Raw genomic sequence first — 144,179 nt, forward strand, 5'->3', positions numbered from 1 at the left:
AATAATTAAACGTTTCTCGGGCACATGTTTTTCAAACGTGACGAGGGCGGTTGGACCTTGTTTTTTAATTTTTGATAGAAAAAAAGGTGACGAGAGAGGGAAACGTTTTTATTTTTTCTCTCTCAGAAATACCGCTTGGAAAGTTTAGCACATGTTAATGAGTTGTAGATTCAGTACAACTCGTTCTTACAGACACTGATTCTTATAGTGGACAAATGTATGAACGGGACGAGGCAAAGTCAAACTTATTATTTTTAAAATGACAATAAAAATTGTTACGCTCACAAATAATATTTCACTCTTTTATATAGCCTTAAAGCATCAACATGTCTGGTTCAGTGCATAACTAATGCCCAAGCTGATACCAATGGATCAGTCCAGAGGAATCAATTAGACAAACGGTTATGTTTATTCAGTATATTTATTACAAGTTCAGCAGAGATATAAGAAGAAAGTAAGTAATAAATAGTAAATAATAAATATGGTACTATGTTCATCATGACCATTCGTGACATATTAAGCACAGCGTTTCCACAGAATTTACAAACAAAATATTTGTATCTCTAGCATGTACTACTTATGGCCGTTATCATTGTAACTGATCGTGTACATTCTTGACACTTTCAGCACTGGATGTATATGTAAGTCTGATACAGGAGTTGACCCCTTCATCTTGTGAGGAGATTTTCAAAGGTAAACATATCATGGATTTGAATGAATATTGGTGGTAATGTCTGCTTACGGTTTGGTGAAAGTGCATTAAAGTACAAGTATAAACAGTAGCACTTTCAAAATTTAATAGTGAGTACTGTTAAGGTGGAGGCATGTTCTCCTTTCCAACTGAGAAATGTATTCGTGTAATATGCGTCTCTCTCTCTCTCTCTCTCTCTCTCTCTCTCCCTCTCTCTCTCTCTCTCTCTGCCTGATTACATTGTGGAGATCAGTTCCGTAGCCCCTACTATTGGACAATATGACGGAATATCTTGATTGGGAATAATATATAACTGATAATTTATTTAAAAAGACATTCGAGAACCAAAAATATAATATTGCAATAATAGAATACGAGACAGGGCCCAGTTCAATGTAGCGCTTGTCCTCCGACGGCACAAGGGCTTGTAACCGGTGTACAAGCGATCTACCAATCACAGCGCGTCTTGCAAAGCGGGGAAGGAAATTATCCAGTCGTGTATATTGTACCACAATATACACGACGTCGTGTATATAGACGATTCGATTTTGTTCGTGGTCTTACCGGATTTTGCGTGTTCAAGAACTGTGTTTTCAAAAGAGGTATTCTATATTTTGGTTGTATTGATGACTTTATTTGAATGTAATAAATATGTGTCAGGTTGTCGAAGCAATTTCCAACTCCTTTGGCTCAGTGTCAATTCAAAACCCCCAAATCGTAAAGGAAAATATACGTATTTGATTCGCCAGTGTTCGACTAACATCAAACATTGAAGTGAAAATCCATGCTGCAAGCGTGTTCGGTTTTCAACGTATTATCAAATGTAGGTAGTCGACAGGTTCTACGAGTTCCGAAAAGGACGCACCGAAGTTGCATACCGGAGTTTCAGGCACGTAACATTTACCTCTGCACGAAAGTGCTACATCTTTGAAAGCTAGTTAATGGGTCCACTTAATGTAGCTGACATTTTATGCAGCATTTCTGTAGAAGGAAAAGTGACAAATGTTTTTTCGTCTTACTGAGCACACAGAATTTGCATGCCATACATCAGTAGAATAAGTAGAATAACCACAGATACATTCTTGATAGTCAGACCTGCACATAATGCACTCCTTAACCCAACACTATTATTCTGTTCTGTTTCTGAGATGCAGATATTGTTTCATCTGTATTGTAACATTTTTTTGCAAAGAATTTCCTGCTTGAAATTATGCCTTGTTCAGGGCAGCCTTCTCCTACATAAAGGAAACTAATAACCAATGCAGGATTAATGCTGACTTTTGCCTTCAATTTTCTTCTGCTGTCATGTTTTGCGTTGAAATGTACATAAGTCTTGTTTTGTTGCAACGGTTGTTTTTGTGAATAATAACAAGTTATGTAATGAAAAGATGATGTATCAACAGTGTAAGTGCTGTAATTTCTTACACAACCTCATGTTTCCTATCTGTATGCAGAAATTATTTCTCATCATACACTGACTTCATTCCTAGATTCCTACTTTGTATGTTGACACTCTCAATGGTTTACCATTTCATACATGATGGAGAAGAACATACAATTCACACATAAAATAAGCATCTAAATTGCTATCACACTGACCAGAATTACTCACTGATGTCACATGTTTTGTTTCAGAGATGTCTCTATCAAGAAGAGAGTATGATGATCTGAAGTCTGTCTTGGATAAGACCGTGCACAAGTTCCTGGGTTTCAGTGAACCAACTTTGGTGTCTGCTGCCTTGGATTGCATCGACCGAGGCTATGACAGGAAGAAAACTGTAGGTGAGTGAACATCAGGCATTGATCTTCACAGCATGTTGTCTTTATTCCACCTGGTTTCAATATCAACCTTCACTAACCCATGCTTGTAAGACAGTCCCTCCTGGATTCTGCAGCAAACTTTGAAGAATTCAGCGGCAAACTTAAGCAAATTCTGCACCCAGTTTTTTAATAATCTGTGGTTAAAACATTAAGGCAAAACAACAAAAACATTATACAGACCTTCATAGTTTAATTCGCAAACACAGATATAAAGTTAAGTCGACAGTACACATCACATCTTGAGTAAGTTTGATGGCAAAGCACCCACACCTTTTTCTTTGTTTGAGAATTTGCAGTGTTCCCGGAAGCATTCTAATTTATCTGTCTCTTGGACCAGAAGCAATGAAATATACCAGTCCCTCCTAAAGTTTTGTCGGTCCCATAACTATCACAAAGAATAAAAACATATTCATTTGTATCTACCTTTTCTATTCCTCTGTGATCGTTAGAATACACAGGCTACTCTGATCTAAAAATAGTATAGTGGGAAACCCAGTTTCGTTTTTACAACAAACAAGGTCAGTTGAATAATACTTTATTTTAAAACTCTGATGCATTTTATTCAAAGAAGATTTGGGATGGATATTTAATGTAAGCTCTTAGATTGAAACTGTCGATCCTTGGACTGTCAGATATTGTATTTACCAGTCCTTATCAAATGTTTCCGGTCATATACCGGAATTTACTGGTTAATGGGAACACTGATTTGTAACTTTGATGTAGACAAACAACTTCCGTCTTCATGCAAATAACAATTTTATATTTAAACTAAATCTGAAATAATTTTTCAATTTTCATAGTGATTGATTTTGTTTGCAGTGTCATATTGATATAATATTATTTGAAAGATGCCTAAAACTTGCTTTATAAATAAAGTATCTTTAATGATGATTATTTTGAAAATTTTGTCACAGTAAATATGTCAGTTCGTTTTATGTGTAACCACTCCTACTTTTGACATTAACTCTACTTTTCATTTCGGCTGTCATTCAGTTTTCACTCAATTTATAAATAAGGAAATTCCACAGCAGAAAAGTGGCAATTTTTTCTGCAATTTTTTCTGCATCTGCGGATTCCAGGAGGGACTGGTAAGAGGTGAGGCTCGTGAAGCACAGGGCCTCATTTCATTGTGAGGATTAAGGGGTTTTTTTTTGATGATATCAAAATTTTGAGATGACCCCTGACTTGAAAGGCTTCACAGTACTATATATCTAGACAAGGCCAGACACTTCAGTGTACCCCACCCATCTGCTTTGCCGATTGCTATGCTACCATCATATGCAATCGATTAAAACTTCATCTAAACAAAATCGTGGGTGATTCGCCTATCGATCAACGCCCATGACACCTACCAGTTCTTTATTGTTATTTCTGCAAGTTTATTGAAACCCGATGTTGACTCTCAACTAAACGATCTTGACGTAAATGGAAGACAATAGCAAGCATTGACCAATATGAGGGCTTGCTTTGATCACACCCCCTTTTATGCCGACTAATCATTCTTGCATAACCCATGCTTGTATGAGATGAGACCCATGAAGCTCAGGCCCTCGTGTCATTGTGAAAAAAAATATTAAAATTTTGAGATGACCCAACAACATGAAATGCTTCACAGTATAATACATCCAGACAGGCCGGACACTTAGGTGTACCCCACTCACCTGCTTTGCTGATCCAGTCGACTTGTAGAGATAACAAGAGATGCATCCAGGGTGTAGTGTAGACTTATGGGAAGAACGTAAACCCAGGAGATATCGAGGAGGCTGATTACTCATAATCACAGTGGTCTTGTGGCAAATTTAGAAAAGTTTAAAACACTGCCTTCTGCTTACATGTCATGTCTAATTTTACATGTAAAGCATGCTAGTTGCTTGCCTTACTGATGACAAATGTCAAGATGATGACAACTGATGATGATGATGATGATGATGATGATGATGATGATGATGATGATGATCACCACCATCATCATCATCATCATCATCATCATCATCATCATCATCAGTATGGCATGCATCAGCATCATGTGATCATTGTCATCAGGCTGAAATAGACAAATGCTGAAGAAAAGTTACTGACAATATTTAGTTTTTTGTTGTTGTTGATACATGCAGTACATTTTGTTTCCAGACAAGCTGACAGCCATGCTGGACACAGGTCAAGCCAGCAAGTTTGTGGACAAAGTGTTCAGTGTATGGGAGGAGTACAGGTCCAGCAACAAACATGGGCGCACCAAGAAGAGAAAGGTCAGGATGGGAAGCTAACATTGTCCAACTCTCTCTGAACCATCAGTTAGAATGTTATCAGTGATCAGGTTATGAATTGTCCTTGATAACCTATTTAACAAAAACCCAAAATACATCAATTGCAAATTTTATAAATGACATATTTGAGACATTGAATTTTTCCCTATTTTGTTACCACATTTCATTGCACATGGTCTTGTGAAGAGAACCAGGGACCTGATTCATAAAGCATCCTTAACATCAAAACTGGTTGTAACTCTGTGGTTTTTTATAGGCTTAAGAAAGCTATAAAATGTCTGTGGATTGGTAAGCGGATATGGCAAAATAATCTGTATTTAATTTCCACATTACATGACTGTTTGGTGTTCTCTGCTGTATACAGAGATACCAACCTCAACAGTTTTATCGTAGCCACTACACATTTTAGCCTCAAGCTACGCCAGTATGATTATACTAGAAATTTTACAAAATTTTGTGTCAATTCCGATGTACAGGCAAAACTTATGTATTCAGTAATTAAATTCAGTTTTTACTTATACCTTCCGTTCATCAAATTTAATGACATGTTTGAAATAGAATCACTGCAAGTAACAAACATAATTTTAGCAAAATTGCCTATCACTTATTTCAGTACCTTTGTCATTTGACTCACTTGTTCTGTATCAGTGGGAAATGACCAATGTAACCATGTGACCATTCCTTCCATTTGATTATACGGAACCGGTATGTGAAATGAAGTTAAAGATTCACTCTTTATTACTGTCATATTAGCTTATTTAGTTGACTACAAATTTTATGATCTAAGTACTAATTTTGATCCTTGAAACTACAATTTGCAACACTTTGGGTTGGTATCTCTTCATTTAGTCTTTACTACCAAGTCAAGGATGAACACTGATCAAGGTGATGATGTTTCTGTCTTGAAGATTGGAGATGTGTTACTTGAGATCAAAAGATAGTATGTGAGCTGTCTTATTAGCTAGGGTTGTACTACTAAGCCAGGGTTGAGTTTCACTAAGCACTATGCCAGTCGTTACTGCAGTACTTCATCATATACTTGTCTCCGTTTTAACTCCAGTACTTCATCATATACTTGTCTCCGTTTTGACTCCAGTACTTCATCATATACTTGTCTCCGTTTTAACTCCAGTACTTCATCATATACTTGTCTCCGTTTTAACTCCAGTACTTCATCATATACTTGTCTCAGTTTTAACTCCAGTACTTCATCATATACTTGTCTCCGTTTTAACTCCAGTACTTCATCATATACTTGTCTCCGTTTTGACTCCAGTACTTCATCATATACTTGTCTCCGTTTTAACTCCAGTACTTCATCATATACTTGTCTCAGTTTTAACTCCAGTACTTCATCATATACTTGTCTCCGTTTTAACTCCAGTACTTCATCATATACTTGTCTCCGTTTTAACTCCAGTACTTCATCATATACTTGTCTCAGTTTTAACTCCAGTACTTCATCATATACTTGTCTCAGTTTTGACTCCAGTACTTCATCATATACTTGTCTCCGTTTTGACTCCAGTACTTCATCATATACTTGTCTCCGTTTTAACTCCAGTACTTCATCATATACTTGTCTCCGTTTTAACTCCAGTACTTCATCATATACTTGTCTCAGTTTTAACTCCAGTACTTCATCATATACTTGTCTCAGTTTTAACTCCAGTACTTCATCATATACTTGTCTCCGTTTTGACTCCAGTACTTCATCATATACTTGTCTCCGTTTTAACTCCAGTACTTCATCATATACTTGTCTCAGTTTTAACTCCAGTACTTCATCATATACTTGTCTCCGTTTTAACTCCAGTACTTCATCATATACTTGTCTCAGTTTTAACTCCAGTACTTCATCATATACTTGTCTCAGTTTTAACTCCAGTACTTCATCATATACTTGTCTCCGTTTTGACTCCAGTACTTCATCATATACTTGTCTCCGTTTTAACTCCAGTACTTCATCATATACTTGTCTCAGTTTTAACTCCAGTACTTCATCATATACTTGTCTCAGTTTTGACTCCAGTACTTCATCATATACTTGTCTCCGTTTTAACTCCAGTACTTCATCATATACTTGTCTCAGTTTTAACTCTAGTACTTCATCATATACTTGTCTCAGTTTTGACTCCAGTACTTCATCATATACTTGTCTCAGTTTGGACTCCAGTACTTCATCATATACTTGTCTCCGTTTTGACTCCAGTACTTCATCATATACTTGTCTCCGTTTTAACTCCAGTACTTCATCATATACTTGTCTCCGTTTTGACTCCAGTACTTCATCATATACTTGTCTCCGTTTTAACTCCAGTACTTCATCATATACTTGTCTCCGTTTTGACTCCAGTACTTCATCATATACTTGTCTCCGTTTTGACTCCAGTACTTCATCATATACTTGTCTCCGTTTTAACTCCAGTACTTCATCATATACTAGTCTCAGTTTTAACTCCAGTACTTCATCATATACTTGTCTCAGTTTGGACTCCAGTACTTCATCGTATACCTGTGACAGTCGTAACTCCAGTACTTCATCATATACTTGTCTCCGTTTTGACTCCAGTACTTCATCATATACTTGTCTCCGTTTTAACTCCAGTACTTCATCATATACTAGTCTCAGTTTTAACTCCAGTACTTCATCATATACTTGTCTCAGTTTGGACTCCAGTACTTCATCGTATACCTGTGACAGTCGTAACTCCTGTAGTTCATCATATACTTGTCTCAGTTTTAACTCCAGTACTTCATCATATACTAGTCTCAGTTTTAACTCCAGTACTTCATCATATACTTGTCTCCGTTTTGACTCCAGTACTTCATCATATACTTGTCTCCGTTTTGACTCCAGTACTTCATCATATACTAGTCTCAGTTTTAACTCCAGTACTTCATCATATACTTGTCTCAGTTTTAACTCCAGTACTTCATCATATACTTGTCTCAGTTTTAACTCCAGTACTTCATCATATACTTGTCTCAGTTTTAACTCCAGTACTTCATCATATACTTGTCTCAGTTTTAACTCCAGTACTTCATCATATACTTGTCTCAGTTTTAACTCCAGTACTTCATCATATACTTGTCTCAGTTTTGACTCCAGCACTTCATCATATACTTGTCTCAGTTTTAACTCCAGTACTTCATCATATACTTGTCTCAGTTTTAACTCCAGTACTTCGTCATATACTTGTCTCCGTTTTGACTCCAGTACTTCGTCATATACTTGTCTCCGTTTTGACTCCAGTACTTCATCATATACTTGTCTCAGTTTTAACTCTAGTACTTCATCATATACTTGTCTCAATTTTGACTCCAGCACTTCATCATATACTTGTCTCAGTTTTGACTCCAGCACTTCATCATATACTTGTCTCAGTTTTAACTCCAGTACTTCATCATATACTTGTCTCAGTTTTAACTCTAGCACTTCATCATATACTTGTCTCAGTTTTGACTCCAGCACTTCATCATATACTTGTCTCAGTTTTAACTCCAGTACTTCATCATATACTTGTCTCAGTTTTAACTCTAGAACTTCATCATATACTTGTCTCAGTTTTGACTCCAGCACTTCATCATATACTTGTCTCAGTTTGGACTCTAGTACTTCATCATATACTTGTCTCAGTTTTAACTCTAGTACTTCATCATATACTTGTCTCCGTTTTGACTCCAGTACTTCATCATATACTTGTCTCAGTTTTAACTCCAGTACTTCATCATATACTTGTCTCAGTTTTGACTCCAGCACTTCATCATATACTTGTCTCAGTTTGGACTCTAGTACTTCATCATATACTTGTCTCAGTTTTAACTCCAGTACTTCATCATATACTTGTCTCAGTTTTAACTCCAGTACTTCATCATATACTTGTCTCCGTTTTGACTCCAATACTTCATCATATACTTGTCTCAGTTTTCACTCCAGTACTTCATCATATACTTGTCTCCGTTTTAACTCCAGTACTTCATCATATACTAGTCTCAGTTTTAACTCCAGTACTTCATCATATACTTGTCTCCGTTTTAACTCCAGTACTTCATCATATACTTGTCTCCGTTTTAACTCCAGTACTTCATCATATACTTGTCTCAGTTTTAACTCTAGTACTTCATCATATACTTGTCTCAGTTTTAACTCTAGTACTTCATCATATACTTGTCTCAGTTTTAACTCTAGTACTTCATCATATACTTGTCTCAGTTTTAACTCCAGTACTTCATCATATACTTGTCTCCGTTTTAACTCTAGTACTTCATCATATACTTGTCTCAGTTTTAACTCTAGTACTTCATCATATACTTGTCTCAGTTTTAACTCTAGTACTTCATCATATACTTGTCTCAGTTTTAACTCCAGTACTTCATCATATACTTGTCTCAGTTTTAACTCTAGTACTTCATCATATACTTGTCTCAGTTTTAACTCTAGTACTTCATCATATACTTGTCTCAGTTTTAACTCCAGTACTTCATCATATACTTGTCTCCGTTTTAACTCCAGTACTTCATCATATACTTGTCTCAGTTTTAACTCCAGTACTTCATCATATACTTGTCTCCGTTTTAACTCTAGTACTTCATCATATACTTGTCTCAGTTTGGACTCCAGTACTTCATCGTATACCTGTGACAGTCGTAACTCCAGTACTTCATCATATACTTGTCTCAGTTTTAACTCCAGTACTTCATCATATACTTGTCTCCGTTTTAACTCCAGTACTTCATCATATACTTGTCTCCGTTTTAACTCTAGTACTTCATCATATACTTGTCTCAGTTTGGACTCCAGTACTTCATCGTATACCTGTGACAGTCGTAACTCCTGTAGTTCATCATATACTTGTGACAGTCGTACATCCGTTACTGCGGCGCATACTTGTGACAGTCTTACATCTGTTACTGCGGCGCATACTTGTGATAGTCATACATCCGTTACTGCAGCGCATACTTGTGACAGTTGTACATCCGTTACTGCAGCGCATACTTGTGACAGTCGTACATCCGTTACTGCGACGCATACTTGTGACAGTCGTACATCCGTTACTGCGGCGTATACTTGTGACAGTCATACATCTGTTACTACAGCATATGATGGTTGATGATGGGGAGCATACCCAACATCCCTTACCTGTTGCTGTGTTTACAAAGTATCAGCAATTAAGATAACTTTGCTTGACACTGTTAACAGTAGTGTAAAAGCGAACCATGGCTTTGCCTTAAGTAGTGTTGTGTATGTACAAGCCATATTAGATAGTGATGAAAGCACTATCTCAAGCACTGATCTTATATGTTGCCATGGTTACAGGATGATGAGAAGGAGGAGGGTACAGAGCGAGTGAAGAAGAGACGGTTCGCTGACGACACAGCAAGTGTGATTCCTGGCCCTGGCCAGCCAAGTCCTGGTCAGCTGACAGCTGATAAAGTGGGTACATGCATGCATGTATAGGTGTCTGACATCATGATTACACAGGTGTCTGACATGCATATGTAGGTGTCTGGTGACAAGCACAGGCAGGTCTGTGGCATCATGTATACCTAAGTGTCTGGTGACGAACTCAGACAGGTGTCTAGCATCATGTAGATGTCTGGAATCACATACAGACAATGGTGTGAATTCATGCCTTGCATAGACAGGTGTCTGAAATCATGTATACACATGTATCTGGTGTCATGCATACACAGGTGTCTGGCGGATGCATACATACACAGGTATCTAGCATCAAGTATAGGTGTCTGATATCTGTAAAGTGATACAGTAACAAACATGACAAGTTCATGACATCAACATCTGATGTAAAATTTTGACTACATCTGCAGAAGCACCACTATCACCGCTACCATCTTCATGATGATTCTTTTATTAATTGACTTGTGAAGATCCGGGGTAGAATAGGTCTTCAGCAACCCATGCTTGCTCTAAAAGGCGACTAGTCTTATCATAAGAGGAGACTAACAGTGGTCAGGCTTGCTGACTTGGTTAGCACATGTCATCAGTTCCAACTTGTGCGGATTGATGCTCATGCAGTTGATCACTGGATTTTCTGGTCCAGACTTGATTATTTACAGACTGTAGCCATATAGCAGGAATATTGCTGAGTGTGGTTTTAAACTAAACTCACTCACTCACTTGTATGCACCATGATGGAGACTAATAGCTAAATTCCACCCACTGAGATACTATTGCAACATGTCTTCTGGAAGCTTACCTAAAAAGCTGATGCTATCACACATGCAGAATACAGATTTCTCATACTGTTGTAAACAGATCAAAGACATGATGATGAATGCCCAGAAGATGATTCAAGAGAGAAAGGCACAGATCCAGGCAACAATGCCCCAAGCCAACCCTGCTCTGGTAAGTGTTTTGTTCTGTGGAAGGGTACTTGCCCCCTTCCTGTTTTGGTAGGTGTTCTGTTGAAGGCCACATGACTCCAGCCAACCCTGCTCTGGTAAGTGTTCCATTAATTAAGGCCAGACGCCACCTTCCAACTCAGCTCTGGTAAGTGTTCTGTCGAAGACCATGAGCCTGACTTGTTTTCAGAAATTCAGCTCAAGTAAATATTCTGTTAAAAAGGCCTTCGTGTTGATCATGAATGATGTTGCATAAACCATAGTGTCCAAATAAGGGAAGTGATAAACACTGATAGGAATCATAGCACACGAGATAAGTATGCTAGTTCAACTAATGTCATTATGAGATGAATGTAGTGAACGAACTGTTCATGGGGACGCGCTAAAGTGCCATGCTAGTAATGCAGCAAGGTTGAGGTGTAGGGATCAAGCCCACCTGTGACCAGGTGAAAAAACCTTGGAGTCAACTTTATGTGCAGACTCTTTCCGTGTTGCCACAACCCCTAGTGTGCAGTACACAACCCTGTGCACTTAAAAGAACCCACGAATCTGTTGGTATATGACCAGATGGTGGCCACATGAATACATGCATACACCTAGTTGCAGGTACAGCAACGTGCAGTAAACTTGGCCAAAGTACTGTGACTATGTGTCCCTGTCCACCCAGCTGTGAATTGGGTACCTCGCTAGGATGAGAGAGTCACAATAAACTTGGTGCACCTAGTGGCAGCAAGAATTGTATACACCCCAGTGAGTTGAGATTGATAATATGATGTGATGCTGAGACGGACATCCAATGAGCGAGGGAAACAAATACCAGCACCTTGTGCAAGCAATAGTTGTATGGATATGTGCGCTATATAAATATCCAGTAACAATACCTGTTCATCTCTCTGTAGGGTACAGCTGGTCTCATGAATGATGCCATGGACAAGGCGAGGCGGGCTGCGGAACTACAAGCACAGATACAAGCTCGACTCACAGGCCTCAGTCAGACCGTCCCCGGCCTGTGAGTACCACTGTATAGTTAGGAGCTCACTGTTTACTCAACTGTAAATGACTCATAGATTCAGACCAGACTTACTGTTCTGTCAGTAGGATAGTAGCCCTTGTGTGAAGATAGAAGCTGTGTTAGAAAGTGTCTGTCCCTATCTGTGCATATTTGACTCACAGATTTAGACTTGACTCCCCAGCCTAAATCTGGCCTGTGAGCAGCACTACACATATTGACAACTTGAAACAAGGTGCTTTTTTTATCCCTGCCTTTCTCTTGGCAGCAAAGAAATACAGAGAAACCTGCCAACACTGACACCTGTTTAATATGGCACACTGTCAAAACTGGCATGAAATTTTGTTGCTGCCATCGTATGATGTTATGATTGTTAAGATATTTTCTATTCCCGCACCTGTCTCTTTCATATTCCAGCATCACTTTTCTGTCCCAACAAGCAATTTTAACTGTAATTAACACTGTCTGAACCATCATGGGTATGAGGAGTCCAGTCAAAGACACATAATCCAATGACCTATTTATCCTCCTGGCATACTAGAGAATCAGGAAGTAGTGATTGTGTGGTGAAGCAAAGGCTTCAAAGCCAGTATGCGTATGACCAGTCCAGTCTAGGTCCCTTACAGTATGTTTGGCTCAAAAGCGGAACGATGAATTGCAGTGTCTCTGGAAAACTAATAAGCATAACATACTCATTGAAACGCTGATCATAATCAAAACATCATACCAACTCTCTGAGGTTTTTGCAGAATATTTGTCCCACTAATCAAAAAAGTTGCTTAACTAGCTATCATTAAAATATTGACACTGTTCACTGTGTATTACGAGGGAGGAGCGCAGAGAAAGGCACAGCCAGGTGTTCGAGAACCATGTGCACAAGTGCAGAGAAAGTTATTTAGTCATTACCCTGTGTTGTACTGTCTCCATGCTTTCTCACACACCTGGCTGTTCCTTTCTCTGCACTTCTCCCTCGTAACAAATAGTGAACTGTGTCAATATTTTAATGATTGTTTGTTAAACAACTTTTTATTTTAAGGAAAAATATTCTGCAAAAACCTCACAGAGTTGGTATGATGTTCTGATTATGATCAGCGTTTCATTGAGTATGTTACGTTTATTAGTTTTTGAGCTAGACTGCAATTCATCGGTCTGCTTTTGAGCCAACAGACTATAATCCAATATAATAGTACAGGGTTATTCATTATAAACACTGGGGATTACAGTAATTGTTTTCAAGTGAATGACCTCGGACTTGAGAAGACCAGTGAGAGGCATCAAGCCAAAATGTCAGACTTTTTTTGCCAAATTTTTTATTCTTGTTTGTGCGTCAACATTGTGTTAATTTGTTGCCCAGTTACAAAAGATCAAAGGCATGTGAGATTTCAATAGATTGGCAAGTGGAAATGGCAGTCATGTTGGAAAATGATCGTCACTGTCTAATCTGGCACCCTGTCTATGCCAACTTTTTATTTTGGTCCAGTTTCGTGGTGTGCCAGTTTAGACAGGTTTCACTCTGTAGCAAAGAGGCTGGGTGTGAGTCTGTCTCTGTTGGGCAGAATGGTGTGTCTGCTATGTTCTTAACGGAAATCAAGCAGCAGTTTGTTGTCCATGTTTCAAAACTGAATCCTGACATGTTATGGAAATTTGTGAGTAACTGTGTTGAATTAGAGTGATTTTCTTTCTTTTTCAGTAAACAGATTGCGCTCACAGGGTAAGCAGAAGGAATGATTTCATTTTAATGGTATCCCGTAAAATTGACTGTTTGTCCAAGAAAATGAATGCCGTTATGGAAAGTTATGACTTTGTTAGTCGAAGATCACATATTCTAGCCTTCCTTATGGGAAGTGTTGTTTTTATTTTTTGACAGTTATTTCATAGAATCATTTGAAATGTCACCAGCTTCTCCACAGCCATCTTTGATTTTCTTAGAAGACTAGGGGAGGTAATTCCATCAGTCTGTGTATTGAGGACCATTGACAAAACTTTTAGTTATGGTGAAACTAATTGTGTTAACAAAGAATGCATGTCATAAATGTTTTTTGTTTCGTGTTTTAAGTCAATACATTTCTGGTTATTGCGAAAAGCAGAATAAAAGATACTAGGTCACTTTAAATTGATATTCATAAAAAAGCAAGGAATTTAATGAAAGCATGGAGTGTATGTTACATGACTTGTTTAATGATTTGTTTTATGAAATATGGGTGATAGTACATGAAATAAACGCAACATACATTGTAACCACTCATTTTGTCAAAGAATTGGTGTCCAGTTGATATTATAATTTTCAATTATGTTTTTTGTGCAAACAGTATGAAGTGAGAAGTCATAGAATATTTTGATGATATGCCCCCAATGCTTGTTAAGGATAAGTAATTGTGACTGATGGTGATCTGTTGGCAGCCCCACCCCCCTGATCCTGAATGAGGAGGGACAGACAATTGATGCTAAGACGGGTATGGCAGTCCAACTGCAGCTGCACACACCCACTCTCAAGGTGAGTCACATCAGTCAAACGTGTCCCTGGGTGTCTATTGTAACATACTATTGTGATAGCAATAGTCTATTGCAACATACGATTGTCATTGCATATTCTATTGCAACCAATTATTTCTGTGCTGTTGCAACTGTGTTTTTTCCTCCTTGTAATGTCTCATTTGAAATCATTTCCCTAATGAATGTTTTAGTTATCATGAAATAAAAAAGATAGTTTCAGTCTCTTTAATAAAAAAGCCCAAGAGAAATGAAATCCATTTTAAAATTGTTAAAGAGGTAACGAGACGGATAAATCAAAGTGAACAAATCTGTTACGTCCTGTATTTTTGGCTGTGACTTGATCAAAGGAAGTTAATCACTAACCAGTGTTCGGGGTTGGATTTGTACAAGTGTGTGCAGAAATAAACTCATAAATATGTGTTCCAAATCTCTTGCACATGAAATGTCTGTTACAGTCCTGAGTCATTTCAAAATTTATTCTTTATTTTTATATGTTGCTGTTATAATGAATGTTTTAAATTTTTAAGTAGATCAGAGTCTATGCATGCAAAACACAATGTAGATTATTGTTTGTGTTGTTTGCATGAAACATGCAGGTTTCTGTGTTAATGCAAACACTGTCGACACATTGATAGTTTTTCGTTTCTACCATCATTTAATTGCTATCAGAGATTCAACAGTTGCAGTCAATTGATAGTTCGATTCATTGTTACAATCCCATATGTCCTTCCTCATGGTGACTCCCAGTAAGATAGAAGCTCACATGTGGTCTCACCCCAGGCATGTGCAGTGTTCATTCTAAACTGTGCCCTTGCGCATTTACCGACTAATATTTAACATCGATCAGAGTACAGGTACAAGTCAGCGCATCCATGAATGTGTATCTGAAATGTGTCACAAGTTTGTTTTTGCTTGGCAACACATGCAAAATTCAAGTACGTCTTTGAAAAACAAAAATACATCGATACTTGCCGAAATGAGTTTTGTGTACTCTGAACTCAGCTCATGACTTTCAACCTGTATTTGAAATGATAGGGCAAATTGGCGTAATAAGAATGTCCAAGGTGCCAATAGTGTACCAATAGGTTTAAATGTGAAAGTTTCAACCTTTTGTTTCCATGAGGTACACATTGGCTGTGAAATACCAATATCATTCCAAATGTTATACATTTTTTTAGAAAAAGCAATGAACACGTGTTTGCTTTTTCTACAAATGTTGTTCCATCTTTGTCAGTGGCTACCATTCAGTGAGTAGCGAATCATAAGTGGCATGACAGTTACATACGTCATGGTCAAGCAGTGATTGCGGTAGGTTTTGTATGAGTGCGTGCAGAAATAAAATTATGAATATGCAGTCCGAATCTTCTGAGTGTGAAATTTTCAGCACATTCCTGAATCATGTTAAAATTAATCGTTTGTCTATATGTTGCAGTTTTAAGGTACTTTTTAAGATTATGTAGATCAAAACATGGACGCAAAATATTGTTCGTGTGGTTTTATTATTTTTTTGGCATGAAAGACACATGTTCTGCGTTAATGCGAACACAGTCAAGACATCAAACTTTTGATGTTTTAAAGTGTGCATAGGTAAAAAGCAGTGAATTTGTCCTTTGAAGGACATGTTGATTGAAAATCTCTGAGGTGCTCTGCCATGTTATGCCCCCTAGGTATGCCTCACGTGTTTATTTGTGGTGATTCCACCACAGCCCACCCCACTCTCTCTGCTCCCTAACCCCTTTCCAGCCCACCCACTCAACACTCACAAATACACAGTGCACTCTGTCAAATTCTGACCAGCATACCCGTGAAGGTCCCGGAGTAGAATAGGCCTTGAGCAACCCATGCTTGCCATAAAAGGCAACTGTGCTTGCCATAAGAGGCGACTAACAGGATCGGGTGGTCAGGCTTGCTGACTTGGTTGACACATGTCATTGGTTCCCAATTATGCAGATCGATGCTCATGTTGTTAATCACTGGATTGTCTGGTCCAGACTCGATTATTTATAGACCGCCGCCATATAGCTGGAATATTGCTGAGTGCGGCACAAAACTAAACTCACTCACTCACTCACTCTGACCAGCAATCCGAGGAAGACAGAGTCAGAGTTGGACAGAGTGCACTATATTGAACAGCAAAGGAAAACTTTTAAAAACATTATACCTCAAAAGTAGGCGTTCATGTTTATGTAATGTTCATGGCGAAAAAACAGGTGTATGTTTCTTTTGGTGTTCAGTATATTTGCAGTAATGCTGAGTGTGTGTTAATAAACAGCCAATTAAGTAACCAGCCAACCCTCTACACTCATACGCCCAGCTTACAATTGTTAAGTTAACAGTGTTGACAGTTAGTTGTGCATCGTGGCAACAGTTATGTAGATGCGTCTCCTTACAGGCCAATATCCGAGCCAAGCGGCGAGAACAGTTCAAAGGTTTGATAGACAAACCGCCAGAGGAGATCAGTGACAGCAAGTTCTTCGACCCCAGAGTTGGGTGAGTCACATGAATTATCTCCCTCTCTACTGCATCGTTCAAGCATATGACACTTTTATTAACATTCGAGTTGCTACCGGTATGTAGTTTCCAAATCTACCCTAAATGACTTGCATCTTTAGCAGCTTAACTGAACAGTTGTCTGTCTTTTGCTGCAGTTAATAGAGTTACATCCCTTCTCTATTTCTCGGACCCTCTCTGTCTCCCTCTGTGTCTCTCCGTCTCTCTCTGCTTCTCTATTTCTCTTTCTCTTGCCTCTCTCCCTGCCTATCTCATTGTCTTTCTGTCGCTCTCTGTCTCGCACTGTTTTTCTCTCCCTCTCTTTTTCTGTATCTTTCTCTATCACTTTGTCTCACTCTGTCCTTTCTGTCACTGTGTGTTTCTTTCTTTCTTTCTTTCTTTCTTTCTTTCTTTCGGAACAATGTTTCAGAGGATCATACAAAACACCTACCCACCCACTCGCTCACTCATTTACATGCTATGAGGATGTTGCAAGAGCATAGTGGTTAATCCGTTTGCTCTTCACGATGATGACCTGTGTTCAAATTCCCACATGCATACAATGTGTGGTGCCCATTTCTGGTGTTCCCTGTTGTGGTATTGCATGAGTATTACCAAAAGTAGCAGAAAACTAAACTACCTCACTCTATTCTACAGTGGCAAAGGGGCAACTAGACAGAAGAGATCCTTCAAGTTCCATGACAAGGGGAAGTTCGAGTCGCTGGCACAGAGACTCAGAACCAAGGCAAGTGGGTTTTCATGATTTGTGGTTCGTCAAAGAGTTTCACGTTTTAACATCCAGATCTTTGCTCCACAGGAGATAACGTTTGTGTGAGATCATATAATATCTCTTAAGAGATATCATATTGAGAGTAGATATTGAACAATGCCCCAATGATGCTATGACATCACCCATCGGTTCCCAATTGCGCAGATCGATGCTCATGTTGTTGATCACTGGATTGTCTGGTCCAGACTCGATTATTTACAGACGGCCACCATATAGCTGTAATATTGCTTAGTGCGGCGTAAAACTAAACTCACTCACTCACGCTATGACATCACCAACTTGATTACATCACAATGCTATGACATTGCTGCACTGCAATTTTAGTCGTAGTAAAGTGTTGAGAGATGTAAATTTTTTCATTGAAACATTGAAAAATGATTTTTGATGATGAGATGAATCTCAGCCTCATGTCTACTGATATGAATATTATCAACACTCATTGATAAATGTAAAAATATCCTTGTCAAGTCTCGGATATTTGTAACTTGATCAACTTGTGTTGATCTAATTGATTATCAGTAGACACTTGGGTGAGATTCTCTATCACTAATTAAAACAGCTGTACAGATTGCGTGGATAATCAGCTTCTTCAGTTTCAGTGACATGTCGAAAAAAAAAACCATTTGAAATTTGTACTAGTGGTTACCCTGAGATGTAATGAATTCTAATGCAGGTGCTTATTGACCAGTGGCAGTTGATAGTTTCTGTTCTTGACATGTATCTAGGGTTAAATCCTAGTTACAAACTGGTCTAGAATAAAGCTTTAAGAAGGCCATGTTTGTCTTGTTAGGCTGGAAATAGTTTCCAGTAGTCCTGAGGGTCCAGATTTTCGAAACTATCTTACCGCTAAGATAGTCGCAAGTGCCATACATTAACATTAACTTATGACTATCTTAGCGCTAAGAGAACTTTGAAAATCTAGACCCTGGGCTAGTCTTTGCAAAACTAATTTGTAGTAGTTTTGAATATTCAGGCTTTCTAGCTTGGACCATTTGTGTAGATTGGTGCTCCTGATGTTGATCACTGGATTTACCTCAACTTGATTACTTACAGACTTCCCTTACATGGCTGGAATATTGCTGTATAGGTCGTTAAACAACGTGGTTAAAGGCTACTGTGTTAAGTGTTTGTTGGTCACACCAAACAAAAACCTGAGTTAATTCCCCACATGGATACAGTGTGTCAAGCCCATTTCTGGTGTCCCATGCCAAGACATTGCTGGATTATAGCTAAAAACAACATAAAATTAAACTTGCTCACTAGAAGGCTATTATTCTCATTGTCGTGTGCGAGTGAACTGGGAAATATCAGTTTTCAGTGTAGAGGATTTGTTGAAGCCATGGTCCACTCCATACCTGCCTCACAGATTTGACTTCCATGTACAACTTCAAGTCAAGAAGAGGAGCACTTTTGTATGGATGAAATATTTCTCTAATTGCAGTGGATGCGAAGTTTTGGTGAAGATCCTAGCAATATTGTCAAGCAAATGATAACTGTGTTACAATCTACACAGAAATGTCGCATCTGCTGCAGTTAAAGAAGTCTATCCATAATAAAATGCTCCTCTTCTTCATACCAGCTTCTTAATGCCATTTAAAGAGACAAGTCCTTTATCTAATGATGTCTTCCTCAGGCTCAACTAGATAGACTACAGAATGAAATTGCCTCAGCAGCTAAGAAGACCGGTATCGCCTCTGCAGCCAAGCTGGCAACAATAGTGCCCAAGAAAGAGATTGTGAGTATATTGTAGGACTGCACAGTTTTACTGGTAACTATTATAACGCGATATGCTTTTCAAACGGGATGTGTCGCAGTATTTTTTCTGAGAACTGGTATGTTGTGTAAAGAACATAGATGAAGTTTTTTATATTCTGTTTATGATTTAATTTAAATCTGCACATTCTGCAAGTCACAACAAATGTTTTCATTTGTTATTCAATGACAAAACATAATTCCCAAAATATTTCATTATGTATTGCAATACAGGTATCACAGTATTTTGCAATGCAATTTATTTGACACACTTGATATATATATTTCTTTGAAGTGTGGTTCAATTTTGTGTGTTGTGTGTTTCAGAAAGAGGGAGATACCCCGGACATAGAATGGTGGGACTACTTTATCACCATGAAGGAAACGTAAGTATGGGTATCGTAAGTACACTCCTCTATGGGTATTGTGCATACACTTCTCAGTGGGTGTCGTAAGTACCTTTCACTGTGGGTATAGTAAATACACTTCTCTGTGGGTAGTGGAAGTACTCTCCTCTGTGGGTGTCGTAAGTACCTTTCACTGTGGGTATAGTAAGTACACTTCTCTGTGGGTATCGGAAGTACTCTCCTCTGTGGGTGTCGTAAGTACCTTTCACTGTGGGTATAGTAAGTACACTTCTCTGTGGGTATCGGAAGTACTCTCCTCTGTGGGTGTCGTAAGTACCTTTCACTGTGGGTATAGTAAGTACACTTCTCTGTGGGTAGTGGAAGTACTCTCCTCTGTGGGTGTCGTAAGTACCTTTCACTGTGGGTATAGTAAGTACACTTCTCTGTGGGTAGTGGAAGTACTCTCCTCTGTGGGTGTCGTAAGTACCTTTCACTGTGGGTATAGTAAGTACACTTCTCTGTGGGTAGTGGAAGTACTCTCCTCTGTGGGTGTCGTAAGTACCTTTCACTGTGGGTATAGTAAGTACACTTCTCTGTGGGTAGTGGAAGTACTCTCCTCTGTGGGTGTCGTAAGTACCTTTCACTGTGGGTATAGTAAGTACACTTCTCTGTGGGTAGTGGAAGTACTCTCCTCTGTGGGTGTCGTAAGTACCTTTCACTGTGGGTATAGTAAGTACACTTCTCTGTGGGTATCGGAAGTACTCTCCTCTGTGGGTGTCGTAAGTACCTTTCACTGTGGGTATAGTAAGTACACTTCTCTGTGGGTAGTGGAAGTACTCTCCTCTGTGGGTGTCGTAAGTACCTTTCACTGTGGGTATAGTAAGTACACTTCTCTGTGGGTAGTGGAAGTACTCTCCTCTGTGGGTGTCGTAAGTACCTTTCACTGTGAGTATAGTAAGTACACTTCTCTGTGGGTATCGGAAGTACTCTCCTCTGTGGGTGTCGTAAGTACCTTTCACTGTGGGTATCAGAAGTACTTCCACCTTGGCTGAGCGGGTTAGGCGGCTGGCTTTGTGTGTTGGTGATTAGATGCCTGACTCTGAGGGTGCGGGTTCGAATCCCGGACGGGACTCGACCAAAAAAGTACTAGAATTTGTACTTTACTAAGAAAGTGAAATCCCAAATATGACATATGTTGCATTTGACCACTTTCTAAATGGCATTGTGTAATCATTGTAAGTACAGTTCTCTGTGGGGATTGTAAGTACACGCTAAACAGGTCGGTTCAAACTTTGTAATAATCATGTTTCCAAAGAGTATCTAACATAAATCCTGCTTCCAGTATAGTAACTAGTGTCTCAATTCTCCTTGGTGGAGCTCTTTCGTACTCCTTGAGATCAGTTTATACCGGGATGTGTCCTCTTGTATTCTTTAAAGTTCCAGATTCTAACAAAGTGAGACAAACTGAAGTTACATCCCTTCATTGCACAAGGATCTTACTATTATTTGATCGTATGATCATTGATCTGTTTTTCCACACATGAAATAGAGAAACTTGGTAATGAAAGTACAGAAATGCAGTGTGCAGAGTAATGTCCCTTTGTAGTATCATTCACATTCTGGAATGATTGTGTTGTCAGATATGAGGAGGTGCCACATGAGAACTCATCCAGACGGGACATGTTACAGGGTATCACAACACTGGTTGAACATCCTGCTCAACTCAGGCCACCAGGTGAGTTACCTCCCTTGCAGAACAAGGATCATTAGGGAATGTAACCAGTGTGTGCAGGGAAAGGTGCCTTTGTTACAGGTGTTTTACAGAAATGTTATTCAGTTTGTAAATGTCTTAGTCCCAGTCCTCGTGCGAGTAAAGGAGTTTCCCATCTGTAGATAGTAGAGGTGGAGTGAATGAATGAAAAGTTGGTTAATCCTTTCAACATCACAGGGCGAATAATAGGCCACAGCGTTATGAGTCCCTAAACGCCAGAGGCCGATTGATTGGCAAGGCATTAATAGTCACTTCGATGTGAGATATAATTTTAGGAACCTTTCCTGAGTAGCGATTCATATTATAAATGTCTCACTTTTCACAATGTCTCAAAACACTTATTACATTTCAGTTGATCATGTATTATTGGCAGAAATGAATTTTAACTCCTTTGTGTTTGACTTCCTGTGTTGACTTCCTGTGTGTCTGTTGACACTGCTGTTGCAGCTGGGGTGGTGGGGTAGCCTAGTGGTTAAAGCGTTCGCTCATCACGCCAAAGACCTGGGTTCGATTCCCCACATAGGTACAATGTGTGAGGCACATTTTCTGGTGATATCGCTGGAATATTGCTAAAAGCGGCGTAAAACCAAACTCACTCACTCACTCACTCACTCACTCACTCACTCACTCACTCACTCACTCACTCACTCATTGCTGTTGCAGCTGAGCCCACGAAGGAGATCAGCATCCCCGTGTACCTGACGAAGAAGGAGAGGAAGAAGTTGAGGAGGCAGAACAGGCAGGAGGCTGAGAAGGAGCTTCAGGAGAAGATCCGTCTCGGGCTACAGCCGCCGCCGGAACCGAAAGGTGATTGTCAATATTCCTTAAGAATATGCTGGCTGGCATCATGATATCATCGTGTGGTTTGACTTTCATGTCACTTGTCAGTTATAACTTCATGATGTTTTTGTCACTTAGAATTGTGCTCGGTGCAAGACATGACCAGAGATGCCAATCTCTACAATTTATCGTAGTCGCTACGAATTTCAACTTCAAACTACGCCAATATGATTCCACTAGAAATTCTACAGATTTTGAATAAAATGCATTAAAATTCGGAAAAATGGACAAAAACATATATTTTCAAAGATGAAATACATTTTCAGACTTCACGTACCTTCCTTTCATCAAGTTTAATGACATATTTGAACTGGAATGATTGCAAATAACAAACAGAATTTTAGTGAAGCTGATTTGAATACCTTTGTGATTTGACACATTCAGTTCTGGTGGAAATAATTTAACCACGTGAGCATAGTATCATTCATTGTTTCTCAGAATCCATCATGATTTGGTTTATTTAGCTGACTACTAATTTTATGGTCAAACTACTAATTTTGAAAGTTGACACTACTATTTGCAACACTTTGGGGTTGGCATCTCTGCATGACTGTCTGTCACACATGTATAGATATATTTGCCTTTCCCCAACCCCTCTCAGTCCATCACACACTATCACCCCCCCACCCACCACCACCCACACCCCACACCCCACAATCCATCCCTAGTACATCCCACCCAACACCCTCCTACCCTACCCACCAGAATGCCTCACCCTACCCACCCCCACTACACACCACCACCACCACCCACCCCCACTACACACTTCACCCAGTACACCCGAACCAAGTTCCAAGTGCACCCCGCCAATTATTGAGATCTGAAGTATATTCTTATAAATTTTGAAAGGGAGTGTGTTTTTTTCATGTATATTTAACATGGTGTAGTTGTGATTACACTTTCTCAGTAAAGTACAGATTCTAGTATGCATTTCTAGATTCTCAACATTAACTAATTGTACTCCCAGATATAACAAGTTCTACATTTGACCACTTCCTAAAAGGCATTGTGTATTCAGTTTCATATAGACGTTCATTGTTCATAACACAGTCTGTTTTCTAGTATTGAGGACATTTCAAGGATGCCATGGTATGTTACCATGTGAAAGTGGATGAAGACAGTTGTGATTTGTCCTGTTTCAGTGAGGATGGCCAACCTGATGCGAGTGCTGGGTACGGAGGCTGTCCAGGATCCCACCAAGATAGAGGCGCATGTCAGGGCACAGATGGCCAAAAGGCAGAAGTACGTCAACTCAGGTCAAGGCAGGGCTCAATTTAAAAGATGTTAACCTACATGCAGGTGCTACCTAAGACAAAACCTTGTTGCATCAGCCAAATTCCATTTGCACTACTTACGTTTTAATATGTAATGACAGAAATATGCTGTTAAATTATTCAAAGTTTAGAAGAAAAATTAGCTTACTTAATTATGCTTAAAATGTCAGATTTGTTGTTGATTTAGTAATAAAAAATTGACTCTAACCAGGCGTAAATTAGACAAACAACGAGTTCACACTTTGTAATATTGGGTTGCACCAGTGCAAGTTACAAAACACGAAACTGAGCCCTGTCAAGGTCCACAGCCAAACCAGGCTTTAGGAATCAAACCCCTTTCAAGTGGCTTTTTATGTATTTGGTTCTGGGCAGCTAATTGTTGTGCAGAGTTACCACCCTTAAGTGTACCAGAAACTAATGATAGTTAAATCTCAAAGTTTTTCGCTTAATCTTGTTGCATTTATTCTAAGATTACCCTGCATTGTTGTATAACTGATGAGTATTATCTGCACAGTCTGAAGTCAGTCAATGGAATGGTGATTATATTAAAAATGAAAAGATGAGTGTCTGCACAATGATTTGATGGAGTAAGTGTTCGAAGAGACAATAGTTTTTTTAAATCCAGGTCTGTCTGTACTTGCAGACTTGCTTTCTTTTTGTGTTTGATTAGACTTGTAGCATTAGACAAGAGGCCTCGAAATCTGAGCTAATTGCGTCAGTTTTCCTGGATAATAATAAAACTGAAAGAACAGTCCCTGGACTAGCATTATTAAGCCTGAATTTCTGAATCTGACTGACTCTAATTTCAATAGTGTTTTACTTAAAGGAAACTGTTCAGTGTCAAGATTTCAGTGTTCGCCTGGTGTGTGTTTCAGAGCCCATGAAGAGGCAAATGCAGCTCGGAAGTTGACGACGGAACAGAGACGGGAAAAGAAAATCAAGAAAATCAAAGAAGACACAAGCCTGGGTGTGAATGTTGCTGTGTATAGGTCAGTATGGAGTTATTATAATTTGTTCACTGGTCCCTTGAGGCCATGGGCTCATGTACCCTCAAGGTTTGTGGGCTCGGGGAACATAAACAAACCTCAAGGGTACATGAGCCCATGGCCCAGAGGGACCAGTGAACAACGTATTTATCTTACCGAACACCTGAATTTTAATTTTAACTGTTTGAAGCACTCCTGATGAATGCGAGGCAAATCGCCATTTTGCAGATGACACAAGGTAAACAGATTTAGAGTTATCTCCCTTCCATCGATTTTCATTTGCAAAACATAGGTAATTTCCATGCTTCATGCATGATTCAGTGTTATTAGAGACAAAGAAGTACTAACATAAAGCACCAGAAGAGTACGGAATTCCCAGCGGTGTATATTGAAAATGATACATCGCCTGTAAACGGGGTACATTGAAAATAATAGAATAGCGCTCAGCCAAACAGAAAGCGACATTCATGTGTCAGGTAAGATAATAATCAATAATCAATTGTAATCATAAATGGGGTGCTAGTGATCCAGCAAGCACAACGTGCTGTTATTAAACCTATACTACATGTGACTGGGTGTAAGAACTTTGGAGTCAACTTTGTGTGCAGACTGTTTCTTCTGTTGTCACAATTCTTAATGGACAGTACACAGCCCTCTCCACTTGAAGCAGTCTAAGTAAACGTAATCTCAGTGTATTTCATTTCACTCCACCACTGAGTCTAACAAAACCTGGTAGAAGGTCGCGTCAGGTAATCTTTAAGCAACCAATGACAGTCCAATCAAATGCGAGGCGGTTAAATAGATGTAACCAATCAAACAACAGCTACTATTTAGGCATCAGAGGGTCTTTCAAAATATTCAGGTCACTGACACAGGTCTCTCCACAAACACAAATCAGCATATAACACAGTTATTTGACCTGCAGTATATACGCTTTGGGGTTTCTGTTGGCATGGTTACCATTAGCTAATATTTCCGCAAGATAGCATCCTTGAATATTGTCAAAAACACTATTTTCAGCGACTGTTTACTCAACGTTGTCATGGCTGTACGTATGCCATGTGCATCACCCGAAAGCGATTGTACGCTGAATAGCATTCAGAATCGTTCGGGTACGGACCTTTTCGAGATAAAAAATTCAAAAGGGATGTGCGAATGTGCACTTTCGCGGTTTGGTAAGCTGTGTTCTGATTGGTCAATCTCAAAGGTTACCTGACGCGACCTCCCATAAGGTTTTGTTAGACTCAGTGGTGGAGTGTAACGAAAAGTACTGAGGATGAGTTTACGTAGACTGCACTTGAATGAACCCACAAATCTGTTGGTAAATGACCAAATAGTGGCCACATAAATACGTGCCAACACCTTGCTATTCATACAGAAATATGCAGTAAAATTGGACCAAGCACTGTGACTATGTGTCCCAGTCCACCCATCTGTGAATGGGTACCAGTGTCACGCACACACATCCAACTAGGGCTCTCTGCAGCCACCAGAGAGTTTTGTGTCCAACCTCAACAATAATTTTCTCCCAATTTTTGTGCAATAACACTATCTTTGAAGTCAAAGGTAAAAAATCCCTGAAGAAGTTGCGGACATTTTTTTATGTACAAAATTCTGACAAGAGGACCTCAAATATGGCCATTAGGAATCATTCATCATTTCAACTCATGAAGACCCAAGTTTGAATTACTTGAATTTGAGGCAAGAAATGTGATTTGGTGGTCAGGCTGACAAATGTTATGTTATCCCATACATTACATACATTGATACTTATTCTAACGATCACTGGATTGTCTGGTCCAGACTGGATCATATTCAGACTGTTCCATATGGCAGAAATATTGCTAAATGCAGTGCTCAATTACAACACGACCAACCAACCTACCAGCCAACCATTCAATGACCAGCATCTCATGGTGCTGTAACTTCACCTGTTAAAAGTTTTGACTTCAAATTTCTTTTCTTGTTCCAGAGTTCGCGATCTTAACAACCCTGCTCGGAAGTTCAAAATCGAAGCTAATGCCAATCAGTTGTTTATGACAGGTTTTGTCGTGATGTATAAAGACTGCAATGTGATAGTGGTGGAGGGAGGTAAGTTGTCAGGACCATCTTTCCTTGCATCTTGCTTATGTGTCCTATTTTTAGAGGTGTGAAAATTAGACGATGCACATTGATGCATCGACCGATTGGCCGCCTATGCAGTGAATTGATACAAAGTTTTACATTGTTGTACATCTTGATAAGATACTTCAAGAGGGCCATGATACATCAGTGTTTAACTTTGAATATTGCAGAATCGTAATGTCTGTCAAGTAAGAAAAATACTTTTGTTGGATACCCCTTGATAATTAACAGTTTTATCAGAAATTCTCGGGTCAAGAGACCTATGAAGGGCCAGGGTAGAATAGGCCTTCAGCAACCCATGCTTGCCATAAAAGGTGACTATGCTTGTTGTAAGAGGCGACTAATGGGATTGGGTAGTCAGACTCGCTGACCTGGTTGACACGTCATCGGTTCCCAATTGCGCAGATTGATGTTCATGTTGTTGATCACTGGATTGTCTGGTCCAGACTCGATTATTTACAGATTGCCACCATACAGCTGGAATATTGCTGCATGCAGCGTAAAGCTAAACTCACCCACTCACTCACTCACTCGTGACAAGAACTGTGTAAAATAGTGCTTGCATGCTATTAAAAGTCACAGTTTGTGTATAAACTTGCTTATCTCATTTACATTAACATTGAAATATGCTGGCGGAAATTGATGAAAAAAACTTTAAGATGGTTTTGTTTTGATCTGAAGGAGTTTATAGTTAGTGTTAGATTTAAAGATAGCATTTCGCCACCCTTATTTCAGGATTTCTGTCATATCACAACTTCAGTGCACAATACTTTGGCAATAAATTGTCGCCACTAATGTTTTGATATTGTGATGTGTTGTATCGCAGGTTGTATGCCAGTACCAGCACTAATACTCACTGTGTTTAGAGATCACAGTGCCTTCTTCATCTAACGCATACTATGTGTGACATAAGAAAACATGTTTTTCATATATTTGGGTGCAGTTCAATCCAGGATGGGCCTTCTTGTGAAAAAGTTCACTTGTGACGGCAAACACTTGGGTTTTGATTCTCCATGTCAGCAAAATTTGTGAAGCCTTGATTTTGCTGGATCATTTCAAACAGCAGTGTAAAACTAAACACACCGATTAGAACCTAGACTGACTGATAGCGAAGAGACTAAGTCCATCACCTAACCCACTCACCCTTGCCAAAACTCTGGTTAATGTGTGTGCATCTTGCTGAGAAAACATCTTGCTGAGAACCCGGGTTTGATTCCCTACATGAGCTCAATGTGTGAAGTTCATTTCTGATGTTCCCAGCTGTGATATTGTTGGGTTATTGCTAGAAGTGATATGAAACCTTTCTCACTCATTCTCTCATGTTATCAGCCACTAGTGTATGGTTACAGTAACACATATTCATTGGTTTGTTTAGGCCCAAAGCAGCAGCGAAAGTTCCGACGGTTGATGATGCAGAGGATCAAGTGGGCTGAGGACACCAAGAAGAAGAAGGATGACGGTTGGTGCATCTCATATCTCCTCCCACTGAATCTGCTTCTCTGTTGCCCTCCCTCTCCCCTCTCTTCCACCCTGTCTGTATCCCTTCCTCCTCTCTGTCTCTCTCTCCCTGCCTCCCTGTCTGTCTGTCTGCCTCCCCCTCTCTCTCTCCCTGTCTCTCTGCTTCCCTGTCTGTCTCCATCCCCCTCTCTCTCCCTGTCTCTCTCCTTCACTCTCTCTCTTTTGCTTCCACTGCCTTTCTCACCTCTCTCGCATTTACCCTCTATCCCTCTCTCCTCTCCCTGTCCCGTTCACTTGGACTCAGTTCCTCTCCCTCTTTCTCTCAATCTCTCACCATTGTTTTGCTTTGCTATGTACATTACTTCACCATTTGTAAAACTGAGCCCTTAGGGCACGACATATAATGTCCCCAAAGTAGAACTTGTTTTTCTTATCTCATCTTTGGCTATTGACTCTATGTCAAACTGAGTTTCAGCTGTTGTTTCTTACAAAGGGTCATTGTTCACTGAATGTTCCACATTTTCCACAGTCACAGGGGGAAACAGATTCATTTTGTATCAAAGTTATTAGGCTATGATTACATTTTCTGTTTTACATGTGTGAAGTCCTAGAAACTCACTAGCCATATAGCCGCTGTGAAGGTCCGGGGATAGAATAGGCCTTCAGCAACCCATGCTTGCCATAAAAGGCAACTCTGCTTGTCGAAAAAGGTGACTAACGGGAGCAGGTGGTCAGGCTCGCTGACTTGGTTGACACATGTCATTTGTTCTCAATTATGCAGATTGATGTTCATGCTGTTGATTATTTACAGACCTCTGCCATATGGCTGGAATATTGCTGAGAGTGGCGTAAAACTAAACTCACTCACTCACTCACTCACTCTAAGACAAGATGACTCATGTGCAGTAACACACTCTTCTTCTTCAGATGACAGTGACTCAGAGGAAGAGGAGGAGAAGTACAACAAGTGTGTGTTGGTGTGGGAGGTACGTATAGTGGAAATAGGGATGGGTCGGGGGGGTTCACTTGGGGAGGAGGGTCATACCACAAACCTGGGCTGGATTTCCCTTATGGGTAGTGTGTGTGAAGCCCATTTCAGGTGTCCCTTGCTGTGATATTGTTTGAATATTGGGTACATTCTTTCCTGTGGTACTCAGCATCTAGATCATCACTGGAGGTACACAAAGTAGTGGGTCACAGGTTTGGTGTTCGGTAGGGAATAGTTTTCACGGGACAACAATCTTCCTTTTTTTCTGTTTCTTTCATGAGGTTTCTCGATTCCAGACCATCACTGTAGGAGGTGTGTGTGTGCATGTGTGCGTGCGTGCGTGCATGCGTGAGTGAATGAATGTGCATATGCATGTGTGTGTGCAGGTAGTAGCAGCTTCCTCGTTTGTGTCAACAGTTATGTGAAATGATTGTTTCCTTCACTGTTCATGTTGCTGTTTCAGGGTATGACAAAAGCAAGGGCCTTCTCAGAAATGAAGTTCAAGTTGTGTCCAACAGAATCTTTTGCTCGCGAACAGTTCAGGAAGTGTGGTGTAGAACATTACTGGGACCTTGCCTTCAGTGGTGCTGTGTTAGAGACTGCGGGAGAGGAGTTATGATGACGTGTGGACTACCCAAGTCTGTGGTGCTGTGTTAGAGACTGCGGGAGAGGAGTTATGATGACGTGTGGACTACCCAAGTCTGTGGTGCGTGCTGAGTAATGGGATAGGAAGTTTAGACAATAAAGAGGCACATGGTTACAGCTTTAAATGGGAAGTACCGAGACGAGAAGATGGTGATGCTGGATGAACAGAGGAAGAACTGGAGGAAGGTCAGGGGAAGAATATGGACTCTGAAGTCGCTTCTAATATCTAGAATATACAAAGGCATGATAGTGCTGATGACATGTTGAAAAATGACAGCGAGAAGGAATATCAAAACTGACAGGATTAACACCCATCTGGAAACATTCAAACCTATATTTATAGCAACTGTTCATTGGGGCTGTAGGTTAGCCATGCTCTTAAAACTTCGCTCGTGTTGCTGAAGACCTGGGGCCTGTTTCACAAAGCTCTTCTAAGCCTAAGATCTCGTAACTTTTCTTGTAGCATCAGTAGCTCCTATGTTATTGTATGCTACGAGAAAAGTTACAAGATCTTAGGTGTACAAGAGCTTTGGTAAACAGGGCTTTGGGTTTGATTTCCCTCATATGTGCAACCCATTTCCAGTGACCCCTCATGTGATGTTTCTGGAATATTGCTAAAAGTGGCTTAAAACCATGCGCAGCCACTCTGTTTTGTAGGTAGGGTTATAGGGACCTGGTATTGTTTGAAAATGAATGATCCGTTTCTGAGACGGCTTGGTTGAAATCTGTCCTCAGATTTACAGATAATCTGAAAAATCTGTCGTAGGTGCAAAGTATTTGGCCACTTAGCTTGTCTTGCAGAGGTCACTGAAAAAAAACACTTCAAATACCAGACTCCCAGGACATACAGGTGTCAGGGGCAGTTGGTAGCCTAGTAGTTAAAGTGTTAACATCATGCTGAAGATGTCATGTTAGATTTTCCACATACGAACAGTGTGTGAAGCCCATTTCTGGTGTCCTCCACCGTGATATTGCTGGAATGTTGCTAGGAGTGGTTTAAAACACAACCCACTCACTCATATGGTCAGCCCCTAGTGGTTAAATGCCTGTTAATGCTGATTTAATCTCATTCCAGGATTAGGGGTGGTAGGGTAGCGTAGTGGTTAAGGCATTCGCTCATTGCACTGAAGACCTGGGTTCGATTACCCACATGGGTACAATGTGTATAGTCTCGTGTCCCCTGCTTGGATATTGCTGGAATATTGCTGGAATATTGCTGAAAGTCTAGGAGGCTGGTGGTTTGATATGGTAAGACAAGCATACTTTTCCTATATATAATACTTGTCTCACCTTTGAGTGAGTTCACTAATCTTGTGTAGTATCTATGAAAGTAACTGTCACCTTAAATAAAACGTGTTGGCTGTGCAGGGTTACCTCCCATAGTTACACCAGGATTAAATACTCTTTATGATACTAGATTTACCACATCCATGCTTTTGGCATATGCCAAAGAAGCCAACAGTAACACCTGGGTCACAGTCCACAAAATGGTCGTAGAGTTAGATGATCGTAACTCCCATACTTTGACATAGCCTTAAAACAATCATCGGGCAATGCTTGCTCTGTGGAACATGGCTTAAGCACCCTATCCACAAAGCGTTTGTAGCACTACACCATTTATAAGCCAGTACAAGAGTATAGAGTTATGATGATGTGTAACACTACAAATGCGTAGTGGATAAAGATCCTGTATCCTTTCAAGAATGATCTGCAGATTCGATTTAAAGATTGCTGTATGGTTGAGTGTAAATAATGGAATAAATGTTTTTTTCTAAGTTTAGTTGTGTTGTTATGATTTCATTTGTGTAGTAGACTTTGTAGAGATTGGCTCTGCTGTGTGAATATTCTAGCAAGGCAGATTGTCGGGTCTGACAAGATCGTGATAGGACGTCACAGATTGTGGACATGTGTGAATATTGTGTCAAGGTGGATTGTCTGGTCAGGAGAGTATTGACAAGATCATGCTCGGACGTCACAGATTGTGGACCTGTGAATATTGATTCAATCCCCCAAGATTGCCTCTTTCGTCCATGGCAATTTTTGGAAAATCCGCCGATTTAAATGCAAATCAGTCGATCCTGGACCCTGTTGGTGGTCCCCAGATGATTTTCAGCTGAAATCACCTTCACCTGTTGCCATCCCTGTTTTTGATAGGACATTCTCACAAAGAGCAGGAAGTATGATTCCTTCCGCCAACTCTTTTGGTAAATGCCTTAATTTGGTTAAGACGTGTAATTTTTCATGCATATCAGCAGTTTGAGTGAGTGAGTTTAGGTTTACGCGGCATTCAGCAATATTCCAGCTATATGACCGCGGTCTGTAAATAATCGAGTCTGGACCAGACAATCCAGTGATCAACAGCCCGAGCATCGATCTGCTCAATTGGGAAACGACGACGTGTCAACCAAGTCAGCGAGCCTGACCACCTGATCCCGTTAGTCGCCTCTTTCGACAAGCATAGTCGCCTTTTATGCCAAGCATGGTTTGCTGATGGCCTGTTCTACCCCGGAACCTGTCTTCCACGAGTTATGTGTCTGGTACAACGTAATGAAAACGAGTGGCCGTATATCTTCATGAAAAGGCTACATCGTTAGTCTGCTGAATAAAGCCATTCAGTATGTCATTCAGTTATAACTTACATGGCGAGTACCCTAGTTGGCGTATGCAAGCAGCCCATACGCATAACTGATCAATGACTAGTTGCGTATTACGCAATGTCATATTTAGGTCAGTTATTATTATCCAGTCAGAACTGGTTTGAAGCAGCGTTGGATCACGAGATCTGACGTGTGTCTTTTATTACACACAGTGGCCTTTCCAAACAAACAATTATAGGTAGAGAAATGCTCGTGTCGCCTGAAACAAGTGAATATGTAAAGGACCGACATTGATTATGTCACAGATGAATGTACAGGGGCACAACATCTCTGTTGGAGGACAACAGGTGATACACCAAGTCGGGGGTAAGATCAGTCATACTCATAGTTTGAGGGAGACACAACTCCTCCCACAAGTTCAAGTAGCCCGTCGGTGACATATATATACATATATCCCCCTTGAATAGGATTGGGATAAGTCTATAAAAAGACAAGTGCCTTATTATTATTTGCACACCGATCATACTTACCTCATATTTTGTTTCATTTCACCAAACTCAAACATTCCGCTTACACTAATGTCATATTTAATAATAACATTTACCAACATCATCTACTAACGTCTACGAATACACCGCTCAATTCGTCTACGAATTCACCGGATATCCACGTTTACGAACCAGTCTGGTCTACGAATTCACTGGAAGTCCACCAGTGCCCTGTTTTACAGAGCCACCATCAGTGTTGGGTATATGCCAGACCACAATGGTAGTCGCGTGATGGCCTTGTAGAAAGGGACCCAGAGTTCACTTGAACACCCGCAGGCAGAGATGTCGGTGAAATCTGGATCTGTTCAGTAGTTAGTACGTTTTCAGGGGTGACGTCGGCATAGCAGGTAACATAATGACCGATGCTGCAGCTAAAGCAGCTCTTGACAAGCCGTTATTTCCACTGCTGATCCGTACTATCAAATATTATACTCGGGACCGAATGCCAAAGAAGTGGGGCACCCAGGTCGAAAGAAATAAACTTCATGAACTGAAGCCAACAACTGGTTATATCTACTTGGGTTGTCAGTCAAGACGTGATGAGGAAGTTTTACTCTGATGTCGTATTGGCAACAGCTGGTTTACTCATGACCATCCTCGATATATCCAGGGTATACGTTAAGTCTCCACTATATCATGGACGCATCTACGGGTCGGCACGATGATTTTGCTGCGTCCCTTTTCTGTGAACTATTAAGGGAAACCGACCTATATCATAGGGAGTGAGAGTTTAGTTTTACGCCGTACGGGATTGTCTGATCCAGGCTCGATTATTTATAGACCGCTGCCATATAGCTGGAATATTGCCGAGTGCGGCATAAAACTAAACTCACTCTCTAAAATGTTCTGTTTGTAATTAATATTGTAATAAATAAATACGCAATTTACAACTCATTTACATGCTTGTATGTGCTGACTTGGCCTCGTTGTTGAACTAATGCTAACGTAGCAGCAAGTAGTGCAACGTTCACTGTCTTAATAACACTTTCAGGAGTGCAACATTCAATGGCTTAGTTACGCTTTCAGAAGTGCAACATTCACTCTCTTAACGCTTTCAGGAGTGCAACATTCAATGGCTTACTAATGTTTTCAGGAGTTGCATTAATGTCCTTAATATACTTGCATTTATGTACAACACCTGTGTCACCATTGCGTTTCATCAAGCTCTGTACTCGTTTAATGGGCCGGTGACCCATTACTGGAATAAGACAGGATGGTTATTTAGTTCATTCTGAATAACGGCCCGTTTTGGGGACCTTTCCATGATGACTGTCCCACTGCCCTCGTCCCCAAACAACGATTTAAACGCTTTTGTTACTGATAGTAAAACTGGACAAAAATATAAAATTTGACTGTATCTGTCTCTTTTAACTGTTCGGAACCATGCATTTAAGCTTTTTCCAATTTACTTACTCACTGAGAACATTTTGCTAAAGTCTATGTTTGTGTTCCAGCAGTGCCAGAGAAGGGAGCTGATGAGGAGAAGGAGGGCAACGTTTGTGTTGGTGGTATCCAGGTCATCAATAAATATGCTTCACCTACTAATGGTAAGAATGAATGTGTCAGTGTGGTGTTACACAGTGTTTTTCAGTATTTCAGCAATATCACGATGGGGAATCCAGAAATGGGTTTTACACATTATACCCTACAACTGTTGCACATAAGGGTTTTGGTTCTCAACTTTGACCATGCAGTGTCATAGTGCAAAGCAGAAAAAAAAATATCCTTATGTTATCCTTGAGAATCCAGATAACGTTCACACCAGATGAAATGAAACCACATGAACTTGATTACAGGTCTGTGTCACCAAAACTCCTGTGCTAGAGAGTGAGTGCTAGTGAGTGAGTGAGGCAGTGTGGTTTTACGCTCCTTTCGGAAATATATGTCCCAGGAGATACCGGGAATGGACTTCACACAATGTAACAATGTACTTCTGGACAATCGAACCTGGATCTGCGCAGTGGTGACCTACTAAACTACCTCACTGCCCCCAACCCCCCTGCAAACATAGACTGCTTGATTTTCGGAACACTTCTATGTTTAAGGTTATTTATACTATACCTTCGTGAGGGATACCAAAACATTTTTTCGATGACAAATACATACACATTCTCCTGTTCTAGCCTTGGGTCTATCAATATCAAGGCCTACTAAATTCTGTATGACATGCAGAGGACTTTTTGTTTCAAAATTGTACTGTTGTATTGTATTGTTGATTACTCCATCGTCATATTTTACCCCACTTCGTGTTATTGTAGATGCGGATAGTGAAGTTAAGAGGCACAGTCAACACAAAGTTTGGACTACAGCATGCACTGTGGTGAAGGGGCATGTCGTCAAACACCCTGTTACCACCATCATAGGCAGTCCCGGTGAAGGAAAGACTACAACGGGTTATTTGGTGATGAACGACTTCTTGAAAAGACGATGGCGCACATTTGCCCCCAAAACACCACAGAAATACTTTTCTCAATCGATGGTTGAACGGACAATCGTTTTGTTGAATGATATTTTCGGGACATTTGAATATGATGAAAATAATTTGAAATGCTGGCTTCCTGTATTTGATGACATAAGATCTCATAGTCTTAAAAGCTTTGACCGAAAAGAACCGGAAACTGATGTGAAGTACATCATTATAAGCAGAGACTATATTTGGAGAGAAGCAGAGCGCAAATTAGGAAAATTCATCAACAATATCTTTAAGAAGGACAATATCATGGATATCAGTACATCTGCTGAAGCTAAACTAAACCTTGAAGATAAGCTGCAAATCATCAATGTCATGATGACTGAACATGGCAGAGAACTTTCCCAAGATGTCATTGAAAGAATAATCACGGAACCCACACCACACGGGTTTCCACACTGTGCTGAGCTGATGTTTACCTTGCAAGACACACGAGAGGATCCAGAGACGTTTTTTAGAGAACCACTTGTCTTCTTGAAGGAGACAATCAAACTGTTGTGTGAGGATGTGGTAAAACGTCACCTTTTCTGTTTGCTGCTTAAACACGGTGGGGACATGCCACTTTACAAAACCACAGAACAACTACAAGATGCTGGAAAGGATTTGATCCCTGATCACGTCATTGATACCTTTGGTGTTCATACCTTCCAGAAGACATGTGATGTGTTAAAGGGACCATACCTTCAAATAGAGGAAGACAGGGTCAAGTTTTCCCACCCATCTGTGCTCCAGAGTGTAGCAGTGAATCTCGGATGTGACTTCCCTGAGTTGTTAATTAAACATTGCCATCTGAGCGTGTTAAAGGACATTCTGCGTCACGGTTTTGAACCTAGCGAGCGCCATGTCCAGGTCACATATAGCATCATCTCAATCGTGGTTGATAGATTTGCTAAGGAGCTTTGTAATGGAAACATGATACATGTTCTTTCACATGTCCTGCTGCAGTGGAAAGAGTTTGTTGTGAAATTGCTAAGTCATTCTGATATTCCAAAGGATTTGCCAGAGCAGCTTCATGACGTCACTGGCCAGTCCTGCTTGTATCTAGCATCAAGCAACAAGAAAAACGTGTTTTTAGAAGAGCTTTTGAGAAAGTTCCCAATGACTAAACTGAACTTGGTAAATGCTTTGTTTGGTTGCTGTGAGTTTGGCAACAGTCGTGGAGCCAGTTATATTATTTCATCAATCCAAAACAATTTCAATTTGGACAAAATGAGAAATAAAGATGGCGAAACATTTCTTTTAGCTGCTGCCAGGAATGGATACACCGACGTATGCAGGGTTGTCCTTTCTTGTCAAAATATTGACATTGCAAACAAACAAGGAGACACTGCTCTGCATTTAGCAGCGGAGCAAGGCAGTTCTGATCTCATAAATCTGTTGTTAACACAAGTTAAAGATGTGGATCAGAGGAATCATAAGATGGAAACAGCACTACACAAAGCATTACTTGGTGGACATCTTGACGCATCAAAGAAGCTTCTAGAAAGTGGAGCTGATTTTATCAAGGCAGAGTCAATGGGTTTGACGGCCCTTCACTGTGCCTGTTCCACAGGTTTAACAGAGATTGTTAAAATTCTGATGGAGAAAGGTTGCGACATCCATGCACTAAACAAACGTGGCAGTCATGCAATCATTAAAGCTGCTGAAAGTGGACATACGGAAATAGTAGAATTGTTACACAATGCAGGATGTAGTGTGCACAGATCTAACAAGAAAGGTGTTACTTGCCTACACGTGGCTGGTCAGAATGGTCATATAGATGCTGTCAAATTTCTCCTGAGATTAGGCTGTGATGTAGATGCTAGAACCGAGATTGGATATACGCCTCTTATGCTAACAGCTTCAAGAAACCATGTAGAAGTGCTGAAGACCTTAGTGGAAAATGGAGCCAATATAAATGCTGTGGACAGTTTAGGATGTAATTCACTTCTGCTGGCTATTGCTGCCATTTCTTCAGATGCCTCCCTGTTTCTACTTGAGAGGGGTGCAGATATACATCACAAGGCTTTACTGTCGTTTCCAAAGCTTTTAAAAAGTCTTCACTCGCAACTTTTGGAAGGATGGTTAAGAAATATGATATTATGTATCCTTCCAATTAGCAAAGTGATGGAAAGGTTTCTTCCACAAACTACTGTGTCACCTCTGATACTCTCTGTGATTACAGGTCAGAAGGACGTTATGGTAAATATTCTAGAACAAGGAGAGGAACTAAACGGAAATCTTCTACACTATTGTTGTGAATATGTGGACATAGACACCTTGAATGAACTGGTAGAGGCCGTGGGAAAATATCTACCATCCGTTTCCTTTGCGTTTCAGAAGTCCGTTATCGCCCGTTTGAAACACGTGTGTGTAACCGATATTGCTCAAGAACTAGTTCAAAGAGGAGTCGATGTCAATGCATTTGATAGCAATGGTTTTGCTCCACTGCACCTTGCAGCTGCATATGGCCTCACTGGTGTTTTGAAAGTATTGCTAGACTGTAACAATTGTTTGATCAATTCAAGATCTTGCAAGGATCAGTCAACTCCTTTACATGTAGCTGTGGGAAACAATCAGACGGATGCAGTAAAGCTGCTCCTGACGCAACATTGTGAGGTCGACAGCAAGGATATTTCAGGTCGAAGTCCAGTACATTTAGCTTGTGCGACGGGGAGCCTCATTGTTCTGCAGGACCTTCTGGCACATGGAGCTGATGCAAATATTCAGGATGAGAACGGCAACACACCCTTACACTATGCCGCCTGGGAAAATAATCTCGCCAGTGTAGTCTGTCTAATGTATGCTGGAAATATCTTGGACATGCAAAATAGGTATTCCTTCAGAGCAGTCGACTATGCATATGTTTGCGGTAACACAGACACAGGAAAGGTACTCGAACAAAGTTCCCCTCCACTGAGCCTTGGGAGATGGTTGAAACTTCAAATACTGAAAGTTGTGTTTGCAAATGCAGTTGTGCATTACATAATGAACAATCCCCTGAAAACATTGTGTTTCATAGTAAGTGTGTTAGGCTGTACTCATGTTTTTACATGCATGCTTAGTCATCAGTAACCAAGATGTCACAGACAGATTTTTAGGAAGCAGCTTGGGTTTCTGTCAGTGTTGTAAACGGGAATCATGGCAACCTACCTTTGTGGCCTGGGTAGGTCATCTTCAAAGTCTCTGTCTGGTGGCTGCTGCAAATATCTTGTACAATAGGCCTCCAGAGCATGAATACATGACACGTTTTATGGATAACGACTTCTTCTTATTCTTTTCACGACGTTTCAGAGCCAATTCTTGCCCCTTCATCAGGTGAATGATAAGTCAGTACAAAGAATAGTCAATCGTTCAGCTGGTGTCAACATGGCCGCAAGGAAACGTTTTTACCACAACATCTCGATTCAATGTGTATTGTTTTCTTTTGATTTGGCTAGATGCATGCACTATCGCGTCTTGTAAGGTTGAATTGAAACTTAGTCGGGACTGACTTCCCTCGACATGATGTGATAACTAATAATGCATGTAGGTGTACAATATAATGATATAATATATAATATAATATAAGATATAATATAATATATGATATAATTACGAGTATTAAGAGCGGGTTTGGGGTGTGTTGGTGGACAAAAAACACCATAGTAGAACCCAATTGGATAGGATTAAAGAACAAAGATAACAAGGTAATATAATATATAACCGACAACTGAATTGAAGCTTCTTCTTTTTTCAGTGGTTGGTGTTGGTGTTGGTGTTGGTGTTGGTGTTTAGAATCTTGATTTGTCACCAGGAAATAATGTGGTCGGGATTTTTATGAGTTGTTCCTAAAAGGCAGATTCCGTGTAATATTTTTCTACAGAGGTCGTCTCTTCTTTAATTGTGTCTGGCGCAGTTGATTTTGTCTCGTAGACATATCCACTAAGGTTTAGGATTGACTAAGAGGGACCTTTCCCTTTAAAGTGAGCAGTCTGCTGATCTGGTGGCATATGGGACCTAGGAATGGGATACTGACCAGGGTAGGTGATGAGGTTGGTTTGTATCACTTTCAAACCACTACATGGACTAACACATGGATACCTCTCTAGTTGTCATGCCAAAAGTTCGACTGTCATCCTATGGGATAAGATCATTCCAACACGCAGGAGCCAGTCACAGGAACAATCTGCTCACTGACATCAAGAATGCAAAATCTTTGAACTCATTGAAATCTTCTCTAAAACCCCACTTTTTTCGTCTTATTTATTATTAGGTATTTTTTCTTCAGTTATCTCTCATTGTCTTTAGTATATAGAAAATCTCACCCAAGTGTCTACTGATATCAATTATATCAAAACAAGTTGATAAAGTTACAGATATCCGAGACTTGCAAGTATATGACCATTCATAGCAAAGTTTTATTATAATGGGACTGAATATCAATGCAACTGCCAGGTTATTACAGGACGGAACTTTAAACCATGGGAATCTATTGAAAATACTCTACATTGCAGTGATACCGAATTTCAAGGAGCTTAATTCTTGTGCTCTAACACGCGTGACGGCCAAGGTAACCCATTATACTTGATAAAATGCATTAGTATGCCGTATTTAGTGTTTATACTTATATATTGTGCACTTTCTGTGCATAAATATGTATATCATAATCACTGTATTAAATCAAATTCTCCAAATTGTTTTAGTAAAATACGGGCTATACATCAACAACAACTCAAGGTAGATCACCATACTAGGATCATGGTCAACCTTCAGGTGCTAGTAATATTCAATCCGTCATTTTACTGTCCTAATTTGAAATCCATGTTTAAATATAGATGCAAGGTAGGTATTCATTATAAATGTATATATAGTTTAATATGGCTGAAATACCACGTTGTGATCATGAACTTTAACTCACATACTTGGATGACCATCACTATTACCAGCAGTGTGCAAAAATAGTTTCTACATTTTGCTAGCCATTCAGGCTAGCTATGTTGGAAAGTTGCTAACCTACAATATAATTCAGTAGTCTGACATTTAAATGCAGACATGGTTTCATCATTAAGCGGCTAATGTGATGAACATTTGTATTTGACCATGATTTAAAAGTGTACTAACATTCGGTGAGAATGATATATTAACACAATGCCCCTATGAAATTTTACTAGCTAGTTGGGCCAGCGACTGTGGATATTTACTGGCCCGACTGGATTTTTACTAGTCACGGGCTAGTGGGCTAGTGGTTATATCACAAACTGGTTACCAGTAACTGTTGTGAGCCAAATACGTTAATCCTTTCAAAGATCACCCCAGCCGGGGGTTATGGTTTCTTATTTATGCACCAGTGAAGGTCCAGGGTAAAAGAGGCCTTCAGTGGTCAGGCTCGCTCATTTGGTTGACACATGTCATCAATTACCAGTTGTGCAGATCGATGCTCATGTTGTTGATCACTGGACTATCTGATCCAGACTCGATTCTATACAGACCGCTGCCATATAGCTGGAATACTGCTGAACTAGTAGTATAAACCAGTATAGTAGAGGAGATGTCTATATAAGCCATGAAATAAAAAAGTATCCTTCCCTCACTCATATTAATTTATAAAACACGACTACTTTTCATCTCCCCTGTAAAAAAGTACCCAACAGTCTTACTAGTGAGAGGAAGACTGTTGTGGTATGGGACCAGTTTATATAAGACAGGACATAAATTTGTAATCATGTCAATTTAAAACATTGACTTTAGCGAAACAGCTTAACGTGTATCTTCTACTATGTCATAATAAAGATTTGTTGGGCTTTGTTGTATCCCTTGTTTTATGTATTTTTCTCGTCCTCGCTGACAGCAGAACTTTTTTAATGAAACTTTGATCGAATCTATTCTTTCATTTTGTTGTATTTTCTAGTTCACCTAGGATCATTTTTTCTCGTCCTCGCTGATCGCAGAACTTTTTTAAATGAAACTTTGATCGAATCTCTTCTTTCATTTTGTTGTGTTTTCTAGTTCACTTCTGATATCTTATTATCATTGAGTGCGCTGGAAATATGATCTTCTATCGTGTTTAACTTTGCTTCAGCAAGAATTCTAACTTCATCGTGTTTCTTTGCTTTACGATTCAATTTGTGGGATATAAATTTAAACACCGACCCAGCAATTCTTGTAACTATAGCTGCTAATTCAAGATCTAACACCACAGGTGCGGCTACGATTGTTGTCAACAACCCAACTCCTACTGTTCCTAATCCCATGCTAGTTGTCATTAGGGTGGTATCGGCACCATCTTGTTCTAGCTGACGTTTTATTTCACATATCTGTTTAAGTCCAAACCACTCTACACCCCCTTTATATTTTCTCCTTCATCTTTGGCTGGATACGGCCCCATTCTGTGTGTCTATAATATATTTTATATGTTATTTTTTAATTATCTGTCATTTAATTTTTCATTGATATATTTAAGGCTTATGAGGTTTAGATTATCGTACAGGTAAATGGGTGACACATTAATAGCTGTGTTTATATCTACAATACGAACCCATCGGGGCTTATTAATGGTTTATAGCCTGGCCCTATTATGATTCGACAACGTTTATTCGCGTGTCTTTTAAACCAAATTATTCTAAGGCCATCAAAAAGAATTCTTGACGCGGAAATCTCAGCGAGATATACGTCTATAATTAATGTGGTCTGTGATTTCATACCATAATTTGAATCTGAAGAAACATGACTAAACATAACATATTGCCAGTGTGACCTGGCATTCGTAATACTTGTATAGTATTATCTTTTAAGGATCCCGTTCTTAGTAATTTTGGAAGCGAAATCATTTTGATTAAAAAAGATGTAAGGGTTGGTTAGTGTTATTTTCATTAACCATTAAGCTCTTTAAAATCTGCAAGTGGCATTCGTTCGTATATAGATACGTTGTCTTTAGGGTATAGGAGGTAAATTGAATCGCTTTGTGTCCCCTAGATCACCGAGTGGTACCTTGGAGTGATGACTTACCATTGTTTATATAATTGTTAGAATATAGTTTCCCAATGTTTTTCTGATAATTTCTCAGGCGTGAACTTCCATTCCATACAATTTATGGTCTCGGATAGAAAAGTCTTGGTTAAAGATATAGTGCCTTCCACGATAATGGAGACACCTTGCAGACTGGTGTGTGAATCACCATTAGATAGTACGGTTTGCTTTGATCAACGTTCGTTCTGTCAAAGTGTTCTAAATGTCCCACTGAACGATGGGTATATTCTCCATTCGTCCGCGTCATGGAGAACTATCGTGTGTTGCTGAGAGATAATGATGTATCTAGGTTAAAGTACTACCAGATCCACCGACGACGGGAACGTCAACGCGTCTGGAAATGCTGTTTGCAAGCTTAAAAGCATAGCATTACATTTTACCATCTATTACCGAGTGAGTGAGTGAGTTAATATTTAACGTCACATCGGCAGTATCCTGAGTCATCAAATCCCCTAGTATCACCTAGGTCTGATAATCCTACATTAATTCATCTTTTTATTCGCATTCCTGGTCCATGATTACTAGCCGTTATTGTATATGTAGTGTTATGCTTAGGTATCCTATATTTACAGCATTGTTTCTTGTATCTAAAACGGATATCTTTATAGTATTACTTTTTTATTTAAAATTGATATTTTTAATTCAGAAATATTACCATTTATCATTTTTTTTTGCTGTCGCGATTAAAATGACTCAGTGCGTCCGTCATTGTATTTTTCTGTTTTAACCGTGACTGCAATCAACAACGTGGAAGGACGTTCACCTTGTACATTATCTGTTAAGCCAAGCTGATCGAGATGCACGCATAACTCGCTGTACGGAACTAGCTCTGTAATTTCGTACCAGTCACGGTAATATTACAGTTTATCTCCTGTGATGGCAGCCCTGGCATCGACTGAGTCTCAGTGTGTTTACGCTGTGGTTAATCATCACCACTGTCCCGTATGAGTCATTTATTTTATGTTCAGCCCCAAAGGGTTTGAAAATTTCGTTGTTGAGAGAACACACGCTGTAGTATCCACCCGTGTACATCCTTATCATCACACCTTATCCTAATCCAGTCATGTGAATGTCATCACTATTGGCTTCCCTCCTTAATCCCTAATCATGTACATCGTCCTTAAACCCCTATCTGTGCTTTGTAATCATAATCTTACCATTGGCTTCCATCATTGTTATCATAACTGTCGGCTTCCTATCAGTGCTTGTTTATACAGGCTTCCAGCTTTTGTTAACTCATTCCACTTGTTACTCTGTTATAGTTTACCTGTACATATAAATATAGTTCTGTACCCCATTCTCAATCACCTGATGAAGGAGTAAGCATTAACTCCGAAACGTGTTCTCATAATAAAGAAGTTGATATCCATTAAATCTTCATTCTTACTCATTTCGATCTTTAATTAACTTAAATCGACCTTTTTGGCAACAGTGCACAATTCTCAGCCGCAAAAGAAATTTAAACCAATCAGAGCGGCGCGTCTCCGCGACGTAATTGTAGGTATAGAAATGAAGCTCTGTACAGTATTCATCTACATTTCAGGGGTTAAACTATTTCGTTTACAGGTTTGTACAAACCTGAAATCGCGTAAGCCGTTGTGTAAAATGAAAGCTATATGTTCTCACAATACCATCATTTAGTTTTGTCTCCTGCTTTTCGAGGTACAACCCTTGTTTTCATAGACGATTCTGTCAAAATCACTTGGTGTTGCTAGGTTGGTGTTGCTAGGTTGGTGTTGCCAGGTTGGTGTTGCTAGGTTGGTACGTTATTTGTCATCATTCACTTGATCCTCAGTTAATGAATTTGTAACAGTTATAATTAGTGGTAACGCCACTTAGATTACACGACAAAGGTCCCCATTTGGCATTTCTTGTCTCTGAATCGATCAAAGGATTAACAGATAACACGCTGGTTGATTAATTAGTTTTATGCGGATTTAAATAGGGGAATTGTCGAAAGGGAGTGTTTATGTATGTATATTTACTAATCTATACTGAATACACTCTGTCGTGTCTATGTCTATGTAAAAACAACGCCCTTCTTTCAAAGGATTAACCACCAATACATTGATTGATTGGCTAACTAAATAGCCTTGTTAAAAGAATGACGCACATTATGCAATTAGTTGCCAGGTGTGCTATTTTGGGTGACCAATGAAACTATACAGCAATGTGAAAAACCTGAAACGATACATCACGTTTTCATATATAAGACTGTTAAAATACACATCACTTGGGAAATCTGCAGATGAATTATATATCACTTGTTTTTTGTGGATATTGATGGATACATTCCTCGAACAAGGTAATAGCCTGACATTGCTCTTATAACTTTAATTTTAATATTTGCATTTTTGTTTTTATCAAGTTTTCGTAGCTTTCAACAGAATCATTGTTTTCTTCGTGAAGTGTTATGATGCAGACGACATACACTATGGCGTGCATGCGAATTACGATTCATATTACGCAAACTATAAAATGTCTGCATATTACATTCCTGTTATACATTCCCACCATGTCAAAACATTCACTTGAGAACAGTCTCGTTTCCTGTTTACTTGGTTCCGCCCTATTGCACAACTTAATGCGATAACCAGTCCAGAATTTTTAAACTATGTCAGTTAATTGGATGCATAAATATTAATCAGTATGATTTGATAAGTCTATGCACTTGAATATTGCAACACTAAGCTCCTTCTAATCCTAGCAAACACGTCGTACGGCGTGCTCTGTCGTAAAGCGAGCTCTGACAAATGGAAACCTAGAAATCGGGGAAATCTCAAAACGAGGCCCTGTCGCTAGAAACGTTGGGCGGTCTCTGACGGAACTGATACTGCATCAAACTCGTAGTGCGTCACAGGACTACGGTGAATAAGCACAAAAATACATAACAGGTTTAACTAGTGAGCCAGATGCATTGTGACTCATTTTACTACCACATCATACAGGGGCAGTCTGCGATTCCATAGTTAAGATATGCTGCCTGAACTTCGACATAAAGTATAGAAAGACGGTGTTGTTAACGTTTATAATTACCATTCATTTATAAATATTACTTTCTTATGAAACAAGGAATTGAAATTCAGTTTAACTAGAATTGTTTGAAGTGTCGATTTACACTTTCACACAAGAAAATTCGGATCGGCTGAAAAGTAGGTCAGTGTCTGAATAGGTTAATGAGACTTATGTTTTGGTATGCCGACCACACTTAGGTTATGTTACAGGTTGTGTCATGCTAACCCCTTTTGGTAATGATTCAAATACATATTTAACTACTAGCAGAAAAGTAGTTTTGATTTTCTAACTTGATGAAACAACCCATAGTCTCATTAATTCAAATGGATTTGACTTCACGATTTTCAAAAATGGCGGCGCCCTGTCTTAGAAATGCTATTTAAGTTGTTTTCACCGACTTACAAAAGCAAAATTACTTTTCACTGGTAGTAAAACATGTATTTTATTGATGGACAATAGGATTTTACATGACATTGCTTATAACATAACAATTTCACTCTTGGAGGTGGTCAAAATAAGGGGTCAATATAATATTACTTACTATATTATTGTCACTTCGACCACAACCTCGTTTTCGAGGAAGAAAGCGTTATATTCATGCAAACTCCTTTTGGTCAGCAATGTGTAGTAAGCAGTCGTGCTTTTATAAACTCGATGAAACTTGAACACCATTTTCTATCCCGGAAGGGTGGTAGGGGGCGAACCATCCGATTTAGTATATACCACAGGCTTCCACAACGCTCGCTTCGCAAACACTGACAACCAATTTAAGCACAAACTATGGGATCCGGTGGAAATCTGTGCATAGTGACACCATCACCCGACCCCAAGGAGCTACTGACGGCAACACAACAATTCGGCATGTCTTTGGTGACATCGAGAGATCAGCAAAATGACGAATTTCCTATACAACTAACTGAAAATCATTCCATCTATGACGTCACAGTAGGGCTCTGGCGACAGGGTTACGTAACCCAGTCTGCGGTTTCGTTTGCGGGTGAGAGAGAAGCTGACGACTTCTTAGCAACGTCTGAGTGCTTGATATTAATTAACCACAAGTGTTTTAAAAAATGGTGTTCCGTTTATGACTAGGCAGAAGTCTTTCATATGCAGTGGTAAAAAGAGTACCAAAACACTGAGTTTAGTTGTTCTTTAAAAGATTTGAGGGAGCAGACGCGATGGGTCGCATTGTTTCAATGCAAGGACAGGGATTTGTTCGAGGAGTGTTTGAGAGAGAACGATGTGATGAGTAAACCAGAACGGGAACGGGTGAAGAAACAGCTCGCTGAAACTAAACATGCCAAGCTTGTGTTGAAAACCGGCCAGCCAGTGGATTACCAAGTAATAGTTTCGTAAATTTTAGTAACGTTTTAGTAACGTTTTAGTAATTTTTAGTAGAAATGTCGGTTTTTGCAGTTCTAGTCGTGTGTAACCTAACCCTTATCTCTCTGTATTTCGTGTGGATTGGATAATATTTTTTAAAAAAACAAACAAACAAACAAACTAGATTACTATATGATAAAGTGGAATGTGATGAATTACTAGAACAGATTTTAGTTTCAGATGCACAAAAGGACAACAGGCAGCGAGACAGACTGGTAACACTAGTCGTGGGTGGTGAGGCAAAACAATATTTAGGATATCACATCACTGCTGACAAAATTCAGAAAACGCCAGATAAGGAATTAAATAAATTATACGCTAGGTGTGAGGCACAACTCGGGGCTGAGATGATAAAAGTTACAGGCTCTACAATTACCCAGATTAACATCGGTATAGCGTCGTATGTTATACCAATCCCACCTGAACCTCGACTCTATTTGTGGGAGGACTTAGAGAAGGACCCGTTTATCGATAATGCCTTGAGCTATATCAGTTGTGCTTTATATCACAAATACGGTATTTATCTAGCCCCGATTACGGAAAAGCATTGTAAATCTGATAAAAAAAACCCATAATAATATTATTATTCAAGATGGATGCTGCCCAGGAAGAGATAACCAGGATTCCAGAGGAGGAAATATCCACCCGGAGCCAGCGATGCTTGTCACCAAGAAGAACAACCAAAACAGAGTTGATGCTGGTAGAAAAAAAACGCCTTAACCAGGCACCATAAAAATAATTACACATTGTGGGTGACCATGCTGTTGTTTCATTATTTGTCTTATTTAAACCAAAACAATCCCAACCACAGCCATCACCAACACCCCCAGAGAAGATCGACCTTCATATTATGTTATAATTAAAATCATATTTCCATCAATATATATTATGTCTGAGGGAAAAACATTCGTTAATAATGCATAACACGCCTTCGTGGTTTCCGGATTAGCATTAAGATACACTCGGTTGACTAAAATGATTAAAACAACCGACTATAAAACTCGACTTCGACCTGCAGGATATTGCCATGCCTACTACGCACATTGGTATGGCGATGGCCACCAAGGACGTTCTGGTAAAGCAAGGTATTATACCTGAAAATATTTCATCAATAGATTTTATCAATAATCTACTCCAAGGCGAAAATCATTCTGTTGGAACTTTCAAGGACGTCGATGAAGCTTTGAAAGAATACTACATGTTAACAGGTGAAAAACTAGAACCATTAGGAAATGCACCAACGATTTCTCAGTATTACACTGTTTCAGAGGGTCAGAAAGATCGTGAGTTGGACTCCGTTGCTCTGGGTTTAGCAGCGGCAGTTTTAATTATTAAACAATTAGGCTAAATACACAAATTATTATATCAAAAAATGAGATCAGCACAGTATATTTGTAAACGGGTTCTTATGGGAAAACTGTTTTGTGGTAGAAAAGGCAATATTGAGGTTTATTGTTGCTTTCACCGTAAAGGTCATACTAAATATATCTGTCATTACCGATTATGTACAACCGGATAAATTACGATTTAAACTTATTCATGTGAAGAAAAATGACTACGTTTGCGAAGTTAAACATTTGTTGAAAATAATATATATATTTTTTTACCCCTGTGCGTGATCCGTTTTTCAAGAAGTATAGGTTAAGTTCCCCGTCTTTGTTACCCACTCGATCGCTTTCATACACCATATAGGATATTTAGCACGTTTACGTGTGTCTCTCTCGTATTCACCCGGTTGATATAAATATCTGGAATTGTTTTTTTCTTTTTTTATGACGGGATGCCTCTGATACAACGAATTTCATACGGATTGCTTCGACTGGTCTCTTAAAGGTCACATGCAACCAAAAAATCAAACATAATTAAAACACATTTATCACTTATTCATGACATATAATATACATTGCTGCTTTTAAAAAAACAAATAAACAAAATTATAAGAGTACAACCTCGATTCAAAAGTGCAATATTTTGTACTTGGGCTTACTTCCCCCGAAACGAAGCCCTCGGGAGACCGAACCCAGTCATAGCACCTGGATGTGCACTTAGGAGATAAACATCATGTGTTGGCCAATTTCCGGGTGTTACTGAGTATTTGAAGCACGGGAATGCATTTGGAACCGACGGCGTCAGTTATTCTGGTGTGAATAAACCAGACACTCAGCTTTCTCTGTGACAGAGACTGCTTACCACAATCAACAAGTTTTTTTATACGTAACGAGTAGATCATTTACTTGTTTGTGTACACAACCAAGATTAGACTACTGCTCACGACCTCAGACGCTGGGCATGCATACTGTTTCAAGCTCCGCGAACCTATTCACTGCTCATGCGTTATGGACGCAGCGCAGCACAGCTATTGAAACCAGTTTTCCCCCAGCGCTGGGGCGAATTTAGTGAAACGTTTGAACTCCGATTTCGCGGGCTTTTTTTTCATCGCTTTTTTTCAACTTTATGGGTTGAATTAGCATTTTCTATGATTTGTTTCGGTAAGTGCATACCGAAAGGTGCCAGAATCTGCAAAGTTGTGTTTTACGTTGCATGTGACCTTTAAGTAGTCTTCTTGTTACGTGATTCATAAAATCAACCATCCGTGGAAGTGGAACTACACATTCAGTGTTTCTGTTATTAGGATCCGCTAAGTCACGTGAATATTGGTGTGAATATCGGCTATGGAGCGATTAAATCTCTCGACTATGGCTTGACTTCATGTTCTCGGGCAGTGGCACGCCTTATCTTGGTACTGTGTTTTGCTAGCAGTTGAATTCCCTGAATAGGTCGACTCGCAGCTCCGAGGGCCACGTCAACGGGCTGCTTTTGTATGTACGTTCGATTCCGGGGGCTACTTGAATCGCATCCTCCGCGGTCAAGGGTTCGGCTACGTCTACATCTGTCAGGGCATACTTATAGGTTTTGCCTCTGTCCCTGTCGTGTGGAAAAAACAAGAGGTCAGCCTGGGGAACTTGATTAGGTGTATGTATACCGAACTTCCTCCTGGGTATATATTTTGGTGCCGGTAAGTATATTTGCCATATAGCTTATTTTTGTAACCAGGCTTGGGATTTTTTTTAGCTAATTTTTAATAGCGTCTACCCCTTTCCTTTCCCTTTTGGAGATGCTCGATATATTTTAATATACGTTAATCTGAAATGGTCAACTTAGTTCCCCCCCGACATGGAAACCATTTCCCTTTTGACTGTTTCAGTCACTGTTTTAGAGTTTACAGCCATGTGTTTCATGTACGTTTAGAGTCTAAAGTTGTGTGTTATGTTTACCATTGGAATCTACTATCATGTGTTTCATTTACTCTACGAGTCTACTGTTTCCTTCGCCATTAGACTCCGGTGTTCAACTATACTACCCATCAAAAGTTTAGGCTCACTAGTGTAAATGTGGCCGCATATTTCAGTCAACTGTGCTAAACTAGATTTTCCATACTCTTTAAAGGTACTGTTTACACATGAACTGATGTATAACAAAACAAATTCTTAACGTTGACAAGATTATTGTCATGCTTTCATCAAATGATTAAACTCGGTGAAAAATGGCTAATTCTTATCAAAGCTTTACACCCAAAAGCAGCAGTTCACATGCACAATATTTGTACATGCTTTTCAGCAATTTGATGAATCATCCTCGTGCAGTTAATCTGCATAAGGTTTGCAGTTTTTTCCCCCAAGATGGTGGAGAAATTCATCTTCGGTATAACCATGTATACATGTATACATGTATACATGTATAACACATAGTAGGTGCTTTAAGTGAGTCAAGACTTTTGATGGATAGTATGCTTGTTGCATATTACTTTCAAATTTTCATTTGCGCGCAGTTGCATTTTTCTATTATGCACATGATATTTCAGAGATCGTTGCGCATTAGTCATAATCTTATTGCGTATTGCTTTACGCCGCACTCAACCATTTTCTGATATGATTAACTGAATATTACAACCATTTTCTACTGGAGTCAAGTCAGCTTGTAAACGATTACGAAAACACAAACCGCAACGAGCCATATATCTAGCCTCATATGAAGATAAGAAAAACTTTCGGAGGACATGTCATAACGCGAATTTCATATCAGAAACTGTTCCCCCTCCTCTCTGTGTGTGTGCGTACGTGAGTGCGTGTGTGTATACCCATAACTGCAAATAGATCAAGGTCCACGTCACGCAAACATGTATGTCCTACGTAGTCTACTTCCTACTTCCTAGGAGATACTACGTCCTGCGTAGGAGATACCAAGTCCTACGTGAGTCCCGAGTGAGTAGGAGATACTAAGTCCTAGTATTAATTTAACGTAGGAGATACTACGTCCTACGTAGGTCCTACGTAGGAGATAGTAAGTCTGCTTACGTCTTACGTAGGAGATAGTAAGTTCTACGTAGGAGATAGTAAGTTCTACGTAGGAGATAGTAAGTCTACTTACGTCCTACTCAGGACTTATTATCTCCCCTTCGTATGACAGTTGCGCAGCTGTGCATTGTCAGTTCGTATCCCGTCAGTAAAAACAGTGGGTGTACGGGACCAGCCTATATAAGGCATGAAATAAAATTATATTCCATGTTTACTTATTAAATCACGAAGAATGATGAATTTATCAGTAAATATGGAACTTTTATCTTTTCAATTAGTATACTACGGAAGCGTATTAGGGCCACGGTGGAACCTTTTTGTGTGTCATTGTCTCCTACGTAGTGTTTGGTACCTCCTACGCAGGACTTACTATCTCCTACCAACCAACCAACCAAACCAAACCAAGCAATATTGTCGCGGAATACCATCACGTCTACCAAAATTCTTATAAATAGGCAATTCACCAAATCTTAATAAAGTAGTACAACGTCTTGCCTCTTTAGATTTTATGTAAGGCAGATAATTTCCTAAATAGAACTACGTTTTAATTCTTGAATACAAATACAAAGTAGAATACTCGTTGATTTCTGATATCATTAACTATATATTATAACTTTTTATCCTAAGTTCAAAATTATGCATCTGTAAAACCAACACCTTGATTGTCCCAAACGAAACCAAATCCAGAGGTAAGTAAACTATTTCTAACATGGTACACCCACGTTTTACGTCCAACATTGCCTAAGTTATACAACATAATGTAACACTGTTCTCTGACATTTCAAGCAACTCAAGCCTATATTTAATAACTCTCAAAAGAGAATCACCATAAATATGATGTCTACCACATTCTGATAAAGCAGCAACATTAGTGCTCTTGTAACTTAATCATAAAACAAATTTGCAAAACTAGATATGAAATTGCTTCAATTACAAACCACTTTTGGTAACCCCATATCTCGGACGCATACAAACGTATTGGCTTAATCTGTACATTAAAAAGAACTACAGGGGAAGTGTTCGGAAGTTTACGAGCTATAATTTTTACAGAAGATAGAGCATTTGAAGCTTTATTAACAAGAGTCTGAACAGATTTTGACAATTTACTGGAAAATTACAGTCCCAAATCATTTTAAGTTGATATCTTCAGGCTTTGGTCAAGAAATAGCCAAAATTCATTTTTTCTGAGTTTGTCACCATTTCGAAAGACTATAATTTCAGTTTTATCAAAATTGACAGTTAAACCCCATTTAAAACAGACACTTTCTAAGACACTTATCTTCCTTTGCAGACCAATAATACTATTGGAAAACAGACACAGATCATCAGCATATAACTACAGAAATAATTCTAAAAGCTCTGTAGATATGAAAATACCCCTGTCATTTAATTCTTCCATTTCACCATGAAGCTGATTTACATAAAGAGAGAAAAGAAGCGGACTTAAGATACACCCCTGCCTTACCCCGCTAAAAGAAAATATGCTGGATAGCTTAATACATGCATCAGTTTTGGAATACATATCCCTGATAATCCTGAACAAATCCTTAGAATTTGTCTGCAGTAATCCATGCTTGCCGTGAAAGGCAACTAACGGGATCGGATGGCCAGGCTCGTTGACTGGGTTGATACGTGCCGCCATATTGCAGTTGCGTCGATCGATGTTCATGCTGTTGTTCACTGTAATGTCTGAACCAGACTAGATTATTAACAGGCCGTCGCCTTACAGAATATTTCAGAGTGTGGTTTTAAACAACTCATAAAACAAATAATCACATCGGCTATTTCAGTGGATGCCTTTACTGATAAAAAACGATATTGTTACAGAGTAAGAAAATTAAATATGTTTGTACAATTTTATGCCTTTTATATCGTGTCAGAGAAAACATCGATAATTTCATTTATTGTATATCAAATGTTACGCATAAAATTCAATATTACATGGATATCTGGCAACACACCGCAGATAAGCTCCTTTCAATAAACATTAATTATATAGTATTACTCCTCTCTGTCCAAGCAATTACCATTGTGGAGCGGCCAAGCAACATAGCCTCCGGCCATCACTTCCTTGTCAGTATCCCGTTGTCTTCCGGCTAAGTTTGTGAACAGTGCTCACTTCATTGTTTGTGGGTTTATTGCTTTGTCAGTCTCTGACGTTCCACACGCCTGCGGAGTAAATATGACATACTACTGTATTTTTTCATTTTGTTGTGACCATAGAGTCATTGTGAGACTTTGCCGCGGGTCTTGGAAATCAAAATCTTATGTAAGAAGCCTCGTTGCGGACTTTTCCTGTGCTTTCAACACAATCAGGTCATATTAGATGATATGAAAATTAATCATGGACGTAAATAGTAACGTCATTAATTGGGTAGAAGCCATCTTAATTAACCGACCGCAACGTGTTTGGGTCCATTCAACGCTTTCACACGTTAACTTTGTGTGAACCGGTGGTCCTCAAGGCTGTGTCCTGTCCCCTGCCCTCTTCATACTTTGATTATGTGATAATTCATCATTATATTCTGATTAGCTTGACATTATGTGTATATGTTTTGAATTATTTGTTGTTATATGCTTTGTATTGACTCTTTGAATGCAGGTGATCAAAACAAGATGGTGGCTACAAGCCGCAACAGCAAACTGCTCTGACACAATTTTACTGTCACTCTGACACTATTTTACTGTCACTCTGACACGATTTTACTGTCACTCTGACACTATTTTACTGTTACTGCGTTCTAAATGGATGAACGATGTCTTCATGACCAAATCAACCCGGTATGTAAGCCATTATATTTCAACAACTAAATGCTAAACCTGTTCCACAAAAAAAAAAAAAGCTAAACGGAACAAAAAGTTCTCTTCAGCTGAATCTGACACAGCGAGAGACGACACAAGCACCACATGATTGATACTGGAGACTGAGTGAGTGTGTGATTTTGGTTTTACGCCGCACTCAGCAATATTCATGCTATGTGGCGGCGGTCTGTAAGTTTTCCAGGCTGGACCATACAATCCAGTGATCAACAGCATGAGCATCGATCTGCGCAATTGGGAAACGATGACATGTTTCAACCAAGTCAGCAATCCTAACCACCCGATCCCGTTCGTCCCTGTTTTTGTACTGCACTCAGCAACATTCCTGCTAAGTGGCGGCGGTCTGTAAAATAATTTCAAAGAAAGGAGAGCACACTCTGTAAATATTTTAGGTTGACTTCCTTAATAATACACGGGTTACCTCCCCTCCAATCCACTACATATGTTTGTTGTTCTGTAATGGAACCTCGACAAGACAGGCTACTGATGGACGTCATGTGCCTCGTTCTATATTGAGTGAGTGAGTGAGTGAGTTTAGTTTTACGCCGCACTCAGCAATATTCCAGCTATATGGTGGTTGTCTGCAAATAATCGAGTCTGGACCAGACAATCCAGTGATCAACAACATGAGCATCGATCTGCGCAATGGGGAACCGATGACGTGTGTCAACCAAGTCAGCGAGCCTGACCACCCGATCCCATTAGTCGCCTCTAACGACAAAGATAGTCTCCTTTTCTGGCAAGCATGGGTTGCTGAAGGTCTGTTCTGCCTCGGGTCTGGATACTGGAGATTTGATAAGACATTCTCTAGATATTGTCTATAAACCACAAGCAAATACCCCGATACAACTTATACCACCCCGCGACTAACAATTACCAACACGCTCTCCAAAGTCAAGCCCCTGCCCCGACACCCAGTATGGTGGCCATGTTGTCAAACCTGGAACATCGTGATGCGAAGGTCTCTTTCTTGCTGGACACCATATAGACGAATTTCGACTGGACTTAATTGAAATGAACACTGAACTTAAGCCCACCCGATGAGGGATCAACAAATGACATAATTAGGAAAATAATTTTGGAGTCAGACTGTAAGCATCTTGATTGATTAACATTTAGTATGTAATCGTCGTTTAGGTCTGGCAAATATCATACCGTTGGTAAGCCAACCTGTAAAGATATGTGGTTGATTATAATATGCGTACTACCTGTGTTTATAATATTTTACAGATATTGAGATCGTAGATTAATCACCCCTATTTTCTGACGTGCATTGCCCTTTAAAGCTCTCTTTCAAGGCCACAATTCCCCACCCATGCAAATACAAAGGATAATCCAGACAGATTTGATTCCATTTGAAAGTAGAAGACCGAAAAGTTATTACAGGTGATCAACAGCGTGACTCGTGATATCTGGAATGTGGTAACTGACACCACCTGTACAACATTTAAAGAAAAGAAATGTATAAAATCAGATGTCATTCATTCAAGAAATACGGATAAAAATATGGTCAAGAATGCCGGAGCAGTGTAAAATTATCCCAAAATGCTAAATATAAAGTTAAAAAGTCAAATTCGGCCATTGATAGAGCACAATTCCGATTAAAGTAAAAAAAAACTACAAGAATGTTTAAACAAACACAGATGAAACTATCAGCATCACATTAATTGTCTATTTCGGATAATATTGGAAAGATGTTCTACAAAGCGCAGTATCAACAATTAGAAACGGTAAGCTTATCCCAACCACAAGTATCTTTGGAAGCGGCCCCGCGAAACTTCCGAAACTTCACTTTTCCCCTGGGACTGACACTATAAATATTTTAGATACATACGATTACATTAGAATTAAATTCCACGGGAATGGGCGATTTGTCCAAGCTATTAAAATACTTACGGAAAGTGCCCCCAAAGCACTGTATTGCCCCATAAGGAAATCAAGGAATTTTAACTTACCTTTATTTTGCCTTTTCGATGAATTGGATGTTATTGTTGTTCCAAATATGTGCTATGGCTTAGAGGTATCGGGACACGAGAACTTAGAAATATTAGAATGAATTCACTTAAAAATTCTGCAATTAGCCTCCGGTTTGAGAAATAGCACTCCAAATCATATGCTTTAAGATGAATTTGGAAGGGAACCTTTGAGTATCAGAATCTACAAGCGATTTATTTCACATTGACATAACTTATCCTCTGAGAACACACACTGGAAACCATCCCACATTATATATAACTGTATTGACCCCATCTTTGACAACACAAAAAAATTCCATGGTTATGTTTAGTGAAACATGTCCTTGATAACTGCAGTCTATCCCAACGTGTTTCTAAATCCGTCTGTAAGCTCGACGCTCTGGCTAGTCTCTATGGTCGAAAGCACCTAAAGAACGTAGTTTATCCAAAGTTAGAAGTCTGATGTGAATTCAAGCTCAAAGGGTTTTTTAAAATAAACATTTAAAACCCCAACCAACCTTAGAAAGTTATCTTATCCCTCTCAAAATATACACTACCCAGTTTTTAAGTTTAGAACATCTGAACATAAATTACCAGTTGAGACTGGCCGATGGTTTGGGATGTCGTACCAGGAAGGCTAAAATTTATTTTCCAGATGTCCTTGATGGCTAAAATGTGTAGTTCGGGTTTCCCAGGAGAGCTAATTAGGGAAGAACCGCCAAAGCTAAAGATAAGGTGACGGGAAGCATAAACCATGTCTGGAGTAGAAACAATTCTTTTCAAAATATAGTTATAGTCTTCGCTTCTTTTGAACTTATACTTCAACTTCTTTATTCGCATGAATCACGATCGGTGGTACAAGAGCAAAAAATATACAATATTAACAAAAATACATAAATATAAACAAGCGCCATAAAGATGAGTTATTAACGTAAATGGTGATAAACATTTGCTAAGCTTAAAATTGACAGACATTACATTGTTAAGTGTTCATAGATTGGCGCAATTGTAATATTTGAAGGGGATGAATGATTTTCTCTTTGAATTAAGTCATATAAGTTTAGACAGATAATTGAATTCCTCACCAACAAAACAGAAATGGAGAGGGATTTATATATGTTTAAGATAAACCGATTCTGTCAAATAATTGTTTTATGTAGTGCAATCAAGGGTATGCCGTAGGATGTTGTTCATAGTCATGACTAATATATTGACATAAAACATGAGATAGTTTACTAATAGTCTCAGTAGATGCGAATGTATGCCAAAAGGAAACATGTTGACATGGATTCTTATATTTAACAGTGTTCTATAAAATTCGTCTAACACCATAAAGATTGGGGTGGATTTCTGAGACCACTACAAGATCAAGTTGGCACTGTGTCTGAACTTCTCAAAATGTTTTAAACTCGAAGAGAAACTGACAGAAATGTGAATTACTATAGATAACGACCAATTACTGTCGAATTCAATAAAATGTAGAATGAAGAAAAGAGGTGAAAATATATCAAAAACTTTATTTATATTGATATATGAGCCAGAATTAAAGCGTGTCCACGTTAATCCTGTTTTCTTTGTCAGAGCCTCCGAGTGAGGCGGGCCGCGTTCATTCAGCCATAACGTTGTATTGGAAGCACCGCGAAGACAACGCTCTTTGAACCGAGAAGCTTCATGATGTTAGTCTTCCCGGCCACGAACCTGTTGGGTATCCCACGTGAAGACCGACAGTGTCTACATTGTGCAGTTGGAGACGAATTTCACTACTTGTTCAGATGTGAAGCTTTTCTCCAACTGCGACGTCAGTCTCTGAACATTTAATACCAATAATTCCTTGATTTTGTCCATCTTTAGGAAGCCATTGTCCACTGCCAGCATAAGTGACCTTAACGACCTTTCTAAATTATTGAATCCTATATTTAATACATTTTAACATGAAATATTGTTGTTATCTTATATCTAGCTCTCGTGTAAGCTGCTGTCTTGTAAATTATGTAATTGTATGTATGTCTATCCCATGTCCCCCGTTGGCGGTTTCTAGAGAACAAAGTTTATCTTATCATCTTATCTTGCTCCAACAGATTTGACTGCATGTTCCTTGCACATGCGGCGAGTCATCCCCTCAGTTTCACACTTGAATTGCAGAGTTGTTGGTCATATTGTGTTACTGTCCAGGTTAGTCCTTGTATTCTGTTTTTCATGTATTTTGTATTACTCGACTTGCATTTTATGTATGAAAAGTTACCAAATTGATGTTGGACTTTGATCATTATAAACCTGTTTATGTAACGCGCAGATTTGATACAGTGCTCTTTCGATATTGCAATATAAATCTGATTTGAAACATTAGACTTTTTCTTGATAATGTAACTTTTATGATATTTTGGTTGTTCTGTTCTGTTATTACACTGTTGTCATTGCTAAAATATGTGCTTGATTGTCAATATACACTGACCTTATTAATAATCAATAGGTTATTAATATCGTCAGTCTATATTGATAATCACTAGATATTAGATATTCACTAGATCACAAGATATTTTTTCCATTATGTTTTTACATGTGGTCAAAGAGTGAAAGTGTATTGGTGTTTTACATTGCCAAAATGACCAAAGAGACAGCAATGACTTTTAAAAGAGATATCACACGTACGCATACGCACACGCACACACACCATGCACACGCCACACAAAAGACACATATGCAACACAACACAAACATGCAACACAACACATACAAAAACACAAACACATAAAACAAACACAACACACGCATACACACACGCTCACGCACGCGAGCACGTACACAAACACACACATACACACACACACACACACACACACACACACACACACACACACACACACAGAGCAAATTCCCTGGATCTCCAAATCCAAGTGGTGGTGGTGCAACATTCAAACATTTCATGTATTTTATGTAACGAGTAGATTGTTTACTTGTTTTTGTACACAACCAAGATGAGACAACTCCTGCATATGACGTTATACTCCGGGCATCCCGCTTCACGCTGAGCGAATCCATTCACCACGCCATGTGCGCAGCGCAGTAGAGCTGTTCAAACCACTCTTCACCCTAACTGAAATTAGTGAATATTTTGAACTCGGATTTCTCGGGGTTTTGTCGACGCATTATTTTTCAACTGCATAACTTGAATTTGCATTTCCGATAATTTGTGTCTGTAAGTCCATACCGAAAGGTACCAGAATCTGCAAAGTTCGTTTTTTTTGTTTTTTGTTTTGTTTTTTTGCACGTAAGCGTAAAACACATCTACGGGTGAAGAGCTTGTTAGCGTTATCCAGGTATGTTATCCTCAAATGCCCCGTGAACAGGTTGCAATGCATACAGTTTCTAATCGCATGCCATGTGATTATATATTGTTAAAACTCGACTCATCGATCGACGCAGTTTGGATTCGCAGATATGTGTCAGCCTGACCCTTTACTCATCTTTCACTGGAAGCGTTGGCTAATAAAGATCAATTCTACACAATGGCATTGTTCACACAGTACATATACAGCATGTGAACCCTATTTCAACCCGCGTCTTCGACATATGTTAATATAAAACAGCTGTTGATGTTATTAACAATATACAAATCAATGAATTTACAGGAAGGTTAAAGCAAGGCACTCTCTCCTTGATTGGTTGACGTGCATGAAATGATACTATTTGGTCTGTTTTTGATAATTCTTGCAGTGATGATGTGAGATTCAGTCGGACTACACGTGTCATTTTAACACCTGACCAAAGCCCCTGGATAATAGTGAGGATACGTGTTATCAACACTTCACTAAAGCTGCTAGATAACACCAGGTAAGCGTCGTGTATAAGGAGTTGACTTACTAATATTAAAGTTTTTACATGATATTACTATACATTGACATAATATTGTATTAGATGAGTCAGAATGTTTCGTGCGATAAACACATCAGTCATCATAATAAGAAAAGACAGCATTTGTATGATAGGTTTTAAGTTACATTAGGAAATAAAACGTAGCAACTTTACTAATATTTGTTCATATTTGTTAACACAAAGAAGTTATTACCTACTAAAACTTTTAAGAATCAAACCGTTTTGATGCAGTGATGAACTGAGTGTGGATGTAGAGTGTCCATATCTGTTTGATATGAAACTGAATTATTGCCATTCGCGCAGTATGAAATCTTTCTTATAGAAATATGTTTCATATTGTATACTGTTATGTTTAAGACACGTGAAGAAATAATTGAAAGCATCCTCGGAAACATGTGAGCAGGAGCAAGAAGCATCATCAGAAATGAAACGTTTATATTTGTCACTGTTTAAGTCACTGCATTCCAGCCTAAGGCGACTGTGTATTATTTGACAGAATCGACTGCCATAGTCTGCGCGGGATGTGATTTGATTCTTAAACTGTCCAACAGAAGAATCACTAGTCGCATTTGTAGGTAGATTATTCCACAATCTGATTGTATCGGGTTGAAACGAATTGGCGTAATTTGTAAATCTGCATCTGATAGTTTGGAAAATTTCGTTATTTCTAAGATTATAATTATTATGGTCAGATGCATTCCCTGGAATAAGATAACAAAGATAATCAGGAACCATGTGGCTTACCATTTTATAACACAATGTTTATTTGCATCTTTCTCTCCTTTTCGCTAAGGAGGTCTGACTTGTCTCATTGTACAACTTATCATGGCTCGTGCCTCAGACGGCGCCGTCATTTGTGCAGTTGTCCCAGAGATGACAACAATAATCAAATAATGGTTGAATAAAGGATTCGTACATTGCTTCCTATGTTTTGCGTGATAGCCTATATTTAAAACTACGAAAACAATTAATCATGGGCCTCATTTTACTGATCATTTCATTGATGAGGCAATGCCAAAGTAAGTTATCCTGAAAGGTAATACCTAAGTGTTTGTGAGTCTGAATTTCTTTTATGACCGTACCAGTCATGGTGAGGGGAGCGTTATGAAACGTTATTGAGATTCTGGCATTCATGATTATTTTGCAGCATTGGAATGATTGAAGATGATTCTATTCTCTGAGCGTAGTGAATCGTTTCACTATTACTTGCCTCATGGTGAATCGTTTCACTATTACTTGCCTCATGATGAATCGTTTCACTATTACTTGCCTCATGATGAATCGTTTCACCATTACTTGCCTCATGGTGAATCGTTTCACCATTACTTGCCTCATGATGAATCGTTTCACCATTACTTGCCTCATGGTGAATCGTTTCACCATTACTTGCCTCATGGTGAATCGTTTCACCGTTACTTGCCTCATGGTGAATCGTTTCACCGTTACTTGCCTCATGGTGAATCGTTTCACCATTACTTGCCTCATTATGAATCGTTTCACCATTACTCATCGCATGATAAATCGTGTCACCATTACTTGCCTCATGGTGAATCGTTTCACCATTACATACCTCATGATGAATCGTTTCACTATTACTTATCGCGTGGTGAATCGTTTCATGATTATGTGTCTCATGATGGATTAATTTTCGATTACTTCTGTCATGATCAATTATTTCATGATTTTGTGTTTCATGTTGAATCAACCAGAATTCTTTAACATGCTCACGTTCTAAATAAACACGGGATAAGCTTTCCCTGTGAGTGTTACCGAAAAATGAAGTTCCCCAGTTCATGTATTTCATGTGCCATTGTTTCCTTCGTGGTGTAGAGTATGTGATTGTAAATTGGAATTCTTATAGTTTTACATCCTCTGTGCAAGTCTAATAATGAGGGAATATATCTTTCCAGGGTGGAAATACCACACGAAATTTCTCAATCCAATTGTCACACACAGCACGGGCAGTTTTGTTTATCTTAAATTACACGTAAAGAAATGCCCTAAAAGGATTTGTCTTGTAAGCTCACAAATCCGCAGCGCTATTTACTGTCCTTGGATGTTTGGTCACCTGTTGAGTTTAGTGCATAAAGGCAACTCTGAAATTTCTCATCAAGTAAACTTCCGTCATTCGGGATTGGGAAGATTATTAATTTAGGTTGTACAAGCTGTTCACTGTCAGCTGAGACCTAATATACCACTCACATAAATAGGGGATGTTCCATTGTGCGAGCAGGACACTAGCATATTCCAATGATAATGAGAAAAAGTGATATAGATCCATACAAACGAAACATTTTCAAAAGATTGTCACATTTTCCCTTCAACATTTTCCCTTCATCATCCTATTCCTCCTAAGCGTCATCATTTGCACTTCATAAATTTTGTAAATGAAATATTCCCTACTTTTTAAAAATTACATATAGCACTGCTAAAGGCGTGGCATTCTGAGCGTGACATGAAGCACCTGTACTGTTCCTGGCTGTTATGTGTCATGCCAGTCTCGAGGGCAGGCGGTCGAGTAATGTTCAAGGAGATGTGGAGGAAGGTGGAATCAATTGGCACATTTCCCCTAATGGCTCTTCGTCATCTTTTTCCTCCTTGTCATCATCATTTGAATTTTATCGGTCTTGTAAATCCAATATCCCTCGTTATTAAGTAATAGTGTGTTAGTTGATGTCACCTTGAACCTGAGACAAAGCTCCGAGTTTGTTTTTCCAACATTGGTACTGTATTCTCATCTCCTGAGATACAATAACGCTGACTGGATGCTGAAAGGGGAATGAAACAAATAAGACATTTATGTTGCATCTGGACATTGTATGCTTAAGTACTGACGTTAGGAGATAAACCAAGCGTGTTTGAAAATCAGAGACATGCTGTACTAAGTAATGGCGACTAAATTTCAATTGGAACCAATCAATCCGAATCCAGTATTTGGTTGAGTCATGGTAGAATTACAGTTTGACGATAAGACTACGTAAACCCATATTAGCTGTCGTTGGCTCACTGGTCTATGTTTTGTGGACGTTATACAACGATTATGTGCCTCATATATATACACTGTATATATGTCCTGTTCACCTGTTAGCCAGCATCCACCTGACGAAGGGCCAAGGAATAGTTCAGAAACGTTGTGTAAACAATAACGAAGAAGTTGACATCCATATCGCTTTGTCTTATATGATGGTGAATAGTTTCATGATTATGTGTCACACAGTGAATAGTTTCATGATTATGTGTCACACAGTGAATAGTTTCATGATTATGCACTCGTGCTGAATTGTTTCATGACCATGTGTCACGTGATGAATCGGGTCATGATTATAAACGATTGAGTTCTGGTTTTATACATAATAAACAGATGCCTATGTTGTCTATGAACATTGTATGCTTAATCGCTACCCTTGTTTATCAACAGACTGACGATGCAAATCCTCAAACCCGTGACGATACTAACTGTCATTGGCTCATTGGTCTATGTTTTACTGACTGTATACACCGGTGATTATTTCTACGACCGAAATGTCATTATGCCATGCCCAAGCGTTCTAAGCGCACAACGTTATGGAATTTGGAAAACACGACCTTTGACAAAAGATGAGGATGATGAAATCGAAACATTTCTACGTGAATCGCTCTTTACTGGAAACTCGTTTCCACTTTATGAAGGCACGAAAAAAACTTGTGGAAATATATCGTACTTTAATGAAACAGCACGAAATCGACCAGGGCATTGGCATCGTGTGCTGTGCAATCCAAGGGGAGATAACCCCTGTTGCTATAACAACCAGTGTGTGAAGAAGCCAGTTGGACAATGTGTGTGTTCCGAATGTTATGACCTTCGGACAGAAGTTCATGCTGAGTATTCCAAGTGGATCCCTAATGATGAGAGGTAAATAAATATAAAATAGACAGGTCTTCTCTTTAACTCATGTCATTATTGGGACGGGATAGACTGAAGCGGCAATAATGTGACTAGATCCTGAAAAAAATCATTAAATGATAAAGGAGCTGTTATGTATTTCATGTTTCGTAACTGGACCCCTTATAGTTAAAAATATATATTGCCACAGCTGGGATAACACTCCCTCAGTCAAGTACAGACTCTTGCACATTTTGCGTTGAGTAACAACACTTACTCTAAGGCACTAAGTCAGCATCACAAAAAGTAACCGATTTAACCCACTCAGCCACCGCATTGTCCACAAAATGGATATCTGTCAATCGGTAATCTAGTAGACAGTGAACCCATCTGGTTGTGTAAATAGTTAGATTTCCACGACAGAAGCTGTGAACGCACAGATCCTCTTTATAAACCGGAGAATGTTCAAAATGCTCCTTTGGGGGTCACACTTCCTCAGTGAGGAAGCGAGTTCAGTACTTTTGGGGGCGAGTTTCAAGTTGGGGAAGCACCAGCTTCAAAGTGATTCATAAATTTAGAAAAGTATTCATTAGTAGAATTAATACCAAAGGAATTAGACTTTGCGGTGGTCTAGAAAAATAGAGTTTGGTCCAGTTAATCCTGTGGTCAGAAGCATGAGCATCGACCATCGAGTCTTATTCAAGGTGTAAAATATATCGTCCCATTATCTACCCGGTTACTGCCGTCCTTGAGCCCTCATATCTCAAGGTGTTTTAAGCATTGTGAATTCCTCCTTTATTTTGTTTAGATGTCAGCTTGAAAACTTCACATCACAGACAGCTTGTGAACTCTTAAAGGGAGGGACCTACCACTTCTACGGGGACTCTCTGGTCAGGATGATGTTTCTGGCATTTATTATCATACTCAAGGGAGACAATCAATATGGTGGACTTCGCCCGGACACCCCCAAAGGTACGAGTGAGTGAGGATGGATGGATGGATGTGTGTGTGTGCTCATGTATGCATGCGTGCGTGCGTACGTACGTGTGTACATTTGTATGTATGAACAATAATTGTTTCTGAATGCATGTACAGTGTGCCCTGAGTATGGTTTATGAAGAGAGTGAGTTAGTGCTTTTTTATGGAGTGAGGGAGGGAGGGAGGGAAAGTGGATGGACAGATGTGTACGTGTGGTGTACATGCATGCATGCGTGCGTGCGTGCCTCGCGTAGCCTGGCATACCTGAACAAACATTGTTTCTGAACGTGTGTCCTGTATGCCTAGAGTTTGGTTTTATGGAGTGAGTTAATTTTTTATGGAGTGAGTGAGGACGGATATATGTATGGATGTGTGTGTGTATATATACTAGTATGTGTGTGTATGCGTGTGTGTGCATGTGAGTGTGTGTGTGCATGTGACTGTGTGAGTGTGTGTGTGTGTGTGTGTGTGTGTGTGTGTGTGTGTGTGTGTGTGTGTGTGTGTGTGTGTGTGTGTGTGTGTGTGTGTGTGCATGATTGTATGCATACGTGTGTTCGCTTGTATGTATGAACAATCATTGTTTCTGAATGTATGCGTGCTTGGAAGGGTGGAAAATTCACTGTTTTGTGCCGCGTTATTTTCTTCTTCAGAGGAAGCGGAAAAGTGTTCAGGCATGTACGTCTTTCCAATAAAAAACTGCAGACAGTACCTTGACTACAGCCCGACTCTATGTAATGGAACGGTGCAGGCGGTGTTTAAGATGTACACTCAGGGAGGAGCGGCACCAAGGATGGTCAAGGACGTCACAGAGATCCTGGACAAACCTCGATCTATGATTCTGTACGGCTGTGGCATGTGGTCAATGTTTAACCGAAAAGACGTTGAGAGATATGCTCTTTCTGTCATCCACACTGTCCAAAACAGCACTGACCGACAATGGCCAAAGTTAGTGTGGTCAGGTATTCACCGATACGGTCTTTGGCGACGTCATCATGTCAAAACAGTAGACTATGAACACGCAGAATCCTTCAACAGACATATGGAGTCCGTCGTAGGGAAATACAATGTGCCAATGCTTGATACCTTCAACATGACTCGCGGGGTGCGGAGCGTGGACGCAATTCATTACGGCCCTGGGGTGAACTTCTTGAAAGCTCAAATCTACTTGAATCATATCAAAGAGCTGCAAGCTAAAGGCAAGTGGGAGTAACACTTTGAGAATACCATAAATGGTATGTCCTACGTCTAGGAGTCACGTGACTATTTGAAGTAGATGAGTAGATGACGTTGAGGCACTACCTGTCATCTTGCACATCCGATTTGCTTTGGTTCCTGGGGGAAAATATACAATGTATATTGACGGACACCAATGTGACTATGGTAAATTTTGGCCATTCAGTTTGACAGAAGGAGTTATGGGGAATTGCATACCTGATATTTAAAGGTGTTTCCAAGACGGACATCCAGGCAAGGTGTTTCAACATTCACAAACTTCTTAACGTCTCTGCATTCCATAAATTGTGTATCAAATATATGATATCAAAACCATTGTTTCAAGAAAGACAGGAAAAAGATTAATATACGTTGCCCATTGGAAACATAAATGCCAACTCGTATACCAGGATTTATCGAAAGTTGATGGGCCAAGTTACCATCACGTGACCTGACGTCAGACGCGGTGAGCTGAGTTTCAGACGGTCATTGTTTCTGTATCGTGCTGTCTAGATCGCTAGGACAATGCAAGACAATGATAGCGATGAAGACATTGATTGCCATACCAGATCATTTAAAATAATGCTATATGTCGTCACAATAAACACCGTGCGCCTAGCGGCAGCAAGAGCTGTATACTCACCAAGGAGTTGAGATTGATAGTATGACGTGACGTTGAGACGGACATCCATTGAATGAGGGAAACAAATCCAAGGGCCTTAAGCAAGCAAAGCGCTATAAAAATGCAATGCAATGCAATGCAATGCAATGCAGTATAGTACAGTACAGTACAGTACAGTACAGTACAAACCTTTGCGTCCCATGTGCAATAATAGCTATATAGCGACAGGATTAAGTATGGACGTAGAAATATTTCAAGTACAGAGTCGGAATGGGTTTCTATAAATGTATATTTGTTCACCATATTAATATTTACAAACAGAAAAAGTCCTTCCCCCCAAAACAAATTACTCAGTTACAGGCATGGGGTAATTGTAATTTGTAATTAAACTGAATGTGATGAATCAAAACATTTATGTAGGTGCGCCTAGTGGGAGCAAGAGTTGTATAACCCCAGGGAGTAGAGAGTGAAATACGATGTGCTGTTGAGATTGACATCCAGTGATCGAGGGAAAAATACCCGCGCCGTGAGCATGCACTAGTGCGTGGATATGTGCGCTATATAAATATCCTATCTATCTATCTATCTATCTATCTATCTATCTATCTATCTATCTATCTATCTAATTTGTAACTGAATGTTCAAAATGTAACTGTAATTTGATTAATTAATATATCAATGTAGCTGAATGTTCTTATGACTTCATGATGAGTTACATCAAATTTCGTCTCACTCTTTTCGCTTGGTGGCCATCACACAACGCATGCAGAAAAGAAAAAGAAAGTTGTTTTTTTTATTACATTCTTTATGTCAGTATATACGTTAGAAGCTGTTTTGAAAAAAGATTTGTATGTCTAATCCTTTAAAGTTTAGAACAAGACAGTATTTTCACAGCATTTTGTACACACAGGCATCAGCACTGTCTGTAGATAAAGGAAATGTGTTATTTAGAGGGAACCAGTCGTGCATGACTGAATGTTGGTTCTTATTAGAAGAAATAGGCGAATTAAGTGTATTATTGTTAAGCTCGTATCAAAATGGCCTCTTTGTTTATTTCTGATAGGATATGATATTCAACATCTTACTGAACTGTAGTGCTATTTTATAATCATGAAATGTTGTAAGCCTTAACTCTAAATTGGTAAATCCGTTAGTATGTTGACGTGGATTATGTCAGATAGAGAGTCCGACAGATCTCATAGACTTCCGACAGATCTCATAGACTTCCGACAGATCTTATAGACTTCCGACAGATCTCATAGACTTCCGACTAATGATAATGAACGGAATGAAACCTTTTAAGTTTATGTATTAAACAATCCTAATTTTGCCTTTCACTTTTTGAAGACAACGATATTAATTGTCTTTATTAACCACTGTTTACCAACATCTACATCTTGTTAATTAGACCCGTGAATGTCCTGGGGTAGAATAGGCCTTCAACAACCCATGCTTGCCATAAGAGGCGAATGTGCTTGTCATAAGAGGAGACTAATGGTTTCGGGTGGTTAGGCTCGCTGACTTGGTTGACGCAGATCGATGCTCATGTTGTTGGTCACTGGATTGTCTGGTCCAAACTCGATTATTTACAGTCCGCCGCCATATAGCTGGAATATTGCTGAGTGAGGCGTAAAACTAAACTCACACACTCACGCACTCTTGTTGATTAAAGAAATACAGAAACATATCTGTTTGATTTTGTTGTGTTTTAAAGTAATTTGTACTCTAATCACATTGCTAATGTAAGTGCAACTTAATTAATTACATTTCATCTTAAGGTGTGATGATAATTGTAATTGAGGAAAATGAAAGTAATTGTAATTTAATTTATTACATTTCAACGTAATTGAAGTATGTCTGCTCCGTTACAATTTAGGATACAGATCAATTTCTGTCAAGTTGTTTACAGTCTGTAACTTGCAGCGGTATTTGTGCAACAGCTGGTATTGATAACAGCTTTACCACACAACATTGCAAATTCCTTCCTCCATTTATGATTTGTGGGTACATAAGTGTCAATATATTAAAACTTCCCATTTTTTTAACTGTTACAGTTTAAAAAAATGACCCTCAGAACCAGCAAGTCCATTTTGTATTGGGCAGAAAGAAAAAAAAGAAGGGTACAAAGATTCGCAATAGAGGTTTACATGTACAATGCAACTGAGTCAGATCTGAAGTAATGGGTTACAAATATAATCAACTCCCCAAGTCTTGGTTTGAGAGTGAGAAACAGTTATACTGAATGCAACACTGCGAACGGCCAGGCAGCGGTTATGCAGGTCAAGCGTTAACGGAGAGGCAGTTTCATGTACTCTAGTTATCCGCTTGTGTGTCCATGTCGTCAACATGACAGCCAACCTTTATATACAAAGTCACTGATTCCTGAACATTTGAACACAATACGACAATCGCCATTAACTTAGAACCTAGTCTTCCGGAAGTACGCACAACTAATCAAAACATATACTCAAAGGGAGGTAACTCTAAAGATACGAAATGCGACCCATAATAACAATCACTCAAAACTCTACATATTGTGACCCAGTAGTAATCATCACTCAATGAATAATACAGTTTACAGAAAAAACACTCTCGTAAGAATGTGCTTTAAAGTTATGGTTGTATTTGTCTCCAATCACTAGGTTCAATACAAGGAACAAAGATATTGGAAGTCCGAATGGTCCGTTCCTTAGTATGGTGATGTATTGCTCATGAAATTGTACAGCTACATGCTAGTTTTCTAATCTAATTATTTCTCTGCCATTCAGTTTTTTACAGTTTAATAGCTGAAATATTGCTTTTGTGAATATTCAGTTTCCATCAATGTTACACTGTTTTCAGCAATTATTGTTGATACAGATAAGTTTTCAATATTTAGACATTTCCATGTATAGGTATTGTCTAGATCACACAACGTGCTCTTCTTTCTTGCTCTACTTTTTTACTTGTGATTCCACACAGCTTTGTATTAACTTTAAGTGGAGAGAGTCTAATGTTACGCCGCTTTCAGCAAAGGTGCAGCAACATCACGAAAGTAAAACCTAGGCCAGCGTTACAGAGCTGTCAGCGGAAATGTCCACACGTTTCGTGGATGTGACATTTTGTGTACTTTCTACGTGAGTTATTTTCCAATCAGTGCAACAAGTTAGTGCAGCTGAGATGACTTTCTGTTAATGGTAGTAGGAGACTAACGGGATTGGGTGATGAGACTCGATGACTTGGTTGACACATGCCTTTCTATCCTAGTTAAGTAGATTGATGTTCTTGCCGTTGATCACTGGGTTGGGTATTGCTGAGTGAGGCGTTAGACAACCAGCCAACCATTTCTCCGTGACCCACACTAATCGAAAGCAACATTCAACAAACTGGACAAGGGTAAAAGCGTGGTTGTACAACAAGATGTGAGGACCGGAATGTAAATTGCTAGCTTGGGCAAAAATACATTTGCATACATTTATAAAGAACAGACTGAAGTACAAAATCGACATTGATTTTGGGTTTTATGCTTATGTGTTGTTAAACATGGATTTGATAACCGAATCAAAATACGTCTGCTCTTTCGACTCCTTCCCTAATAGATACACTACTGTCTGAAAGTATACAACGCGTCCCGTGTGAAACAAAACTTTCGTTCGTGTACTGTGGGTGCAACATGGGATCAAGTTTCAGCTGAAGTTGATAAAAAACATGCTTAAAATTGGGAAACTTCCCTGTGTGGCACTTGTCTCTGACACGTCACTGTCACGCCTGTCCCATTTGTTTGATATGCCGACAGATAATCACGTAAGGGGGATTACCGTCTTGTTTTTGATGTCCCGACTACAGCCTGTATAGGAAAGTCGAATACTGGACAAGGAGAGTAATATAAACTTTTATCATTTTACTGCACTAAGTAACAATGCTGCATAACTTGATATTTTGACATTCCTTACAATATATATATACAAAACTTTCTAAATTAACATTATTTTACAAAATGGTAAACAATATGGTTCCTGACTTTCTTTGTGCTCTTGCTCCAGGGAATGTTTCTGATAACAGTACCTACAATCTTAGGAATAATCAAAATTATCAGACTATAAGATGCAAATCTACTAAGCACGCCAAACCGGGCGGCATAAACTACCTATAAATGCGAAACATGGTTTCTCTGTTGGACAGTTTAAGAATCTGATCAAACCATAAGTAAATACCAACATAAAGTTCGATCAAAATTTTGGTAAATTCTGTCAAATAATTCACTGCCGCCTTCGATGTGGATGCAGTGACAGGTATAATCGTGTCATCTAAGATAATGCTTCTTGCTCCTTTAATCGTGTCATCTAAGATAATGCTTCTTGCTCCTAATCCCAAGGCCCAGAGGATGCATTCCACTGTTTTTTTACATGTGCCCTAAATATGATAGCATTCGATACGAATCATGTTTCTGTGTAAAAGGTTTCCCTCTGTGGGATGTGCTAAATGGTAATAACTCGATGGAGTCGGCCGTGAAGATGAGCATCTTGTCTCTGTTGCCGTCCAGTGTTAGGAGAACATTGTTACCGGCCGTAGTCTTGGTGTATATCTATTGGAAGGTCAGTGTCGTGGCAGAGCAGGTCTTTTCTTGGTTCTCGCTCTGTACAGAGAAGATTGGTCTCTGTGGACGCTGTCACTGTTCCTAGACTTAATACAAATTTGTTAACCAAAGTAAAGTTAATATTGACCTCTAAGACAGTTAGGAAAGAAACAAGGTACTTGTGCATTTGCCATAACTGCAAAGCCATAAAGCAAACCCATCTCTTACTTACACTCCACCTTAAGGAAAACAACATGTCACCTTATCAGTAGAACAGTGTTGGTTCCGTGGGTAAGTGAAAGTAACTGACTGACAACTGAACTGAGCTCACTGAAACTGACTATAACAGGCCAGCAACCCACGCGCAACACTTAAATTGGATTACATCGGATTACCTGACCGGACAAGTGGGACGATTGAGTAGAGGACAGGTACCACAGATGTGCTTGTTTACGTTATCCACTTCGTGTCTTCAGGTGCTGTTTTTTGTGTTTTTAGGGTAACGGGACATGATATGCCGTGTTTTTATAAGCCTGTTTATTTTTTTTTGAACAACAGGCTAGTTTTGCTTTGTTTTTAGATCCACTGCGCCCAGAATGTGATACTCTTATACTCTTAAAAAAGTAGGGGATCGTCATCTTTTTTTATTTACGATTAAAAATATTTAGGAGATTTATCGGAGTCAATATGATATGATATTCTGAGAGTGCATCACCATTTGTACCTCCTTACAACCATAGTTATTTGGAATGTAGTCGCTTTTGAAAAATGATTGGTGTATGGCATGTAATTTGCATGTATACGATTTTCATTTCAAAACAAACGACTAGAAACAAACACTAACCAATGCGTGATGCAAGATAAATGTCATAATTAAAGTTCTAAGTGATTTCAAGACCTTCTTCAAAAAACGTCAAAATCAAGAAAGGGACCCCATGCACATGTATGGGGGTACTGCATTGTGCACGTGCATATCATGCGTTGTGTTCAGGGGTGGTAGTAGAGGGCAGTGGTGGTGCGTTCATAAGATGTCTGTCCTTGAAACGTTTGTTAACGTTTACACTTCCTATCCAAATCGAAAGTTCATTATTCCCTACTTTTTAAAGAATATAAATAACTATTTTCGATACAAGTTTAAAGGACAAAAAACAACAATAAAAAACAAGGGCGATTTTTAAAATGAAATATTGTTTACATAACACCAAATGGAAAAAAAAACAAGCTGCTTTGTTGCACATATGCTTAGCTACCAATTTCTCTTACACAGCTTATAAAGAGATGACCGTACAGGCGGGTAAACAGATCTGTCAGATTTATGTTGTACATATGCTTAGCTACCAATTTCTCTTACACAGCTTATAAAGAGATGACCGTACAGGCGGGTAAACAGATCTGTCAGATTTATGTTGTACATATGCTTAGCTACCAATTTCTCTTACACAGCTTATAAAGAGATGACCGTACAGGCGGGTAAACAGATCTGTCAGATTTATGTTGTACATATGCTTAGCTACCAATTTCTCTTACACAGCTTATAAAGAGATGACCGTACAGGCGGGTAAACAGATCTGTCAGATTTATGTTGTACATATGCTTAGCTACCAATTTCTCTTACACAGCTTATAAAGAGATGACCGTACAGGCGGGTAAACAGATCTGTCAGATTTATGTTGTACATATGCTTAGCTACCAATTTCTCTTACACAGCTTATAAAGAGATGACCGTACAGGCGGGTAAACAGATCTGTCAGATTTATGTTGTACATATGCTTAGCTACCAATTTCTCTTACACAGCTTATAAAGAGATGACCGTACAGGCGGGTAAACAGATCTGTCAGATTTATGTTGTACATATGCTTAGCTACCAATTTCTCTTACACAGCTTATAAAGAGATGACCGTACAGGCGGGTAAACAGATCTGTCAGATTTATGTTGTACATATGCTTAGCTACCAATTTCTCTTACACAGCTTATAAAGAGATGACCGTACAGGCGGGTAAACAGATCTGTCAGATTTATGTTGTACATATGCTTAGCTACCAATTTCTCTTACACAGCTTATAAAGAGATGACCGTACAGGCGGGTAAACAGATCTGTCAGATTTATGTTGTACATATGCTTAGCTACCAATTTCTCTTACACAGCTTATAAAGAGATGACCGTACAGGCGGGTAAACAGATCTGTCAGATTTATGTTGTACATATGCTTAGCTACCAATTTCTCTTACACAGCTTATAAAGAGATGACCGTACAGGCGGGTAAACAGATCTGTCAGATTTATGTTGTACATATGCTTAGCTACCAATTTCTCTTACACAGCTTATAAAGAGATGACCGTACAGGCGGGTAAACAGATCTGTCAGATTTATGTTGTACATATGCTTAGCTACCAATTTCTCTTACACAGCTTATAAAGAGATGACCGTACAGGCGGGTAAACAGATCTGTCAGATTTATGTTGTACATATGCTTAGCTACCAATTTCTCTTACACAGCTTATAAAGAAATGACCGTACAGGCGGGTAAACAGATCTGTCAGATTTATGTTGTACATATGCTTAGCTACCAATTTCTCTTACACAGCTTATAAAGAGATGACCGTACAGGCGGGTAAACAGATCTGTCAGATTTATGTTGTACATATGCTTAGCTACCAATTTCTCTTACACAGCTTATAAAGAGATGACCGTACAGGCGGGTAAACAGATCTGTCAGATTTATGTTGTACATATGCTTAGCTACCAATTTCTCTTACACAGCTTATAAAGAGATGACCGTACAGGCGGGTAAACAGATCTGTCAGATTTATGTTGTACATATGCTTAGCTACCAATTTCTCTTACACAGCTTATAAAGAGATGACCGTACAGGCGGGTAAACAGATCTGTCAGATTTATGTTGTACATATGCTTAGCTACCAATTTCTCTTACACAGCTTATAAAGAGATGACCGTACAGGCGGGTAAACAGATCTGTCAGATTTATGTTGTACATATGCTTAGCTACCAATTTCTCTTACACAGCTTATAAAGAGATGACCGTACAGGCGGGTAAACAGATCTGTCAGATTTATGTTGTACATATGCTTAGCTACCAATTTCTCTTACACAGCTTATAAAGAGATGACCGTACAGGCGGATTTATCGCTTCATAATGGGAATCAGTTGTGTTTGAAAAGTCCACACACAGTCAAAGAGGAAAGGCTGCAAAGGATATTGATTGATTTGCGACTATATATGAATGAACAGTTACCTACGTTTGTAACGAACACGCCTAAATCGAAATGACGGATGTATGGAAGTAGAGTAAATTCACGCTCACTCACTCACTCACTCACTCACTCACTCACTCACTCACTCACTCACTCCATCATGCATATTCTGCTCGACTGTGTGGACTTTTCGTCTTCAAAGGAATCACATGACTATGGGGAAAATTTGAAAGGTCTGTTTTCCCCGTGTGAGCGAGCACCTGATTGTAATTTACCTCAGGGGAGTTGACCAGCACTCATAACGCTAAGCGCTAAGACAGCTCTGAAAATCTAGACCCTATATAATAAATTGTAACCGTGTAAAGAGAATAACAAATTGATTACTTTTGTATTTGGGACGATGACTTTTCTGTTTTTAAACAATAACATGATAAATATACAGTGCACTCTGTCCAATTCGGACCGGCTTTAGACCGACTAAAAAGTCCGAATTAGACAGCAGTCCGAGTTACACAGAAAATTCTTGCGTCGATGTCACACAATCAACAAAGTGATTTATGTTTTTTCAAACAAAACTTGTTTTGACCAAAAATGGTAATGAATGCTAACTTGATCTCGTCACTACATGGCTGGAGTAATGCTGGTTTGAATCCCAACTCACTCACTCACTACGGGCAAAAGAAACATTTTCAGTAAGAAAATGCAATTATCTTTACCAGCAGTCAATGGAAAGCACATCGCCTAAGCATACTTTCATGTGGAATATGCGAAATAGTGGAACTGTAGAATCAGCCAACAGGCCACGTGCAATCATGGTACATAAATGATGTGGTTGAGGTCCGTCTGATAACACAAAAATCCATTGCTGAAGCGCAACACAAACAAGCAACGCAAAGGAGCATGACACAGATGGGACGTTGCTGTGAAGTTTTGAGCTCCCGTTGCTGAAACACCAGATGTAGCGTTGCAGGCAGACAGTTGGTTTGTTGGGTGGTTATTTAAGGCCACGGTCAGCGGTATCACAACTAAATGGTTGGCCCTTTGGTTTTTTGTTTGACGCCACACTCAGCAATATTACAGCTATATGGTGGGATGTCGGTTTATTGTTTGACGCCACAGTCAGAATTATTACAGCCATACGTTTGGTCCGTTGGCCAAGCTCAGTGGTATTACACCTAAAGTAAGGGAATTACTTCTCAAATTTGAGACTGTTGGAAAAGATCCGGAAGATTGAGTGAATTTAGTTTTACGACGCTGTTAAGAAACAAAAGAGTAAATTTGAATAAGGTCTAAAATATTATTTCATGACCCTCATTTCAACTCTGACATAGTAATAAATAATGACAAAAAAAGCATTAAGTCAGTTGGTGCACCTAACCGTCTAAAACGTGTTACGGTTAAACACTGCCTTGACAAAAGGTGTAAGAAATCCCTTCAGAAACAGCAAAATATAACACTGAGACGTCTGATATTTTTAGTAATATTCAGCAAAAACAAAGGCAAGATACTAAAGATTCACAACAGAGGTTTCATGTGCAATACACCTGAATCAAATCTTATGTAATGGGTCCCAATATAATGTCAACTCACCAAAGTCTTGGCGTGAGAGTTAGGAACAGTTATGCAGAATGTAACACAGCGAGCGGTCAGGCAGCGGTTATGGTGGTCAAGCGTTGACGGAGAGGCGGAGTTATGTACTCCAGTTATCAAAAACTGTTACAAATGACAATCAGCAGGACAGTGCTCCTTCAAATACAGTTCGCCCTCGGTTTGTAAAGCTCTCCCAAATGAACTCCGCAATTGACCTTCTCTAAGTGCATTATAGACTGCTTTAAAAACATTCTTATTTAGACAAGTTTTCCTCTAACGTGTACTTTTCCATTCAATTTTTGTGAGAGAAATAAGCAAAGAGTCCTTTCGGAGATCAGCGCTGTATAAATAATATCTATATTATTATTACAAAATATGTGCCGACATATGGCAGCTATGTGTATCCTGACTATGCTGCCTCCATCGGCTGGTCCATCGCCATCATCCCGTGCATCCCTGTTGTTGTCATGATGTTTGTGACCATTTACAAAGAGGACGACACCATATTACAGGTAATATATCTGCATATGATCTTGAATGTTTGACTTGCCGAAAATGTCGAAATAATTAATTACAAGAGCTACAGATGAGTTTTGTTTTATATCTCTTCCAGCAATATTCCAGGGATGTCACGACACCAGAAATGCACTTCGCACATTGTACCCTATGGGGAATCCGACATGAATCGGCATGACGGATGAGCGTTTTCAGCACTTGACTGCCCACAACACAAAGTCTGGAAGAATGACCAGAAATGACTTTCCGCATACTTATTTCTAACAGCGAACAATTCGCAAGAACACAACATGTACACCACAGGAAAGGGATTTGAGGTGAGCTTGTTGTTATGGCAACAGCTGTAGGGCAGGTCACTGATCATCGAGAAGAAACTTTGCCAGAGTACCATGCCAGACAGAGTACCATGCCAGACAGAGTACCATGCCAGAGTACCATGCCAGACAGAGTACCATGCCAGAGTACCATGCCAGACAGAGTACCATGCCAGAGTACCATGCCAGACAGAGTACCATGACGCATCAGTCTACGCCATTTCACCTCGGGTCAATGCGAACTGGAGTCAAAGTGAGAAGAGGGTGTGGCCGAAAGCGGAAAACTTTCACGACCTAAGACTGCGGCTGGTATGTTCGAGCGATCGCTTGAAAAACAGCTGTCCAGTAAAACATACCTGCTGCAATCGATGGAAAGAAGCCGACGGCAATTGAAAAACCACGTATCTTTCACGAAATCATCGACGGCTACGGTAAAACTGGATAAATGGGCACAGTTGAAACACTTCTTTAATGAGTCTAGATTCTGCTTACAGTTTGGTGACGACCGTACGCGTATTTAGAGACGAACAAATGAACGATTCAGTCACGCTACCACTCAAGAATCAGGCAGATTTGGCAGTGGATCTGTAATGGTCTCGGGATTGACATTGTCTGCCCGAAGGACATTATTGGTTCTTCCTGCCGGAAGAAATATAGAACAAAGTTATACTAACGATGTCTTGGATCCGATTTCGACGGAGGGTCAATGATTTGGGTTCCAGCAAGACTATGCCAGACCTCACCTTGCCAGGTTCTCGAAGGGATTTTTGAACAGACACAACATCAGCGTTCTAACCATCCGAGAGTCCAGACTTGAACCCAGTAGAACATTAATTTTATGGGACATGTAGGTCGAAAAGTTAGACAACTTGCTCAATTGATCCAGAATGAGGATCAACTGTTTCAACCATTACAGGGTGAATGACGCCATGTTCCAATCCGTAACATCATGATTCTAATCAACAGCTCAATGGACTATCGATGACATCATCATCATCAAAGCCAGATAATTAGCATTGTAAATATGGACGAATTTTCACTAAGGATCTGATGTTCCCTTAATATTTTCATTGTGTATATTTGATTGGTTGGTTAGTTGGTTTAATGACCCGTGAAGGTCCGGGGTAGAATAGGCCTTTAGCGACCTATGATTGCCATAAAAGGTGACTATGCTTGTCGTAAGAGGCGACCAACGGGATCGGATGGTCAGGCTCGCTGACTTGGTTGACACATGTCATCGGTTGCCACATGCGCAGATCGATGCTCATGTTGTTGATCACTGGATTGTCTGGGACTGACTGAAGACAGTCTCATTTATGGAACCTATAACACATAAGAAGACTTTGCTTGCAAATAAAAACATATTTGCGTTGGAGTGAATTTAGTGTGACAATGGGTTTACTACACTCAGCAATATTCTCGCCACGTGGCGGCGTTCTATAAATAATTTCAAAGGAAGGAGAGCACACTTTGTAAATATTTTACGCTGACTTCCTTAATAATACACGGGTTACCTCCCCTCCAATCCGCTACATATGTTTGTTGTTCAGTTATGGAACCTCGATGACGTCATGTGCCTCGGTCTACACAACTGGTATACAATGACATGTGTCAATCAAGTCAGCAAGCCTGACCATCAGACCCCGTTAGCCGCCTCTTACGACAAGCATACTCGCCTTTTGTGGCAAGCATGGGTCGCTGAAGACCTATTCTACCCCGAATCTGATTATTTAGAGGCCGTGAGTGTGTGAGTTTAGCTTTACACTGCACTCAACAATATTCCAGCTATATGGTGAATATCTGCAATCACCCGAGTCTGGACCAGACATTCCAGTGGTTAGCAGCATGAGCATCGAACTGCACAATTTTGAACCGATGACGTGCGTCAACCAAATCAGCAAGCCTCACCACCCGATCCTGATAGTAGCTTCCTACGGAAAGCAGAAGTTCACTTTGCAAAACATGAGACCTACGCTGCGAATGAAGCATTTAACACATAACCGGAATGTATTACGGTTCATCTCAATAATGTTCCAACCGATAAAATTCCATAAAAAATGTACTGCATGTGTCTTCATAAACGCACAGGCGGTTTCAGCAGTTGAGATCGATATGCTGCTACAGAAAACGTCTGTAAACAGATGTAAAAAACGTAAAAACGTAAAACGTAACTAAGCTGTTAGTCATGCTGTGCTTGTGCATTGCACGCAAACGCATCCCAAAATGTGCTTGTAAACGAGTGCTATAAACTGTGAAAACAATTCATGAAAAGCGTATGTTTTCCACGTAAGGCACGTGCAATGCTTCGGAAACATGTGTAGAGACATCGACTATAAACGTTCAAACCAAATTCATCATTTCGTTTCGAAATTTACGACGTACACGAAAATACAAAAAAATGACAAAAATTGAATGCCATTTCACGTTTGGAAGCAGACGAGTCCTAGTCTGACCATTCAATGTCCACCACAGCACCACATCTCCATTATAGCATCGATATATCTGCTTCAGTTCGACCAAATACCGTCCCAAAAGTGGACGATCAAGACTGATGACTCCTGCTAGAGACCGATTTATCCGTGTGTTTCACCAACGCCACAACGAGAACAGCACAGCAAGACAGAGAATAATTTCCGAACAAGCCACCAAGTGCTAATTCGAGCATATCGACTAGAAGTTGGACCTGTCCTGACACGACTACGCCGACAACAACGACGTGGCCAGTGGTGCAAGCATGGAAACTGAGTAACTGGTGAACAAGTGAATAAGAATTGAAACCATTAAACTTTTAGACATAGTAATCGGAGAGCACTGACAATCACGTCATGTCGTGCAGCTGGAACTCTTGTCAAACTGTTATCCTCACTGCTGATCCCGTACTGTGATTTCAAACCAACCATCAAACGTGATACTCCCGACCTCATGCGACGTTGGATCACCAAGGCGGGAAATAAACTTCACGAACTGAAGCCAACAACTGGTTATACCTACCTCTGTTGTCAATCAAGACGTGGTCAAGTAGTTTAACGAAGATGTCGTATTGGCACCTCATGACTAGCTGCTGAAAACGGATGGGGATGGACCTCCCATGCGTGTCTCCGGCGATGAAGTGTTCACCATCAAACTTACTTGGTTTGCTGTGTGGATTTTTCGACTGCAAGGATCTCCCATTATGTTGCGAGAAATCTGAAACATCTATTTTCATGTGTGAGCGGCATCTGATCTTAGATTACCTGAGGGAAGGTGACCTGTACCATAGATTGTAGTTTTCTAAAGAAAGTAACGAATTGCTTGCTTTTGCATTTGGTGCTATGACATTTTCTGTTTTTAAATAGTAGTGAAATGAAAGCGTAATACTATGTTTTTGAAACAGGACTCTTTTGGACCATGGACGTTGAACAGTAGTGGATGCTAACTTGATCTGGTCACTATATGGCTGGAATAACGCCGATGTGACTATTGGTTATACCTACTCGGGATGTCAGTCAAGAGGTGATGAGGTAATTCTAAAACTTGTATTGGCCTCGGTAGTTCACTCATGACTATTAGCCCGACATGGACCTCGTCACTTTATCTGTTGCGATGAAGTGTTCATCTTCAATGGGCACGGGGGCACATCGAGAAACACATGGGAGGTCCACCCCCCTTCCGTTTTCAGCAGATAGTTCACAGTAAACCGACTGTAGCCAATACGACATCGTCGAAAAATTACCTCATCACGTCTTGACTGACAACCCATGTAGGTATAACCAATGGTTGGTATAATTCATGGATTCGTTATTTCTTTCTACCTCGGTGTCCCATTTTTTTGCATGAGGCCCCGAGAAAAAGTGTTGATAGAGTGTTTGAAGTCACTGTATGGGATAGGCAGTTGATATGAGGGCTTGCCAAGAGCTGCTTAAAGGTGAGCTAAGCAAATCGGGTTGTATGATTAGAAATATTGCATCAACTCTATCAACTTTATCAACTTTATCAACTTCATCCTCTGTTTGACTCCCCAATGCTGGATATACAACATATGGTATAATATATATATATTATATATACATATATTACCACATACCACAAACTGTTACTCCCACTTGCCTTTAGTCTGTAGCTCTTTGATATAATTAAGATAAATCTGAGCTTTGAGGAAGTTCACCCCAGGGCCGTAATGAGCTGCGTCCACGCTCCGCACACCTCGAGTCATGTTGAAGGTATCAAGTATTGGAACATTGTATTTCCCTACGACTGACTCCATATGTCTGTTGAAGGATTCCGCGTGTTTACTGGTCTTGGTTTGAAAATATTCTTTTCGCCAAAGACCGAAATAGTGAATACCTGACCACACTAACTTTGGCCATTGTCTTTCAGTCCCGTCTTGGACAGTGTGGATGACTGATAGTGCATATCTCTCCCCGTCTTTTCTGCTAAACTTTGACCAAATACCACTTCCGTACAGAATCATAGATCGAGGTTTGTCCAGGATCTTTGTGACGGCCTTGACCATCCTTGGTGCCGCTCCTCCCTGAGCGTACATCTTAAACAACGCCTTCACCTTTCGATTACATAGAGTCGGATTGAAATCAAGGTACTGTCTGCAGTTTTTTATTGGAAAGGTGTACATTCCGGAGCACATCTCTACTTTATCTGAAAGATAAAATAACCTTGACAAAACTTCCAACCTTCCAAGCACTCATCCCATCCCACGCCACGCCACGCCACGCCACGCCACGCCACGCCACGCCACGCCACGCCATACCATACCACACCACGTCATGCCATGCCATGTCATGCCACACCATGTCATGCCATACCATGCCATACCAGCGTTCGAAATAATCGCCGGCCCTAAGGTCCAGCTCTGGTTGTTGTTGTATCGGGTCGGCGGTTTCAAATATTTGCTGGCCCATAAGGCCTTTGGTCAATTATCTGTCGCGTGTTTTTTTTTTGTTTTTTGTTTTGCTTTGTGTGTGTGTGTGTGTGTGTGTGTGTGTGTGTGTGTGTGTGTGTGTGTGTTGTTTTTTTCATTTGAAACCTTTCCTTGATTATCGTTTGTTAATCATCTATCATATTACGATACCTTGCAGTTTCGCTGGCATCTCAGTGATTTGCGCATAGAAATGTCAACACCAGTCTTTAACAAATAAAAACATCTCAATGCGTCATATAGGCTTCGCTATTTTTTGTAGAAAAATTGTGAAACTGTGTACAGTGTAGTCTATTTTGTTTATGTTGATTTGACTTGAACAAAATGAACATTTCATTCAGGGCCCGTAGATGTACGGACTAGTTGTTCTGTCTTCAAGGTATTAGACTCTAATAACAACTCGTGTGAGCATCCTTGTTTACTCTTGAACTAGATAATAATCTTGCTACAGACCAATACGACATGGTCTTTCGTTGGTTGGAATCACTGGAAGGGCCATGGATGCGTGTTCTGCTTGATTGTGTTCTTTTTTCCATGACAAGAGATAAATATCTCAAATCATTCCAGTTATTGCCTTTCAGGAACAAATAGAAATATAGGCGCTAGCAGCGATTTCAGGCACCAGAACTTAATCAGTTTTTTGGAACCTCCTCATTTTTGCTTCTTTGTATTTTTCAATTGTAAAATTTCTGGTTTGGGAAATACAAACTTTCATTGTGCTCTGTGCAGAGCCAATGCCGATAGGGACTATGGTTAGCAAATGGAATTTTCCTTCAGTCGTCTTGGGTGCTTCGTTTTCGGTACATGTATAGTCAGCCCTGAGAACAAGACAGGGGAAGTAAGGGGTGTTTTAAACACAACGAAGAACCCGTTTTTGACACGTGAGCAGATCTCTGAAATGCAACCGAGGTCGCGGGGTCGTGAGAGAAGAAATAGCACCCGCTTCAACAGTCCGTAGCTCCGTTGCACTCACGGACACACGCACACAAACATGAGACTCACATACACAACAAAACAGAATCCTGCCACTTTTGTGACATAACGTATTTTTTGTGGTTATTTTCTACTTAGTTCGATTATGATATTGTTGCCTTTTTCTTGCTGCATTTATTTATTTATTTATTTATTTATTTATTTATTTATTTATTTTTATTTTTTTTTTTTTTTGGGGGGGGGCGTCAATTAAATTCTCGTTGCTTTGAGTACTTTCTCGTTACTTCTTTGTGAAAGCTTTTGCTTACTCTCTCCCCCACTCAATAAAGCCTTACTCACTCACTCACTCAATGACACCTCACTCACTCACTCCATGAAACCTCACCCACTCAGTCATAAAACCTTACTCCACAAAACCTTGCTCACTCCTTCAAAATCTCACTCACTCACTCACAAAACCTCTCTCACTCACTTACTTACTCCATAAAACCTTACTCATCCATGAAACCTTTCTCACTAAATAAAACCTAATTCACCCACTCACTCCATGAAACCTTACTCACTCATGAAACCTTTCTCACTCCATAAAACCTTATTCACTCACTCACTCCATAAAACCTCACCCACTCATGACACCTTTCTCACTAGATAAAACCTAAATTCACTCACTCACTCCATGAAACCTTATTCACTCCATAAAACCTTACTCATGAAACCTTTCTCAATAAATATAACCGAATTCACTTGATCATTTCACAAACATTTCTCAGTCACTCACTCCATGAAAACTTACTTCATAAAACCTTATTCACTCACTACCTTTGGGGGTGTCCGGGCGGAGTCCACCATATTGATTGTCTCCCTTGAGTATGATAATAAATGCCAGAAACATCATCCAGATCAGAGAGTCCCCGTAGAAGTGGTAGGTCCCTCCCTTTAAGAGTTCACAAGCTGTCTGTGATGTGAAGTTTTCAAGCTGACATCTAAACAGAACAGAGGAAGAATCAAAAGAGGGGTGGTAGGGTAGCCTAGTCGCATGTGACGCCGAAGACCCGGGTTCGATTCCTCACGTGGGTACCATTTCTGGTGTCTCCCGCCATTACGTAACATATCGCTAAAGCGGCGCAAAACTAACTTTCTCACTCCTCGGTGTCCTCGGTGTTCTCGGTGTTTGTCGAACTAAACTCAATCGCAAGCTGCATTATAGGACATTCGTAAAGAGCATTTAAAGGGACGTAACTCTATGGAGTTTGCTTGAAATATAGTCCCTAGAATGCACGAGAGTCGATTTAAAACAATTTTGCATTAATTCATTCGAACATAAATTCATTATTCATTATAAATTATAAATTGACACATTTTCAGAAATATATGGGACCCAGTTACGAAACATGAGGGAAGATTTAATGTGTGTATAACTGTATAACTGTAATCCTGTATAACTGCCCCTTTATCATTTATTTTTTTTCAGATTCTGACGCTTCTGTCCATCCCCCGTCAGTCATGAAATGCTTTAAAAAGAAGACATATCTATTTCATATTTATTTGTTACGGTTAATATTTGAAAATACATCCTCGTAACATACACTGGCCCAAAAAAGAAACGCATAGGTGAAAATCCAATGTTATGAGAGATGATTTATTAACTTAAATTGCACAAAAAGTAATGGAACTTGAGCAATGATAATTCACACGGGTATTTACAAATGTGTGTCAAGACATATACAATCATTCACAGTGGTATTAAGCGTCTCTATTTTCCATGGCATAGTGAGAAAGTCAGTATCTGGTGTGACCACCACGGGCATCAATCACTGCTCTGCATCGCCTGGGCATTGACTGTATAAGACGTCGTATCCGCCTTTGTGGGATTCTTCTCCACTCATCTCGCAACGCATTCACCAACTGTAGACGTGTCTGTGGCTGCGGCTGTCGACGTCGTAACCGTTTACCCAATTGGTCCCATAAATGTTCAATTGGGTTCAAATCCGGCGATTTTGAGGGCCATGGAAGAACTGTAATGTTGTTGTTGGCAAGGAAATCCGTGGTAATGCGTGCTGTGTGCGGTCTTGCATTGTCGTGCTGGAAAATTTCCCTTCTAGCGTCAATTGTAGGAACAACATGACGGTTCAGAATTTCATCCCGGTAGCGTACAGCATTGAGATTCCCTTGCACATGCACCAACTGTGTCCTGCCGTTCATAGATATGCCTCCCCACATCATTACACCTCCACCACCGTGTCTGTTGACCTCACGAACGCACTGTCGAGCATATCTCTCATTTCGACGTCTGTAAACACGCATCCTTCCATCATGTCTGTACAGCAGAAAACGTGACTCATCGCTGAACCAGATCCTCCTCCAATTCAAGAGGTTCCATGCCCGAACGTTCCTGCACCACTGAAGACGTGCACGACGGTGATGGGGATGCAGAACAGGTCCTGCATGAGGTCGCATAGGTCGAATTCCATGCTCTCTTAGGCGATTCCTGATGGTTTGTGGAGAGACTCTACGCAGCCCAGGAACGTGATCAGCGGTATACGTAGCAGTGACGGCCCGATTACGCAGATGAAGCACCCGGATGTAGCGGTCTTGTGCTGGAGTTGTCACCCTTGGTCTCCCACTCCTTGGACGGTCTCTGGTCGAGTTGTGTTGCGTGTATCGTTGCCAGAGACGGGAAATCGTGCTCTGCCTCACATTCAGACGTCTGGCAACTGATGACTGACTTTCCCCAGCTTCCAGACGTCCAATGGCTCTATTTCCGTTTTCTTCATTTAACCTTGGCATTTTTCGCGTCGCATAGAAAGAAATTCGAAGAATGAATCGCAACAGGACCTGTCCCCTTTTATAGCCATCATAATCAAGATTGAGATCCTGCATTTGCACGTGCATAATACTTTCAGATTTTCCCACGTGCAGATTATACAAAGCGTTTTCAAGGTGCTGTGGTGTGGCGAATAATCACCAGAGGTTGTGTTTGTTTGTCTGTTTTGGTTGTATTGACTATAAAAACACTTAATATTTACATTAATTGTCATTCCATTCCATATTTTCCGAAAAAATCTACTTTAAAAATGAGATTTCAGCTATGCGTTTCTTTTTTGGGTCAGTGTATTTATCTCTCTTCATTAGGGATCCACTTCATTTTTTCGCTGACAATGCGGTGGCTGAGTGGGTTAAATCGGTTAGTTTGTGTGATGGTGACAAGGTGCTTTAGAGTGAGTCTTCGACTCCGGATGTTACTCAAAGCAATGTGTACCTGACTGAGGGAGTGTTATCCCAGATGTGGCAAATGTTCAAAATGGACATATTTTCTGAACTATAACGGGTCCAGTTACGAAACATGAAATACATTGACATAACAGCTCCTCTACCATTTAATGATTTATTTTTTCAGGATCTAGTCGCATTATTGCCGCTTCAGTCCATCCCCCGCCAATAATGACATGAGTTAAAGAGAAGACGTATCTATGTCATATTTATTTACCTCTCATCATTAGGGATCCACTTGGAATACTCTGCATGAACTTCAGTCCGAAGGTCATAACATTCGGAACACACACATTGTCCAAATGGCGTCTTCACACACTGGTTGTTATAGCAACGGGGGTTATCTCCCCTTGGATTGCACAACACACGATGCCAATGCCCTGGTCGATTTTGTGCTGTTTCATTAAAGTACGATATATTTCCACAAGCGTTTTTCGTGCCTTCATAAAGTGGAAACGAGTTTCCAGTAAAGAGCGATTCACGTAGAAATGTTTCGATTTCATCACCCTCATCTTTTGTCAAAGGTCGTGTTTTCCAAATTCCATAACGTTGTGCGCTTAGAGCACTTGGACATGGCATAATGACATTTCGGTCGTAGAAATAATCACCGTTGTAAACAGTCAGTAAAACATAGACCAATGAGCCAATGACAGTTAGTGTCATCACGGGTTTGAGGATTTCCATCGTCAGTCTGTAAATAAACAAGGGTAGCGATTAAGCATACAGTGTTCATAGACAACATAGGCATCTGTTTATTATGTATAAAACCATACCTCACTCGCTTATAATCATGACCCGATTCAGCACGTGACACATGGTCATGAAACAATTCAGCACGTGAGCATAATCAGGAAATGATTCACTATGAGACACATAATCATGAAACTATTCACTGTGTGACACATAATCATGAAACTATTCACCATCAAATAAGACAAAGCGTTATGGATGTGAACTTTTTCTTAATTGTTTGCACAACGTTTCTGGGCTATTCCTTGACCCTTCGTCAGGTGGATGCTGACCAACAGCTGAACAGTATATATATACTAGTTCATGAAGGCGGGGTGATGTTTTTAATCATGTATATACAATAAAAACAGCAGATAAAGGAGAGTGAAAATATACAAAAGCCGGTATGGTGTTGTTAGAGTGGATAATCAGTAGAAGCCAATGAGTCCGATGGCATACAATAGGGTGGCTGATAGTGAGCTAAGATACTAAGGGTTGGGATGAAGTTCTTATAATGTATTATGAGGGGATGGGTGAAGCCTTTGGTCTAATTAATTTCCCAGGCATTGGGTAGGTAATGAATAATCATGAAACTATTCATCATCATGGAACAACTCATCATGAGATACATATTTATGAAACTATTCACCGTCATGAAACACCTCACACGATACACGTCATCATGAAAATATTCACCGTCATGAAACAACTCATCATGAGATACATAATTATGAAACTATTCACAGGCAAATTTGATCAAGTGTTGATAGCAAACGTCGTGATTAGTATCCAGCGACTATTGATAAAAATAGTTTAAATACGTGCGGTTACAAACCCTGATTATTAAAACGTTTTTGTACTTTTCCTGCAATGCGATGGCCAACGTCAGTGGAGTTCATCCCATTGGTGTTCTATCGGGTTTAGATCTGATGATGGGAAAGGGCATGGATACCAATAATTGTTGGTTTCAGCTTATGAGTGAGTGAGTTTAGTTTTACACCGCACTCAGCAATATTCCAGCTATATGGCAACGGTCTGTAAATAATCGAGTCTGGACCAGACAATCCAGTGATCAGCAATATGAGCATCGATCTGCGCAATTGGGAACCGATGACATGTGCCAACCAAGTCAGCGAGCCTGACCACCCGATCCCGTTGGTCGCCTCTTACGACAAGCTGAGTCGCCTTTTATGGCAAGCATGGGTTGCTGAAGGCCTATTCTATCCCGGGACCTTCACGGGGGGTTTCAGCTTATGAAATTTGCTTCTTCCTTCATAGGTGTCCCACCTTTTTTGCATAAGGTCCCGAATATTACCTTTGATAGTGGGTTTGAGTGAGTGAGTGAGTGAGTTAATATTTAACGTCACACTATTACTGGTATTAGTTTTAACTTTCTACACTAATTTTAATACTAGTTGTGATATTCTAGTTGTGTTATTGTCATTTGTAGACAGGTGTTTATAATACACATACATTCCACATCAGTCATGACGGTGAATAGTTTCATAAATATGTATCTCATCATGAGTTGTTCCATGATGGTGAATAGTTAAAATAAAATATAATATTTACAATAAAATATAAAAACAGGCTATAGATCGCAAACAGCTGATAGTGGGTTTGAAGTCACTGTACACACAAACAGTGAGAATACCAACATGATCTAGATATTTTATGCGTCAATATATCGCGATTTCTATATATTTGATAGTTTTGTGCAATCATTACCGTACCCCCGGGTTACATCTGTATATTGGGTGGTGGAATAGCCTAGTGGATAAAGCGTTGGCTCATCACGCCGAAGATCCGGGTTCGATTCCCCAAGTGGGTGCAATGTCTGAAGCCCATTTCTAGTGTCTCCCGCCGTGATATTGGTGAAATATTGCTAAAAGCAGCTTAAAACTAAAACACACAAACTCATCCTATCTATTAGGAGGTTACTAAAAAGGGACAATGAAATGTCCTACCTTTTTTGTCTCCGATATCGCTTTCTTCAACGTCAGAGGATACTGTGTGCTTCGAATTAGAATGAACTACCATCAATGAAATGTGTGTCAACGCCCGAGGCCCTCAATTAGCACGTACGTTACCTACAGTATTGACAAAATCACTGGTTAAGCATAAAACGCAACAATGGAAATGTTTCCCTTAATAGAGAGAGACTGTGCACATGTAATGACGAACCTAGTGTCAGATGAGTAAACGTTAGAAAGTACAGGAATCGATATTTTCTGTGTTGTGTTTCTAACTATGCCAATCAATAATGCTGTTGAAGCAAGACATTTACTATTGATTTGTCAAAGTAACTTTTTAAACTGAAGTGTAACGGGTCATTTCACCAAGATCGTGTTCACCCCAGCACAGTTTCACTCCAAGTCGCTTCATCCGGGTCGTTTCACCTCATACAGTTTCAGACCATTTAGTCAGCGGTGGGGTAGCCTAGTGGTTAAAGCGCTGGCTCGCCTCGCCGAAGATGCTGTTTCAAATCCCCACAGCCGTACAAAGTTTGAACCCCATTTCTGGTGTTCCCTGCCGTAATGTTGCTGGAATATTGCTAAAAGCGGTGTAAAACTAAACTCAGTCAGTCAACCCATTTAGAAGTTGTTTCACCTCATCAAAGCATCAAAATTATTATAATTGTCACTTATAAACTTGTTTCAATATTTTTTATATATATGAATAGTGCCGAAAAGTCGGATGACGTCCTTCAGTGACGATAGCAAGTAGCTGCCTCAGACAGGAATGAACTTGTGGGGAGTTCCTAGTCTGTTTACCGTGTCCATGGGTGAAGACAATTCTACCGTATCCAGAGGTGAAGAAGCTTCTACCGCGTCCAGAGGTGCAGAAGCTTCTACCGTGTCCAGAGGTGAAGACGCTTTTCCTGTGTCCAGAGATAAAGACGCTTCTACTGTGTCCAGAGATGAAAACGCTTCTACTCTGTCCAGAGGTGAAGAAGCTTCTACCGCGTCCAGAGGTGCAGAAGCTTCTACCGTGTCCAGAGGTGAAGACGCTTTTCCTGTGTCCAGAGATAAAGACGCTTCTACTGTGTCCAGAGATGAAAACGCTTCTACTCTGTCCAGAGGTGAAGACGCTTGTACCGTGTCCAGAGATGAAGACGCTTCTACTGTGTCCAGAGGTGAGGAAACTTCTACTGTGTCCAGAGATGAAGACGCTTCTGCCGTGTCCAGAGCTGAGGAAACTTCTACTGTGTCCAGAGATGAAAACGCTTCTGCCGTGTCCAGAGGTGAGGAAGCTTCTACTGTGTCCAGAGATGAAGACGCTTCTACTGTGTCCAGAGGTGAGGAAGCTTCTACTGCGTCTAGAGATGAAGACGCTTCTACTGTGTCCAAAGGTGAGGAAGCTTCTACTGTGTCCAGAGATGAAGACGCTTTTACCGTGTCCAAAGGTGAGGAAGCTTCTACTGTGTCCAGAGATGAAGACGCTTCTACTGTGTCCAGAGGTGAGGAAGCTTCTACTGTGTCTTGAGATGAAGACGCTTCTACCGTGTCCAGAGGTGAGGAAGCTTCTACTGTGTCCAGAGATGAAGACGTTTCTGTCGTGTCCAGAGGTGAGGAAGCTTCTACTGTGTCTTGAGATGAAGACGCTTGTTCTGTGTCCGGAGGTGAAGACGCTTGTACCGTGCCCAGAGGCGAAGGCGCTTCTACTGCGTCCAGAGGTGAAGACGCTTCTCGTGGATCTTCTTGAATGTTTTCATCTGTTGTATCTTGATTGAAGACAATTCTGAACCAATTGTCAGTTTGGGGATGTTTGGATCCATCGTCCTGTCTCAGTTGGCAGATAATTGTTTGAATCGTCGTGCTCTCCGATTATTATAATGTTATAAATTAAGATAGGTTTCATATTTCAATTACTATTGTTTTTAAATATTATAACATATACTTAAGCATATACATAGCTGAGGTATAGTATACATAAGTATAAGTGAAGCATATACATAATGGAGAGTGGTAATAATATCTCTCACTGCTGCCAGCCTGCATACACTGGAGTAAATAGTCCCGGGTAAACCTTCGCATATTTGTACATCTTAACACAAACAGAATATATTTTCGGGACTATTCATAATTATAAGACTATGGAGTGTGATGTTGATGTCACTCATTTTTCATAACATATGGAGTTCTATAAAATAACATTTTTTCATCCCTGTGTACATTTTACAGAAGTAAGTCTCTCATTACTACTTATAGAGGTCGCTCAACTTCTATTCCTGTTTCCTGTCTATTTTATTTTTGAATCTATTTACTTTTGGGGTGAGATTTTAATAAACAATCTATCTGTCTGTAAAACTGTTGATGCGTCGTCCAGGCAGTATTCTCTCACTCTTTCATCATACTATACAAATCCGTAAACCGTCACGTGACCAGTTGAGACACTAGCACGATTTATAACGTTATATACATTTTTTGCAGGCTTTCAAATGAAACATCCCATCGAACAGGACTCTTTGTTAGCTGCAGATGAATGACATATCGTAACTGTATGTAGATATTGATTGCCCTCGGACATGGTAGATCTAATAGCCTGACTGTTGAATTTGAACATCTTTTGTTTTTCATTTATTTGTTGTTGCATTCAGCAGAATCGTCCGTCTTCAGTTTTGTTAGTTCGGTAAGATAGAGGTCGAACTGCATGTGTGCGATTTATGATTCTCGGTTGCAGTGTATAAAATACCAAGATATTACAGTCATGTTACGTTATAAATTCAAATCGTGAACTTTTTTTTTAAGTTCCAAGATATAAGAAAATATAATAATAAATTCATTGGAATTACAAGAGAAATTATAAAAAAAGTACATTGACATCCGTTTGTTTATCAGTCCGAACATTTTAATACGATAAATGAAGTTAAACTTCAATTTGTGTTGATTTGTTATGGTAGTGTTATGATGAAGATGGAAATATTAAGGAGTCAAAAACGATTTTGCATCTTGTTACGTTTCTATGCTCCAGTGAGTGAGTGAGTGAGTGAGTGAGTGAGTGAGTGAGTGAGTGAGTGAGTGAGTGAGTGAGTGAGTGAGTGAGTGAGTGAGTGAGTGAGTGAGTGAGTGAGTGAGTGAGTGAGTGAGTGAGTGAGTGACAACGATGGTGTTTCAGATTCTTAAATTCACGAACACGAGCTACACTCCCCAGCAGTTGAAGGCCTGGTGCAAATCCAACTAGGGTCCATGCATGTAGTAAAGGTGCAGTAAGTGCCCCTGGCCCCTAGTGTGGTGATCTACCTTCTGTTGTTAGCGACCTATAGCCTGTTTTTATATTGTATTGTTTTCTATAGTCAAAGTATTTTAGATTTATTTACTAGTTTTATTAAACATCTGTGGTACACTAGTTAGATTTACTGTCCTTTGGCGGCAGCTACTTTGAATTAATTACCTTATTTTCAGCACTATATGCCTGCAATATTGCCGTTGCGATGTAAAATTTTGACTCAATCACTCATGACCTCGAAATCACCCAGATTCGTGATTGCAGAGTAATTGACATCCATTTCTTAGCGGTTCACAGTTTACGAAGTTATTTCCCCTTTCAAGATGAGCGCCTTCAGAACGTAAACACATTTCTGGTTTACTTAGCGCTGACCTAAGAAGTTGTCACAATGGACGACGACGCCCCCCGTGTTGTAGGTAGATGTCAGACCATGTGTCCGGTTGAAGAATTCAAAATGTGAGTAACTAGCTGAGTACATCGTATCAGCTGAATTGTTCAGTTTTCGATCGCTGCCATGGTGTGCACGGTGGTATCACAGTCCCTGAACCACATTATTTTCGCTTCAACCAACCCCTCCCTGCAATGCAGTCTGACTCCCAGTCCCTGAACCTCATTATTTCTCCTACTGCCATGCCCACCCTGCAATGTCGTCTGTTTCACAGTCCTTGAACCACATTATTTTCCCTACTGCCAAGCCCTCCCTGCAATGAAGTCTGTCACTCACTTACTCCCTCACATTATATTCCCTACTGACCAGCTCTCTCTGTGATTGTAAAGCCTTAAATGAAGCAAGTATATCAACACTCCTCGGATATTTGTTACTTATCAACTCATGTTTTTATATTTGATAGCAGTAGACACTTGGGTGAGATACTCTATGTATTTCAATATTCAAAACATAGAAGGATCTGTTTTATAATGTTATTTGCCATTTTATGTTTTAGGTTTTTTTGGTTTTTTTAAAAAAATAGAGTTGATTGACAAACTTTGATAATAAATATGTAGAATAAATAAATAAATTAGCAACCAAGATTGGTAGTGGCTGTATCCTCAAAGGTTTTAAAGTATTGTAAAATTATTGTGATCCAGAGAGGGTGTGTGAGTCTCAAAACAAATATAGTAATTCTAAAAGTCTAAACAAATGACTAGTTGTGTCCTACATAGCAGTATCTGGATTGTCTTGTGACAGAATTTTACAGACTCATTGTAAATAGACGATATCAAACTGGTGGCTTTGGTTAAGTACCAAAACATTTGAAGTGAATTTAAACTTTGCAGGATTTTTAGATGTAGTATTCTTGTAATTTTAATTTTGGCTAGCATTTCTTACACTCGCCAGTGTCTGAAGGGATAGTGTAACTAGGGTCCATGCAGGTAGCAAAGGTACTGTAAGTTCCCATGGTCACTAGTATGGTGATCTGTCTTCAGTTGTTGACGATATATAGCCTAATTTTATATTGTGTTGTCCAAATACATATATCAGGTTTAACTTGCTAGTTTTAGTTATTATAGTTGTTTTACTGTCCTTCGTCAACACATTTTTGTAATGCACATATATTGCATTTCAGCGTTAACCATTCACGTCAAAATATGGCTGAAATATTGCCGATGTGATGTTAAATATTAACTCACTTACTCACTCACTCACTTTAATTTGAGGAATTTGTTATTGGTCAGGAGACAGCGAGAAGGCCTACTGCATCCACTGGAAATACCTCCAAGGTCGAAGCCTGTAGGCAGAGGTCGAGGTCGAGGTCGAGGTCGAGGTCGGGGTAAGGCCAGGTAAGCATCATATGTCATCCAGATGATGGAAAGGCCAAAGTGAAGATCCGGATTAGAATTGGTTTTAAGTAACCCATGCTTGTCGTAAGAGGCTCCTAACGGGACCGGGTGGTCTGTCTTGCTATTAGTTAGGTTCCTAGTATGGTGACCTATCTTCAGTATTGTTGACTATCCATAGACCATTTTTATATTGTATTGTCCAAACAGTTTTATGATGTTTTAGTTACATGCTAGTTTTAAATATATGTTCTTGCTGTTTACTGTCCATTGGCAACATAATTTATTATATGACTTTATTTATCATTACATGGCTGAAATATTGCAGATGTGATTATAAAATTGAACTCAATCACTAGACATGTCCTAAAGACCTTACAAAACGACAACGAAGTGGCTCGTTGTTCAATAACTGTCCTAACATCAACAGACTTCAAGGTGACCTCGCTACTGCTGTGAAGGAATATTCACGTCCGGCTGCAGGTCGTGCTGACCCTGACCCTTCTGCTCTACGGCCTCCCAGAATTCTTCACCAGACAATCAACTTCCTGTTCAGCAAGTGAGTGGGCACATTGATGTAGTAGTTCAGACAGGTAGACGTTGCATAATGATTACTCCCTCAGCGTCTGTGCACAGTGACTGGTCCTTGCATAATGCACATCTTTTGTAGGCAAAACGAAAATGGAAGTAAGGTGATCTTCTTCCACCACAGTTTTATGTTACTGAGTCCTCTTAGGACGTAATCTGATGCAACATGTGGCTTAACAGTAGTGGGACAATACAATGTTGGCCCATGGGAGGAATAACAGGTGTTATTGATACTCCACAATTTCCAAGGAAAACGAATTAATACTGTTTCTGCATATAGGTATTATTCACTCCCATATTAATCTGGAGCAAGGCACAATTTTGTCTTCGCTCACAAGCAAACATAGCTATGATGTCAATTTGCAGGTATTCTGAGAGGGTTGGAGGTATGCCATGTGAGGATTTACGTAAGATATTCGGTAGCATGGTTGTGTGTTCTGGCTCATAATTATTGGGTAGTTATTGTAATAATGAAGTAGAAAGAGCACAGTTGAAATCTTGTAAATGGATTCTTTAGGGTTGGTTCATCTGCATCAGACAATATGGTACTGGGGGAATGTGGGCGTTTGCCTCTACAGCTGGTATACATGTCTAGAGCACTTAAATACTGGTGTCAACTCATCACTTTACCAGTGTTGTCAGATGCTTATGTCCCTTGAAAATGTACTACTTGGGTCACACACATCTGAGATATCTTATTTAGACTTGGGTTGGTTGCATAAAATCTTTCATCTCTTTGTTCCTACAAAGATTGTCAGACAATCTGCAGCAGTCATGGACTTCAAGTTTAAGCACTTCCTCCAAGTGAAACTATTATGGACAGTTCAAATCACTGTTAAATGTAGAACTATATTTCTCAGATGATATTCCTTATTACTTATAGGATTTGCTTATTTTGTAAATGTAAGGGAAAATATTTTATTGAAGGTAAACTTGATGTACTGTTTGTCCATGAAACTGATGATAATCTTTGAAAGAAATATATATACCAGCTTATACCTTATGTTAAGTCTCATTGTGTGGCAAGATATGATGAATTTACTGACATCACGCAATGTTTCTACCTTGCATAGTATATGCTTATATGTCTATAAAGTATGGAAGTTGAGAGCCAACACCACTAGTCCATAAGCACTTAGCCATTGTCGTTACCACTTGTTCACAGCAATGCCTCTATCTGGCATAGTATGCACCTGTATTTATGTAGAGTATGGTCATTGAGAGCCAACACTATCAAACCATCAGCACTTCCGTCTTCCTGTTATTACTGATGTGCTGTATTTATCATACAATGGGTAGTGTTCTCGGCAGGATATAGCCAACAGATATTTTTGGTATCCGTTGGGGTCATATACGGATACCGATGCAAATTAGAGAGGTCATATGCAAAATTTGGGGACTACTTTCACACTGTAAACAAACATGGCGTCACGCCCATCTATCGACGATCATGTCCAGATTGACGGCCGTGGTTACAGTACTGTGAGTGCCTTGATGAGAGAAAATTTGTTTGTTTTTTGTCATTTTTCAAACTAAGTTAATATTTGTTGACAACAATACGCTTTTTACCATAAAAGCTGACTGAGACCTACATGACGTAAAGCAGTCAAATGAGTGATCAGTAGAAAACTGCCTCACCGAGCTTGTGACGTCACATATTACTATGCACATATTTGTGACGTCATAGATATACGGGCACATCTCAGAAAGTTTAGTTTCATGATCTGTGGCAAATGAAATCACATTTTTTTTAAATTTTAGTTTTAAAGGTACAATGACATTGTATGATAAGCAAGCTAAATACAATGTTTATTCCCAATGCAGGATATTAACCATCCCAAAACACACTCGCATGATAACCTATTTTTCTATGCTGCATAGTATTTGTATGTGTTTATATAAAGCATGGATACTGAGAGCAATTACTATAAGTTTATGAGCACTTAGCTTTTGCAGTTTCTACAGGCTAGCTGTAATATCTGTTCATGTATTTATATGTATAGGAGAAAATATGCCTACAAGGTTTTACATTGTCTACCAAAACCGAGGAGAAGTGTTTTCTATGACATATAAACCATCAATGATGGATAATTGCAATGTACAGGATCATTTAATGAAGCTACGGAACAATAACTGAAGCACACATAAAATCAATTTATAGGCAGTAACTATAAGGAGATAGTTTAACCCGACCACCCTCGCTGGCCCTGTGGCCTTGCTGTAGAGTTCCTTCCTATGGATCTGAAATTTGTGGTTCAAATCTTGCTTGGGAAGACTAAGAGTGTAAACTTGAATGATACTTTTCAATTGATTTCAAACACTCATGTATCATTTGAATGTTGATGTCCATATAGTCAGGAAAATTAAAACCTGGGAAGAGGTCTTACTAACGAAAAGTAAAACCTGTCCCTCCAAAACAAAAACCTCATACGCGGTTATTCTAGGGAGACAAGAGATGATCTAATATATATTGAGAAGCACACTTGAGGTTTATATTAAGTGTGCGAACACAGACACACCAGTATTAATCTATTTTTATACCTGTGTCTGCTTTGTTTTTATATGATGACATAAGTATACATAGTGGTATATCATGGGCCTATGGCCTCTTTATTGAATAAATCTATCTGTCTGTCCAAAATTTCCAAACTTCAAAGCGTGGATCATCAAAAGGATCCATAAACAGGTATGAGAATTCTGCTCTCCTCCCCAGGGCTTCTTCTCTCCTGCAGATCTTCCGGTCTACCCAAGGTCTTCTGTTCTCCTGCAGGTCTTGTCCTCCTGGTCTTGTCTTTGTCTTTCCCAGGTTTCTCCCCGGTTGCCCCGTGGGCTTCTCCTGGCCTTCTCGTGATCTTCGGGTCTTCATCGGGTCTTTCTCAGGTCTTCCCTGGGTCTTTTCCTGGTCTTTTCCAGGTCTTCCCCAGGTCTCAGTGTTCGAAAATTAACTGTTTTGGCAAGTAGAAAGTACTTGCTACCTGGTTTAAAAACAGGTAGCAAAATCCCTTAACTGGTAGCAGCATTCTTTCATATTGCTGTTAATTCCTCCCTCTCAGTCCCATTACTGTCTTTGGTATGTATGGAGCTGTGTTAGGTCTCTAGAATGTTTTATCATCCTTACACAATTGTCCATTATTGGAAGTAGTAATGTTACGTTACACATATGAGCACCAAGTTGACTGGTTCACTGTTGCAGTTATTAGTGTCCGACAATAGCCCCAATGAGCATTTCTTTCAGAAAGTAAAATACCAGTATCAGTAAGTCTACGAGTGAAAGTTAACAAATAGAGATTTGTCCTTCGCAAATGTTGCGTAACTGATGAAAGTACGTAGTTTCACCCCAAAATACCAAGTAGCAAGTTTTTTTTAATATGTGTTCTTTTTTCAGGTAGCGAAATATGACTTTGAATATCAAATTTGATACCTCAGAGTGTTAATTTCGAATGCTGGGTCCTCTCCTGGTCTTCCCTTGATGTGGCAAAGTGTATGAATCTCCTGTTTTACATTCCAGTATCATATCCCAGCATCACACACAGGAGCATGACTGGAACCAGGTGTATGACTTCGTGTTTGATCGTCTGAGAGCTGTGCGACAAGATATGGTCATCCAAGATGTTCAAGGCCAGGATGCCATCACAATCCTAGAGGCCTGTGTCAGCTTCCATGTGTATGCAGCATACAGGTGGCCGTGATTTTTTCCTTCTACCGAAAAAGGAACTTTGCCATTTTCCCAGCGATGTTTGTTGTGCTTGAGTAATTGACTCATGTTTCAAGGTCAAATAATTTTCAAGATAAGGAAAACTTATGTGAGGATAGGTAGGTAGACTATAGTAGAATTTCAAGATGTCTTTAAGACATCTCCTCTGTATCTACAAGCTTTAACCTCCGTTTTCCAGCCTATGTGAAGTCTGCGCTCTGCTGATCAGTTCAGATGATTTCTTCCTTTCCGTTCCTTCCCACATGTTAAAATCATTTGGGGTCAGAACTTCTCAGTATGCATCAGCAGTACTTTAGTACTCTCTTCCCTATTTTCTGAAATGCTCTCTCACTTGATGTTTTTAAAATTTATCTCAAGACCTATCACTTTCGGCCATCATAAAACTTACTCAAATTGAAGTAGCCCAGAAAGACCATGTTGTCAATTTTAAAGAAGTTGTAAATCCATACTATTTGTTGTTATGTCACCTGGGTCTTATTCAGTTGTGAGATATATAAGTGGGTGCCTAAAGAAGTTCTTTGTGTATAGTTCCTTGAAAAGAGTTTTCAGTGGATGTTTGTTACAGGTTGTGTGAACATGGGCTTGACAAGTACGACCCTGTGATCAACTCTCAACACACACAGGAGTGCCTGAAGAGGTTGCTGTATCTGTACTCACACACAGACAGTGGGCAGATGGAGGATGTGAAAACCACAAAGTGTTCAGATACTCAGCAGAGGAGTGGCAGACATTCGGTCAGACTAAAAGCCCGAGATTCAAGTGAAAATAGTGAGAGAAAAACACATGACTATCAAGTGTCTGATCAGAGAGTGTGCCAACAGTCTGATTGTAGTTCAACAGACAATAGATCCATGGACAACAGACACACAGCCAACAGAGCATATGATGAGAATTTCCTGGTGGATAATCTGAGAGGGTGTAGTTTGTCAGACACTGAGCCACTAGACAGACACACAGACACAGAAACAGAAATGCCACACCTGAGACAGGCAGAGTTTGAGAGCATCTACCTGCTGTATAACCTTGGCGATGCAGATGCTCTCAGACATTTCCTGCAGCTTCCGAAGTCCTTAAGGTAGGCATTAGCCAACATGTCATCAATTTTTTTGCTGCTGTGTGAGGTCATGTTACTTAACACATGTCACCAGCATTCCTACTGTGTGAGGTCATGTTACTTAACACATGTCACCAGCATTCCTACTGTGTGAGGTCTTGTTAGTTAACACCTGTCATCAATATTGCTGCTGTGAGGGGCTTGTTAGTTAACACCTGTCATTGATAGTCCTGCTTTGTGAGGTCTTGTTAGTTAACACCTGTCATCCATAGTCCTGCTGTGTGAGCTCATGTTAGTTAACACCTGTCATCCATAGTCCTGCTGTGTGAGGTCATGTTAGTTAACACCTGTCATTGATAGTCCTGCTTTGTGAGGTCTTGTTAACACCTGTCATTGATAGTCCTACTTTGTGAGGTCTTATTAGTTAATACCTGTAGTTCTGCTCTGTGTGGTTTTGTTAGTTAACACCTGTCATCAATAGTTCTGCTTTAAGGTCTTGTTAATTAACACCTGTCATTATTAGAAGCTTAACAACTTTGTGGTATTGTTAGTTAACACCTGTGATCAATAATTCTGCTTTGTGGTCTTGTTAGTTAACACCTGTGATCAATAATTCTGCTTTGTGGTCTTGTTAGTTAACACCTGTCATCAATAGTCCTCCTGTGTGAGGTCTTATTAGTTAACACCTGTATTAATAGTTCTGCTTTGTGGTCTTGTTAGTTAACACCAGTCATGAGTAGTTCTGCTTTGTGGTTTTGTTAGTTAACGCCTTCAGTAAACCATGCATGTAAGAGACGACTAACAGGATCAGGTGTTAAAGCTCCCTGACTTTGTTGACACATGTCGTTCTGTCCAAGTTGTGTTGATCATTGCCTCATGCTGTTGATCACTGGATTGTTTAGTTCAGACTCAGTTATTTACAGACCGCCACCATGTAGGAGGAATATTGATGAGTGTGGCTTAAAACTAAACTCACTTACTTGTTATTATAACCTGGAACAACGAAGGTGCTGGGGATATAGAAACGAGTTCCGTCTGTCCATCTGTCACACTTTTTCTGAAGTATATCTCCTAAACTATTTGTGATAACTTAACCAAACTTGGTACACATGTCAAGCATGATGCCTAGATGTGCCCTTTGGGGATCAGACCCAGATATTAATTTTATTATTGGTGGTTTCCATGGAAACATGACTTTGGCTGAGGCTTAGAGGCTGTTATCATGTCTGGAGCATATCTCCTAAACTATACATGCTAGCTTCAAAAAACTTGGTCCACATATCAATCATGATCCCTAGATCCCTTTTGGGGATTAGACTCAGATATGAATTTTATTTTTTGTGGTCTGTACGGAAACATGACTTTGTTTGCAAGTTTGACTTAGACTCAAATTGGTGGTGTGCTCTTTTCTGGAGCTGAACTTTAAAATCTTTCACTATTTCTTCACCAAACTTGGCACATAGATAGGTCTGGTGATACAGTGGTGCCTCTTGGTAGGTTTGGAATTCTGAATAAAGTATTTTTGGCATTTACATTAAAAAGTTCCACCTCGACTGACTTTGGTGGTAGTGTTCTTTCCCATACCAAAACTGTAAAACCTTGCAATACTCTCCTTCCACTCTGCCATATGCACACCAAAACATTGACGTACTGTAGTAATAATTAGTAGACTTATTCGTGGCGAGTATTTTGCCATTGCAGAGTTATTGATGACTTTGTCGTTTTAATAGTTAGCACATCACCCATCAATACACATACTGCAGGACTAATGTATAGAATGGATGCCCGTGGATACATGTATATATATTTACAGCTCCGAGCGAAAAAAAATGAGACACTTACGGAGAGTTGTTGTTTGGTTGCTGTGCAGTGTATTTGAACTTGTTCAGGTAATAATTTGCTGCACTAACAAAAGCATGACGTTCTCGGCATTAATCTCCCTGTCTTTGGTCGGATCACATGATGACACTGTAGGAGACAATTTCCAAGTTAGTGACATGTTCGGTTTATCACTACCTTCGACAATCTTTCTGTGAAATCAGAAATTAGGAAATCTGGGAGTGATACATGCATAGTTTTGTTTGTATCTTTGTTGTTGAACACAGCTGGGAACTGAGGGCATGTGTCAACCAAGTGAGTGAGCACACAACCTGTTCCCGTAATTTCTTTTTACAAGCATACGTTGCTGAAGATCAATTCTAACCCAGAGATCTTCACAGGTCCCAAGAGTAGGGGCATATCGAGAGAAGACAGAAAGATGAAAATTCTGGTGTAAGGAGGTATAGATTATCAATATGCATGTTGTTATTGATTGTGTTTCCATGTTTTCCCCAGATGCCAGATACTTCCTCATATAGCCTACCAGATCAGCATCAGTTATCTACTTGGCAACACGCTCCGAGTCCTCCGTCTCGCTGCTCGGCTTCCCAGCATCCTCTGTCTGTGTGTCCTGCATCGCCATCTTGCCAACATACAGGCGTGAGTGTATCTACATATGAACATGTCAGAAAGTATGTGAGGTGGCAGGGTGGCCAAGTGGTGAAAGTATTTGCTCATCACACCGAAGACCTGGTTTCGAGTTCTTACATGTGTACAATGAGTGAAACTCATTTCTGGTGAAGAATGATGACAAATTTTTGGGATATACATCTTAACTTCTAACATGCTCATCAAGGAAACCCATTTCTGGTCTTCACCACTGTGATATTGCTGGAATATTGTGAAAAGCAATCTAAAACTGAACTCACTGGCTCACTCACTCACTCACTCACTCACTCACTCAGACGATATAGAGTGAGTGAGTATAGTTTTACGCCACTTTTAGCAATATCCCACCAATATCATGACGAGCTCCAGAAATGGTCTTCACCAACTGTACCCATGTGGGGAAGTCAAACCCGGATCTTTGGTGTGAAGAGCGGACACTTTAGCCACAAGGCCACACTACTGACCCTGTGTTGATGATGATAAGGATGTAAGAGTGATGGTGGTGTGATGATGGTGATGATGACGATGATGATGATGATGGCAATGGTGATGTCAGAGTAATGGTGGTGTGATGATGATGGTGAAGTAATCAGATGCTGCTGATGACAGAATGATGATGATGATGATGATGGTGATGGTGATGTCAGTGTAATGGCGGTGTGATGATGATGGTGATGTAATCAGATGCTCCCGATGACAGAGTGATGATGATGATGATGATGATGATGGTGATGATGATGATGATGATGATGATGGTGATGATGGTGATGGTGATGTCAGAGTAATGGTGGTGTGATGATGGTGAAGTAATCAGATGCTCCCGATGACAGAGTGATGATGATGATGATGATGATGGTGATGGTAATGTCAGAGTAATGGCGGTGTGATGATGATGGTGAAGTAATCAGATGCTCCCGATGACAGAGTGATGATGATGATGATGATGATGATGGTGATGGTGATGTCAGTGTAATGGCGGTGTGATGATGATGGTGAAGTAATCAGATGCTCCCGATGACAGAGTGATGATGATGATGATGATGATGGTGATGATGATAATGATGATGATGGTGATGGTGATGTTTAGTGTAATGGTGGTGTGATGATGATGGTGAAGTAATCAGATGCTCCCGATGACAGAGTGATGATGATGATGGTGATGATGGTGATGGTGATGGTGATGTCAGTGTAATGGCGGTGTGATGATGATGGTGAAGTAATCAGATGCTCCCGATGACAGAGTGATGATGATGATGATGATGATGATGATGATGTCAGAGTAATGGTGATGTGATGATGATGGTGAAGTAATCAGATGCTCCCGATGACAGAGTGATGATGATGATGGTGATGATGGTGATGGTGATGGTGATGTCAGTGTAATGGCGGTGTGATCATGATGGTGAAGTAATCAGATGCTCCCGATGACAGAGTGATGATGATGATGGTGATGATGGTGATGGTGATGGTGATGTCAGTGTAATGGCGGTGTGATGATGATGGTGAAGTAATCAGATGCTCCCGATGACAGAGTGATGATGATGATGGTGATGATGGTGATGGTGATGGTGATGTCAGTGTAATGGCGGTGTGATGATGATGGTGAAGTAATCAGATGCTCCCGATGACAGAGTGATGATGATGATGATGATGGTGATGATGGTGATGGTGATGATGGTGATGGTGATGTCAGAGTAATGGTGGTGTGATGATGATGGTGAAGTAATCCGATGCTCCCGATGACAGAGTGATGATGATGATGATGATGATGGTGATGATGGTGATGGTGATGGTGATGTCAGTGTAATGGTGGTGTGATGATGATGGTGAAGTAATCAGATGCTCCCGATGACAGAGTGATGATGATGATGATGATGATGATGATGATGATGATGATGATGATGTCAGAGTAATGGTGATGTGATGATGGTGAAGTAATCAGATGCTCCCGATGACAGAGTGATGATGATGATGGTGATGATGGTGATGGTGATGGTGATGTCAGTGTAATGGTGGTGTGATGATGATGGTGAAGTAATCAGATGCTCCCGATGACAGAGTGATGATGATGATGATGATGATGATGATGATGGTGATGGTGATGGTGATGTTTAGTGTAATGGTGGTGTGATGATGATGGTGAAGTAATCAGATGCTCCCGATGACAGAGTGATGATGATGATGGTGATGATGGTGATGGTGATGGTGATGTCAGTGTAATGGCGGTGTGATGATGATGGTGAAGTAATCAGATGCTCCCGATGACAGAGTGATGATGATGATGATGATGATGATGATGATGATGATGATGTCAGAGTAATGGTGATGTGATGATGATGGTGAAGTAATCAGATGCTCCCGATGACAGAGTGATGATGATGATGGTGATGATGGTGATGGTGATGGTGATGTCAGTGTAATGGCGGTGTGATGATGATGGTGAAGTAATCAGATGCTCCCGATGACAGAGTGATGATGATGATGGTGATGATGGTGATGGTGATGGTGATGTCAGTGTAATGGCGGTGTGATGATGATGGTGAAGTAATCAGATGCTCCCGATGACAGAGTGATGATGATGATGATGATGGTGATGGTGATGATGGTGATGGTGATGTCAGAGTAATGGTGGTGTGATGATGATGGTGAAGTAATCCGATGCTCCCGATGACAGAGTGATGATGATGATGATGATGATGGTGATGATGGTGATGGTGATGGTGATGTCAGTGTAATGGCGGTGTGATGATGATGGTGAAGTAATCAGATGCTCCCGATGACAGAGTGATGATGATGATGATGATGGTGATGATGGTGATGGTGATGGTGATGTCAGAGTAATGGTGGTGTGATGATGATGGTGAAGTAATCCGATGCTCCTGATGACAGAGTGATGATGGTGATGATGGTGATGGTGATGTCAGTGTAATGGCGGTGTGATGATGATGGTGATGTAATCAGATGCTCCCAATGACAGAGTGATGATGATGATGATGATGATGATGGTGATGATGATGATGGTGATGTAATCAGATGCTCCCGATGACAGAGTGATGATGATGATGATGATGATGGTGATGGTGATGTCAGAGTAATGGTGGTGTGATGATGATGGTGATGTAATCAGATGCTCCCGATGACAGAGTGATGATGATGATGATGATGATGGTGATGGTGATGTCAGAGTAATGGTGGTGTGATGATGATGGTGAAGTAATCAGATGCTCCCGATGACAGAGTGATGATGATGGTGATGATGGTGATGGTGATGTCAGAGTAATGGTGGTGTGATGATGATGGTGAAGTAATCAGATGCTCCCGATGACAGAGTGATGATGATGATGATGGTGATGGTGATGGTGATGATGATGATGATGGTGATGATGATGATGATGGTGATGGTGATGGTGATGTCAGAGTAATGGTGGTTTGATGATGATGGTGAAGTAATCAGATGCTCCTGATGACAGAGTGATGATGGTGATGGTGATGGTGATGTTTAGTGTAGTGGTGGTGTGATGATGATGGTGATGTAATCAGATGCTGTCGATGACAGAGTGATGATGATGATGATGGTGATGATGATGGTGATGTCAGAGTAATGGCGGTGTGATGATGATGGTGATGTAATCAGATGCTGTCGATGGCAGAGTGATGATGATGATGGTGATGATGATGATGGTGATGTCAGAGTAATGGTGGTGTGATGATGATGGTGATGGTGATGTCAGAGTAATGGTGGTGTGATGATGATGGTGATGTAATCAGATGCTCCCGATGACAGAGTGATGATGATGATGGTGATGATGGTGATGGTGATGGTGATGTCAGTGTAATGGTGGTGTGATGATGATGGTGAAGTAATCAGATGCTCCCGATGACAGAGTGATGATGATGGTGATGGTGATGTCAGAGTAATGGTGGTGTGATGATGATGGTGATGTAATCAGATGCTCCCGATGACAGAGTGATGATGATGATGATGGTGATGGTGATGTCAGAGTAATGGTGGTGTGATGATGATGGTGATGTAATCAGATGCTCCCGATGGCAGAGTGATGATGATGATGGTGATGATGATGATGGTGATGTCAGAGTAATGGTGGTGTGATGATGATGGTGATGTGATCAGATGCTCCCGATGGCAGAGTGATGATGATGATGGTGATGATTGTGATGGTGATGTTTAGTGTAATGGTGGTGTGATGATGATGATGATGGTGATGTCAGAGTAATGGTGGTGTGATGATGATGGTGATGTAATCAGATGCTCCCGATGGCAGAGTGATGATGATGATGGTGATGTCAGAGTAATGGTGGTGTGATGATGATGGTGATGGTGATGTCAGAGTAATGGTGGTGTGATTATGATGGTGATGTAATCAGATGCTGTCGATGGCAGAGTGATGATGATGATGGTGATGATGGTGATGGTGATGTCAGAGTAATGGTGGTGTGATGATGATGGTGATGTAATCAGATGCTGTCGATGGCAGAGTGATGATGATGATCAAGATGATGATGATGATGGCAATGGTGATGTAAAAGTGTTGGGGGTGTGATAATTTTGTAATGATTCTGAAAAAGGTGTGGTGAAATGGGATTTAACTTTGCACTAAAGATTATTTTGTTCATATGATGGCACTTATGCATGTGCATTGGTGGCTGATTGTATTAGCCCAGACTTAATTAGTGCTGGCTCACTGAGATACCGTGCCCACAGTTAGGCATGAATACATCACTCAGACACATTATACTGACTCTGATTACGTGTACCCATTGATGGCGAGCAGCTGGCATGACCAGTATGTAGCATGTTTTAATGTCTTGTGGCATGACGCAGCATGAAATCAAACCCATGACCTCACACACTAGGGCCAGAAGCTCTAACCACTTCACCACTTTACGCCAAAGATGGTTGGACTTACGGAATCTAAGATACAGGAGATTACTTTGTTTGCAAATGAAATGAGACAAAATTATTTGTGTTTTTGTTCACATTAGTGTGACATCAGTTTTGTTGGTTGTTTCATGCCACACTCTGCAATATTCCAGCTATGTGGCGGCAGTTTGCAGCCATTCCAGTGGAAAGAAATCACATCCTCTCTAGGGATGTAAGAATGATAATGATGAATATGATAATGAATATGATGATGATGATGATGATGATGTGCCGCAAACAGGTACGGTCTGCGGGCGATGTGCGTAGCCTACAGCAGCAAGAACTCCAGTTTCCCTGTGAGTCGACTGGTCCAGCTTCTGGGCTGGGACACAGAGGCAGAAGCAGAGGAAGAATGCCGAACCCGGGGCCTCACCGTCAGGGATGGGAAGGTCACATTCCTCAAGGGAAACTTCACACCTGCTGAGAAGGTTTGACATCTCCGAATGTCTCAGCCATGAATTCAATAAATGATGAAACTTTGCATAAAAATACTGCTGTTCACATTTGCACATGCTGTTCAGCAATCTGAATCTTGATCCTTGTTCAGTTCAGCTGCGTAAAGTTTGCAGCTGGTTCCATCAAGTTTGTGGAGAAATTCACAATTGGTGTAACTTAGTGAGTTGACAGGTAGTATAGTAAATCTTGAGTTGATTGTATTAAGAAGCAAAAGTTCTGAGCACAGGATCCAGCAGTTTTCTACGTACAGCTGGTATAAGGTTGTAACCAGGAACTTTATCTATGAGCTTGTTGAGATCCTGCACACATGCACACTGATGCTCACACACAGGCAAACACGCACAAACAGACAAACACACACAGACTAACTCACAGACTAACTCACAGACACAGAACCATACATGCAAACATACACACAAATTAACCCAGACACAAAAGTACACACAGACATACACTTACAGACTAACTCACAGACACAGAACCATACATGCAAACATACACACATATTAACCCAGACACAAAAGTACACACAGACATACACTTACAGACTAACTCACAGACACAGAACCATACTTGCAAACATACACACAAATTAACCCAGAGACAAAGGTACACACAGACATACACTTACAGACTAACTCACAGACACAGAACCATACATGCAAACATACACACAAATTAACCCAGAGACAAAGGTACACACAGACATACACTTACAGACTAACTCACAGACACAGAAACATACATGCAAACATACACACAAATTAACCCAGACACAAAAGTACACACAGACATACACTTACAGACTAACTCACAGACACAGAACCATACATGCAAACATACACACAAATTAACCCAGAGACAAAGGTACACACAGACATACACTTACAGACTAACTCACAGACACAGAAACATACATGCAAACATACACACAAATTAACCCAGACACAAAGGTACACACAGACATACACTTACAGACTAACTCACAGACACAGAACCATACATGCAAACATACACACAAATTAACCCAGAGACAAAGGTACACACAGACATACACTTACAGACTAACACAAGAAACACAAACATACACACTAAAACACACACAAACATACACACAAATTAACCCAGAGACAAAGGTACACACAGACATACACTTACAGACTAACACAAGAAACACAAACATACCCACTAAAACACACACAAACATACACACTAAAACACACACAAACATACACACTAAAACACACACAAACATACACACTAAAACACACACAGATTAACATGTGTAAACAGGCACAGCTCCCATGGCTGAAAGCTGAGAATACACAATGCCACAATGAACATGGTCAAATGTCTTATTGGTCATGTAATAGTGATGGTCATTGGTTTCCAGAGGCCCATCCTGACCTGGAATTCTGCCTGTCTGTGTGACAGGGTGCAATTTCTGTAGTGCATACTTAATTATTTACTGACCGTCACCAAATAACTTGAGATTTGCTTAGTGCGGAGCTAAACAGCTAACCAAAAACATCATGTTTCAGACCCAGTCTTCGAGATGGGAGTTCCTGGAGGGCAAGCTGTGCTGTGTGTCACTACCCCGACTGCTTTTGGGAGACACATGACATTAGACCCATCCATTTGGAAAAGTCAAGGCACATGTGACAAGATGAGATGAGAGTGCAAGCTGTGTCACTGCCATGCTGAGAGACCCATGGTTCCAGATATTCCCACAAACAACAGCGATATCAGACTCTCCTACCAGTTACAGAGAGATGTCCGACTAGCACTTACAACAATGGTGTCAGATTCTCCCACCATCAACAGTGATATTGGACTGTTGCACCATGAACAGCGATGTCAGACTCTCCCACGAACAACAGCTTCCACCAACATCACTGATCTAGCAAGGGTGATGTCAGACTCTCCCACGAACAACAGCTTCCACCAACATCACTGATCTAGCAAGGGTGATGTCAGACTCTCCCACGAACAACAGCTTCCACCAACATCACTGATCTAGCAAGGGTGATGTCAGACTCTCCCACGAACAACAGCTTCCACCAACATCACTGATCTAGCAAGAGTGATGTCAGACTCACCCACGAACAACAGCTTCCACCAACATCACTGATCTAGCAAGGGTGATGTCAGACTCTCCCACGAACAACAGCTTCCACCAACATCACTGATCTAAGACCCTTCCCCTAGCAAGAGTGACCCAATAAGTGCAATGTCACAGGGAAGTGAGATAAAGTACTTCCTCTTATGAGGGTGATATTCGATGCTCCATCTGATCATGATTTGATTTTACGTTTGCGAATGTAAATGTATTTTTCTTCAATGGCAGCAATCATTCTTGGTATACAGGAATTGTTTAAACTGAGTTTAGATATTTTATCGAAGTGATTTACATAAACATTTTAAAAGAATATCTTTTAAAACATTTCATGAATATTCATACACTATACATTATGGTTACCTTTTATCAAATTTGAGTGGCTCAGTTTACAAACAAATATGTTCAGATTGTGCAAAATTTGTATTGTGTAAAATCTTATGATTTGTTGGTGTGCAATGTATACTACCCATCAAAAGTTTAGACTCGCCTAAAAAACCAACTAAATGTTCCTTTTGATGGGTAGTATAGGTTAGGTTTGCCATTAGAGGCAACTATGTTTGTACTAACAGGATCTGGTGGTGTGGCTCTCTGACTTGATTGACAGTAGTCATCGGTTCCCAATTGTGCAGATCGATGCTCATATTGTTGGTCACTGGATTGTCTGGTGCAGACTCGATTGTATACAGACCTCTGCCATATGGCTGGAATATTGCTGGGTGTGGCGTAAAACTAAAGTCACGCACTCACTCACTCACTAGTTTAGGTTGAAACAAATGATATGTGTCAAAATATTTTTTGTAAATAAAGGAACAAGTATATATGTTTTATATTCAGTGTTCCCCTCTGCTTTTTTTGGTGTATGAGACAGTGTCTCCAGGCGAGGAGACTGTCAAGAGCTGCTTTAGCTGCATCATTGTCTTTTGCGTTACCTACTGTGTCTGCTTAACCTGGTAAGCAACACAGGAGGATGGCATATTGTCCTACAGAAGTATTGTCACGGAATGGCATTTTGAAGGGAAGGCTATGAATCTGAAAAAAATATGAAGTTTTGGGAAGCACCTTGTCTTATCAGACTGCGTGGGTGCGTTGGGTGAGCTGATTAAAACACCAGACTACTGATCCAGTGATGTTGACGTGGCGGGATCGAGCCCACCTGTGACTGGGTGTAAAAACCTTGGACTCAACTTTGTAGACTTTTTCAGTGTTGTCACAACTCCTAGTGTACAGTACACAACACTGTGTCCGTAAAGAACCCATGAATTCGTTGGTACATGACCAGATGGTGGCCACACGAATACATGCAAACACCCAGTTGCGGGCACAGCAACGTGCAGTAAACTTGAAATACGTGTCCCTGTACACCCGACTGTGAATTGGATAATTGGATACCTCGTTAGGATGAGAGAGCCACAATAAACTCTCGGTGCACCTAGGGGCAGCATGAGTTGTATACTCCTGACAAAGTTGATACGTACTATAATACGATGACGTTGAGACTGACATCCAATGATCGAGGGAAAGAAATACCAGTGCCTTGAGCAAGCAGGAATTCCATGGATAGTTCCACGATAGCAAGGAAGATTGGTCTCATAAAGGGGTGTGACCAAAGCAGACCTCATTGGTCAACGCTTGCTATCGTCCGCCATTTGTGTCAAGATCGTTTAGTTGAGGGTCATAATCGGCTTTCAATCTACTTGTAGAAATAACAATAAAGAACTGGTAGGTGTCATGGGCGTTGATCGATAGGCGAATCACCCACGATTTTGTTTAGATGAAGTTTTAATCGATTGGAAGCGATGGTAGCGTAGCGATCGGCAAAACAGCAGGGTGGGGTACACCGAAGTGTCCGGCCTTGCCTAGATGTATTGTACTGTGAAGCGATTTCAAGTTGGGGGTCATCTCAAGCCTTTTTATATTTTTAAAAAAATCTTTAATCCTTGCAATGACACGAAGACCTGTGGAGACCGGTACATGTCAAGCTTCTTTGAGACAAGCGAATCTATGGGATTCGTGTGGATTTTAGATATGGTAGTTTCTTCTTCCAACTAGTTATCTATAGCAACTCTTTCTTCATGATGTCCTCATCACAGAGTTGAGACCCGTCTTCGTGTACGAGTATCTTCCTTAATACAGGTAGACTATATATACATGATGTTGTAGATTATCCCTGCTTAAAAGCACACGGTCTTAATAACTCATGCTGGCCTAGCCTGCAACGTACACATGGACTTTCGGCCGTGTGCTCCTCGGAGCGCGGGTTATCCACAAGTCAACATGATAAAGAGTGAGCTTTCTACACAGCGTCTTTGTGGAAGCGTTAGTGTCTAAATGGTTTTGACAAGAACAACTTTTATCTGATCAGTGGACATGACCAAGTCTCTCCATATTGTTTACTTAAAGACCTTGTGTGATCAGTATATCTGTCTTAGTTTGTCTACCGAAGACAGACCTTTATTGCAGGTACGTTTTTAGTGAGTGGGTGAGTGGCATAAAATTTATAACCACACTGACACTAATTCTGCCATATCACGATTTTGAAAGTTATCAATTCATGATAAACGCAATTTCTTTATATAAACCTGTCAAGGAAGGACAGCAAAACCAATGAACAGAATTGAAAAAGAAGACTGGCATCTCTCTCTAAGATATGAGGTAGGTTTTTAGCCAAAAGCAATGTGACACCGCGTGCAGCGCATTACTTTATTCTATTCGTGGTCGAGATTCAGATCAGCCTTTGGCTTGCTCGGCTTGCTAGATCTTGCAAGGGCTGAGGACAGAATTTATCTTATTCGTCGTTAAGGGATCACCGAGTTTCAGAAGGTACTCCGGTGAGGTTGCCATTTCAGCCAAAGTGGTGTTGCTCACAATCGAACCGACTGTCACCACATATACCTCGGCCCTTGCTTTCAACACCTCAAGGTCATGTTGGAGACTGGATTTATCCTTGTACATACCATCAGTGAAGAGCAAAACGATGTTGTCTGCATCAGCCCTGTCACCGTTGTTGTCCGTGAAGACATCAGAAGCCGAGAGTTTTAAAGCACTTGAGATGTTGCTTCCTCCGCCCTCCCCATGGTGTGATTCTATAGCTGTGAGAATTCTTGTGTTATTGTAATGGGCATTCAGATAGAAACTGACTTTAGCCGCTTTGGCGAAAGACAGGAAAGCGACATTGTTGCTCTTTTGGCTGATATCAAGGCCTTTGACAATGTTGAGGATGAAATCCTTCATCTTCTGGTAATCGCTCTTCATGATGGAGGAAGATACATCCTCTATGATCAGGACATCCAAGGAGGCAGGGAGACATTCTGCAAGCAGGAAGGTGTGTCTGAATTATACATAACCGTAACATGTCACTAATGGAGCACTCACTTTTGTTACATGGATCGTACATCATTGTTACATGGATCGTACACCATTGTTACATGGATCGTACATCATCGTTACATGGATCATGCATCATTGTTACCTTTGTTTTTCCGCAATACACCTGTTCCATGGACCGTACAACATTGTTACATGTATCATGCGCTGTTGGTACACCTTTGTTTTTGTGCAATACACCATTGTTACATGGACCGTACACCATCGTTACATGGATCTTACACCGTTCTTACATGGATCCTACACCATTCTTACATGGATCATACGTCATTGTTACACTGACCGTACACCATTGTTACATGTATCATACGCCATTGTTACACGTTTGTTTTTGTGCATTACACCATTGTTACATGGATCGTACATCATTGTTACATGGATCGTACACCATTGTTACATGTATGATACGCCGTTGTTACACCTTTGTTTTTGTGCAATACACCGTTAAGTGAGTGAGTGAGTTGATATTTAATGTCACACAGACAATATTTCAACCATAATGTGACGAGAACCATAACAGTGAATGGTAATTTACTGTCCACGAAGGACAGTAAAACAACTAGATTTTCACAGATATTTATAACTAGTAATTAAATCTAAAACAGATTAACTACAGAGGACGCTACAATATGAAAACGGACTTTAGACCGCCAACAACTGCAATACACCATTGTTACATGGGTCTTACACCACGGTTCTTCCGCAATACAACATTGGTACTTGTAGTATACACTATTCTTACACATCAGAGTATATGAAGTTGTTTACGATCCATTCAACAACTTCATATACTCTGATGTGTATACTACAAGTACCGACGTTGTATTGCGGAAGAACAATGGTGTAAGACTTCGAACATACATCATGGTTACATGGAGCAAACAACTTTGTTACTTGGATTACACTCATTGGTATTTCGAGCATATGTTTGTTACCTGCATGAGTGAGTGAGTGAGTTAATACTTAACGTCACATTGGCAAGATTTCAGCCATATCGTGACGAGAACATTTTGATACTGAAATGAAATATCTATACATTATAAAATCCTGTCGTCAAAGGACAGTAAAACCACTAGAGCATCACATTTACAATTACAACTAGTGTGGTGAGTTAAACCAATTACCACTATTCGGACAATACAACATAAAATACGGGCTGCAGATCGCCAACAACTGAAGGTAGATCACCATACTAGGGACCATGGGGACTTACAGTACCTTTGCTACCTGCGTGGACCCCAGATGGATTTACACCATCCCCTCAGCCGTTGGCGATTATACTGAAAGTTAGTCATTATTACAAACAACAAATATACTACGATTAAAAGTTTGGTCGTACCAAATTTACATAGAATGTTTTGGACTTACGTACCCTCTCAGGAGGACAATAATTTTACAATACTTCAACCCCCCTCGAGGGCACAGCCACTAACAATCTCAGTTATTAATCTAGACTACCAATAATAAAATATTTATCTATTTACAATTCTGATAACAAATCTAATTCTTTTAAGAAGGCAATAATTAAATGAGAGCTGGTATGAGTAAAAAGATCCTGCATAGTTCGTGAGTTAAAATACTGATCCCTTGTGATGGAATACTCTACACAGTCAAGCAGGATATGCTTGATTGTGATTCTTTCATCACAAGGGATGCAGAACGGAGGATCCTCACCTTTCAAGAGGTATTCATGAGTATATCGTGTAGGGCCAATACGACATCGCCTCATAATGACCTCCTCAAATCTGGACTGACAACCCAAGTGGGTATAACCAATATAAGGCTTTATTGCATGTAATTTATTTACACCCACTTCGGTGTCCCACCTCTTTTGCATCAGGTCTTGGATGTACGATCTGATTGTAGCTTTATAATCAGAGTATGGGATAAGAAGTGGAGTCACGGGTTTCTTGAGTGCTGCCTTGGCAGCAAGATCAGCCATTGTATTGCCAGAAATGCCCACATGGCTTGGTAACCAACAAAAGACGATGTCGTATTGGCCAGTAGCAAGATTATTAATTAATTCAATTATTTCTAATAAAAGTGGATGTTTACAAGAAATATTTTTGATGGCCTGAAGGCAAGAAAGAGAGTCGGAAAAGATAATATATTGGTTATGTTTAGGGTGTCTTTGAATATATTTGAGAGCTGTTAATATGGCGTTCGCTTCAGCAGTAAAAATAGAACTGTTATTTGGAATTCGAGAAGATATTGTTCTCGATCCAATGACAGTGGCACAGGCTACTGCACCACAGTCTTTGGAACCATCTGTAAATAAGGGTTTGTAATTGCTATATTTAATTTTTAATTGATTATATTCTTGTTTATATTGTAATTCATTAGTTTCTGATTTTTAAATGAAGTTAATGTTAGGTCGACTTGAGGTCTAACCAACTGCCAAGGAGGAGAAGAAAGAAGACGGGATGGAGCTATGTTTTCCAGCTCAATGCCGGCCGAAGAAAGAAATGGTTTAATTCTATGTCCTAGGGGCGGGACAAGAGAAGACTTTTTGTTGTATAAATCCTCATAAAGGGGATTGAAAACACAGTTATAGGCAGGGTTAGATTCATTTGAGTATAATTTAGTAATGTACTGTAAAGCTAACTTTATACGGCGCTGCTCAAGAGATGGTTCATCAGCCTCAACATAGAGACTGTCAACGGGAGAAGTTCTAAAGGACCCAAGACAAAGTCTTAGACCTTGGTGGTGGATAGAGTCTAGGAGTGTTAAGTTGCTTTCACAAGCTCCACCATATATGATGGATCCGTAATCTAGTTTCGAACGGATAAGTGATCTATATAAGTTAAGCAGGGTAGTTTGATCTCCTCCCCATTTAGAATTTGAAACAACTTTTAACAAATCTAGTGCCTTCAGACAGTTGGCCTTAAGTGATTTAATATGCGGCAAAAACGTCAAGTGGGAGTCGAAAATAAGACCCAGAAACTTGGCCTCCTTTACAACTTTGATAAGTGTATTGTTTAAATACAGTTGAGGGTCCTTATGCGGTTTGTATTTGCGGCAAAAATGTATGCAGTTAGTTTTGGACTTTGAAAATTTAAAGCCATTTTCTAAACACCATTTATTTATTTTGTTTAAACAACTGCAGTTGCCGTTCAATGGTATGCATATTTTTCCCACGACAAGAAATATTAAAATCATCCACAAAAAGTGATCCATCAACTGAATCGTTTAAAACCTTGGATAAACTATTGATCTTAATACTAAACAATGTGACAGACAATATACTACCCTGCGGAACACCCTGATCCTGACTATAAGGGTCAGACAGGGTAGAACCCACTCGAACTTGAAACTGTCTGTCATTTAAAAAGTTCGATATAAACTGAGGCAAACGGCCTCGTAATCCAAAATCATGTAAATCTTTTAAAATCCCATGTTTCCATGTTGTGTCATATGCTTTTTCTAAAATTTACCTGCATGAAATACCGCTGCTACTTAGCGCATATACCAGTTTATACCAATATTATGTTGAGCATATACCAGTGCTGCACGAAGCATGTCGTTTTACTTGGACCATATACACCAGCTACTTGGGTCATGTGCATTTTGTTACATGGATCCGGAGTAGTCATCACTGTTATTCAGAGCGAACACCAGGTGTATTATTTGTACATTTTACTCGGAATTCTGTTCAGAAACACAAATACTTGTCTAGGTTCATGTCACACAGCTTCACGAAGCATGGGGCTTCAGAGAATGTGTGTTCAAAAGCAGTCTATTTGGATAAATGAGGTTATGTGGACATATGCGAGTAACGGATTTTTGCTTGTATTCTTTGTTAGCGGCTAGCGTTAACAAATTCAAACTATTATCCTCCCTGGCCGTACTGCCTGTTTTGCCTTAAACTGGTTCCCGACCGTTTTCGTGCGCTAAATTGTGATATGCTAGATGGGGCCCAGCTTACGCCTGTCAGTGCGTCTCGTGAAAGCATGCGACTGTAGCGATGGAGAAACCTGACGTGCGAGAGTGCGAGAGTAAAGACTTATTGCTTGGATGACATATATGAGTGAGTGAGTGAGTTTAGTTTTACGCCGCACTCAGCAATATTACAGCTATATGGCGGTGGTCTGTAAATAATCGAGTCTGGACCAGACAATCCAGTGATCAACAACATGAGCATCGATCTGCGCAATTGGGAACCGATGACACCCGTCAACCAAGTCAGCGAGCCTGACCACCCGATCCCGTTAGTCGCCTCTTACGACAAGCTGAGTCGCCTTTTATGGCAAGCATGGGTTGCTGAAGGCCTATTCTACCCCGGGACCTTCACGGGTCTGACATATATGAACACCGAAGATGCTCGAATAAACGTTTTGACCAGTGATATAACAACATGTTGTGAGTACAGTGACAATGTAACTTAAAGTATATTTTAGTACTTTAAAACCTGTTACTTTGCTTATCATGTCCAATTTGCGTACTCAGTTGCATGTTATTTAAATGGCCGCTATGTCGCCTAGTTCAGGAATATATAATGCATTTCAGAGACTCCATTTATGCGTTTGTTTAATTTGAACAACAATTCGACCATCGGTCCGCTGTGTTGAAGTGAGCTGAACATTTTTAAGATTTAGTAAATATAATACATACAGACAAAACTTCCTTTGGACATACGAGCTATGCTAGTAATCTAGGAGCCTGTCAACAACGTGTCCGCAGTACGTCATTCGTAAGTCTATGAGAGTTACGATGGGTTGTAACACTACCTGCGCTTCGTGTATCGTGCTTCTGGTACAAGCCCTACTCATATACTCGACCGTGGAGGTCCGGAGTAGAAAAGGGTGTTCAAACACGCTGACATGGTTGACACATGTCATCGGTTGCCAATTGCGCAGATCGATGCTCATGCTGTTGATCACAGGATTGTCTGTTTCAGACCCAGTTATTTAAGACCGCCGCCATATAGCTGGTATATTGCTGAGTGCGGCTTAAAATTAAACTCACTCACTCACTCACTCTCACATACCCAACATAAATCGCATTTGAAATTGATCATTCAAATGAAAGAAAGTATTACAGATAAGATAATTCATATAATGAGAGGCCGTACAGAATATTTAATATCGATTCTTGGCCTATTTAACGTCACACCGGCAATATCTCAGCCATATCGTGACGAGAACATTTAATACTGAAATGAAGTATATACATATCTATTATAAAACCTGTCAACGAGAGACAGTAAAACAACTAGAATATCACAGATGAGAATATAAAACTAGTAACTATGCCTAAAACAATTTATCTATAGAGGACAATACAAGATAAAAATGGGCTATAGATTGCTAACAACTGAAAGCAGATCACCATACTAGGGACCATGGGGACTTACAGTACCTTTGCTACCTGCATGGACCCTAGCTGGATTTACATCATCCCCTCAGCCATCAGCAATTTGGGAAATCTAACCATGCAAATAAAACGACACTTATGCTACGATTAAAAACGTGAAAGTTTGAATTTACTTTGAATGTTTGTGGACTTACGTACCCTCTCAGGGGGAAAATAGTTTTACAGTACTTCAACCCCCTTTGAGGATACAGCCACTAACAAGCACAGTTACCAATTTAAACTTCCAATAATAAAATATTTATCTATTTACAATTCTGTCAATAAATCTAATTCTTTTAAAAATGCAATGATTAAATGAGAGCTTGTGTTATTAAAAAGATCCTTCAGAGTTCGTGAATTAAAATACTGATCCCTTGTAATGGAATACTCAACACAGTCAAGCAGGATATGCTTGACTGTGATCCTTCCATCACAAGGGATACAAAACGGAGGATCCTCACCTTTAAGCAAATATTTATGTGTATATCTTGTGTGGCCAATACGACATCGTCGCATGATGACCTCCTCAAATCTGGACTGACAACCCAAGTAGGTGTAGCCAATATACGGTTTTATTTCATGTAATTTATTGATACCTACTTGAGTGTCCCACTTCTTCTGCATCAGATCACGGATATACGTTCTAATGCAAGCTTTGTAATCTGAATATGGAAGAAGAAGTGGTGTCACAGATTTGTTGAGTGCTGCCTTGGCAGCAAGATCAGAAATACCCAGATTCCCAGAAATACCTACGTGACTGGGTAACCAACAAAAGACGATGTCGTATTGGCCAGTAGCAAGATCATTATACAGTTCAATAATTTCAATTAAAAGTGGATGTTTACAAGAAATATTTTTAATAGCCTGAAGGGAGGAAAGAGAGTCGGAATAATTTATATACTGTTTACGTTTCGGGTGTCTTTGAATATATTTAAGATCTGTTAATATGGCGTTAGCTTCTGCTGTAAAAATAGAACTATTATCTGGTAATCTAGAAGATATTGTTCTGGATCCAATGACAGTAGCACAAGCAACTGCGCCACCGTCTTTGGACCCATCTGTAAATAAGGATTTATAATTGTTATATTTATGTTTCAATTGATTATATTCTTGTTTATACTGTAATTCATTCGTTTCTGATTTTTTAAATGTAGTTAATGTTAGGTCGACCTGTGGCCTAACCAACTGCCAAGGGGGAGAGGAAAGAAGATGGGAGGGAGCTATATTGTCCAGCTCAATACCAGCAGCAGCAATAAACGGCTTTATTCTGAACCCAAGAGGTGGAACAAGAGAAGACCTTTTGCTATACAAATCCTCATAAAGAGGATTGAAGACACAGTTATATGCAGGGTTAGATTCGTTAGAATATAGTTTTGTGATATATTGTAGAGATAGTTTGATACGGCGTTGTGCAAGAGATGGTTCATCGGCCTCAACATAAAGACTGTCAATAGGTGAGGTTCTGAAGGACCCAAGACAAAGTCTTAGACCTAGGTGATGGATAAGATCAAGAAATTTCAGATTGCTTTTGCAGGCTCCACCATATACGATGGAGCCATAATCAAGTTTAGAACGAACGAGTGATCGATATAGATGGAGAAGGGTAGCTTGATCCCCTCCCCATTTTGAATTTGAAACCACTTTCAACAAGTCAAGTGCTTTCAGGCATTTAGTTTTAAGTGATTTCATATGTGGTAAAAACGTTAAATGTGAATCAAAGATTAGACCCAAGAACTTGGCTTCCTTCACAACTTTAATGGCCGTCCCATCTAGAGATAGTTCAGGGTCTTTATGTGGTTTGTATTTTCGACAAAAATGTATGCAATTAGTTTTCGATTTAGAAAATTTAAAGCCGTTTTCAAGACACCATTTATTAATCTTGTTTAAACACAACTGCAATTGCCGTTCAATGGTATGCATATTTTTTCCACGACAAGAAATATTAAAATCATGCACAAATAACGATCCATCAATTGAATCGTTTATAACCTTTGATAAACTGTTGATCTTGATGCTAAAAAGAGTGACAGACAGAATACTGCCTTGTGGAACACCCTGATCCTGATTGTAATGATCAGACAGGGTAGAACCCACACGGACCTGGAATTGTCTGTTATTTAAAAAGTTGGCAATAAATTCAGGCAAACGACCTCGCAACCCAAAGTCATATAAATCTCTCAAAATGCCATATTTCCAGGTTGTGTCATATGCTTTTTCAAGATAAAAAAAAATAGACACAGCATGTTGTTTATTAATTAGTGCGTTTTTCACAAATGATTCCAGTCGCACTAAGTGGTCGACAGTACTTCTGTTTTTACGGAAACCACACTGTATATCTGTTATGAGATTATTTGTTTCCAAGTACCAAACAAGTCGATTATTTATCATGCGTTCCATGGTCTTGCAAACACAGCTTGTTAATGAAATCGGACGATAATTGGAAGCATCTGTATGATCACGTCCAGGTTTAGGTATTGGTACCACTATGGCATCACGCCATGAAGGAGAAAAGTTACCCGATGTCCAAATATCATAAAAAATACTTAGGAGAGTTTCCAGACAGGATTCTGGTAAATGTTTCAGGAGTTGATAATGGATGTTATCAGCTCCTGTAGCAGTGGCATGAGCTTGATCAAGAGCAGTATGGAGTTCATGAATAGAAAACGTTTCATTATAATCTTCCCCATTATCAGATTTGAAATTAATAGTTTTCTTTTCTTGTTGTTTTTGATACTGCTGAAATTTAGGTGTAAAATTCGAAGAGGAAGAATGTTTAGCGAGAGTTTCGCCCAGTTTATTCGCAATATCTGATTGATGAGTAAGTAACTGATCTCCATGTTTAAGATGATGGACAGTAGATTTAGTACCTTTACCTTTGATTTTCTGGACCATGTTCCATACCTGGGACATAGGTGTCCGAGAATTTATTTTGGATACATAATTTTGCCAAGATTGGCGTTTGTTCTGTTTAAAAGTACGCCGCGCTTTAGCATTTAAAATTTTACATTTATTTAAATTATGCACCATAGGATGGCGACGGAAATAATGTTCTGCTTTTTTCCTTGCCTTCCTAGCTTGTTTGCACTCATCGCTGAACCATGGTTTTCGAATATGTGGAACTACAGAGGATTTTGGTATACACTCATCAGCTATGGAATTCAGTTCATCAGAAAAACATTTGATAGCATCAGGAACGTCAATAAAACGTTCAGGTTTAAGCTTTTCAGCACACAGTGTTTCATATAAAGCCCAGTTAGCCTTTTTAAAATTTCGTCTTGATGATGGAGGAACATCAGATGGAGTTACACATTTTAATACAGTAGGAAAATGGTCACTTCCACAGAGGTCATCGTGGACTGACCATTCAAATTCGTTTAGTAGTTCTGAATTTGTCAATGACAAGTCAAGAGCAGAATAGGTCCCTGTACCAGGGTGTAAATATGTGTTGGAACCATCATTATAAATACATAAATCATTGTCAGAACAAAAGTCCTCCAACAATTTACCTTTAGTGTTTGTTGTTACACTACCCCAGAGTGGGTTGTGCCCATTTAAATCTCCCATTATAATACAGGGCTTCGGGAGTTGGTCATATAGAGCTTGAAGATCAGTTTTGGCAAACGTCGAAGACGGTGAAATATAAAGAGAGCATAGCGTAAACGCTACATGTAAAGTAATTCTCACTGCAACAGCCTGCATATTAGTATTAAGTGGAACAGGGCTCTGAATAACGTTTTGTCTGACTAGAATGGATGATCCGCCAGTGGCCCTATCACCCGGAGGTGCAAGACAATGATATGCATTAAATTGACGAAGGTCAAATGTATCTGTTTGTTTTAAATATGTCTCTTGTAGACATATCGCTGAAGGTGTAAAATCTTGGACTAATAGTTGTAATTCGTGCAAATTAGTCCTCAATCCTCTGCAGTTCCACTGTACAATATTATTGGAATAAACTATCTTTTAGGGGGATTTATTGGGGATCTACCCCGCACTCTTTTGGAGGGCGACAAGCTATGTGCCCTAGAATGGACGTTTTCAGAAACATCCATATCTTCAAGAGACCCATATTTATTGTACAACTGAATCTTATTTTGTGACCCTTTAGGAGCTCTGCCACTTTGTTGTTTTGAGGCATCAGGCTTAGGCTTAGGTTTGCCTTTAGCAGTCTGTTGTCTATCAGCTGTCAATTGAGACTCAATGCGTGACTGTGAAGATAATTTATGATCAGAAGAAGACTTTGATGTTCCAGGAAGTGATTCCTCAGTCTGTGACGACATAGCTGGGTATAAAGGTTGTGGAGAGTCACAATTGACCCAAGTCAAGGTAGTTTGGCAGCTTGTAGATGATTTTGTTATTTTATTGCTGCGCACAGATGATGTGTTTGCTACTGTAGCATAACTTTCTGTAAGGTCAGATCGCTTCACCAGTTTTTTTGCCTCAGAAAAAGAGATGTTTTGGGTAAACTTTAGTCTATTGATTGCCATTTGCTCTTTCCAGATTGGACACTGTTTCGAAGAAGAAGAATGGTCGCCTGAGCAGTTGGTGCATTTTTTTAAAATCACTGTCACAATCTTCCGTTGTGTGTGTCTTCTCACCAGTGAGCACACACAACAGACAATGTGCAGGTATTTACACCGTGTCCATATTTCTGGCATTTAAAACATCTGAGTGGGTTGGGGATGTACGTTTCAACTTGGATATTGCAGTAACCCGCCTTCACTGATTTTGGAGCATTTGGCGATGAAAAAGAAAACAGATAGGTATTCGTTTGGAATGTTTCATTGTTTTTTCGGGTTGTAAAGCGCTTGACATACAGCACACCTTGATCTTTCATTTCACATGCTATATCAAGTTCGGTCATGTCAGCAAACAATCGATCCCGATCTCTGATGATACCTTTACTCGTGTTCAAGGTCTTGTGAGCAGAGACCGTGACCGGAATACCCACAAAAGATTCAATACTCATCAAGTTGGTTGCTTGTTGTTTCTTGCTGCACTCAATTAGTAAGGCACCCGAACGTAAGCGTCTAATGTTCTTAACATCTCCTGCAATACCTTGAATACCCTTTGACACTGCGAAAGGGTTCAACTTCAATGGTGTCTTTTCCGGAGTCTCAATAACGAGGAAACGTGGCCAATACTCAATCGATAGAGAGGGTCTATGATCAGCTTCAACAGGATCAATTTCAAGTGGACGTTTTGTTTTTTTGGTTGGTATTTCATAAGCCATGATTGGTGTAGTATGGTTCATCATCCGAGCTCCCCACCCACCACGGAGTATCACAAGGACAGTGCTAAAGCAAGCGGGCCTCCACCTTGCAGCACCAAGGATACCCGGATGATATACTCCAGTAGAAGAATTATAAGAAATTAATCTACCAGATTGGCCCATGAGCCGTCGCCTTCTAGCATAAGACTCTAGGCAAATTTCATATTATCATAATTTACAATCAAACAAGTTACAAATCACCAGTATTGACAAGGCCGAAATTTAAAACAATTCCAAATCAAATTTGTGCCCAAATGCCCTCAACCACCAGGTTCCCGTCCTCCACCGACACGGGACGCAACCCACGGCAAACAGGTTGCCCAATTTAGTCGCCTCTTACGACAAGCAATGGGGTGCTGTGGACACATTCTGTCCCGGGTCCACACGGGAGAAGAGCACTTAGCTTTACCCAGCACCCACCACGAGGAGGTGGCTCTTCATGGGTGCCTGATACTGAAATGAAAAATGTATACATTATAAAATCCTGTCGTCAAAGGACAGTAAAACCACTAGAGCATCACATTTACAAATAAAACTAGTGTGGAGAGTTAAAACAATTACCACTATTCGGACAATACAACATAAAATACGGGCTGCAGATCGCCAACAACTGAAGGTAGATCACCATACTAGGGGCCATGGGGACTTACAGTACCTTTGCTACCTGCGTGGACCCCAGATAGATTTACACCATCCCCTCAGCCGTTGGCGATTATACTGAAAGTTAGCCATTATTAAAAACAACAAATATACTACGATTAAAAGTTTGGTCGTACCAAATTTACATAGAATGTTTTGGACTTACGTACCCTCTCAGGAGGACAATAATTTTACAATACTTCAACCCCCCTCGAGGGCACAGCCACTAACAATCTCAGTTATTAATCTAGACTACCAATAATAAAATATTTATCTATTTACAATTCTGATAACAAATCTAATTCTTTTAAGAAGGCAATAATTAAATGAGAGCTGGTATGAGTAAAGAGATCCTGCATAGTTCGTGAGTTAAAATACTGATCCCTTGTGATGGAATACTCTACACAGTCAAGCAGGATATGCTTTGAAAATTTAAAGCCATTTTCTAAACACCATTTATTTATTTTGTTTAAACAACTGCAGTTGCCGTTCAATGGTATGCATATTTTTCCCACGACAAGAAATATTAAAATCATCCACAAAAAGTGATCCATCAACTGAATCGTTTAAAACCTTGGATAAACTATTGATCTTAATACTAAACAATGTGACAGACAACATACTGCCCTGCGGAACACCCTGATCCTGACTATAATGGTCAGACAGGGTAGAACCCACTCGAACTTGAAACTGTCTGTCATTTAAAAAGTTCGATATATACTGAGGCAAACGGCCTCGTAATCCAAAATCATGTAAATCTTTTAAAATCCCATGTTTCCATGTTGTGTCATATGCTTTTTCTAAATCGAAAAAGATTGACACTGCGTGTTGTTTATTAATTATGGCATTCTTAACAAAAGACTCCAAACGCACCAAATGATCGATAGTATTTCTGTTTTTGCGGAAACCACACTGTATATCTGTTATTAGGTTATTGGTTTCCAAGTACCAAACAAGTCGATTATTTATCATTCGCTCCATGGTCTTGCAAACGCAGCTAGTTAGTGAAATTGGCCTATAATTGGAAGGATCAGTATGATCACGTCCAGGTTTGGGAATTGGAACAATTATAGCATCTCGCCAAGACGAGGGAAAGTTTCCAGACGTCCAAATATCATCAAAAATGTTTAAGAGCGTTTCTAAACAGGATTCTGGTCAGTGCTTCAGGAGTTGATAATGCACGTTATCAGCTCCTGTAGCAGTATCATGAGCCTGGTCAAGAGCAGTACGAAGCTCATGGATCGAAAATACTTTATTGTAATCTTCCCCATTATCTGAAGTGAAATTGATAGGTGTCCTTTCTTGTTGGTTTTTATAGTTTTGAAACCGGGGTACATAATTCGATGAGGAAGAGTGTCTGGCCAAAGTTTCTCCAAGTTTATTTGCAATGTCAGATTTACTAGTTAATGTTTGGTTTCCGTCTTTAAGATGTTTAGTGCTAGATTGTGAGCCCTTGCCCTTGATTCTCTGGATAATGTTCCATACTTTTGATATCGGCGTACGCGAATTGATTTTCGACACATAGTTTCGCCAAGATTGACGTTTATTTTGTTTGAAGATACGTCGTGCTTTTGCATTTAATATTTTGAATTTGTTCAAATTATGGACCATAGGGTGGCGACGGAAATAATGCTCAGCCTTTTTCCGTGCCTTCCTAGCCTGTTTGCAGTCGTTGTTGAACCATGGTTTTCGTATGTGTGGAGAAATGAAAGAAGAACCACACGAGCAGCATCCCAACCACAGAGTGACAAGAAGAGACCTTAAAAGGACAGCAAAATAGCGTGATAAGTTTAAAAATCTAATGATTTAAAATTCTAAAATGATCTAACAAAACCCATGCATCCATATTACATAAAATATTAAAATATGTTTTACAGACAACTAGCAATAGAAGCCGGGCCACTGTACTTGAAATGGTTTTGACCTTTACCACTTTCACCTTCCCACGATCAAAAGCTATACTCGGGACCTCATGCTAAATTGGTGGGGCACCCAGATAGGAAGAAACACACGTCACAAACTAAAACCAGCAGTCAGTTACTACTTGGATTGTCAGTCAAGACATGATGAGATAGTTCTACGCTAGGTTTTGTCAACAGTCGGTACTCTCATGACTTTCTGCTCAAAACGGATTGATATGAGCCTTCTATATGTGCCTCTTGCCATAAAGTGGTCACCATCAAGCACATTCTGGCTGAAGCTGAACCTAATTGAAAAGAATGACGTTATGTTTCCGAGAAACAAAAACTGACTCACTTGATAACCCAAAAATAGGTGCCAACATTTTGTCCAAAATCGCTCTAAAGGTATCAGAAGATTTGGTGGAATAATAATGAATAATATTACACCCTATGTATCGCTGTTAAACTCGAATGAATGTACCACATGGTTTAAAACATCGAAAGACCTGTTCGAGATAGATAAGGACGTAGAGATTGGTGTTGTATGTATCCTACCCGAGCGATCCAAGTACTCCTGTGACGATCATTTTATCTGCTGGAACAGTCAGTGATGGAGGCTCTGTCACATACTATGTTATGTTACTCGGAGACTTCAACACTAGGACCTAAAACATCAGTGTTAGGGATCTCAGATGAAGTTTGCTTGGGCAGCGATGAACTACAGAAAGAACGTGACCCTGGATGTATATTGAGAGAGCGCAAAAATGTTCTCAGAGTTGCCTCCCTTAGGTGTGTTTTGAGTGTTGGTAAACGAGGCCGATCGCGAAGGTTTCATATTTTGCTGGAATGCTCAAGTATCACTGACTCTGTATATATAAGCCTGGTTGTTGTGTTGAACACACACACACACACACGCACACACACACACACACACACACACACACACACACACACACACACACATACACATGTAACATAATGGGACATAGGCCAGGCGTGATAGGGGTACTGCCCTGCTATCCAGCTGACCGGGACTTGCGCTGCTGGGGATTAAAGAATCAACGTCTCACCAGACACCAAGGGGGGACAAGATTGGTGTGGTAGGGTTACCTGAATCAACCTGCCGGCTACCTGGATCAAACTGCCAGCTAGATGGAACAACCTGCCAGCTACCTGGATTAACCTGCCAGCTAGAGGGATTAACCTGAAAACCAGATGGAACCCCATACCAGTCGCCCCATGGTCATTGTGTCAGTTAAGGAGGGGTGAGCTGGATAAAAGGGGGCCAGACCACACACTCAAACAGACCTAAACTGGCACTAGCCAAGTACAGTACAGTCCGCCGAGAGGGGGCCTGCCTGCCTCTGCCTGCCTCTGCAACCTCTGATTGACCTGCTGGCCGATGCTATGAGAGAATAAAATTCGTTTCTTGAAAATCTCTGGTTGTCGTCCACTTGTACTTTGTTAGAAATACAGGCGATGCTGAGGGTTCTTCAACTGGTGCGTACCACGGATCCTCATCAAAGTAAAGAACTGCCGAGGAGAAAAGATGCTGTGCTGTTACGTGGAGACTGGCACAGCAAGAAACAAGTGAGTAGACAGGGTTTTCGTTTGTACTCTCCAACATTCATGATGGCTAACCAGGAGATAGGTGAATTCCTACAAGGTTTGACCAACCAAATTTCAGGACATTTAGCTAACTTATCAGCTAAAATCGGGACTCAAGGAATATCTGTGGTAGTTAGGAATTTTGATGGGAACTCATCAGGGGTACAAGGAATGGATAAAAGGCATAGAAAAATATTCAGTATTGACCAATTCCGGTACAAACCCAATAAATGATAGCTTATCAAACCAGCACAGGGGTCGTCAGTGATTTTATATTCAGATTTATGAATATAAGGAGGAATTAAAGGAGGAATTGGCCAGGCGATTGGCAGAAATAACTGAACCACAACATGCTTTCATGTTGCTTCGATCACTCCGTCAAAAACCTGGGGAGAGTGTGCAGTTATATGCTGAACGCCTATTAAATTTGGCAGAGGAAGCCTATGTTGGTCTAGACCCGGATGGTAACGGTATGGCTGTACAGAGGCAACTTGTAAGTTTTTTAATAGATGGTCCTGCTTTTGATTACTTACAAAAGAAACTGATGCGAGAAAATCCGTCAAATCTGGCAACGGCTGTCACCTCAGCCACCCATGAGCAGAACATTAGGCCTCATTTCGAACTAAGGTTACGAAGGGCCTGTAGTAAAGGCAGGAGCCTGAGTAGTAGTAGGGAAGGAGTGTTCTCAAATGAGCGTAGATAAGAAGCAATGGACATAGACCACTTGAAGCACAGGAAATGATTCAAATACCAGCAAACGGAGAATAGGGCTAGGGATTGTAGGATCCAAACTAGTCAGAGTGGGTTACTCCCCAAAACCCTTAGTGTGTAGGTTATGCAATGAACCGGACATGTTAAGAGGGAATGCCAGAACAGATGAAGGGTGACCTTCGCCCCCTCCAAACGATAGAGCTTTAATCTAGAACCTCTTCCCCACAAGAAAGCCACTGGGGAAGAGAGTGAAAGGTGATACTCAATTAATCTAGCAGGAAGACCAAACTCATGCAACGTAAAGATAGGTAAATGAATGGTTAGGTGTTTAATACATTCAGCAGCAGAAGTTTCAATAATACATAGGAGAATTTTTGTGTTAATTAAGGGATTTTGCAAACTTGATAAAAAACAATTTGCTTCAGTGAGTTAATGGTAATGCTCTGGAAGTAGATGGCAGTGTCAATCTGACTTTTAAACTTAGGGGTGTCACTCTTAATCACACTTTCTATGTTTTCGGTAACATGAACCGGAATATGATACTTGGCCATGACTGGTTGACCCAGGCTTGCGTTACACTTTACTTTGATCTAGGTAGCTTAAGGATTGGCAAGACCTATGTTCCCTTAGAGGAGGACATTCACATTTCCTCTGTAGCGAGGCTAGCAGCCGATGTAACTATAAACCCCAAAGTAAAAATGTCTTGAGGACTAAAGTGAAGAGGCACCCATGAAGAGCCATCTCCTCGTGGTGGGTGCTGGGTAACGCTGTGGACCCGGGACAGAATGTGTCCACAGCACCCCATTGCTTGTCGTAAGAGGCGACTAAATTGGGCAACCTGTTTGCCGTGGGTTGCGTCCCGTGTCGGTGGAGGACGGGAACCTGGTGTTTGAGGGCATTTGGGCTTTTAACTGCGTTCCATTTGCCCAACACACCACTTCGGCCCTTACTTCACCTAGACGGGTGGTTGAATGGGCCCGATTCAACCAATCGGCTGGTCATGCCAAGCCCTGTGCATGAACTATATATATATATGTCATTGCACAATTTTGATTTGGATATTTAATTTCGGTCTTGGCCAAATTAATCATCGACTTTCCTGGTTTTGAAATGTATCTTTATGTTCTGAATTTTGCCTAGAGTCTTATGCCCAGAAGGCGGTGGCTCATGGGCCAATCCGGTGGATTAATTATTTGTAATTCTTCTACTGGAGTATATCATCCGGGTATCCTTGGTGCTGTAAGCTGGAGGCCCGCTTGCTCTAGCATTGTCCTTGTGATACTCCGTGGTGGGTGGGGAGCTCGGATGATGAACCATATTATACTAACTATGGCGTATGAAACCCCAACAAAAAAAACCCAAAACGTCCACTTGATATTGACCCTGTTGATGCTGACCTTAGACCGGCTGTATCGATTGAGTATTGGCCGCGTTTCGTTGTCATTGAGACTCCTGACAAGACACCTTTAAAGTTGATCCCCTTTGCAGTATCGAAGGGTATTCAAGGTATTGCTGGGGATGTGAAAAATATAAGACGTTTACGTTCGGGTGCTTTGCTAGTTGAGTGCGGGAAAAAGCAGCAAGCAACCAACTTGATGAACATGACATCTTTCGTGGGCATGCCGGTCACGGTCTCTGCTCACAAGACCTTAAACACTAGTAAAGGTATCATCAGAGATCGAGATCGATTGTTTGCTGATATGTCCGAAATTGACATAGGATCGGAAATGAAAGATCAAGGTGTGCTGTATGTCAAGCGCTTTTCTACTCGAAGAAACAATGAAACGTTCCAAACAAATACATATCTGTTCACTTTCTCATGCCCAAATGCTCCCAAATCAGTGAAGGCAGGCTATTGTTACATACAAGTTGACACCTACATCCCAAACCCGCTCAGGTGTTTTAAATGCCAGAAATATGGACACGGTGTAAATACGTGCACATTGTCTGTTGTGTGTGCTCACTGTGGTGAGAAGACACACACAACGGAAGATTGTGACAGGGATTATAAAAAATGCACCAATTGCTCAGGCGGCCATTTTTCATTTTCTAAACAGTGTCCAATTTGGAAAGAGCAAATGGAGATAAAAAAAAATAAAATTTACACAAAATATCCCCTTTTCTGAGGCCAAAAAACTGGTAAAGAGATCTGAACTTACAGAAAGTTATGCTGCAGTAGCAAAAACATCATCGGGGTCTAGTTCTAAAACAACATCAACCACAGGCTGTCAAACTACCTTGACTTGGGTTAATTGCGACTCTCCACAGCATTTGTACACTGCTATATCATCACAGACTGAGGAATCACTTCCTAATGCCTCAAAGTCTTCTTCTGATCACAAATCAGCATCTCAGTCACACTTGAAGTCTCAGTCGACAGCTGATAGTCAACAAACGGTGAAAAGTAAACCGAAGCCAAAGGCTGATGCTTCAAAACAACAAAGTGGCAGAGCTCCTAAAGGGTCACAGAACAAAATTCAACTGTTCAATAAATATGGGTCTCTTGAAGACATGGACGTTTCTGAAAACGTCCATTCTAGGGCACATAGCTTGTCGCCCTCCAAAAGAGTGCGGGGTAGATCCCCAATAAATCCCCCTAAAAGATAGTTTATTCCAATAATATTGTACAGTGGAACTGCAGAGGATTGAGGACTAATTTGCACGAATTACAACTATTAGTCCAAGATTTTACACCTTCAGCGATATGTCTACAAGAGACATATTTAAAACAAACAGATACATTTGACCTTCGTCAATTTAATGCATATCATTGTCTTGCACCTCCGGGTGATAGGGCCACTGGCGGATCATCCATTCTAGTCAGACAAAACGTTATTCAGAGCCCTGTTCCACTTAATACTAATATGCAGGCTGTTGCAGTGAGAATTACTTTACATGTAGCGTTTACGCTATGCTCTCTTTATATTTCACCGTCTTCGACGTTTGCCAAAACTGATCTTCAAGCTCTATATGACCAACTCCCGAAGCCCTGTATTATAATGGGAGATTTAAATGGGCACAACCCACTCTGGGGTAGTGTAACTACAAACACTAAAGGTAAATTGTTGGAGGACTTTTGTTCTGACAATGATTTATGTATTTATAATGATGGTTCCAACACATATTTACACCCTGGTACAGGGACTTATTCTGCTCTTGACTTGTCATTGACAAATTCAGAACTACTAAATGAATTCGAATGGTCAGTCCACGATGACCTCTGTGGAAGTGACCATTTTCCTACTATATTAAAAGCTGTAACTCCATCTGATGTTCATCATCAAGGCGAAATTTTAAAAAGGCTAACTGGGCTTTACATGAAACACTGTGTGCTGAAAAACTTAAACCCGAACGTTTTATTGACGTTTCTGATGCTATCAAATTTTTTATCTGATGAACTGAATTCCATAGCTGATGAGTGTATACCAAAGTCCTCTGTAGTTCCACATATAAGAAAACCATCTCCTAAATATTTTTGATGGTATTTGGACATCGGGTAACTTTCCTCCTTCATGGCGTGACGCCATAGTAGTACCAATACCTAAACCTGGACGTGATCATACGGATCCGTCCAATTATCGACCTATTTCACTAACTAGCTGTGTTTGCAAGACCATGGAACGCATGATAAATAATCGACTTGTTTGGTACTTGGAAACAAATAATCTTATCACAGATATACAGTGTGGTTTCCGTAAAAACAGAAGTACTGTCGATCACTTAGTGCGACTGGAGTCATTTGTTAAAAACGCACTAATTAATAAACAACATGCTGTGTCTATCTTTTTTGATCTTGAAAAAGCATATGACACAACCTGGAAACATGGTATTTTGAGGGATTTACATGACTTTGGTTTGCGAGGTCGTTTGCCTTAATTTATTGCCAACTTTTTAAATGACAGACAATTCCAGGTCCGTGTGGGTTCTACCCTGTCTGATCATTACAATCAGGATCAGGGTGTTCCACAAGGCAGTATTTTATCTGTCACTCTTTTTAGCATCAAGATCAACAGTTTATCAAAAGTTTTAAACGATTCAATTGATGGATCGCTTTTTGTGGATGATTTTAATATTTCTTGCCGAGGTAAAAATATGCATACTATTGAACGGCAACTGCAGTTGTGTTTAAACAAAATAAATAAATGGTGTCTTGAAAACGGCTTCAAATTTTCGAAGTCCAAACTAATTGTATACATTTTTGCAGAACATATAAGCCACATAAGGACCCTGAACTATCTCTAAATGGCACTCCCATCAAAGTTGTAAAGGAGGCCAAGTTCTTGGGATTAATTTTTGACTCGCATTTAACGTTCCTACCACATATCAAATCCCTCAAAACTAAATGCCTGAAGGCACTTGACTTGTTGAAAGTCGTTTCAAATTCTAAATGGGGAGGGGACCAAACTACCCTCCTGCAACTTTATCGATCACTGATCCGGTCAAAACTTGATTATGGCTCCATTGTGTATGGTGGAGCCTGTAAAAGCAGCCTGAAACTTTTAGATTCTGTTCACCATCAAGGTCTAAGACTTTGTCTTGGCTCCTTTCGAACTTCACCTGTTGACAGCATGTACGTTGAGGTCGATGAGCCATCTCTTGAGCAGCGACGTATCAAATTAGCTTTACAGTATGTAACAAAATTATATTCCAGTGAGTCAAACCCTGCATATAACTGTGTTTTCAGTCCTCTGTGTGAGGACTTATACAATATGAAATCTTCGCTTGCACCGCCTCTTGGTTTAAGAATTAAACCATTTCTTGCTGCTGCCGGCATTGAGCTGGAAAATATAGCTCCTTCCCGTCTTCTTTCTTCTCCTCCTTGGCAATTGGTGAGGCCACAAGTTGACCTAACATTAACGACATTTAAAAAATCAGAAACCAACGAATTACAGTATAAACAAGAGTATAATCAACTGAAACATAAATATAGCAATTATAAATCCTTATTTACAGATGGGTCCAAGGATGGTGGCTCTGTGGCTTGTGCCACTGTCATTGGATCCAGAACAATATCTTCTAGATTACCCGATAATAGTTCTATTTTTACCGCAGAGGCTAACGCCATATTAACAGCCCTTAAATATATTCAAAGACACCCTAAACGTAAACAATATATAATTTATTCCGACTCTCTTTCTTGCCTTCAGGCTATTAAAAATATTTCTTGTAAACATCCACTTTTAATAGAAATTATTGAATTGTATAATGATCTTGCTACTGGCCAATACGACATCGTCTTCTGTTGGTTACCCAGCCATGTAGGGATCTCTGGTAACACATTGGCTGACCTTGCTGCTAAAGCAGCACTCAACAAATCTGTGACATCACTGCTTATTCCTTACAGTGATTACAAAGCCACGATTAGATGTTATATCCGTGATCTGATGCAGAAGAAGTGTGACACCCAAGTGGGTATGAATACATTACATGAGATAAAACCTTACATTGGTTATACCCACTTGGGTTGTCAGTCCAGATTTGAAGAGGTTATTCTACGACGATGTCGTATTGGACACACTCGATATACTCATGCGTACCTGTTAAAAGGTGAGGATCCTCCTTTCTGTATCCCTTGTGATGAGAGAGTTACAGTCAAGCATATTCTGCTTGACTGTGTTGAATTCTCCATCACAAGGGATATGTATTTTTCAGTTACAACAATGAAGGATCTTTTTAGCAGCGTTAGTTTTCATTTAATTCTTGGTTTTTTAAAAGAAATTGATTTTTTGACTGAACTTTGAGCAACATGTTTCTGTAAAAAGATGTATTTTAATAATTGGTAGTTTGGATTAGTAACTAGAATTGTTAGTGGCTGTACCCTCAAAGGGGGTTGAAGTATTGTAAAATTATTGTCCTCCTGAGAGGGTACGTAAGTCCAAAAACATTGATAGTAAATTTAAGTCTACCACTGTTTTTAATCGTAGTATTCCTGTTGTTTTAATTGTGGCTAGCATATTGTACACTCGCCAGCGGCTGAAGGGATGGTGTAAATCCAACTAGGGTCCATGTAGGTAGCAAAGGTACTGTAAGTCCCCATGGTCCTAGTATGGTGATCTACCTTCAGTTGTTGGCGATCTATAGCCTGATTTTATAGTGTATATTCCAAATGGTGATGTTATTTTTAACTTTCAATGCTAGTTTTAATTCCATTTGTGATATTCTAGTTGTTTTACTGTCCGTCGTTGACAGGTTTTATAGTAGACATATAATTGATTTTGATATTAGTTGTTCTCGTCACGATATGGCTGAGATATTGCCGATGTGACGTAAAATATTAACTCACTCACTCACTAAAGTGAAGAATAGGGATGGCATTCAGATTGATGGCGTGTATCATACTGGTTATTTGGCAAGTGAACCTGGTATCCTAGTTAATAACTCCATTGTCAAGAAAACACTTGGATATCCCAGTCATGTTAGTAAATAACACAAACAAGTCCATTAGACTTAAACGAGGGTGTGTTATGGGGAAGTTAGAAAGCATTCCTTTTGAGAACTTAGTCAAGATGTCAGACCTGCCAGACAATGACGACATATAAGATGACAAGGACACAGACATTAACATACCACAAGAACACAAAGATAGTGTTTGTGACAAAATTAAATGTAACCACGACCTCTTTGCAAAAAATGACATGGACTTAGGACATACATATGCAGTGATGATAAAAACAGACACCCGTGACCATCCCCCAAATAGAATGAAGCCCTATACAACACTGTTAAACAAAAGCCAGGTAGTTGATAAGGCTGTTAATGAAATGCTTGAAGTTAAAATCATACAACGGTCAAGGTCACCATGAAGCTTCCCAATTGTAGTTGTCGACAAGAAGGACGGCAGCAAAAGGTTTTGTGTTGACTTCTAATCATTGAACCATATCAGTCATCCGATTTCAATGCCATTACCTCTGATCGATGACATCCTCACCCAATTAGCAGATTCTAGATACTTTACAACCCTTGACTTGAAGTCAGGATGCTGGCAGGTGTTGATGGATGAAAAGGATAAAGAGAAAACTGCTTTTGCCTGTCACCAGGGACTTTTTGAGTTTCCAGTGATGCCATTTGGCTTATGTAATGCCCCGTCAATCTTCACAGAATTAATGAGCATCGTTTTGGAGGATCTTGAAGCTTTCGCTATTGTCTACCTTGATGATGTCATTATCTTTTCTAAGACCAAGGAAGAACACCTGAAACATATTCAATTGGTCCTTGACAGAATCCGGCTGCATTCACTGAAACATAAACTGTCAAAATGTTCATTTATGCAAAAAAACTAACTATTTGGGTCTTTTCATCAATCAGGATGGGATTAAACCCGATGGAATAAAAGGTCGAAGCAATCCGATCTATGGAGGCCCTGGCCCCGCTTCAAGAAGTCCACAGTTTTGTTGGTATGTGTAGTTGCTATAGGAGATTTATACCAAACTTCTCAAAGATAGCCAAAACGATTGTGAAGTTAACCAAGAAGTATGCTCGGTTTGCTTGGACAGAAGAATGCCAACAGGCCTTCTGGTTACTGAAGGAGAGTCTCACGGTGGCACCTTTGCTGACGCATCCAGATCCTAGAGGGCCATATGTACTCTATACAGTGATAGCTGTAGGGTGCCTGCCTAGCACAAGTACATTATGATGACAGTCCATCCGCGGGGGTCGAGAAGCCAATCCATTTCCTCTCGCGCAAATTGACGGATACCCAAACGAGGTGGGCAACCACTGAAAAAGAAACGTATGTCATCCATTACGCCTTGCAAAAACTTACCTGCATAATGGCAAATTCATCATCCGAACAGACCATAAGCCTCTGAGGTTCCTGCTTGAGTCAGAGAAGAAAGAAAAAGCAAGAAAAGCAAAATAAGAAGGTGCAGCTTTGGGCACTGGGAATTGCAGGCTACAACTGCGATACTGTGTACATTGCAGGAGTGACCAGTACCTGTGCTGACCTCTTATCGAGAGTACCGACCCTCTCAGAAGTCAATACCAATCCTGAGAATGAAATAGTGCTAGATGGTCCTGACAATACCCTTGAAATTAATGTCTTTTACTCTGGCAAATTTTCTACAAAGGAGTTCGCTAACTGTGAGCCTAAATAAAGCGAGGCACATGAAGTTGTTAAATAACTGCAGACTGGGGCTAGCCAAACAAATGAAGGACAAGAACATTCAAGATATTAAGATCAAGCTAGAAAAGGGTAGTGGAGATGAATCACCATTGAGAAGATTTCTACTCATAGATGAGTTAGTCTATTTTACAAGGGATGCCAACGATGAACCATGGTTATATGTGCCTGAACAGCTGCAGTTAGATGTAGTGACACAATACCATGACGAGAATGGACATATGGGAATTGACAAGACATCTGAGGCAAAAAAAACCAAATATTATTGGACAAACATATACAATAAACTGTATAGCGACTTCACCAGGTGCCTCATTTGTCAAGTTCGTATGATGAAAGCACAGAAGCCACCACTACAAGACATTCCTATGATACCCTACCCATTTGCCAAGGTTAGCATGGACCTTTCTGGACCATACCCTACTTCCTTGTCTGGGAACAGGTATATCATTAGCTTTGTGGATCATTTCAGTGGTTGACCCGAAACATTTCCCGTCCCAGACAAAACAGCAGAAACCGTAGCCACTAATTGATTCGATGTCAGCTGGATGGCTCAACTACAAAAGCCCATGCAGAGCTGAAATAGACAAATAGGATATCCCGAATGGTATCGAAGGCTGACCTAGGAGGAAGACTGCTTATGTTGTTCCCCCTTGGAATCAAGTTCCGAAAGTTCAGATGCCAGGACAGGGGATCCTTTAGTTAGAATTGCGTGACGATATCGCCAGGATAGATCCGATTCTGAGGCTGAGGATGACATCCCCCTGACCAAAGTTATTAAATGGCTACGGCGGGAACAAGAGGCAGAAATAACTAAGGGTGGTGACTCTGACAAATACATTGATAGCTCACAAACACATCACGAAACATGTGGTAACCGTCGTTAACAGCAACCCTGTCACAGGGAAAGGTGTTGACAAAGATAAGAAACCTAAGCCCAGTAACCAAGTAGGAAATTACTGGAAGTGATAGCCCAACTATTGTAAGTGAGTGAGTGAGTTAATATTTAACGTCACATCGGCAATATCTCAGCCATATCGTGACGAGAACATTCAATACTAGAATGAAATATATGTCTATTATAAAATCTGTCAGCGAAGGACAGTAAAACAACTAGGATATCACAGATTATAATATAAAACTAGTAACTATACCTAAAACAATTTATCTATACAGGACAATACAATGTAAAAATGGGCTATAGATTGCTAACAACTGAAGGTGGATCACCATACTAGGGACCATGGGGACTTACAGTACCTTTGCTACCTGCATGGACCCTAGCTGGATTTACATCATTTCCTCAGCCGTCAGCAATTTGTGAAATCTAGCCATACAATAAAAAGACATTTATTCTACAATTAAAAACCTGGAAATTTAGAATTAGAATTAGAATTTAGAATTTACTTTCACTGCTTGTGGACTTACGTACCCTCTCAGGTGGACAATAATTTTACAATACTTCAACCCCCTTTGAGGGTACAGCCACTAACAATTCTAGTTACAAATCTAAACAACCAAGAATTAAAATACATCTATTTACAGAACATGTTATTCAAAATTCAATCAAAAAATCAATTTCTTTAAAAAAACCTATAATTAAATGAGAATTCATGTTTGTAAAAAGATCCTTTACAGTTTTCACATTGAAATATTTATCCCTTGTGATGGAGAATTCAACACAGTCAAGCAGAATATGCTTGACCGTGACTCTCTCATCACAAGGGATACAAAATGGAGGATCCTCACCTTTTAAAAGATATGAATGAGTATATCTAGTGTGGCCAATACGACATCGTCTTAAAATAACCTCTTCAAATCTGGACTGACAACCCAAGTGGGTATAACCAATGTAAGGTTTTATCTCATGTAATTTATTTATACCCACTTGGGTGTCCCACTTCTTCTGCATCAGATCACGGATATAAGATCTAATGCTCGCTTTGTAATCACTGTAAGGAATAAGCAATGCTGTCACAGATTTGTTGAGTGCTGCCTTAGCAGCAAGGTCAGCCAATGTGTTACCAGAGATCCCTACATGGCTGGGTAACCAACAGAAGACGATGTCGTATTGGCCAGTAGCAAGATCATTATACAATTCAATAATTTCAATTAAAAGTGGATGTTTGCAAGAAATGTTTTTAATAGCCTGAAGGCAAGAAAGAGAATCGGAATAGATTATATACTGTTTACGTTTAGGGTGTCTTTGAATATATTTGAGAGCTGTTAATATGGCGTTAGCTTCTGCTGTATAAAAAGAACTATTATCTGGTAATCTAGAAGATATTGTTCTGGATCCAATGACAGTGGCACAAGCCACTGCGCCACCATCCCTGGATCCATCTGTAAATAAGGGTTTGTAATTGCTATATTTATGTTTTAATTGATGATATTCTTGTTTATATTGTAAGTCATTTGTTTCTGATTTTTTAAATGATGTTAATGTTAGGTCCACTTGTGGCCTAACCAATTGCCAAGGAGGCGAAGAAAGAAGACGGAAAGGCGATATACTTTCCAGCTCAATGCCGGCAGAAGAAATAAATGGTTTAATTCTGTGCCCAAGAGGTGGAACAAGAGAAGATTTTTTGCTGTACAAATCCTCATAAAGGGGAATGAACACACAGTTAAAGGCAGGGTTAGGTTCATTAGAATATAATTTAGTAATATATTGTAAAGACAATTTTATACGACGTTGAGTAAGAGATGGTTCATCGGCCTCAACGTACAGACTATCAATAGGTGACGTTCTGAAAGACCCAAGATACCATATACGATGGAGCCATAATCGAGTTTCGAACGCACGAGTGATCGATATAGATGTAAGAGGGTTGCTTGATCCCCTCCCCACTTTGAGTTGGAAACAACTTTCAACAAGTCAAGAGCCTTCAGGCATTTAGTTTTAAGGGACTTAATATGAGGTAGAAATGTTAAGTGGGAGTCAAAGATTAGTCCCAAGAACTTGGCCTCCTTTACAACTTTGATGGGAGTGTCATCTAGAGATAGTTCAGGATCCTTATGTGGTTTATATTTTCTGCAGAAATGTATACAATTAGTTTTGGATTTAGAAAATATAAAGCCGTTTTCAAGACACCATTTATTTATTTTGTTTAAACACAACTGCAGTTGCCGTTCAATAGTATGCATGTTTTTCCCACGACAAGAAATATTAAAATCATCCACAAATAACGATCCATCAATTGAATCGTTTAAAACTTTTGATAAACTATTTATCTTTATGCTAAAAAGTGTAACAGACAAAATACTGCCTTGTGGAACACCCTGATCCTGATTGTAATGATCAGACAGGGTAGAACCCACTCGAACTTGAAACTGTCTATCATTTAAAAAGTTGGCAATAAATTAAGGCAAACGACCTCACAAACCGAAGTCATGTAAATCTCTTAAAATACCATATTTCCAGGTTGTGTCATATGCATTTTCTAGATCAAAAAAGATAGACACAGCATGTTGTTTATTAATTAGTGCATTTTTAACAAATGATTCTAAACGCACTAAGTGATCAACAGTACTTCTGTTTTTGCGGAAACCACATTGTATATCAATTATAAGGTTATTTGTTTCCAAGTACCAAACTAGTCGATTATTTATCATGCATTCCATGATCTTGCAAACACAACTAGTTAATGAAATCGGACGATAATTGGACGGATCCGTATGATCACGTCCAGGTTTAGGTATTGGTACTACTATGGCGTCACGCCATGAAGGAGGAAACTTACCCGATGTCCAAATACCATCAAAAATATTTAGGGGAGTTTCCAGACAGGATTCTGGTAAATGTTTCAGGAGTTGATAATGTATGTTATCAGTTCCTGTAGCAGTATCATGAGCTTGATCAAGTGCAGTATGGAGTTCATGAATAGAAAACGTTTCATTATAATCTTCCCCATTATCAGAATTGAAATTAATAGTTTTCTTTTCTTGTTGTTTTAGATATTGCTGGAATTTTGGTACATAATTTGAAGAGGAAGAATGTTTAGCAAGGGTTTCACCCAGTTTATTAGCAATATCTGATTTATCAGTAAGCAGTTGATCTCCATGTTTAAGATGATGGACAGTAGATTTAGTACCTTTACCTTTGATTTTCTGGACCATGTTCCATACCTTGGACATAGGTGTCCGAGAATTAATTTTGGATACATAATTTTGCCAAGATTGGCGTTTGTTCTGTTTAAAAGTACGACGTGCTTTAGCATTTAAAATCTTAAATTTATTTAAATTATGCACCATAGGATGGCGACGGAAATAATGTTCTGCTTTTTTCCTTGCCTTCCTAGCTTGTTTGCACTCATCGTTGAACCATGGTTTCCTTATGTGTGGAACTACAGAGGACTTTGGTATACACTCATCAGCTATGGAATTCAGTTCATCAGAAAAGCATTTAATAGCATCGGAAACGTCAATAAAACGTTCAGGTGTAAGTTTTTCAGCACACAGTGTTTCATATAAAGCCCAGTTAGCCTTTTTAAAATTTCGTCTTGATGATGGAGGAACATCAGATGGAGTTATAGCTTTTAATATAGTAGGAAAATGGTCACTTCCACAGAGGTCATCGTGGACTGACCATTCGAATTCATTTAGTAGTTCTGAATTTGGGAGTGACAAGTCGAGAGCAGAATAAGTCCCTGTACCAGGATGTAAATATGTGTTGGAACCATCATTATAGATACATAAATCATTGTCAGAACAAAAGTCCTCCAACAATTTCCCTTTAATGTTTGTTGTTACACTACCCCAGAGTGGGTTGTGCCCATTTAAATCTCCCATTATAATACAGGGTTTTGGGAGTTGGTCATAGAGAGCTTGCAGATCAGTTTTGGCAAACGTTGAAGACGGCGAAATGTAGAGCGAGCATAGTGTAAACGCTACATGTAAAGTAATTCTCACAGCAGCAGCCTGCATATTAGTATTTAGTGAAACACGGCTTTGAATAACGTTTTGTCTGACTAGAACGGATGACCCACCAGTGGCTCTATCACCCGGAGGTGAAAAAGAATGATATGCATTAAAATGACGAAGGTCAAATGTATCTGTTTGTTTTAAATATGTCTCTTGGAGACATAACGCTGAAGGTGTAAAATCTTGGACTAATAACTGTAATTCATGTAAATTAGTCCTCAGTCCTCTACAGTTCCACTGTACAATATTAGTGGAATAAACTATTTTGGGGGGGGGGATTTATTGGGGATCTACCCCGCACTCTTTTGGAGGGCGACAAGCTATGTGCCCTAGAATGGGCGTTTTCAGAAACGTCCATGTCCCCAAGAGACCCGTATTTATTGAACAATTGAATTTTGTTCTGTGACCCTTTAGGAGCTCTGCCACTTTGTTGTTTTGGAGCATCAGGCTTTGACTTCGGTTTACCTTTTCCAGCTTGCTGACTATCAGCTGTCGACTGAGACTTCAAGTGTGACTGAGATGATGATTTGTTATCAGAAGAAGACTTTGAAGTACTGGGAAGTGATTCTTCGGTCTGTGATGATATAGCAGGGTACAAAAGCTGTGGAGAATCGCAATTTACCCAAGTCAAAGTAGTTTGGCATCCTGTGGTTGATGTTGTTTTAGAACTAGATCCCGATGATGTTTTTGTTATTGTAGCATAACTCTCTGAAAGTTCAGATCTCTTTACCAGTTTTTTGGCCTCCGAAATAGAGATATTTTGGGTAAATTTTATTTTATTGATCTCCATTTGCTCTTTCCAAATAGGACACTGTTTAGAAAATGAAGAATGGCCGCCTGAGCAATTGGTGCATTTTTTATAATCACTGTCACAATCTTCTGTTGTGTGTGTCTTCTCACCACAGTGAGCACACACAACAGACAATGTGCAAGTATTTACACCGTGTCCATATTTCTGGCATTTAAAACACCTGAGCAGGATGGGAATGTACGTATCAACTGGAATGTTACAGTAGCCTGCCTTCACTGATTTGGGTGCATTTGGAGATGAAAACGTAAACAGGTACGTATTCGTTTTGGTGGTTTCGTTGTTTCTCCGCGTTGAAAAGCGCTTGACATAGAGCACACCTTGATCCTTCATTTCAGATCCTATATCAAGTTCCGACATATCATCCAACAATCGATCACGATCTCTCACAATACCTTTACTTGTATTCAAGGTCTTGTGAGCAGAGACCGTGACCGGAATGCCCACGAAAGGTTTTCATGTTCATCAGGTTCGTTGCTTGTTGTTTTTTCCCACATTCAACTAGCAGGGCACCCGAACGCAAGCGTCTAATGTTTTTCACCTCCCCTGCAATACCCTGAATACCCTTGGACACAGCAAAGGGGTTCAGTTTTAACGGTGTCTAGTCAGGTGTCTCAATCACAATGAAACGTGGCCAATATTCAATCGATGCAGATGGTCTCAGGTCAGTATCAACAGGGTCAATATCAAGTGGACGTTTTGTTTTTTTAAGTGGTATTTCGTAGGCCATGGTTAAGGTAATATGGTTCATCATCCGAGCTCCCCACCCACCACGGAGTATCACAAGGACAATGCTAAAGCAAGCGGGCCTCCAGCTTGCAGCACCAAGGATACCCGGATGATATACTCCAGCAGAAGAATTAAAAGATTAATAATTCCACCAGATTGGCCCATGAGCCACCGCCTTCTGGCATAGGACTCTAGGCAAATTACAGAACAACATATTTCAGATTCAAAAATGTTTTAGATTATAAAGCCAAGTCCAAATTTACAACAATTCCAAATGGTATATGTGCATTGATAAACATAATAATACCCCATGCACAGGGCTTGGCATGAAAAGCCGATTGGTCGAACCGGGCCCATTCGACCACCCGTCTAGGCGAAGTCAGGGCCAAAGTGGTGTGTTGAGCAACAGGAACACGGTTGCAAGCTCCTATTGCCCTCAACCACCAGGATCCCTTCCTCCGCCGACACAGGGCCGCAACCCACGGCAAACGGGTTGGTGGACCAAATATCCCCCCGGGTCCACTACGGGGGTGTCGGCGAGCTCTTAGCATTACCCAGCACCCACCGCGAGGAGGTGGCTCGTCACGGATGCCCCAACTATTGTAAGACTTAGATGGACAGCTACGACTGCAATGTACATAAAGGTAATGTTATATATATATGCCTACATAGATATGATTGTTTACTGGACGATCTCTTATGACAACTGACCTAAGGCCTGTGTATATATGTACAGGAATCGTTCTGACGGTTGATAATAATTATAACGCATGTATCTAGCAGGATGTAGACCAATCCGTTATCATCTGTGGTTTCAGAGATCATTATGGGTGTCCTAATTCTTTTTGTATGTGTCGGTTCAGCCAGTGGTACCATGATATTTGAAAATATCATATTTCAAAAGTTCAATGACGTGACAACCACCAGATCTAGGTGGCTAATAAACTTTGTTTTAGACCTAAAACCTAAATCCAAATGTCAAATGGCTATTGCAATAGTGGCATTAGTTATCCATAAGGTAATTAACAAGAACTATAGTGCTGCTCATGCTGGAGTAGAAAGCATGTTTGTAAATCTGAATCAAGAGATAGATAGTTTGAATATCACCTTGAAGAATCTTCAGGAAAACATTTTGGAATATACCTATTGTCACGGCAAATGTTTAACCATAACAGTGACAATGGAGGGTCGGGTGGAGACATTGGTGAACATTGCCCTTTTTCCTACACTTGTCTCTTTCTCAGTATGGTTTCTTAATGTGCTGATGTTATGATTTTTTCACATTCACAAACTTTGTTACCCGACATCATTTCAAGCATTGCATCAGGGTCTGTTCATGTAAAGTCACCCTATGTAAAGTGAGTGAGTGATTATTATTTAGCGTCACATTTTCAACATTTTTCAGCCATATGGTGACGAGAACAACCTTGTGTATATAAATATGAAAATCAATAAAGTTAGAGCATAAAAACCTATGTTAAACGAGTAGGCAGTTCCACAATTCTAAAGTAGCAGGGCAGCCTCTGTGGTAGCGTGGTTGGAGCGCC

The 144,179-nt window shown here is 39.9% G+C and overlaps 7 protein-coding genes across 8 annotated transcripts; 4 read left to right on the plus strand and 3 right to left on the minus strand.

Moving 5' to 3' along the window:
• Positions 1-1,202: 1,202 nt before the first annotated feature.
• On the plus strand, positions 1,203-31,884 carry LOC137260475 (U4/U6 small nuclear ribonucleoprotein Prp3-like). Its single transcript, XM_067798141.1, has 20 exons — positions 1,203-1,293; positions 2,327-2,473; positions 4,643-4,758; positions 10,097-10,213; positions 11,057-11,146; positions 12,042-12,151; positions 13,842-13,862; positions 14,552-14,645; positions 17,037-17,134; positions 17,792-17,879; positions 19,558-19,659; positions 20,004-20,062; positions 21,664-21,758; positions 22,458-22,601; positions 23,777-23,876; positions 24,784-24,897; positions 26,867-26,985; positions 28,394-28,477; positions 29,404-29,462; positions 29,928-31,884. The coding sequence occupies exons 2-20, from the start codon at positions 2,329-2,331 to the stop codon at positions 30,081-30,083; spliced, it is 1,911 nt and encodes a 636-aa protein (XP_067654242.1). The 5' UTR covers positions 1,203-1,293; positions 2,327-2,328; the 3' UTR covers positions 30,084-31,884.
• A 969-nt stretch (positions 31,885-32,853) lies between these two features.
• On the plus strand, positions 32,854-38,961 carry LOC137259927 (uncharacterized). Of its 2 annotated transcripts, none has more exons than XM_067797578.1 (3): positions 32,854-33,072; positions 34,709-34,801; positions 35,513-38,961. In XM_067797578.1, exons 1-3 carry the CDS (start codon positions 33,003-33,005, stop codon positions 38,776-38,778), a joined length of 3,429 nt encoding a protein of 1,142 aa, XP_067653679.1. In that variant the 5' UTR covers positions 32,854-33,002; the 3' UTR covers positions 38,779-38,961. The 2 variants fall into 2 exon arrangements, with proteins under 2 accessions (XP_067653679.1, XP_067653680.1); XM_067797579.1 differs by having other exon boundaries at positions 32,988-33,072; positions 34,712-34,801.
• A 20,773-nt stretch (positions 38,962-59,734) lies between these two features.
• Positions 59,735-68,471, plus strand: LOC137260133 (uncharacterized). The gene is made up of 4 exons (XM_067797834.1): positions 59,735-60,070; positions 63,531-64,004; positions 64,783-64,946; positions 65,603-68,471. Exons 2-4 carry the CDS (start codon positions 63,538-63,540, stop codon positions 66,160-66,162), a joined length of 1,191 nt encoding a protein of 396 aa, XP_067653935.1. The 5' UTR covers positions 59,735-60,070; positions 63,531-63,537; the 3' UTR covers positions 66,163-68,471.
• A 12,577-nt stretch (positions 68,472-81,048) lies between these two features.
• On the minus strand, positions 81,049-86,670 carry LOC137259634 (uncharacterized). The gene is made up of 3 exons (XM_067797245.1): positions 86,309-86,670; positions 83,641-83,804; positions 81,049-81,608 (listed from the first exon to the last, which is right to left on the minus strand). The coding sequence occupies exons 1-3, from the start codon at positions 86,668-86,670 to the stop codon at positions 81,049-81,051; spliced, it is 1,086 nt and encodes a 361-aa protein (XP_067653346.1).
• A 2,882-nt stretch (positions 86,671-89,552) lies between these two features.
• LOC137259635 (uncharacterized) lies at positions 89,553-90,857 on the minus strand. The gene is made up of 2 exons (XM_067797246.1): positions 90,806-90,857; positions 89,553-90,544 (listed from the first exon to the last, which is right to left on the minus strand). The coding sequence occupies exons 1-2, from the start codon at positions 90,855-90,857 to the stop codon at positions 89,553-89,555; spliced, it is 1,044 nt and encodes a 347-aa protein (XP_067653347.1).
• Positions 90,858-92,334: 1,477 nt separating this feature from the next.
• LOC137259840 (SAC3 domain-containing protein 1-like) lies at positions 92,335-110,016 on the plus strand. Its single transcript, XM_067797464.1, has 8 exons — positions 92,335-92,505; positions 93,727-93,831; positions 94,259-94,387; positions 97,925-98,095; positions 98,697-99,206; positions 101,520-101,663; positions 106,856-107,042; positions 108,612-110,016. The coding sequence occupies exons 1-8, from the start codon at positions 92,438-92,440 to the stop codon at positions 108,690-108,692; spliced, it is 1,395 nt and encodes a 464-aa protein (XP_067653565.1). The 5' UTR covers positions 92,335-92,437; the 3' UTR covers positions 108,693-110,016.
• Positions 110,017-111,940: 1,924 nt separating this feature from the next.
• On the minus strand, positions 111,941-112,866 carry LOC137259636 (cartilage matrix protein-like). The gene is made up of 2 exons (XM_067797247.1): positions 112,857-112,866; positions 111,941-112,497 (listed from the first exon to the last, which is right to left on the minus strand). Exons 1-2 carry the CDS (start codon positions 112,864-112,866, stop codon positions 111,941-111,943), a joined length of 567 nt encoding a protein of 188 aa, XP_067653348.1.
• Between the last annotated feature and the right edge of the window lie 31,313 nt (positions 112,867-144,179).

Source organism: Haliotis asinina, chromosome 13 (assembly GCF_037392515.1).
Source record: "Haliotis asinina isolate JCU_RB_2024 chromosome 13, JCU_Hal_asi_v2, whole genome shotgun sequence".
NCBI lineage: Eukaryota > Metazoa > Mollusca > Gastropoda > Lepetellida > Haliotidae > Haliotis > Haliotis asinina.

Excerpts from the sequence above, each read along its gene's own strand:
- LOC137260133 (XM_067797834.1), top strand. The coding sequence starts at position 63,538 with ATGCAAATCCTCAAACCCGTGACGATACTAACTGTCATTGGCTCATTG. Across the intron at positions 64,005-64,782 it reads TGGATCCCTAATGATGAGAG|ATGTCAGCTTGAAAACTTCA; the intron begins GTAAATAAATAT and ends TATTTTGTTTAG. Across the intron at positions 64,947-65,602 it reads TCGCCCGGACACCCCCAAAG|AGGAAGCGGAAAAGTGTTCA; the intron begins GTACGAGTGAGT and ends TTTCTTCTTCAG.
- LOC137260475 (XM_067798141.1), top strand. The coding sequence starts at position 2,329 with ATGTCTCTATCAAGAAGAGAGTATGATGATCTGAAGTCTGTCTTGGAT. Across the intron at positions 2,474-4,642 it reads TGACAGGAAGAAAACTGTAG|ACAAGCTGACAGCCATGCTG; the intron begins GTGAGTGAACAT and ends TTTTGTTTCCAG. Across the intron at positions 17,880-19,557 it reads CACAGAGACTCAGAACCAAG|GCTCAACTAGATAGACTACA; the intron begins GCAAGTGGGTTT and ends TGTCTTCCTCAG.
- LOC137259635 (XM_067797246.1), bottom strand. The coding sequence starts at position 90,857 with ATGCGAAGGTTTACCCGGGACTATTTACTCCAGTGTATGCAGGCTGGC. Across the intron at positions 90,545-90,805 it reads GTGTATGCAGGCTGGCAGCA|ATACAACAGATGAAAACATT; the intron begins GTGAGAGATATT and ends TCTTCAATCAAG.
- LOC137259634 (XM_067797245.1), bottom strand. The coding sequence starts at position 86,670 with ATGCCATGTCCAAGTGCTCTAAGCGCACAACGTTATGGAATTTGGAAA. Across the intron at positions 83,805-86,308 it reads TGGATCCCTAATGATGAGAG|ATGTCAGCTTGAAAACTTCA; the intron begins GTAAATAAATAT and ends TGTTCTGTTTAG. Across the intron at positions 81,609-83,640 it reads CCGCCCGGACACCCCCAAAG|ATAAAGTAGAGATGTGCTCC; the intron begins GTAGTGAGTGAA and ends TTTATCTTTCAG.
- LOC137259927 (XM_067797578.1), top strand. The coding sequence starts at position 33,003 with ATGTCACAGATGAATGTACAGGGGCACAACATCTCTGTTGGAGGACAA. Across the intron at positions 33,073-34,708 it reads GGTGATACACCAAGTCGGGG|CAGTGCCAGAGAAGGGAGCT; the intron begins GTAAGATCAGTC and ends TTTGTGTTCCAG. Across the intron at positions 34,802-35,512 it reads ATATGCTTCACCTACTAATG|ATGCGGATAGTGAAGTTAAG; the intron begins GTAAGAATGAAT and ends GTGTTATTGTAG.
- LOC137259840 (XM_067797464.1), top strand. The coding sequence starts at position 92,438 with ATGGACGACGACGCCCCCCGTGTTGTAGGTAGATGTCAGACCATGTGT. Across the intron at positions 94,388-97,924 it reads ATCAACTTCCTGTTCAGCAA|TATCATATCCCAGCATCACA; the intron begins GTGAGTGGGCAC and ends TTTACATTCCAG. Across the intron at positions 101,664-106,855 it reads CATCTTGCCAACATACAGGC|GTACGGTCTGCGGGCGATGT; the intron begins GTGAGTGTATCT and ends TGCCGCAAACAG.